This window comes from Dendrobates tinctorius, unplaced genomic scaffold, assembly GCF_039654945.1.
Source record: "Dendrobates tinctorius isolate UK_male_01 unplaced genomic scaffold, ASM3965494v1 ptg000099l, whole genome shotgun sequence".
Taxonomy (NCBI): domain Eukaryota; kingdom Metazoa; phylum Chordata; class Amphibia; order Anura; family Dendrobatidae; genus Dendrobates; species Dendrobates tinctorius.
The window spans coordinates 640,464-749,414 of NW_027361767.1; the positions used below are offsets into that span (position 1 = coordinate 640,464).

The window sequence follows — 108,951 nt, forward strand, 5'->3', positions numbered from 1 at the left end:
GGAGGGGAATCTTCGGGCACAGTGCAGTGGCAGAGAAAGTCACTAGGTAATTGATACTGAATGTGTAAAGGTAGCAGGGTTAAGTCTCTCAGGTGAAACGCACACAGCAGTCAAGATCTTCAGCGCATACCGTGAGTGCTGTAGGAGCGGTGAGCGGTGGAGGCAGGGCTGGAAGGAGCCTTCAGGCAGACACCGTCAGAAGGTCCAGGCGGCGGCGGTTAGGCAGCAGGTAATCCAGGTGGATTCAGAAGGAAGGAAGGAGGTAGCACAGCGTGCAACTCCCAGCTAGCAGATCAGGTACAGGACGAGATATACAAGCAAGGTAGTCACGTCCAGGAAAGCTATTTAAACCCGGCGGGCGGGACCAACAGGCGGTGATGTCACAGGAACCAGTATGGCCGAATGAAGCCAGGCTTAAGGGCAACAGTAAGGGCAAAGTCTGGAACACAGCAGAATAGGAACGATGCTTACATCAGTGTTCTCTTTTGCTCTGCTTTCAGAATATTCTGAGTGCTGATATAGGGTTTGAAGTCTAGTGACTTCAGGGTCCCTTTTGCTTATCAGTTGTGTTGGTAATATTTTTAGCAGGGTTTTCTCGGATTGCAGACAGCATCTTTCCTTTCCTGTCCTTTTTAGTTAGCTTGGGCCCCATCGTTTGCTCAACCTATCTTTCTATCTGTGTTGTTGTTTTCATCTTGCTTCACCGTCATTATATGTTGGGGGCTGCCTGTTGCTTTGGGGTCTGCTCTGGGGCAGTCAGTTTTTCCCTTTTCTCTCTTTAGGCTTATTTAGATCTCCGGCTGTGACGAGGTGTCTAGGATCTCCGTAGGAACACTCCACGGCTACTGCTAGTTGTGTGATAGGATTAGGGGTCTGCAATCCGCTAGTTTCCAAACTCTCTGATTTTCTGGGCTGAGTTTGTTTTTTCCTCCTCGGTTACTCAATCACAACAGATATCGCTAAATGTGATACTTACCTCTGACAGGCTCCCCCGCTGGCTATCGCTGATCGCGCAAGAATGTCTTGGGCCATTTCTCGTCGGCCGTTTCCTGCTGGCGCCGACGACCGACGCGTGGACGCGGGCGGGAGGACGTCTTCATCGCTGTGTGTGACATGTAAGTAACGACCGCCGACCGCTGTTGCATCGCTGGTGAGATCTGCTTGTTTGGCAGCTCACTGGCGACCATTTAGCGATGCACCAGCGATCCTGACCGGGTCGTATTGTTGTCAGGATCGCTGGTGCATCACTAAATGTGACGGTACCCTTACAGAGATCATAGGCAGGAGGCATTGGATCACTGCCTGCACTCCCCGCTGGGAACAAGTATTTAAAGCAGGTTATCTAATGGAGCGCAGACATGGAGCGTGTAATTAACGAGCAGCGAGTTGTTGGATGGTCAAACTTTGTATGTGTACAGCCTGATTAGCAAAGAGGCGCTAATCAATGCAAGGTGAAGATATTTGCCAATGATCAAGGAACATATTTGCATCCATGAGTAAAATTGCCAACGTTTTGCTAGCTCTGAATTATGGCTATATCATTTCTATGTGTGATATGTATAGAATGCTTGAAGGACATTCACTAAGATGACGACCATAAGGTTTCTGGGGGAACATATGTTTGACAGCACAAATATGACCTAAAACTGGATTTTATACTAATCTAATCAGCTGTCCCCCTCGTTCCTCAGTTGAGGGAGGGGTGATGGATCTGGTAGACCCCTTTATAACATCTCATCTTCTGAACATCAGGGTCATACTCCAGAAGAAGCAGCGAGTATTGCCGATCTGTCCATATTTCCTGCAATGTTCTCCGCCAGAAAACTGTGGTGTGGATGTGAGAACTGGCTGTGGGGTACACTTAGCTCTTTGTCTGCCTATTGTGTTGTGTGAGTGGATGAGTGAGTGGGGAGCAGAGTCCCCCTTGTTGAGTAGCATCCAAGTCACGGGTCTTGCGTGCAAGGGTTGCTCGTGACAAATTGGTGGAAGTGGGAGTGGTGATCTCAACAACGTGCCTCTACAAGTGTAAGGTGTCACGTCTTTGTTGTGAGGTGTCACCAGGACCAGGGGCTCCTTCCCTGTCCCCAAAACTAGGGGTTCCCTACCTCGCTCTGCTCCCCGGATTACTTATTGCCTTAGCTCCTGAATCCGCCCTCAGTCTGTACGCTTCCCCCACCCAGGGAGGATGGGAGTAGTAGTGTACCGTAGTACACCAACCAGACTAAAAAGGTAATATGAACAGGGATAAGGAAAAATACCAAAGATACAAATATGCACTGTAAGGTAGCGCTGTCATTCGGGTAGGGGACACTCGCTTGGCAGCCAATAAATCACATCTGGCACGGGTTTTCCACAAAAAACAATCATAGTCCATGCGGTTTATTTAGGCATCATAAATCATGACCAGCAACATAAAGTTCATATCAACAGCATAGCGTCCATGACAGAGCTTCCCTCAGTTATCCCTGTGGTCACACAGGTTGTGCACTGTTCCATACGCAGGCTCTTCAGCCTCACAGATACAGCCTCACCCCATCAGGGTTTACCTCATGGCCGCTTCACCACGTTGCAGACGTCCATTCCCTCCAGGGAACTATCAGGCATGTGCAGCCATTAACACAGCGTTCACTTGCTGTCAGGAAGACAGCCCCATCTCTCTCAGACGGGACCTTCCAAAATGGACCAACAAGGTCCCTGCATTCACTCCATGTGGCCTACCCTGGCCACCTTACATGGTCCGTAGCCACGCCCACCGGGTCACATGGCTATGACCTCATCACAGGTCCTTCAACCACTCATACACACTTCACAATAGCGTTCTTAAACACACCACCTGGGTGGGTTTGTAGGTAACTGGTTCCGCCCATCTCACCAGCTACCTGGAAACTTCTCCCTGACACATTGGAACAAAAGATCAGCTCTGCTGATCAGCACATAAGTAAGCCTCCATCCCAAGGCCACCCACCTTGAGATACATAACGATCCTTTAGCACCCTGCTCCTGTTACCACTCTGGACAAGGCTATCCGTTCATCCTGGGACACCCACACAGCGCCCCCTAACGGACACAGTGGTCACTATACCACAGCACACACAGACAGACAACAGAGGTACAGTAAACACTGGGGAGTGGAGGATGGGGTAAAATCAAAGTAGGAGAAAAAAGAAAATTATCACACTCAAAACCTAGCAACAGTCACAGATAAATCCACCAAATGCCTTCTCCAATAGCAACCACCAACAACCTCCAGCCATGCAGCATAAGCTATCTCTGGCAATGATTGCTAGCCTGGACCAGATTATATAGGAGATGGGAGTGGCTAAAAGTGCACAGCTGAGAGCCTTATCTCCAGGAGCTCTCAACAAAGCAGATTAACCCATGTACAGCTAACAGAAACCTGCACTGTGTAATATGAAGGCAAAGTGCTTCCAATCCATACAGGAGTAGAACTCAGACACTGCAGTGTTCTGGCTCCTCTCTGTTGCGGTAAACCTGTGACATAAGTTGTCTAAAAGTGTAATACTAAATGGCACACAGTACACAGTAACATAGAAGCATTTACAAAAAGTTAATGCAAAGCAAAAAAAAATAAAAAATCTTTTTTTTCTTTTACAAATAGTGCTGTTGTAACAAAAAATGAATTTGTCATTGACTACAGTGCTCTGCATAGGCAGAAGCCAAGATAACAAAGCTCTCAGTATGATGAAGTGAGGTTTGTCATCTTGGCTGCTGCCTATGTAGAGTGCAGCAGTTGATGATAAACTCATCTTGACTACTGTTCACCTATGTGCCAGACCCCTTTTTGTCCCAGTTTTTTATGTGCTAGACAATTCCTTCTCCAGATCTCTTATGTGCAAGTTTACCGGCACACGTTATATACCAATGTTTGACTCCACACATCGGATTGTGCTAAGCCATATAAAGAAAACAGTTCCAATAGTTTAGACACTCTTCAGAAGCCGAAATATGACAATTCTTACGGGTCAATAAAATATAAGCTCTGTATTCCATATAATTTAAAATACAGCATGGAGCATAATGTGGAGTACATGGACATATATGGACAATGGCCGTTTTGCGCCTGGCAAGTTCTTCGTCAGGGTACCTGAATATCACCCCCAACAACACACCTAATTGTTATGAATGAGTCACCGAGGAGGAAAAACAAAAACAAGCTAAGCAACAGAAAACCAGAGAGGTTGGTAACTAAGCGGATTGCAGAACCATGATCCTATCCACACAACTAGCAGTAGCCGTGGAGCGTACCTACGATGATCCTAGATGCCTCGTCACAGCTGGAGAATTAAATAAGCCTAAAGCAAGAAAAGGGGAAATCTAAACTGCCCCAGAGCAGACCCCAAAGCAATAGACAGCCCCCAAACATGTATTGTCGGTGAGACAAGATGAAAACACAAACACAGATAGAAAAATAGGCTGAGCAAACAATGGGGCCCACACTAACTAGAAAGGACAGGAAAGGAAAGATGCTGTCTGCAATCACGCACAAAACCTTGCCAAAAATGTCCAACACTTTCTGATAACAAAAACCCTGAAGTTACTAGACTTCAATTCCCTATATCAGCACTCTGGTATATCCTGAAGACAGAGCAAAAAGAGACCAATCTGATCAGGGACAAAAAGCAAACTGGCATAAACAGAGACATAAGAATGGAAATTCAGCACAGCCCCAGCAGGGGCTGGCTGATCACAAAAACTGAGTAAACAGACCAAATCTCATGTGAAAAAATAGCAAAGCACACAGCTTGAGAAGGCAGGAACAGAACTGGAAACCAGAACCTCAGGGCAAGAAAAATCACCAGCACAAAATTAGGGAGTCGGCTGACTTAAATCCAGTCAGAGACTCTTGATGTCCACTCACAGTCCTCCTCCTCAGGTGGCAGGTCTCTGCCATTTAAATCAGCTTCATTACCTACTGTCACCACCAGAGGGAGCCTGGATGGAGAACTCACGACTCCTCTGTCAACACAGCCAGCTCCACCACCCTCACCCGAAGCCAGAGGTAAACCAGAAAATGAGTTCACAACAGTATCCCCCCCTTGAGGAGGGGTCACCGAACCCTCATCCACGCCACCAGGCCGATCAGGATGGGCCCGGTGAAAAGCACGAACCAATCTATCGGCATGAATGTCAGAGACGGAGACCCAAGAATTGTCCTCCTGGCCATAACCCTTCCACTTGACCAAATACTGGAGTCTCCGTCTAGCCAGACGAGAATCCAGTATTTTCTCTACCTCATATTCCACATTACCTTCAACCAACACAGGGTCAGGAGGTGCCGCCATAGGAACCACTGGCTCAACAAACCTCTTCAACAGAGACTTATGAAACACGTTATGGATCTTAAACGTAACTGGAAGAGCTAATCAAAAAGAAACCGGGTTAAGAATCTCCAAAATCCTATAACGTCCAATAAATCTTGGTTTGAACTTTGGAGACGCAACCTTCATAGAGATATTTTTTGACGACAACCAAACCATATCACCCACTTTAAACCGGGGACCAATGATGATATGCCAGTTGGAAAACCGCTGGGCCTTTTCCTGAGAGAGGGACAACTTATCCACTACTTGGTCCCAAATCTGCTGCATTCTCTCTACCACAGTGTCAACACCTGGGCAGGCTGAAGATTCCACTTGCCCCGAAGAAAATCGAGGATGAAACCCAAAGTTACAGAAAAAGGGCGACATCAATGCGGCAGAACTAGCTCTATTATTTAGGGCAAATTCAGCCAAGGGCAAAAATGAGACCCAATCATCCTGATCAGCAGATATAAAACATCTCAAATAGGACTCCAAAGTCTGGTTGTTCTCTCAGTCTGCCCATTGGTCTGTGGGTGAAACGCAGAGGAGAAGGATAACTGAATTCCCAGCTTGGAACAAAAAGCTTTCCAAAATCTGGAGACAAACTGGACTCCTCTGTCTGACACAATGTTCTCAGGAATCTCATGCAACTGAACCACCTGTTGTAAAAACAAGGGCACCAACTCTGAGGAAGATGGCAGCTTTGGGAGTGGTACAAGATGGACCATCTTCGAAAATCTATCACAAATCACCCATACAACAGTCATTCTCTGAGAGACAGGCAGATCAGAAATAAAATCCACTGAGATATGGGTCCATGGCCTCTTGGGCACAGGCAAGGGCATCAACAACCCACTAGAACGAGAACAGGGTTTAGACCGGGAACAAGTCCCACAAGACTGCACAAAATTCCTGACATCACGAGATAAGGCGGGCCACCAAAAAGACCGACTCACCAAATCTCTGGTACCAAAAATACCTGGATGACCAGCCAACGCGGAGCAATGAACTTCAGACATCACTCTCTTCCTCCACTGGTCAGGAACATACAATTTTCCCATAGGACAACGCTCAGGTTTGTCCTCCTGAAATTCTTCCAGGGCGTGTCTCAAATCGGGCGAAATGGCAGAAAGAACTACCCCCTCACCTAGGATGGTAGTAGGTTTGGTCACAATAGGAGAATCAGCAAAGAAACTCCTAGAAAGGGCGTCTGCCTTAACATTCTTAGTGCCCGGAAGAAAGGAGACCACAAAATCAAAACGCGTGAAAAACAAGGCCCACCTAGCCTGTCTAGGATTCAAGCGTTTGGCCGACTCCAGGTAAATCAAATTCTTGTAGTCAGTGAGGACCACAACTTGATGTCTAGCTCCCTCCAACCAATGTCTCTACTCCTCGAATGCCCACTTCATGGCCAACAATTCCCGATTCCCCACATCATAGTTGCGTTCAGATGGGGAGAACTTTCGGGAAAAGAAGGCATAGGGATTCATTTTAGAAGTCACCGGATCTTTTTGGGACAAAACAGCTCCTGCACCAATCTCCGAAGCATTTACCTCTACCTGAAATGGAAGTGTGACATCAGGTTGCCGTAAAACCAGAGCAGAAGTGAACCTCCGCTTCAGCTCCTGAAATGCCAAAACAGCCTATGGAGACCAATTCAGCACATCAGCGCCCTTCTTGGTCAGATCAGTCAATGGCTTGGCAATACCAGAAAAATTAGCTATAAATTTACGATAAAAATTAGCAAAACCCAAAAACTTCTGGAGAGCCTTCAAAGAAGTGGGCTGAACCCAATCATAAATGGCCTGTACCTTGGCCGGGTCCATTTCAATAGTTGACGGAGACAAAATAAATCCCAAAAATGAAATCCTCTGTACACCAAAAAGGCATTTCGATCCTTTAACATACAGGAAATTCTCCCTTAAAATCCGGAACACAGTCCGAACATGTTCCACATGAGAATCCCAATCACTGGAAAAGATCAGAATATCATCCAAATAGATAATCAAAAATTTATCCACAAAGTCTCGGAATATATCGTTCATGAAGGATTGGAAGACAGAAGGGGCAATAGAGAGCCCAAAATGCATCACCAGATACTCAAAATGTCCCTCCGGAGTATTAAACGCCGTCTTCCATTCATACCCATGCTTGATGCGAATAAGATTATACGCCCCCCTGAGGTCAAGCTTAGTAAACCAGAATAAATCAGAAATCAGGGGTAACGGATACTGATATTTAACCGTCATCTTGTTAAGGGAACGATAGTCAATACAAGGCCTTAATGAACCATCTTTCTTAGCCACGAAAAAAAACCCAGCACCTAAAGGTGAAGAGGATGGTCTAATATGACCCTTCTCCAACGACTCCTTAATATAAGATCGCATAGCCTCGTGTTCAGTTACAGATAAGTTGAAAAGCCGACCCTTGGGAAATTTACACCCAGGCCTCAACTCAATTGCACAGTCATAACTCCTATGAGGAGGCAGAGACGCAGACTTACTCTCACTAAATACATCATAAAAATCAGCCAAATAGTCAGGAACATCATGAGACTGGGGAGAGGTGGAAAAAACAGGAGTGTCACTAAGAGCACACTGACAACCCCAACTCACCACAGACACAGATTTCCAATCCAAAACTGGATTATAGATTTGCAACCAGGGAAAACCCAGAACAATAGTATCATGCAAATTATGCAGGACCAAAAATCTACAATTTTCTTGGTGGTCTGGGGCGACCCGCATTATCACCTGGGTCCAAAACTGAGGTTTATTCTCCGCCAAAGGAGTACCATCAATACCCCTCAAAGGAATAGGCGTCCGCAGAGGTGTCATAGGAAACCCACAACGTTTAGCAAAATCCAAATCCATCAGATTCAAAGCCGCTCTTGAATCCACAAAAGCCTTGGCGGAAAATGTGGATAAGGAGCAGATCAGAGTAATTGCCAAAAGAAACTTAGGTTGTATACTGCCCACAGCAAATGTGTGTGTACAATGTTTCTCTCGTTTAGGGCAGACAGAAATAATATGAGAGGCATCTCCACAGAAAAAACACAGCTTATTACGCCTTCTAAACTCCTGACGTTGCGCCCTAGACAAAACTCTATCACATTGCATAGGTTCAGACATTTGTTCAAAAGGTGGCAACACCTCTAGTGTAGTTTTACGTTCACGTAAACGCCAATCAACTTGAATGGCTAATGACATAGAATCGTCAAGACCAGAGGGAACAGGAAATCCCACCATAGTATCTTTTACGGTTTCTGATAAACCCTTGCGAAAGAGCGCTGCCAAGGCACCATCATTCCATGTAGTAAGGACCGCCCACTTTCGGAATTTTTGACAGTATAACTCTGCAGAACCCTGACCCTGGTTCAATGCCAATAGGGCTTTCTCAGCTTGATCAATAGCATTAGGTTCATCATACAACAACCCCAAGGCTTGAAAAAATGCATCCACATTAGTCAGAATAGGATTTTAAGGTGTCAAAGAAAACGCCCAATCCTGGGGATCACCGCGCAGCAAGGAGATGACAATTTTAACCTGCTGCACAGAGCTCCCCGATGAGTTAGGCTTCAAGGCAAGAAATAATTTACAATTATTCTTAAAATTCAAAAATTTAGACCGATCCCCAGAAAACACATCAGGAGTAGGGATTTTTGGTTCAACAACATGTGATTGAGCGAGATAGGCGGAAATTCCCCGCACTTCAGCAGCGAGCTGCTCCACACGATCAGACAATTGCTTAATCTCCATTAAGGAAAAAATCCTCCTACGGCCCCAGAGAAAAAGAGGAAAATATACATATAAAAAAAAAAATTCTGACACTTTTTTTTTACAATTTTTTTTCCTGCTTTTGAGTACCCTAGAATCTGCGGTATGGCTGGTGATTCTGTTATGAATGAGTCACCGAGGAGGAAAAACAAAAGCAAGCTAAGCCACAGAAAACCAGAGAGGTTGGTAACTAAGCGTATTGCAGACCCCTGATCCTATCCACACAACTAGCAGTAGCCGTGGAGCGTACCTACGATGATCCAAGACACCTCGTCACAGCCCGAGAACTAAATAAGCCTAAAGCAAGAAAAGGGGAAATGTAAACTGCCCCAGAGCAGATCCCAAAGCAATAGACAGCCCCCAAACATGTATTTGTCATGATCCAGGCTGAATCTGAATGGAAATTCAGCACAGCCCCAGCAGGGGCTGGCTGACCACAAAAACTGAGTAAACAGACCAAATCTCATGTGAAAAAATAGCAAAGCACACTTAGCTTGAGAAGGCAGGAACAGAACTGGAAACCAGAACCTCAGGGCAGGGAAAATCACCAGCACAAAATTAGGGAGTCGGCTGACTTAAATCCAGTCAGAGACTCCTGATGTCCACTCACAGTCCTCCTCCTCAGGTGGCAGGTCTCTGCCATTTAGATCAGCTTCATTACCTACTGTCACCACCAGAGGGAGCCCGGATGGAGAACTCACGACTCCTCTGTCAACACAGCCAGCTCCACCACCCTCACCAGAAGCCAGAGGTAAAGCAAAAAATGAGTTCACAACACCTAATGATATGACTGGAGGACTACACACAACTCCTGTGACATCATTAAAAGCAAAAAAACAAATATAATCATTTAGGGCTGCTATTACGTTGTATAAGTTTCACTATAATTGCCGTACTCTTTGATCCGCACCTGTGTGAATAGTCCAATTCACTGGTTCAGTTTCTTTGAGGAAAAGAGAATATGGTTGTATGATTTAATTCCGATTGTCTATTACTAGTTGTTCATCTTGCCCAATTACTGAATAGTCAAAAAGGATTGCGAATGAGATTAATCAGTCATGTAGATCACAATTTCCTAACATGTATAGTGGGCTATGTTGTGTATGTGGTGTTTTGCCCTTGTCGATGATACTACATAGGTAAGACGGGATGCCCATTTTATAAAAGAATACAGGAACGTGTGCGATCGACATGAACAGGCCCAATTCTTGTAAAACATTTCCAGGAGGCACATCTGAGTAATCCTACGGTGCTGTCATTTATAGGAATTGAACGAATGAAATGGAATTCGGTTTATGTGAATAAACATACTTTGCTCTTACTAAAGAAGAGCATTTCATTATTATTATAATCAGGTGTGCTGTTGGGGGACCCTAAAGAAGCTCAGCACTGGAGCGAAACGGCTCTTTTATGTATCCATACACTGCACATTGTGCTTTATGCTGTTTTTAAATTCTATGGAATATAGGACTTCCAGTTCGGTGACCGGTGAGTCCTGCTATATTTCTGCCTTTGAAGAGTATCCAGTTTCCCTACATCCCGGACCACTCCTTACCCAATTTTTCTCTGTGCCAAGCTACTCTTTCCTTAATTCTCCAGTGTGGTAGACTACATTTCAATGATTTAGCATTAGAGAACATTATGTTCTGAGCAGTAGTACCCAAATCCAGCCAAGCATTGCTTCTTGCCCCAAAGATGTTCTGCTTTAGTTTGGAGGTTTATTCCCCAGATGTAAGGGTCATCATGTGCACATGGAGGGTCTTCCCATGACTTTAAATTACCTAGGTACGCTGGTGTTTTTTGCAGGCAGGTAACATCCAGGTATGCAGTACATGTGATTGATTTTGGAAAGCTCATACCTTATATGTGTCCTTCTGTGTCCTCGGTACCAGGCAGTCACAACCAGTCACCAAATTACACAATCAGCTCATTGTCACCGAGTGCCACCGAGTAACACAGGACACACTCAAGGTGAGAGAGGGAGAGACGGGTGCTGCAGAGAGAGGACAGCCAGGTGAGCCCTCACAAAACATAGACGGGGTGGTTGGTCTTGTAGGATGAACTGATGGGGTGCTAGATGGGTAGGTGGTGCAGTTCTGGGTATTTGGAGTGAAGTCATAGGGTGTTGGGTGTATGGGATGCAGTGACAAGGAGCTGGGGGTGTGGAGTGTACAGATCAGGAGCTGGGAGTGTGGGGTGTACAGACCAGGAGCTGGGAGTGTGGGGTTTACAGACCAGGAGCTGGGAGTGTGGGGTTTACAGACCAGGAGCTGGGAGTGTGGGGTGTACAGACCAGGAGCTGGGATTGTGGGGTGTACGGAACAGGAGCTGGGGGTGTGGGGTGTACGGACCAGGAGCTGGGAGTGTGGGGTGTACCGACCAGGAGCTGGGAGTGTGGGGTGTAAGAACCAGGAGCTGGGAGTGTGGGGTTTACAGACCAGGAGCTGGGAATGTGGGGTGTACAGACCAGGAGCTGGGATTGTGGGGTGTACGGAACAGGAGCTGTGGGTGTGGGGTGTACGGACCAGGAGCTGGGAGTGTGGGGTGTACGGACCAGGAGCTGGGAGTGTACGGACCAGGAGCTGGGAGTGTGGGGTGTACGGACCAGGAGCTGGGAGTGTGGGATGTACAGACCAGGAGCTTGGTGTCTTGGGTGTACAGACCCGGAGCTGGGTGTGGGGGGGGGTGTACAGATCAGGAGCTGGGTCTGTGGGGTGTTCAGACCAGGAGCTGGGTCTGTGGGGTGTTCAGACCAGGAACTGGGTCTGTGGTGTGTTCAGACCAGGAGCTGGGTCTGTGGTGTGTTCAGACCAGGAGCTGGGTCTGTGGGGTGTTCAGACCAGGAGCTGGGTCTGTGGGGTGTTCAGACCAGGAGCTGGGTCTGTGGGGTGTTCAGACCAGGAGCTGGGTCTGTGGGGTGTTCAGACCAGGAGCTGGGTCTGTGGGGTGTTCAGACCAGGAGCTGGGTCTGTGGGGTGTTCAGACCAGGAGCTGGGTCTGTGGGGTTGTTCAGACCAGGAGCTCGGTCTGTGGAGTGTTCAGACTAGGAGTTGGGCGTGTGGGGTGTTCAGACCAGGACTTGGGAGTGTGGGGGGTGTACTGACCAGGAACTGGATGAGTAGGGTGTACTGACCAGGAATTGGATGTGTGGGGTGTACAGACCAGGAGCTGAGTGTCTTGGGTGTACAGACCAGGAGCTGGGAGTGTGGGGTGTACAGACCAGGAGCTGAGTGTCTTGGGTGTACAGACCCGGAGCTGGGTGTGGGGGGTGTACAGACCAGGAACTGGGAGTGTGGGGTATACAGACCAGGAGCTGGGTCTGTGGGGTGTTCAGACCAGGAGCTGGGAATGTGGGGTGTACAGACCAGGAGCTGGGATTGTGGTGTGTTCAGACCAGGAGCTGGGTCTGTGGTGTGTTCAGACCAGGAGCTGGGTCTGTGGGGTGTTCAGACCAGGAGCTGGGTCTGTGGGGTGTTCAGACCAGGAGCTGGGTCTGTGGGGTGTTCAGACCAGGAGCTGGGTCTGTGGGGTGTTCAGACCAGGAGCTGGGTCTGTGGGGTGTTCAGACCAGGAGCTGGGTCTGTGGGGTGTTCAGACCAGGAGCTGGGTCTGTGGGGTTGTTCAGACCAGGAGCTCGGTCTGTGGAGTGTTCAGACTAGGAGTTGGGCGTGTGGGGTGTTCAGACCAGGACTTGGGAGTGTGGGGGGTGTACTGACCAGGAACTGGATGAGTAGGGTGTACTGACCAGGAATTGGATGTGTGGGGTGTACAGACCAGGAGCTGAGTGTCTTGGGTGTACAGACCAGGAGCTGGGAGTGTGGGGTGTACAGACCAGGAGCTGAGTGTCTTGGGTGTACAGACCCGGAGCTGGGTGTGGGGGGTGTACAGACCAGGAACTGGGAGTGTGGGGTATACAGACCAGGAGCTGGGTCTGTGGGGTGTTCAGACCAGGAGCTGGGTCTGTGGGGTGTTCAGACCAGGAGCTGGGTCTGTGGGGTGTTCAGACCAGGAGCTGGTCTGTGGGGGGTGTACAGACAAGGAACTGGGAGTGTGGGGTGTACAGACCAGGAGCTGGGAGCGTGGGTTGTACAGACCAGGAGCTGGGAGTGTGGGGTGTACAGACTAGGAGCAGGGGGTGTGGGGTGTAGGGACCAGAACCTGGGAGTGTGGGGTGTACGGACCAGGAGCTGGGCATGTGGGATGTACTGACCAGGAGCATGGCAATTATAGAGCAGAGACAGGTGTCCAGATGTAAGTAGTGCAATGACAGTGTATTGGGTATGTTGGGTGAAGAGACAGGGAGACGGCTGTAATGCCAAGTACTGGGCGTGTGAGTGTGAAGAGTTCTTTGTCTGTTGTGCAGTGACAGGGTGCTGGGTGCGTGGAATGTAGGGACAGAGTGATTAGTGTGTGTGGAATAGTACAGGGTGACGTAGACTGGATCATTGTCTATTGTGCAGTGAAGGTGGTATGTGGATGAGGGGTTCAGTCATACAATTCTTTGTTGAAAGCAATAACTGGGTACAGAATATGGTAGCAGGGTGCTCTGAGAAATAGGCCCAGTGTAAGGTGCACTGCTGTCACAAGGAGCGGGGTGTAGGATAATCTGACAGGTTTGGAGTTTATAACAGCAAAGAGGGGTCTAGGAGTGTGACAGGTGCAGGGTGTAATGACAGATTGCTATGTGTAGCTACAGGGTGCTTACCTTGCAGGGAACAATAACAGGGTGCTGCTAGCTGTGGGGTTTAATTAATGGGGTAAGGTGCCTAGGTATATGACTGAAATAACAGGCTGGTGGGTGTTGGGATGAAGTGACAGGGTGTTGGGGTGAAGTGACAGGGTGCTGGGTGTTTGGTTGAAGTGACAGAGTGTTGGGGTGAAGTGACAGGGTGCAGGGTATTGGTGTGAAGTGACAGGGTGCTGGGTGTTTGGTTGAAGTGACAGAGTGTTGGGGTGAAGTGACAGGGTGCAGGGTGTTGGGATGAAGTGACAAGGAGCTGGGTGTTTGGTTGAAGTGACAGGGTGCTGGGTGTTTGGTTGAAGTGACAGGGTGCTGAGTGTTGGGGTGAAGTGATAGAGAGCTGGGTGTTGGGGGTGATGTGACAGGGTGCTGGGTGTTGGGATGAAATGACAGGATGCGGGGTGTTGGGATAAAGTGACAGGGTGCCGGGTGTTTCGTTGAAGTGATGGTGCTGTGTGTATGGATGAAGTGACAAGGAGCTGGGTGTTGGAATAAAGTGACAGGGTATTGGGATGAAGTGACAGGGTGCTGGGATGAAGTGATAGGGTGCTGAGATGAAGTGACAGGGTGCTGGGTGTTTGGATGAAGTGACAGGGTGCTGAGTGTTGGGGTGAAGTGACAGAGTGCTGGGTGTTGGGGGTGATGTGACAGGGTGCTGGGTGTTGGGGTGAAATGACAGGATGCAGGGTTTTGGGATGAAGTGACAGGGTGCTGGGTGTTTGAATGAAGTGATGGTGCTGTGTGTATGGATGAAGTGACAAGGAGCTGGGTGTTGGAATAAAGTGACAGGGTATTGGGATGAAGTGACAGGGTGCTGGGATGAAGTGATAGGGTACTGAGATGAAGTGACAGGGTGCTGGGGTGAAGTGACAGGGTGCTGGGTGTTGGGGTGAAGTGACAGGATGCTGGGTTTTGGGGTAAAGTGACAGGCTGTTGGGTGTTTGGGGTGAAGTGACGGTAGTGGGTGTTTGGGGTGAAGTGACAGTATGCTGGGTGTTTCGATAACGTGACAGGGTGCTGGGGGTTTGGGGTGAAGTGACAGGGTACTGAGTGTTTAGGGTGAAGTGACAGGGTGCTGGGTGTTGGGATGAAGTGACAGGGTGTTGGGGTGAAGTGACAGGGTGCTGGATGTTTAGATGAAGTGACAGGGTGCTAGGTGTTGGGGTGAAGTGACAGGGTGCTGGGTATTTGGATTAAGTAACAGGGTGCAGGTTGTTGGGGTGAAGTGATAGTATGCTGGGTTTTGGGGTAAAGTGACAGGCTGCTGAGTGTTTGAGGTGAAGTGACAAGGTGCTGGGTGTTTGGGGTGAACTGACAGTATGCTGGGTTTTGGGGTAAAGTGACAGGCTTCTGGGTGTTTGGGGTGAAGTGACAGGGTACTGGGTGTTTGGGGTGAAGTGGCGGTAGTGGGTGTTTGGGGTGAAGTGACAGTATGCTGGGTGTTTCGATGATGTGACAGGGTGCTGGGTGTTGGGGTGAAGTGACAGGATACTGGGTTTTGGGGTGAAGTGACAGGATGCTGGGTTTTGGGGTAAAGTGACAGGATGCTGGGTTTTGGGGTAAAGTGACAGGCTGTTGGGTGTTTGGGGTGAAGTGACGGTAGTGGGTGTTTGGGGTGAAGTGACAGTATGCTGGGTGTTTCCATGATGTGACAGGGTGCTGGGTGTTTGGGGTGAAGTGACAGGGTACTGAGTGTTTGGGGTAAAGTGACAGGGTGCTGGGTGTTGGGATGAAGTGACAAGGTGTTGGGGTGAAGTGACAGGGTGCTGGATGTTTAGATGAAGTGACAGGGTGCTAGGTGTTGGGGTGAAGTGACAGAGTGCTGGGTGTTTGTATGAAGTAACAGGGTGCAGGTTGTTGGGGTGAAGTGACAGTATGCTGGGTTTTGTGGTAAAGTGACAGTCTTCTGGGTGTTTGGGGTGAAGTGACAGGGTACTGGGTGTTTGGGGTGAAGTGACAGGCTGCTGGGTTTTGGCGTGAAGTGACAGGCTGCTGGGTGTTTGGGGTGAAATGACAGGCCGCTGGGTGTTTGAGGTGAAATGACAGGGTGCTAGATGTTTGGATGAAGTAACAGGGTGCAGGTTTTTGGGGTGATGTGACAGTATGCTGGGTTTTGGGGTAAAGTGACAGGCTGCTGGGTGTTTGGGGTGAAGTAACAGTATGCTGGGTTTTGTGGTAAAGTGACAGGCTTCTGGGTGTTTGGGGTGAAGTGACAGGGTACTGGGTGTTTGGATGAAGTGAAAGGGCGCTGGGTGTTTGGGGTGAAGTGACAGGGTGCTAGGTGTTGAGGTGAAGTGACAGGGTGCTGGGTGTTTGGATGAAGTAACAGGGTGCAGGTTGTTGGGGTGAAGTGACAGTATGCTGGGTTTTGGGGTAAAGTGACAGGCTGCTGGGTGTTTGAGGTGAAGTGACAGGATGCTGGGTTTTGGGGTAAAGTGACAGGATGCTGGGTTTTGGGGTAAAGTGACAGGCTGTTGGGTGTTTGGGGTGAAGTGACGGTAGTGGGTGTTTGGGGTGAAGTGACAGTATGCTGGGTGTTTCCATGATGTGACAGGGTGCTGGGTGTTTGGGGTGAAGTGACAGGGTACTGAGTGTTTGGGGTAAAGTGACAGGGTGCTGGGTGTTGGGATGAAGTGACAAGGTGTTGGGGTGAAGTGACAGGGTGCTGGATGTTTAGATGAAGTGACAGGGTGCTAGGTGTTGGGGTGAAGTGACAGAGTGCTGGGTGTTTGTATGAAGTAACAGGGTGCAGGTTGTTGGGGTGAAGTGACAGTATGCTGGGTTTTGTGGTAAAGTGACAGTCTTCTGGGTGTTTGGGGTGAAGTGACAGGGTACTGGGTGTTTGGGGTGAAGTGACAGGCTGCTGGGTTTTGGCGTGAAGTGACAGGCTGCTGGGTGTTTGGGGTGAAATGACAGGCCGCTGGGTGTTTGAGGTGAAATGACAGGGTGCTAGATGTTTGGATGAAGTAACAGGGTGCAGGTTTTTGGGGTGATGTGACAGTATGCTGGGTTTTGGGGTAAAGTGACAGGCTGCTGGGTGTTTGGGGTGAAGTAACAGTATGCTGGGTTTTGTGGTAAAGTGACAGGCTTCTGGGTGTTTGGGGTGAAGTGACAGGGTACTGGGTGTTTGGATGAAGTGAAAGGGCGCTGGGTGTTTGGGGTGAAGTGACAGGGTGCTAGGTGTTGAGGTGAAGTGACAGGGTGCTGGGTGTTTGGATGAAGTAACAGGGTGCAGGTTGTTGGGGTGAAGTGACAGTATGCTGGGTTTTGGGGTAAAGTGACAGGCTGCTGGGTGTTTGAGGTGAAGTGACAGGATGCTGGGTTTTGGGGTAAAGTGACAGGATGCTGGGTTTTGGGGTAAAGTGACAGGCTGTTGGGTGTTTGGGGTGAAGTGACGGTAGTGGGTGTTTGGGGTGAAGTGACAGTATGCTGGGTGTTTCCATGATGTGACAGGGTGCTGGGTGTTTGGGGTGAAGTGACAGGGTACTGAGTGTTTGGGGTAAAGTGACAGGGTGCTGGGTGTTGGGATGAAGTGACAAGGTGTTGGGGTGAAGTGACAGGGTGCTGGATGTTTAGATGAAGTGACAGGGTGCTAGGTGTTGGGGTGAAGTGACAGAGTGCTGGGTGTTTGTATGAAGTAACAGGGTGCAGGTTGTTGGGGTGAAGTGACAGTATGCTGGGTTTTGTGGTAAAGTGACAGTCTTCTGGGTGTTTGGGGTGAAGTGACAGGGTACTGGGTGTTTGGGGTGAAGTGACAGGCTGCTGGGTTTTGGCGTGAAGTGACAGGCTGCTGGGTGTTTGGGGTGAAATGACAGGCCGCTGGGTGTTTGAGGTGAAATGACAGGGTGCTAGATGTTTGGATGAAGTAACAGGGTGCAGGTTTTTGGGGTGATGTGACAGTATGCTGGGTTTTGGGGTAAAGTGACAGGCTGCTGGGTGTTTGGGGTGAAGTAACAGTATGCTGGGTTTTGTGGTAAAGTGACAGGCTTCTGGGTGTTTGGGGTGAAGTGACAGGGTACTGGGTGTTTGGATGAAGTGAAAGGGCGCTGGGTGTTTGGGGTGAAGTGACAGGGTGCTAGGTGTTGAGGTGAAGTGACAGGGTGCTGGGTGTTTGGATGAAGTAACAGGGTGCAGGTTGTTGGGGTGAAGTGACAGTATGCTGGGTTTTGGGGTAAAGTGACAGGCTGCTGGGTGTTTGAGGTGAAGTGACAGGGTGCTGGGTGTTATGAATGAGTCACCGTAGGAGGCAAAAACAGAAATGCTAGCTAAGTCCAGAAAACCAGAGAAGTTGGCAACTATCGGATTGCAGACCCCTGAACCTATCAACAACAACAAGCAGTAGCCGTGGGGGGTTCCTACGATGCCCTAGACCCCTCGATCACAGCCGGAGAACTGCCTAGCCTAAAGACAGAAAGGGAAATCTAAACTGCCCCAGAGCAGACCCCAAAGCAATAGGCAGCCCCCAACATATAATGAAGCAAGAAGAAAAAACACTAACACAGATAGAAAGATAGACTGAGCAAATGATGGGGCCCAAGCTAACTAGACAGGACAGGATAGGAAAGCTGCTGTCTGCAATCCGCGAAAAACCCTATGAAAATAAGAGCCAACAGACTGACAGGGAAAAAGTCCCTGGAGACGCTAGGCTTCAAAAAGACTATGTCAGTACTCGGTATTTTCTGAAGACAGAGCAACCGGCAAAAAAGGAATTCAGCTCACCCCAGCAGGGAATGGCAGAATCCAGAAAAGCAAGGCAAACTAAAACCAAAACACAAATGCAAAAAGGCAAAGCAGAAAACTTGGCTTTTGAGGAGCAGGAATCAGACTGGTCTCCTAGAATTCCACAGAGAAATCACCAGGGAGGAGGAAGGGCGTCGGCTGCCTTATATCCAGTCAGAGATCCCCGTCGCCCAGTCATCCTCTCCCAGCTCAGGTGCTTGGTAATCAGCCTCACTACCTTCCTTCACCAGAAGAGGGAGTTCATCAGACCTCAATGGTGAAGGGGAAAATGAACTCATAACAGGGGTGAAGTAAGAGTATGCTGGGTTTTGTGGTAAAGTGACAGGCTTCTGGGTGTTTGGGGTGAAGTGACAGGGTACTGGGTGTTTGGGGTGAAGTGACAGGATGCTGGGTTTTGCGGTGAAGTGACAGGGTACTGGGTGTTTGGATGAAGTGATAGGGTGCTGGGTGTTTGGATGAAGTGACAGGGTACTGGGTGTTTAGATGAAGTGAAAGGGTGCTGGGTGTTTGGATGACGTGACAGGGTGCTGGATGTTGGAGTGAAGTGACAGGGTACTGGGTGATTGGATGAAGTAAAAGGGTACTGGGTGTTTGGATGAACTGATAGGGTGATGGGTGTTTGGATGACGTGACAGGCTGCTGGGTGTTTAAGGTGAAGTGACAGGGTGCTGGGTGTTTGGGGTGAAGTAACAGTATGCTGGGTTTTGGGGTAAAGTGACAGGCTTCTGGGTGTTTGGGGTGAAGTGACAGGGTACTGGGTGTTTGGGGTGAAGTGACAGGATGCTGGGTTTTGCGGTGAAGTGACAGGGTACTGGGTGTTTGGATGAAGTGATAGGGTGCTGGGTGTTTGGATGAAGTGACAGGGTACTGGGTGTTTAGATGAAGTGAAAGGGTGCTGGGTGTTTGGATGACGTGACAGGGTGATGGATGTTGGAGTGAAGTGACAGGGTACTGGGTGATTGGATGAAGTGAAAGGGTACTGGGTGTTTGGATGAACTGATAGGGTGCTGGGTGTTTGGATGACGTGACAGGCTGCTGGGCGTTTAAGGTGAAGTGACAGGGTGCTGGGTGTTTGGGGTGAAGTAACAGTATGCTGGGTTTTGGGGTAAAGTGACAGGCTTCTGGGTGTTTGGGGTGAAGTGACAGGGTACTGGGTGTTTGGATGACGTGACAGGGTGCTGGATGTTGCAGTGAAGTGACAGGGTACTGGGTGTTTCGGGTGAAGTGACAGGGTACTGGGTGTTTGGATGAAGTGATAGGGTGCTGGGTATTTGGATGACGTGACAGGGGGTTGGGTGTTTGGGGTGAAGTGAACGGGTGCTGGGTGTTTGGGGAAAGTGAATCAGATGGGAGCTGTGATTTGTGTGACTGGCTATAGGGAGCGCCCTATTTCTATACTATACTGGGTGCTGGGTGTTTGGGGTGAAGTAACAGTATGCTGGATTTTCTGGTAAAGTGACAGGATTCTGGGTGTTTGGGGTGAAGTGACAGGGTACTGGGTGTTTGGGGTGAAGTGACAGGGTACTTGGGTGTTTGGGGTGAAGTGACAGGCTGCTGGGTTTTGGGGTGAAGTGACAGGATGCTGGGTGTTTGGGGTGAAGTGACAGGGTGCTAGATGTTTGGATGAAGTGACAGGGTGCTGGGTGTTTGGATGAAGTGAAAGGGTGCTGGGTGCTTGGATGACGTGACAGGGTGCTGGGTGTTTGGGGTGAAGTGACAGGGTGCTGGGTGTTTGGATGAAGTGAAAGGGTGCTGGGTGCTTGGATGACGTGACAGGGTGCTGGGTGTTTGGGGTGAAGTGACAGGGTTCTGGGTGTTTGGATGAAGTGACAGGGTGCTGGGTGTTTGGATGAAGTGAAAGGGTGCTGGGTGTTTGGATGACGTGACAGGGTGCTGGATGTTGGAGTGAAGTGACAGGGTACTGGGTGATTGGATGAAGTGAAAGGGTGCTGGGTGTTTGGATGAAGTGACAGGGTGCTGGGTGTTTGGATGAAGTGACAGGGTACTGGGTGTTTGGATGAAGTGAATGGGCGCTGGGTGTTTGGGGTGAAGTGACAGGGTGCTGGGTGTTTGGGGTGAAGTGACAGGGTACTGGGTGTTTGGATGAAGTGACAGGGTACTAGGTGTTGAGGTGAAGTGACAGGGTGCTGGGTGTTTGGATGAAGTAACAGGGTGCTGGTTGTTGGGGTGAAGTGACAGTATGCTGGTGGAGCGCCCCACCAGGGCCTAGCGGGGTACTCGGTACCGGGCCCGTTGATCTCAATGGGAGTTGTCATGGAAGCTGTGACCAGGTCCGTGGCCCTGGAGCTCCATGGCAAAAAGGGGGGTGAATAAACAATTAAATAAAGTTTATGAATAGTTTGTGACGCTACCTGTGGTGTTCGGCAAGTGAGGTGTTAGGCCGACGCTGCATGCAGATCTTCTGGGACTGGTGGTGGGTTGCAGCCAAGATGGTGAAGCTCCCCACAGGTGGAGCTGTAGTCCCAGGGCAGTGTAGATGTAGCAATGGAGGAGAGGCACAGGCGGTGTAGAGGCTGGTGCCCAGATGTAGTAGTGCGGGGTGTAGTGGTGCAGGAATAAGTGGAGGACACCAGGGCATGTAGTACCAAAGCTTTACACACAGTCTGCAGTTCACACAGATGCTTGCCTCCCTGCTGTGTCCTCCGGGTCCTGGGCTCAGTCAACCTCCAGGCAAGATAGGATGCTCCCTTCCAACACTCCGCCACCATGTACCTTTCTGAACGTCTCCTCTATAGCGCCTTTAAGTGATGTACTCCTAGCACTGAGTTACACTGGAGTGCCTCCTGATAGATGTTCCCAAGAACTCTACTTGTACGGCAGACAGCTGTAGCCTGCTTCGGGGACTCCTTACTCCTGAGTCCCAGCTCACTATCAATGTTGCTGTTGTGCCCCCAAATCTTAGATGGGAGTATTGCATTTACAGCCCACTACTCCACCGGTGTCTGCTGCAGAACCATTAGTGACCATACAACCTCGGGGATCGGGACCCGGCCTTGCGCTTAGAACTTCTAGGCAGGGTTCTTCCTCTAACCCACGTCCTCTGTGTTCCCTTTTACTCCTACGTTCCGTACTTGTCTTTCTTTCTTATGGAAGCTCAAGCTTCAGTTCAATGTCTTTCTCCTTCTTCTTTCCCGTGCCAGCTGGCTCAGATCACTGTCACTGAGGCAGCTGCAGCACTCCTTCCTCCATCCCTCTTCCAGGGATCTCCTTTCCTCACTCCTCTCTGAGTGGCTCCCTCCAACTGACTGACCTCAAATCCTACACCTTCCCCCTCTTTTATGAATTCTAAACTCCACCCACCTCCCAGCACGTTTCGTGTTCCAAGCAGGGAACCAGCAAAGGTGCTCTGCTACTCTCTAAGCAAGGAGCCGCAATGTGGCTTTGCTACACTACTTTGTAGTGAGGGGTGTAGGTGTTGGAGCGTGGTTAGGAGTTCCCACCTTACCTGGATGGTGGGGCACCACACCTCAGGAGGAGGTGCAGTACCTCTGTGGCGACTGAAGCCTCAGGGGCGCCACACTGGGTTTTGGGGTAAAGTGACAGGGTGCTGGGTGTTTGGGGTGAAGTGACCGAATGCTGGGTTTTGGGGTAAAGTGACAGACTTCTGGGTGTTTGGGGTGAAGTGACAGGGTACTGGGTGTTTGGGGTGAAGTGACAGGCTGCTGGGTTTTGGGGTGATGTGACAGGCTGCTGGGTGTTTGGGGTGAAGTGACAGGGCGCTGGGTGTTTGGATGAAGTGACAGGTTGCTGGGTGTATGGGGTGAAGTGACAGGGTGCTGGGTGGTTGGGGTGAAGTGACAGGGTACTGGGTGTTTGGGATTAAATGACAGGGTGCTGGGTGTTTGGGGTGAAGTGACAGGCTGCTGGGTGTTTGAGGTGAAATAACACCTAGATGTGCTAGATGTTTGGATGAAGTGACAGGGTGCTGGGTGTTTGGATGATGTGACGGGGGTTGGGTGTTTGGGGTGAAGTGAACGGGTGCTGGGTGTTTGGGGAAAGTGAATCAGATGGGAGCGGTGATTTGTGTGACTGGCTATAGGGAGCGCCCTATTTCTATACTATACTGTACCCATGAAGCATGAATCTGGTCCCTATTAATATGAAGATGCCATAAGTGGACACGGTGTCCGGAGGAGGGCATAGTGTGTTATGGGAGGGGGGTGCATGTTATGTCATTGCCTGGTACAGAACGTTTAGATACCCAAGGTCAATCTGTGTACAGTATATGGAAGAGGCCAGTGAACGATGGGGCGCTGATTAGGGTGGGGGAGGGTGCAGCACGTTGTATATTTAGTATAAACATGTTGTGGTTCTGGCTGTGATAATTACAGCCTGCAATAATCAGTGTCTCATGTCCCCATGTAACACATGCCCCCATATCCATTATAATCGGCCCTAATGTTATGTCCTATAACACTTGGTGCCACCTGTAGTGCCAGCCAATGGTTACCATAATGCAAGTCACAGATGATCCCAAAATGGCAGCTAACGATGCCTCCACTGTGCCAGACACCTACTGTATGTGCTCTTTAATAACAGCCCCAAATCTCTCTATAAATGTAGCCCCTCAGATGTGGTGACAGTGTCGACTGGGATTTGTAGTTCCACAACCACTGCGGTAGTGTAACCCCGGTGCAGGCTCACAGTCCTATATGCGTGGATGTGGTCTTCCCTGGTTAATAAGTAGTCGCCCTCGCTCTCTCTCACTCTCTCGGTGACTGTCTCTCACCAGCACTGTGTTTGTGGCTTCTGACGTTCACTGTCAGTAAATATCTCCTCATCTGTTTGGCAGATATCAGTGAATTCCAGCAAATCCTGGATTTCTGAGAAGAGGTGAGTGTCATCGTCACCCCAGTATCCAGACATGGTATCACGCGATCGGCTCAGATACCTCCGCTCAGCATACAGTATCACACATGATAGCGCAGAAGATATTACACACAGTAAGATTAGGTACACCAACTCATCAGACAGGATCACATATGATCGGCTTAGATACACCCGCCTAGCAGACAGTATCACACGCAAATCTGACCGATTTCTGTCTAAGGCTGGTTGCACACTTCCAACATTCATGGTCCGACTACAGACATGTGACGTCCGGACTGGCCACGGGTGTGCTGACCCGCAGTAGCGTAACTAGAGTCTGATGGCACCCGGTATAAAATCTGGACCTGACCCCATCGCATGTTTGTCAGTTGTATGGGCCCTTGTAGTGTTCCCGATCCTGTGAAGACATACGAGTTCGCCCTCTCATGCAACAATGTCACCCTACCTGTAATAATGTCCCCATCTTGTGGTCCTTTCCTGTAATAATGTCCCCCCATCCTGGCCCTTTCCTATAATAATGTTCTCCATCATGGCCCCTTCCTGTAATAATGTGTCTGTCCCCCATCCTGGGCCCCTTCTAGGTATAATGTCCTCCATCCTTGGCCTTTTCTTTGTATAGTGTCCCCTATACTGTGCCCTTTCCAGTAATAATATCCTCCATCCTGGTATAATGTCTCCATCCTGAGCCCCTTTCTGGTGTAATATCTCCCGGGTATAATGTCCACCAGCCTGGCCTCTTCCTGTAATAATTCCCCCCATCCTGGTATAATGCTCCCCAACCTGGGCTCTTCTTGGCATAATGTCATCCATACTGGTTTCCTTCCCAGTATAATGTCCTCCATCGTGGGCCCCTTCCAAGTATAATGTCCTACATTCTGGGCCCCTTCCAGGTATAATATCCTCCATCCTGGGCCCCTTCCTAGTATAATGTCCTCCATTCTGGGTCCCTTCCTGGTATAACGTCATCCATCCTGGGCCCTTTTCTGGTATAATATCTCCCTTTCCTAGTATAATGTCCCCCATCATGGGCCCCTTCTTGGCATAATGCCCCCCATCCTGGGCTCCTTCAAGTAATAAATGTCCCCATCCTGTTATAATGTCTCTCATCCTGGGCTTCTTCCAGTAATAAAATGTCCCTGTTCTTCAGCTCTTCTCCAACAAATATATGAAGAAAAAAAAAACTATTCTACTCACCTTCCTGCACTCTCAAGATGGAAGTACACAGAGTTTGGGCCAGGACATCACAGGTCCGTACACCATGTAGTGGTCATTCCAAGATCTTGGAGCTCGAATAACATTCATCTTAATAGGAGCTGAAGTACACTATTTATATAAGTCTGTGGTGAGAGCTGCAAACAGCTGATCGGTAGGGATGCCAGGTGTCCAACTGGAGCACCTTGGGCCCACCAGAGAAAATCATTCTTGAAGCCCACTATGTAGCTACATAGAAAAATAAATACAAGACCACCAATTGTGCGGTAAAACGTGCTAATATCCGGGTATAATATAAAGTAGTACAAGTCTTAATTATGTAGCAGGAGTTAGGATAGCCCACCTCATAGAGTATAATGTAGCCCCCTCATAGAATATAATGTAGCCCCCCCACATAGAATATAAAGTAGCCCCCTACATAGAATATAATGTAGCCCCCATAAAATATAATGCAGCCCTCATATACTATAATGCAGCCCCCTCACAGAATATAATCTAGCCCCCCTCATAGAATATAATGCAGCCCTCCATAGAATATAATGTAGCCCCCTCATAGGGTATAATGCAGCCAGCCTGATATAGTATAATGCAGCCTCCCGCAGAATATAATGTAGCCCCCTCAGAGTATAATGCAACCCCCTCATAAGGTATAATGCAGACCCCCTATAGAATATAATGTAGCCTCCTCTTAGGACATAATGATGCCACTCATAGGGTATAATGCACCTCCTCATAAGGTATAACGCTTCCCCTCATAGGGTATAATGCTGCCTCCTCATAGGGTAAAATACTGCCCCTCATGGGTTATAATGCTGTCCCCTCATATGATATAATGCTGCTTATCATAGGGTATAATGCTGCCCATCATAAGGTATAATGCTGCCCCTCAAAGTATAATGCTGCCCCCTCATAGGGTAAAATACTGCCCCTCATGGGGTATAATGCTGCCCCCTCATAGGGTATAATGCTGCCCCTCATAGGGTATAATGCTGCCCCTCATAGGGTATAATGCTGCCTCCCTCATAGGGTATAATGCTGCCCCTCATAGGGTATATTCCTGCCCCATTATAGGGAATAATACTGCCCCCCCATAGGGAATAATGTACCCCCCTCATAGGTTATAATGTTGCCCCTTCATAGGGTATAACCCAGCATGGGTTTCTAACTAATAAGTCATGTCAGACTAACTTAATTTCCTTCTATGACGGTATCACTGATTGGGTGGATCAAGGAAATGCTGTAGATATAGTATATCTTGACTTCAGCAAAGCATTTGACCAAGTCTCTCATACAATCCTTATTGAAAAAATGACTAAGTATGGAATGGACAAGGCAACTGTTAGGTGGATTCATAACTGGCTTAGTGATCGGACCCAAAGAGTGGTCGTAAATGGCTGCACATCCAGTTGGAAGAATGTCTCAAGTGGGGTACCACAGGGCTCTGTCCTGGGCCCTGTATTGTTCAACATCTTTATCAACGATTTAGATGAAGGAATTGAGGGTAAACTGATTAAATTTGCTGATGACACAAAGCTAGGAGGGATAGCTAATACTAGAGAAGAGAGAGAGAGGATTCAAAAAGATTTAAATAAACTGGAGAAGTGGGCAGCAACTAACAGAATGGTTTTTAACAGGGAGAAATGCAAAGTACTACATCTGGGCAATAAAAATGAAAAAAGCATATATAGAATGGGAGGAATAGGGCTAAGTGACAGCACATGTGAAAAAGACTTGGGTATACTAATAGATCACAGACTGAATATGAGTCAACAGTGTGATGCAGCAGCAAAAAAGGCAAATGCAATTCTAGGATGTATTAACAGAAGCATACAGTCTAGATCACGTGAAGTCATTATTTCCCTCTACTCCTCTTTGGTCAGACCTCATCTGGAATATTGTGTCCAGTTTTGGGCACCACATTTTAAAAAAGACATCAACAAACTGGAGCAAGTTCAGAAAAGAGCGACCAGAATGGTGACCGGTCTGCAAACCCTGTCTTATGAGGAAAGGTTGCAGGATTTGGGAATGTTTAGTTTGCAAAAGAGAAGACTGAGAGGAGACTTAATAGCTGTCTACAAATATCTAAAGGGCTGTCACATTGTAGAAGGATCAACTTTATTCTCATTTGCACAAGGAAAGACTAGAAGCAATGGGATGAAACTGAATGGGAAGAGACACAGATTAGATATTAGAAAAAACTTTTTGACAGTTAGAGTGATCAATGAGTGGAACAGGCTGCCACGAGAAGTGGTGAGTTCTCCTTCAATGGAAGTCTTCAAACAGAGGCTGGACAGACATCTGACTGGGATGATTTAGCGAATCCTGCTTTGAGCAGGGGGTTGGACCAGATGGCCCAGGAGGTCCCTTCCAACTCTACGATTCTATGATTCTATGATTCTATGATAATGCTGCCCCCTCATAGGGTATAATGCTGCACCCTCATAGGGTATAATGCTGTTTCCTCATGTAGAATAATGCATCGCCCTCATAGGGTAAACCGCTGCCCCATCATAGGGTATAATGCACCCTCTCACAGGGTATAATGCTGACGCCTCTTAGGGTGTAATGCACCCCCTCATAGGGTATAATGCTGACCCCTCATAGGGAATAATGCTGCCCCCTTATAGGGAATAATGCACCCCCCTCATAGGATATAATACTGCTCCTTCTTAAGGAATAATAAGGAATAATGCACCCCCATCATAGGGTATAATGCTGCCCCCTCATAGGGTATAATGCTGCCCCCTCATAGGGTATAATGCTGCCCCCTCATAGGGTATAATGCTGCCCCCTTATAGGGAATAATGCACCCCCCTCATAGGATATAATACTGCTCCTTCTTAAGGAATAATAAGGAATAATGCACCCCCATCATAGGGTATAATGCTGCCCCCTCATAGGGTATAATGCTGCCCCCTCATAGGGTATAATGCTGCCCCCTCATAGGGTATAATGCTGCCCACTCATAGGGTATAATGCTTCCCCCTCAGGGTATAATGCTGCCCCCTCAGGGTATAATGCACCCTCTCACAGGGTATAATGCTGACGCCTCTTAGGGTGTAAGCACCCCCTCATAGGGTATAATGCTGCCCCTCATAGGCTATAATGCTGACCCCTCATAGGGAATAATGCACCCCCCTCATAGGATATAATACTGCCCCTCCATAAGGAATAATAGGGAATAATGCACCCCCATCATAGGGTATAATGCACCCCCTCATAGGGTATAATGCTGCCCCCTCATAGGGCATAATGCTGCCCCCTCATAGGGTATAATGCTGCCCCCTCATAGGATATAATGCACCCCCTCATAGGGTATAATGCAGCTCCCTCCATAGGGTATAATGCAGCCCACTCATAGGGTATAATGCAGCCTCCCCATAGGGTATAATGCACCCCCTCATAGGGTATAATGCAGCTCCCTCCATAGGGTATAATGCAGCCCACTCATAGGGTATAATGCTGCCCCCTCATAGGGAATAATGCACCCGCCTCATAGGTTATAATGTAGGGGTGGGCAATTAATTTTTCCGAGGGGCCACATGAGAGACCATGACCTCTGTGGAGGGCTGAACCAATAGCTTGAAAATAATTCTACTCAATATTAATTTATTATTATTAATTGTAACACTTAATGTTGAGCAGAATTAAGTATGCTGACACCCCCTGTATAGTCTCTTTAAACCCCCCACAGCCCCTTATACACAGCATGAGCCTCACACAGCCTACTACATATGCAACATGAGCCCCACACAGCCACCTCCATATGCGGCATGAGCCCCACACAGCCTCCCCCATATGCGGCATGAGCCGCACACAGCCTCTCTATATACAGCATGAACCCCACACAGCTTCCCTATATATAGTATGAGCCCCACACAGCCTCCCCATGTACTGCATGAGCCCCACACTGCCTCCCCATATACTGCATGAGCCCCACACAGCCTCCCCATGTACTGCATGAGCCCCGATTTCCCCATATACTGCATGAGGCCCTACACAGCCTCCTTATATACTGCATGAGCCCCACACAGCCTTCTTATATACAGCATGAGCCCTACAGTCTCTCCACATACTGAGTGAGGCCCCACACAGCCTCCCACATACTGACTGAGCCCCACACAGCCTCCCCATATATTGCATGAGCCCCACACAGCCTTCCCATTATTATTATTATTATTATTTATTGTTATAGCGCCATTTATTCCATGGCGCTTTACATGTGAGGTGGGGTATACATAAAAACAAGTACAATAATCTTAAACAATACAAGTCATAACTGGTACAGGAGGAGAGAGGACCCTGCCCGCGAGGGCTCACAATCTTCAAGGGATGGGTGATAATACAGTAGGCGAGGGTAGAGCTGGTCGTGCAGCGGTTTGGTCGATCGGTGGTTACTGCAGGTTATAGGCTTGTCGGAAGAGGTGGGTCTTCAGGCTCTTTTTGAAGGTTTCGATGGTAGGTGAGAGTCTGATATGTTGTGGTAGAGAGTTCCAGAGTAGGGGTGATGCGCGAGAGAAATCTTGTATGCGATTGTGGGAAGAGGAGATAAGAGGGGAGTAAAGAAGGAGATCTTGTGAGGATCGGAGGTTGCGTGCAGGAAAGTACCGGGAGACGAGGTCACAGATGTATGGAGGAGACAGGTTGTGGATTGCTTTGTATGTCATGGTTAGGGTTTTGTAATGGAGTCTCTGGGCAATTGGGAGCCAGTGAAGGGATTGACAGAGGGGAGAAGCTGGGGAATAGCGGGGGGACAGGTGGATTAGTCGGGCAGCAGAGTTTAGAATAGATTGGAGGGGTGCGAGAGTGTTTGAGGGGAGGCCACAGAGCATGAGGTTGCAGTAGTCAAGGCGAGAGATGATGAGGGCATGGACTAGGGTTTTTGCAGATTCTTGGGTGAGGAATGAACGGATGCGTGAAATATTTTTGAGTTGAAGTCGGCAGGAAGTGGAAAGGGTTTGGATATGTGGTTTGAAGGAGAGATCAGCGTCAAGGATTACTCCGAGGCAGCGAGCTTCCCATATACTGCATGACAGTATACAGCCTTCCCATAGCCTCCCCACGTGCAGCATGTCACCCTCATAGCCTCCCCATGTGCTGCATGCCACCCCCATAGAATCTCCATACGCTGCATGTCATCCCATAGAATCCCCATGTGCTGTACGTTACCCCCATAGATTCCTCATGTGTTGTACGTCACCCCCATAGAATCCTCATGTGCTGTACCTCTCCGCCATAGAATCCCCATGTGCTGAACCTCACCACCATAGAATCCCTATGTCCACCCCCATAGAATCCCCATGCCCACCCCCGTAGAATCCCCATGTTCACTTCCATAGAATCCCCATGTGCTGAACCTCACCACCATAGAATCCCTATGCCCACCCCCATAGAATCCCCATGTTCACCCCCGTAGAATCGCCATGTTCACCCCCATAGAATCGCCATGTTCACCCCCATAGAATCCCCATGTTCACCCCCATAGAATCCCCATGTTCACTTCCATAGAATCTCCATGTTCACTCCCATAGAATCGCCATGTTCAGCCCCACAGACTCCCCATCTTCAGCCCCATAGAATCCCCATGTTCACCCCCATAGAATCCCCATGTTCACTTCCATAGAATCTCCATGTTCACTCCCATAGAATCGCCATGTTCAGCCCCATAGACTCCCCATCTTCAGCCCCATAGAATCCCCATGTTCACCCCTATAGAATCCCCATGTTCACCCCCATAGAATCCCCATGTTCACCCCTATAGAATCCCCATGTTCACCCCCATAGAATCCCCATGTTAATCCCCATAGAATCCCCATGTTCACCCTCATAGAATCCCCATGTTCACCCCCGTAGAATCCCCATGTTCACCCCTGTAGAATCCCCATGTTCACCCCCGTAGAATCCCCATGTTCACTTCCATAGAATCCCCATATTCACTTCCATAGAATCCCCATGTTCACCCCCATAGAATCCCCATGTTCACCCCCACAGAATCCCCATGTTCACTTCCATAGAATCCCCATGTTCACTTCCATAGATTCCCCATGTTCACTTCCATAGAATCCTCATGTCCACCCCCATAGAATCCCCATGTTCACCCCCATAGAATCCCCATGTTCACCCCCATAGAATCCCCATGTTCACCCTTGTAGAATCCCCATGTTCACCCCCGTAGAATCCCCATGTTCACCCCCGTAGAATCCCCATGTTCACTTCCATAGAATCCCCATGTTCACTTCCATAGAATCCCCATGTTCACCCCCATAGAATCCCCATGTTCACCCCCATAGAATCCCCATGTTCACCCTTGTAGAATCCCCATGTTCACCCCCGTAGAATCCCCATGTTCACCCCCGTAGAATCCCCATGTTCACTTCCATAGAATCCCCATGTTCACTTCCATAGAATCCCCATGTTCACCCCCATAGAATCCCCATGTTCACCCCCATAGAATCCCCATGTTCACATCCATAGAATCCCCATGTTCACTTCCATAGAATCCCCATGTTCACTTCCATAGAATCCCCATGTTCACCCCCATAGAATCCCCATGTTCACCCCCATAGAATCCCCATGTTCACCCCCATAGAATCCCCATGTTCACCCCCATAGGATCCCCATGTTCACCCCCATAGGATCCCCATGTTCACCCCCTGTAGAATCCCCATGTTCACCCCCGTAGAATCCCCATGTTCACCCCTGTAGAATCCCCATGTTCACTTCCATAGAATCCCCATGTTCACTTCCACAGAATCCCCATGTTCACCCCCATTGAATCCCCATGTCCACGCCCATAGAATCCCCATGTTCAGCCCCAGAGAATCCCCATGTTCACCCCTGTAGAATCCCCATGTTCACCCCCATAGAATCCCCATGTTCACCCCTGTAGAATCCCCATGTTCACTTCCATAGAATCCCCATGTTCACTTCCATAGAATCCCCATGTTCACTTCCATAGAATCCCCATGTTCACCCCCATTGAATCCCCATGTCCACGCCCATAGAATCCCCATGTTCACCCCCATAGAATCCCCATGTTCTCCCCCGTAGAATCCCCATGTTCACTTCCATAGAATCCCCATATTCACTTACATAGAATCCCCATGTTCACCCCCATAGAATCCCCATGTTCATCCCCACAGAATCCCCATGTTCACTTCCATAGAATCCCCATGTTCACTTCCATAGAATCCTCATGTCCACCCCCATAGAATCCCCATGTCCACCCCCATAGAATCCCCATGTTCACCCCCATAGAATCCCCATGTTCACCCCCATAGAATCCCCATGTTCACCCCCGTAGAATCCCCATGTTCACCCTTGTAGAATCCCCATGTTCACCCCTGTAGAATCCCCATGTTCACCCCCGTAGAATCCCCATGTTCACCCCCGTAGAATCCCCATGTTCACTTCCATAGAATCCCCATGTTCACTTCCATAGAATCCCCATGTTCACCCCCACAGAATCCCCATGTTCACCCCGTTGAATCCCCATGTCCATGCCCATAGAATCCCCATGTTCAGCCCCATAGAATCCCCATGTTCACTTCCATAGAATCCCCATGTTCACCCCCATAGAACCCCCATGTTCACCCCCATAGGATCCCCATGTTCACCCCTGTAGAATCCCCATGTTCACCCCCGTAGAATCCCCATGTTCACCCCTGTAGAATCCCCATGTTCACTTCCATAGAATCCCCATGTTTACTTCCATAGAATCCCCATGTTCACCCCCATTGAATCCCCATGTCCACGCCCATAGAATCCCCATGTTCAGCCCCATAGAATCCCCATGTTCACCCCCATAGAATCCCCATGTTCACTTCCATAGAATCCCCATGTTCACCCCCATAGAATCCCCATGTTCACCCCCATAGGATCCCCATGTTCACCCCCATAGAATCCCCATGTTCACCCCCATAGAATCCCCATGTTCACCCCTGTAGAATCCCCATGTTCACCCCTGTAGAATCCCCATGTTCACACCCGTCGAATCCCCATGTTCACTTCCATAGAATCCCCATGTTCACTTCCATAGAATCCCCATGTTCACTTCCATAGAATCCCCATGTTCACTTCCATAGAATCCCCATGTTCACTTCCATAGAATCCCCATGTTCACCCCCATAGAATCCCCATGTTCACTTCCATAGAATCCCCATGTTCACTTCCATAGAATCCCCATGTTCACTTCCATAGAATCCCCATGTTCACCCCCATAGAATCCGCATGGTCACCCCCATAGAATCCCCATGTTCACCCCCATAGAATCCCCATGTTCAGCCCCATAGAATCCCCATGTTCACCCCCATAGGATCCCCATGTTCACCCCCATAGAATCCCCATGTTCACCCCCATAGAATCCCCATGTCCACCCCCATAGAATCCCCATGTTCACCCCCATAGAATCCCCATGTTCACCCCCATAGAATCCCCATGTCCACCCCCATAGAATCCCCATGTTCAGCCCCATAGAATCCCCATGTTCAGCCCCATAGAATCCCCATGTTCAGCCCCATAGAATCCCCATGTTCGGCCCCATAGAATCCCCATGTTCGGCCCCATAGAATCCCCATGTTCACCCCCATAGAATCCCCTTGTTCACCCCCATAGAATCCCCATGTTCACCCCCATAGAATCCCCATGTTCACCCCCATAGAATCCCCATGTTCACCCCTGTAGAATCCCCATGTTCACCCCCGTAGAATCCCCATGTTCACCCCCGTAGAATCCCCATGTTCACTTCCATAGAATCCCCATGTTCACTTCCATACAATCCTCATGTCCACCCCCATAGAATCCCCATGTCCACCCCCATAGAATCCCCATGTTCACCCCCATAGAATCCCCATGTTCACCCTTGTAGAATCCCCATGTTCACCCCTGTAGAATCCCCATGTTCACCCCCGTAGAATCCCCATGTTCACCCCCGTAGAATCCCCATGTTCACTTCCATAGAATCCCCATGTTCACTTCCATACAATCCTCATGTCCACCCCCATAGAATCCCCATGTCCACCCCCATAGAATCCCCATGTTCACCCCCATAGAATCCCCATGTTCACCCCTGTAGAATCCCCATGTTCACTTCCATAGAATCCCCATGTTCACTTCCATAGAATCCCCATGTTCACCCCCATTGAATCCCCATGTCCACGCCCATAAAATCCCCATGTTCAGCCCCATAGAATCCCCATGTTCACCCCCATAGAATCCCCATGTTCACTTCCATAGAATCCCCATGTTCACCCCCATAGAATCCCCATGTTCACCCCCATAGAATCCCCATGTTCACCCCCATAGAATCCCCATGTTCACCCCTGTAGAATCCCCATGTTCACCCCTGTAGAATCCCCATGTTCACCCCCATAGAATCCCCATGTCCACCCCCATAGAATCCCCATGTTCACCCCCATAGAATCCCCATGTTCACCCCCATAGAATCCCCATGTTCACCCCTGTAGAATCCCCATGTTCACCCCTGTAGAATCCCCATGTTCACCCCCATAGAATCCCCATGTCCACCCCCATAGAATCCCCATGTCCACCCCCATAGAATCCCCATGTCCACGCCCATAGAATCCCCATGTTCAGCCCCATAGAATCCCCATGTTCAGCCCCATAGAATCCCCATGTTCAGCCCCATAGAATCCCCATGTTCACCCCCATAGAATCCCCATGTTCACCCCTGTAGAATCCCCATGTTCACCCCTGTAGAATCCCCATGTTCACCCCCATAGAATCCCCATGTCCACCCCCATAGAATCCCCATGTCCACGCCCATAGAATCCCCATGTTCAGCCCCATAGAATCCCCATGTTCAGCCCCATAGAATCCCCATGTTCAGCCCCATAGAATCCCCTTGTTCACCCCCATAGAATCCCCATGTTCACCCCCATAGAATCCCCATGTTCAACCCCCATAGAATCCCCATGTTCAGCCCCATTGAATCCTCATGTTCACCCCCATAGACTCCCCATGTTCATACACATGAAAAAAACACCACATACTCACCTCGGTCCCGTTCCCAGGCGCCCTACTTCTGCTTCTGCTGCTGTCTCCGATGCGCTGATTCTCTGGCAGTACACAGCTGACGAGATGAAATGATGTTATCATGTCAGCTGTTTCACACGCTGATTGTTGGAGGAAGTAGCCGGAGGCCCCTCCTCCACCAATGCTTTCTGCGCCTAGGGAGACAGCAAGCGAGCGGGCAAGACTGAGACAGCCAGAGGGCCGGATGTGGCCCGCGGGCCGCACTTTGCCCAGGTCTGGTATAATGCACTCCCCTCTGAGGGTATAATGCAACCAGGACTCACTGATATATACAGGGTGGTCCAAAAGTAGGTGGACAGAAAATAATAACATTTATTTTGATTTATATATAAAATTATATTTACTAACACAAGCATAACATTGACAATTAAATTTTATTCTGAACAATAATACAAGAGCCCATAAATTTTATCAACGCAGGCGCTCAAACTGTTTTCCATCACAATTTGCACACCTTTTTACGCTTCGGCAAACATTTTTGCACAAGTCTCTTTGGGTATTAATTTCCTGAAATGCATCTCTTATGTAATTTTTAAAATCACTGACACTTTTTGTTTTTCGACTATAAACTTTGTCCTTGAGTGCCCAGAAGAAAAAATCCATTGGGGTCAAGTCTGGTGAACGTGCCGGTCAATCCATTTATTAGGAAATGTTTCATTACCCCATTACACATACTGTCCACCTACTTTTGGACCACCCTGTATACTGTATAAGAAAACAAACATAATACTCACCTCTCCTCCTCGCTCACACGCTGATTCCCCAGGCTCTTCTCAGATGTCAGGAGATGCGCTGCCGTCTGCCCGGCACACAGCAGGTATGTGATGAAGTGATGTCATCACGCATCGGCTTTGTGTAAGAGCCAGAGGGGAATGATGGGAGAGGGAGCTTCATTTATCGCTCTCTCCTCCATTATTGCGTTCAACTGTATCGACATTTATGATGCCAATACAGTTGAATGTGGCACACACTGGGGGGCAGCGCTGCCGCCGGGCCCACCCTACTTACTGCTCCATAGCGGCCGCATGGGCTAGGGGCCCCTGGGGGAGTGGCAGCCCTGGCCTGCCATCCCTGATAGCTAACACTGCCTGCTAGTAAAGTGAAATGAATATTCAGATCCTCTCCACGCCCATGGGGGCATGGGGAAGAGTAAATATTAATTTCTCTTTAGCAGTGCGGACATGCTTTAGCTGCAGCAGCCGGCTGCTGCCTGCTGTCACCCGCTGCTGCCCCGCTGGCATCAGGGGCCCCCATAGCAGCTGCGTGGTGTGCCACTATTAGGGCCACGCCACTGGCTGGGGGCCCCTGGAGAAGCGGGGGCCCTAGGCAGCTGCTGGCCCTGTATGCCAGCAGGTGTCAGTGCCTGGGCCCACCAGAGAATCCTCCGGTTCTCCGGTGGGCCAGTCAGTCCCGGGGCAAGGATGCCAGGTGTCGGACCCCCATCAATATCTGGCCAATTCCCATTTAAAAAGCAGATCTGCCATTCAGGATTTCAGGAAAGCCAGATGACAACTCCTGTAAGACCCGTGATGGTGGCCATAGTGGTTGTCACCCAACTTTCCCAGAAACAGATAGTGGAATAGAATATTTATCAACTAAACAGAGAAGGACCCAGTACAGAAAGACGTACCTCAAAGGTGCCAATATCTCAAAGATCTCGAATGATGTCACATGGAAACAAAGAAATGGCCTATATGTCACTAACATTCATAAAACTTGACAGCAGGGGGAGCCGAGGAGCAAAATGCAGAATAAGATGCAAATCAGTCCGCGAGTATATAGAAGCCGTGCATTATATACACCGCGTTACAAATTATTAGACAAATGCTATTTTTCTCTGATCTTCCTGAATGATCGATGCAAATGAGTCAATATAATGTTAAAATCACCAAGAATTAGAGGATAAATCACATTTTATTGGCCAATCCTCCCAATGATAGCAGGATAACAGGGCAAGTTCCATGTAATGTAGCACACCCTCTTTGATATCGTCTTCACAATTCTTGAATCCATTGGACTTGTGAGTTTTTGGAGAGTTTCTGCTTGAATTTCTTTTCAGGATGTCAGAATCGCCTCCCAGAGCTGCTGTTTTTGATGTGAACTGTCTTCCACCCTCATAGATCTTGTGCTTGAGGACACTCCGAAGGTTCTCAATAGGGTTGAGGTCAGGGGAGGATGGTGGCCACCCCATGAGTTTATGCCAATAGCAGCTAATGACTTGGAGGTTTCTTTGCAGCAGGAGATGGGGCATTGTCCGCATGAAGATGATTTCGCTATTGATGGTACAGTTCTTTTGTTTTGTACCATGGAAGAAAGTTGTCAGTCAGAAACTATATTTGCCATGGTCATTTTCACACCTTCAAGGGGCTACCAGCTCACACTCCATGATTCCACCCCAAAACATGACTCCGCCACCTCCGTCACAGCCTTGTTGGGACATGGTGACCATCCACCACCAATCCACTATTCCATCCACCTGGACCGGTCAGGGTTGCACAGCACTCATCAGTAAACAAGACTGGATTAAAATTAGTCTTCGTGTATGTCTGGGCCACACAACCATTTCAGCTTGTGAGCACTGTTTAGGGACGACTGAACAGTAAGTTTATGCACAACTGAAAGCCTCTGGAGGATCTTATAACCTTGAGGTTCACGGGACTACAGAGGCACCAGCAGCTTCAAATACCTGTTTGCTGGTTCGTAATGGTATTTTAGCAGCTGGTGTCTTAATCTGACGAATTTGGCAGAAACCTTCCTCATTATGCCTTTATCTGCACGAACCATCTGTGCTCTGTATCAGTCACAAATCTCTTCACAGTACGATGATTATGCTTAAGTTTTCGTTCAATATATAATGTTTTCATAACTTGCCCAAGGCATTGCACTCTTGGACGATTCCCATATTAGCAGGCACGCATGTGCCGCTACACTTCCATCCTCGCAAGATTTGAAAGGCAGAGAAGGGCGGGCCGGATGGGTGAAAGAGAAGGAGTGTCTTCACTTCCATCCCCGCGAGATTTGAAAGGCAGAGAAAGCGGGCCGGACGGGTGAAAGAGAAGGAACGGCTTCACTTCCATCCTCCGGAGACTTGAGAGGCAGAGAAAGATGAGCCGGACGGGTGAAAGAGAAGGAGCGGCTTCATTTCCATCCTCCGGAGACTTGAGAGGCATAGAAGGGCGGGCCGGACGGGTGAAAGAAGGAGGTAATAGCATACAAGGGTGGGCTTGATTCACTTACACTTTCCCGGTGAGATACCTCGTCATCGGCACTGCTCCCTGCACCATATGCAGCGACCGCAGAGCTCCGCACGCGCCATATAAGACGACACCCAGCGTATAAGATGACCCCCGTCTTATACGGCGAGTATATCCCAAATTCTATATTTTAAATGGAAAAGTTGGGGGTCGTCTTACACACCCAGTCATCTTATACGCTGGAAAATACGGTAATCTTCCACCAAACTATTACTGATGGTGTGTAGGGTAGGTAAATGTCCTCGTGAATTCTCCGAACCCATAGCATAGTGACAGGGAACACTGTCGCTGGAAGACTGGCAGCACATAAAAGAGCTTCCACAAACATACTTTGCGCTAGCCACTCCATGGCCTTCACTCTTTAACCCCTGTGCAGGACTTACACAGGGGCCCTGGGTTGAGTTCACAGAGTGACTGCTGGTCGGTAAAGTGGGCTGGCAGAGGATGAGCAGAAAGCCGGGTCAGTACCAAGAGATCAAAATCATGAACAAAATCATCAGGCAGTAGAATAGTCAAATCATGGGCTGAGGTCAGAAAACGGAATCAAGTAAGCCAAGCTGTAGCAGAGAACCAGACGTGAACCAGGAAAATAGAACTAATAACTGGTAACTGGAGGCAGGGAGGTAAGGGTTAATTTAGTGGGTGGCTTCGCCGAGAGTTAATGAAAAAACCATGTTCAGCCATTAACCCTCATACTCATTGCCAGCACGACACCACAAGTCCCAGGATATCAAATCTTTTATTCTTCAGGTCAGTACAATTACAGCCGTATGAAGGTTATACAGGTTTTTTTTATATAATTTGCAATTTTTGCACAGTAAAAGCATTTTAACTTTTTCTTTCTGACCTGTGTGAGAGCTTGCTTTTTTTGTGGGATGAGTTGAAGTTTTCAATGGTACCATTTTGAACTATGTCACTTTTTTATTGCTTTTTTTCTGATTTTTGGGTGGCAGAGTGAAGAAAAAAGCAGGAATTCATGAATTGTTTATATTTTATTTTTATTAATTTGTTCTTTGTGTGGTAAAAGTGATCAGGGAACTTTATTCTTCGGGGCAGTACGATCACAATGATACCACATTTATTCAGGGTTTTTTATGTTTTGCAATTTTGCTCATTAAAAACTAATTTTTACAAACAATAGTTTGATTTTGCCATATTCTGATGGAATATAACTTTCCTCATTTTTCTACCATTAGAGTCACATGATTACTTATTTTTTGAAGACTAAGTGACATTTGCTGTGATACCAGTTTTTCTATATATATGATTTGTTGATCACTTTTCATTCCATTTTTCGAGTGTTGGTATGATGAAAAAGCAAAATTTTTTGTTGTGCTTTTTTTTAATTTATTTTTCTACACTGTCAATGTTTGAGTTAGATTATGGGACAGTTTCAAGTTTCATAGATCGTGGCGGCGATACCAATAATATTTCCTTTTTTCTTTGCACATACAGGAAAACAGCGTTTTTAGTTGCAAAACATGTTGGTATAATAGTAATAATATCAGCAAATACCTCCTATTAGGAATGTAGTATAGTTCTTCTGATTCGCTTTGTTGCTTACCGAATGTTCAGGACATTACAGAAGCTTAGGTATCCATGGTTATGACCACTCATATAATGACAGTAGCCATGGATACCTAAGCTACTGCAATGCCGTACACAAGGGGCAAGCGACATAGCGAGTCAGAAGAGCTATACTACATTTCTTATTGAAGATATTTACTTTTATTATTATTATTACTATTACAGCAACTACATATTGGGATAGGATCTTGGAAATGGGAATACCTCTTTAATTATTTGTGTAAGTGAAGAGTCATACAGCCATAAGGCTCAGACGAGGATCGCAACACAATGCTCGGACTGGTCGTCAGTTCTCCTGACCTGAACGCACTTTCCATGTTCCCGGTCAGGTCATTTCAGAGGTTAGCTTTTCTCAGCCTAAATTTGGTCTCAGGTTTGCTATTTAGCTCCGCTGCATCCTGCAGGCAGTGTCAGCTATAGTTCTGCCTTTGGCGTGTGTATCTGACTCTGGTATATCCTGATTTGCCCTGCTTTCATCCCTGACTTGCCCTGTGTCTGTTTACTCCCTCTGTCTGCCCTGACTCAGTGTTTCCCTGTAAGTTTGACTCCCTGGTTTTGACTTGGCTTGCATTCGGACCTGCTTCTGTCTTTTGTCTTTGTCTTATCCGCTTCTGACCGTTGCTGATCCCCTGGCTTGTTTCTGACCACATGTACTGCTGTAACCTCTGGTACTTCTGCTCTTGACTGTTTCTGACTCGGCTCATCTGACCACTCTTTCGCCACCTGGTGGGGCTTGTGCTGCTGCTCAGTGTGGCTACGCTGTGGGTGCAACCTCTCTTCCCTTACCAGCACCCCCTGGTGGAGGTTGCGCTATACTGCACTGCATTAGCATGACAGTCACCATTCACAGCAGCATCTAGGGCAGTGTTTCTCAAATCCAGTCGTCAAGACCCACCAACAGGTCATGTTTTCAGGATTTCCTTAGCATTGACCAGGTGATGGCATTAATGATTGAGCAGGTGTTGAAATTATCCCCTGTGCATTACTAAGGAAATCCTGAAAACCTGACCTGTTGGTGGGTCTTGAGGACTGGATTTGAGAAACACTGATCTAGGGGGATAAAAGGATAAAAGGTCGCATTTAGGGTTGGCATCATCAGTAAGTAAGAGGAATAAGTGCTTGATTTATTAACAGGGACATTCCACCTAATGAATCGGGTGCATAATACAAGTGGCATGCGCCTCCATGTGCCCGTCTAGAAATCTTACTCCAGTAAGATATGCCAAGTCTGGTCATGAATTACATGAGATGGTGTATCCCCGTTTGGTGGAGCCGGGCAGGAGTGGCTTGAAAACATCAAAAGTCAGAAAAGTTTTGCACAAAGACCAAAGGCAATCATGCAATGAAGACCAATAGAGCTGGACATGCAGAACAGTATGGGGATCAGCAGAGCTGGAAGTATTAGAAGCAGCAGAGCCAAATGTGCGGGCAGCATAGTTTTGGCATTATTCCTTATTACAAGAGTGCAGTTAGTACACAGGAATAGCAGAGTGGTGTAGACAATCTAGCACATTATTTGCTGAAGTGCGGTAACACATCGGAATAGCAGAGTTGTGTTGGTAATCTGGCACCTTGTTGAAAGAATGCAGTAACACATAAGAATAGTAGAGTTGTATAGGCAGTTTGGTATCTTGTTGCAGCAGTGCAATAACACACAGGAAATACAAAGTTTTTGTGAACTGCACCAAGATAACTAAGATGAGTTGGTTATCTGGTATCTTGACACAGCAGAGTTGAGGATGCTGATTGCCCCATGATAGCAGGACTGAGTTTGCTACTAGAGTCTGGTAACTGGTTGGTAGTCATGGGCAGCAGGGAACATAATAAAACGCCTGACTCCTGGAAAGCATGCGTTAGCTGCATGCACTATTACCTGGATACTCAAGCGGCAAGCAGCTGCCTGAGCCAGCATTGAAAGGACTTGAATAATGATATCAGAGCTGAATACCGAGTCACCACAGTAACTCGTCATGGACTAGCACAGAGGAAACCGTCATAGGGAAGGAAGGAACAGAGCCCAGCACTGGAGCCAGAACAGGCAAGCCTGGCAACCCCATAAGCACATGCTACAGTCCGAGCCATAACGATAAAGTGCCATAAAAGCACCTGAAATGAAAAAAATAGCATCAGCAGCATTCCCTCCACCATAATGCAATAATAACATTCTGTCTGCTTTCATCCACCACTAGGGGGAGAACACGTCATACGTAATAATGCTGCTCCCACTGAGGTCAATGTGAGCCAAAATATCTAACAACTGCACAAATGTCCTCAACATCATAAAACTCTCTCTATTAAGACTCATGGCGCTCCACCCTGCGTGGGTCATAAAGTCCAGAGAGACCATATGGATGAGTAGCTATAGCCTAATTTCATCATTTGGTCCAGGGACCCTTGTCCATATGACATATCAGAATTTTTACCTCTAGTATGCCATTATACCATGTAATGATAATGTGTGCAAACTGTAAAGCACTGCGGAATATGTTAGCGCTATATAAAAATAAAGATTATTATTATTAATACCGACTCATAAAATATGTTTAGCTGTAACAGTGCATCCCATTAAAAAAAAAAAAAAACAGCTGCAGTGTAAAGCATGGTGGATATCTGACTCCCCTCAGGTACTACACCTTCTCTGGCTCCACTGGATAGGGATACTTCTGACGTAAAGCAGCATAGTTTGGCTGTCAGCGCAGGACAAAGTACGAATTGTGCCCAATAATCCTGATTCCTTTCCACCAGTCAGGGTCGGCGTTAGGGGCAGGCAGACCAGGCAGCTGCCTAGGGCCCCCGCTCCCCCACGGGCCCCCAGCTAGAGGCACATCATGCAGCCACTATGGGGCCCCTGTGAGGCAGGGGGGCCCGCCTGCCCCCAGCGCCGACTCCCCCCACCGCCGCATTGAACTATACCGGCGTCTATGACGCCGGTACAGTTCAAGGCAATGATGGAGGAGAGAGTGTCAGCTGACGCTCCCTCTCCCATCATTCCCCGCTCTGCCTCTGACACACACAGCGGTTGCACGATGACGTCATCACGCACTCACTGTGTACCAGGCAGAGCAGGAGACAGGAGCCGGGAGCAGCGCGGGCACGAGGAGAAGGTGAGGAGAGTGGGTTTTTTTAACCCCTTCACTACCAAGGGTGGTTTGCACGTTAACTACCGGGCCAATTTTTACAATTCTGTCCACTGTCCCTTTATGAGGTCATAACTCTGAAACGCTTCCGTGGATCCCGGTGATTCTGACATTGTTTTCTCGTGACATAATGTACTTCATGTTAGTGGTAAAATTTCAATCATATAACTTGCGTTTATTTATGAGAAAAACGGAAATTTGGCGAAAATTTTGAAAATTCCGCAATTTTCCAACTTTGAATTTTTATGCCCTTAAATCACAGAGATACGGCACACAAAAAAGTTAATAAGTAACATTTGCCACATGTTTACTTTACATCAGCACAATTTTGGAACCAAAATTTTTATTTGTTAGTAAGATATAAGGGTTAAAAGTTGACCAGCGATCTCACATTTTTGCAACACCATTTTATTTTTACGGACCAAATCACATTTGAAGCCACTTTGAGGGGTCTATATGATAGAAAATACCAGAAAGTGACACCATTCTAAAAACTGCACCCCTTAAGGTGCTTAAAACCACATTCAAGGAGTTCATTAACCCTTCAGGTGCGTCACAGGAATTTTTTGAATATTTAAAAAAAATTAACATTTAACTTTTTTTCACAAAAAAAATTACTTCAGGTTCAATTTTTTTTATTTTACCAAGTGTAACAGGAGAAATTGGACTGCAAAAATTATTGTGCAATTTGTCCTGAGCATGCTGATACCTGATATGTGGGGGGGAACCACTGTTTCGGCGCATGGCAGAGCTCAGAAGGGATGGAGCGCCGTTTGACTTTTTCAATGCAAAATTGGCTGGAATTCTGATCGGATGCCATGTCGCGTTTGGAGAGCCCCTGATGTACCTAAACAGTGGAAACCCCCCACAAGTGACCCAATTTTTGAAACTAGACCCCCTAAGGAACTTATCTAGATATGTGGTGAGAACTTTGAACCCACAAGGGCTTCACAGAAGTTTATAATGTACAGCGGTACAATTAAAAAATCATATTTTTTCCACAAAATGATCTTTTCACCCCCAATTTTTATTTTTCCAAGGGTAACAGGACCCTAAAAGTTATTGTGCAATTTGTCCTGAGTACGCTGATACCCCATATGTGGGTGTAAATGACTATTTGGGCACATGGCAGAGCTCGGAAGGCAAGCAGCGCCATTTGACTTTTTTGGCTGGAATTTAGATCAGACACCATGTCGCGTTTGGAAAGCCCCTGATGTACCAAAACAGTGGAAACCCCCCACAAATGACCCCATTTTGGAAACTAGACCCCCCAAGGAACTTTTCTAGATGTGTGGTGAGAACTTTGAACCCCCAGTGCTTCACAGAAGTTTATAACGCCCAGGCGTGAAAATAACTAAAAAAATTTTTCCACAAAAATGATATTTTTGCCCCAACATTTTTATTTTCCTTAGGGCAACAGGAGAAATAGGACCCCAAAAGTTGTTTTGCAAATTGTCCTGAGTAGGCTGATACCCCATATGAGGGGGTAAAACACTGTTTGGGTGCATGGCAGAGCTTGGAAGGGAAGGAGCACCATTTGACTTTTTCAACGCAGAATTGGCTGGAATTGAGATCAGACGCCATGTTGCGTTTGGAGAGCACCTGATGTGCCCAAACAGTGGAAACCCCAATTCTAACCCTAACCCTAGCCCTAACCCTAACCCTAGCCCTAACCCAAACCCTAGCCCTAACCCTAATGGGAAAATGGAAATAAATACATTTTTTTAATTTTATTATTTTTCTCTAACTAAGGGGGTGATAACAGGGGGTTTGATTTACTATTTATGGCGGTTTTTATGTTTGGCGGCTGTCGCACGCTAAAAGACGCTTTTTATTGTAAAAATAGTTTTTGCATCACCACATATTGAGAGCTATAATTTTTCCATATTTTGACCCACCGAGTCATGTGAGGTCTTATTTTTTGCGGGACGAGTTAACGCTTTTATTGGTATCATGTTCGGGCACGTGACATTTTTTGATCGCTTTTTATTTCGTTTTTTGGGACGCAGAATTTACAAAAACCAGCGCTTCATGAATTTCTTTTGGGTGGTGCGTTTACGCCGTTCCGGGTGCGGTAAAATTTATAAGGCGGTTTTATTCTTCGGGTCAGTACAGTTACAGCGATACCTCATTTAGGTCGTTTTTTATGTTTTGGCGCTTTTATGCAATGAAAACAATTTTATATAAAAAATAATTATTTTTGCATCACTTTATTCTGCGAGCTATAACTTTTTTATTTTTTCGCTGATGATGCTGTGTGGTGGCTCGTTTTTTGCAGGACAAGATGACGTTTTCAGCAGTACCATGGATATTTATATGCGTCTTTTTGATCGCACGTTATTGCACTTTTTGTTCGGCGGTATGATAATAAATCATTATTTTTTGCTTCGTTTTTTATTTTTATTTTTTAAGGGGTTCGCTTAAGGGGTTAACTATTGGGACAGTTTTATAGGGCGGGTCGTTACGGATGCGGCGATACCAAATATGTGTACTTTTATTGTTTTGTTTTTTTTTTATTTCCAAAAAATGAATTTATTGGGGAATATTTTTTTTTTTTTTTTAATTTATTTGGCGATTTTTTTTTAAATTATTTTTACACTTTTTTTTATTTTTTTTTTTACTTTATTACCTTGTCCCAGGGGGGACATCACTGTCCTGTGACAGATCGCTGATCTGTCACATCACAGATCACTGTGACAGATCAGCGATCTGTCACAGGCACTGCACAGGCTTCCTCATGCCTGCCCTTTGCAGGCACTGAGGAAGCCAGCTTCCTGCAGGCCCCCGGAGGTCCCCGTCGCCATATTGGATCCGGGGACCTGCAGGAAAGGAGCCCCCCGCAGCAGCGCTGCACATTGCGCTGCCGTGGGAGGCTCAGGGAAGCACGGAGGGAGCCCCCTCCCTGCCGATGCTTCCCTTTAACCCCCGGTACACCGCGATCGTGTTTGATCGCGGTGTGCAAGGGGTTAACGTGTCGGGGGCGGTCCGTGACCGCCCCTGACACATTGTGCCGGGTGTCAGCTATGATAATTAGCTGACACTCGGCCGCGATCAGCGGCGCTCACCACGTGGGCACCGCTGATCGCGATGACGTAATATTCCGTCCATGGTAATTAGGTCCATGGTCACATGGACGGAATATTACGTCATTTGTAGGTAAGGGGTTAATATATCAGTATGAGTACTGGACTGTGGGGCCATTCTCGGGCGGGGGGTTATATGCTATGTGGGGCTGTGCTATATACCATGGTGGCCTGCCTGTGCTATACATCATGTGGTGCTGGGCTATACACCATGTGGGGCTGTGCTGTATACCACGTGGTGCTGGGCTGTCTGTGCTATTTACCATGTGGTGCTGTGCTATATACCATGGTGGGCTGTCTGTGCTGTATACCATGTGGGGCTGTGCTGTATACCACATGGTGCTGGGCTATATACCATGTGGTGCTGGGCTATATACCATGTGGTGCTGTGCTATATACCATGTGGGGCTGTGCTGTATACCATGTGGTGCTGTGCTATATACCATGGTGGGCTGTCCTATATACCATGGTGGACTGTGCTATATACCATGTGGGGCTGTGCTATATACCATGTGGGGCTGTGCTATATACCAAGGTGCTGTGCTGTATATTATGGTGCTGTGCTGTATACCATGTGGGGCTCATGTGCTGTATACCATGGTGGGCTATGCTATATACCATGTGGTTCTATGCTATACAGTCATGGCCAAAAGTATTGACACCCCTGCAATTCTGTCAGATAATACTCAGTTTCTTCCTGAAAATGATTGCAAACACAAATTCTTTGGTATTATTATCATCATTTAATTTGTCTTAAATGAAAAAACAGAAAAAGAATTGTCCTAAAGCCAAATTGGATATAATTCCACACCAAACATAAAAAAGAGGGTGGACAAAAGTATTGGCACTGTTCGAAAAATCATGTGATGCTTCTCTAATTTGTGTAATTAGCAGCACCTGTAGCTTACCTGTGGCCCCTAACAGGTGTTGGCAATAACTAAATCACACTTGCAGCCAGTTGACATGGATTAAAGTTGACTCAACCTCTGTCCTGTGTCCTTGTGTGTACCACACTGAGCATGGAGAAAAGAAAGAAGACCAAAGAACTGTCTGAAGACTTGAGAAACCAAATTGTGAGGAAGCATGAGCAATCTCAAGGCTACAAGTCCATCTCCAAAGACCTGAATGTTCCTGTGTCTACCGTGCGCAGTGTCATCAAGAAGTTTAAAGCCCATGGCACTGTGGCTAACCTCCCTAGATGTGGACGGAAAAGAAAAATTGACAAGAGATTTCAACGCAAGATTGTGCGGATGTTGGATAAAGAACCTCGACTAACATCCAAACAAGTTCAAGCTGCCCTGCAGTCCGAGGGTACAACAGTGTCAACCCGTACTATCCGTCGGCATCTGAATGAAAAGGGACTGTATGGTAGGAGACCCAGGAAGACCCCACTTCTTACCCAGAAACATAAAAAAGCCAGGCTGGAGTTTGCCAAAACTTACCTGAAAAAGCCTAAAACATTTTGGAAGAATGTTCTTTGGTCAGATGAGACAAAAGTAGAGCTTTTAGGGCAAAAGCATCAACATAGAGTTTACAGGAGAAAAAAGAGGCATTCAAAGAAAAGTACACGGTCCCTACAGTCAAACATGGCAGAGGTTCCCTGATGTTTTGGGGTTGCTTTGCTGCCTCTGGCACTGGACTGCTTGACCGTGTGCATGGCATTATGAAGTCAGAAGACTACCAACAAATTTTGCAGCATAATTTAGGGCCCAGTGTGAGAAAGCTGGGTCTACCTCAGAGGTCATGGGTCTTCCAGCAGGACAATAACCCAAAACACACTTCAAAAAGCACTAGAAAATGGTTTGAGAGAAAGCACTTGAGACTTCTAAGGTGGCCAGCAATGAGTCCAGACCTGAATCCCATAGAACACCTGTGGAGAGATCTAAAAATGGCAGTTTGGAGAAGGCACCCTTCTAATATCAGGGACCTGGAGCAGTTTGCCAAAGAAGAATGATCTAATATTCCAGCAGAGCATTGTAAGAAACTCATTGATGGTTACCGGAAGCGGTTGGTCGCAGTTATTTTGGCTAAAGGTTGTGCAACCAAGTATTAGGCTGAGGGTGCCAATAATTTTGTCCGGCCCATTTTTGGAGTTTTGTGTGAAATGATCAATGTTTTGCTTTTTGCTTCATTCTCTTTTGTGTTTTTTCATTTAAGACAAATTAAATGAAGATAATAATACCAAAGAATTTGTGTTTGCAATCATTTTCAGGAAGAAACTGAGTATTATCTGACAGAATTGCAGGGGTGTCAATACTTTTGGCCATGACTGTATACCACGGTGCTGTGCTGTATACCATGTGGGGTTGTGCTATATACCATGTGGTGCTGGGCTATATACCATGGTGGGCTGTGCTATATACCATATAGGGCTGTGCTATATACCAAGGTGCTGTGCTATATACCATGTGGAGATGTGCTATATATCATGGTGCTGTGCTGTATACTATGGTGCTGTGCTGTATACCATGTTGGGCTGCTGTGCTATATACCATGTGGGGCTGTGCTATATACCATGTGGTGCTGTGCTATATACCATGTGGGGCTGTGCTGTATACCACATGGTACTGTGCTATATACCATGTGGGGTTGTGCTATATACCATGTGGTGCTGTGCTATATACCATGTGGGGATGTGCTATATACCATGGTGCTGTGCTATATATCATGGTGCTGTGCTGTATGCTATGGTGCTGTGCTGTATACCATGTGGGGCTGTGCTATATACCATGTGGTGTTGTGCTATATACCATGTGGGTGTCATGGTTAGGACATGGTTAATGTCCTGTTCTGACAGGGTTAACATTGCCGGCCTCTCTTTGGCTCTGGGAGGGGTATTTATGCTCACTCCATACTGGCATTCTCTGTCAGTTATACTGCTATTCTGGTGTGTCTGACCCCTGGTGTGTGTGTACTCTGCATTGTTTGTTTGCTTCCCGTGTATGACCCGGCTTGTTCCTTCACTCTGTACTCCGTCTCTCGTTTTTGGTACCATTGTCTTTTCTGGTTCTGACCTCCTGGCTTGGCTATCGTTACTCCGTTACAGTTTACCCCTATTGTACCGTCTAATACCTTTTCTGGTTTTCTGATCTATTGCTACGTCCTGACTATTCTTTCTGTCTAAGCCCTTTGGTACTGTCCTGCTATCTCGTGCTTTGACCCGGCTTGATCTGGTGTATGTCTCTGTCTATGCTCCTTGGTAACATTGTCCTGTAGTTACCCTTCTAGAAGTTTCCCTGCAGCTCCTAGCTCTGTGGAGCTAAGGCCACGCCCCCAGCAGTCACGTGATTCAGGTCCTGGAGCATGCATTGTCACCACTGCTGCTCGCTCCGCAGGTATCTTTGTGCACAGTCTTTGTACTCAGGACACACGCCCTGGCTCAGTGAGCAAGTGCAGTGCGGTGTTCCTGACATTATAACTGACCGTTTCATTTTTTTTTTCCTCTGAAGGAAAAAAAAAAAAAAAAGTGTGTGTTATCCTCATGGATCCCATACAAGCCTTGGCTGATCAGGTCAAGCACCTGACCCAAATGTTCCATAAACTCAATGTGGAACAGCGCACGATGGCCCAGACCCAGCAACAGTTGGTGGATACTGTGCAGGGGGCTGTCGATGCAGGGGCTTCTAGTTCTGGGGGTAGGGATGTGTCATTAGCGTCCCCCGAATCTCCAGTCAAATTGCCCGATCCCTTCTCAGGGGATAAAAAGGAGTTCATGGCTTTCAGAGAAGGATGCAAGCTTTTTTTTTCTCTAAGGCCCCGCTCCTCCGGGGATGAGTTCCAGAGGGTGGGGGTCATTATTTCCCTACTTCGGGGGGCTCCGCAAGCATGGGCTTTCTCTCTGTCTTCCTCTGCTCCTGAACGTATGTCAGTGAACTTGTTCTTTGAGGTTCTGGGGCACATTTATGACGAGCCTGATAGAGTGCGTCTGGCAGAGGATATGGTGATGAGTGTGACACAGGGAAGGCACTCTGCTGAATGGTTCTGCTCAGAGTTTAGACGGTGGACCGCCGAAGTATCCTGGAATGACGCCGCCCTGAGGGGGTTGTTTCGCAGGGGCCTTTCTGACCATCTGCAGGACGCTCTGGCATTACATCCGCCTCCTGATACCCTGGAGGACGCCATGATGCAGGCGGTCCGTATGGACCGGAGACTCCGTGCTAGAGGAATGATGCAACAAGAGTCTCCCTTGTACCCCAAATTGTGTGACACTTCACCCGTATCTGAGCCCATGAACGTTGGGTCAGTCTCGGTTAAGGAGAAAGAGAGAAGGCACCGCAGAGACAACTTACTATGTTTTTACTGTGGAGCCTCTGGACATTGGAAAAGGAATTGTCCCTCCTGCCCTTCTTCAGAGAAACGACTGAGTCTGGGCAACAATCGAGGAGGTTGTCCAGACTCCCAGGTACATTTTTTCTCACGTATAAAAATGGTCCTCCAGGTTGAATTGGAAATTGCTGGCGGTCCTGTTATGACCACCGCCTTTGTTGACTGTGGCTCCTCCATTAATCTGATTGATGCCCAAGTTGTGACTCTTAATAAGATAGAGAAAGTCAGGTTAAAAGACCCTGTTAAAATTGTGGCTGTGGATTCATCCCCTCTTACCCGGGATGGAATTTATTTTATGTCTGAAGTTTTTTCTATGAGAGTGGGTTCCACTCATGTGGAAAATTTAAGTTGTTTCGTTATGAATAATCTGCCTGCAGGACTGGTATTGGGAATGCCCTGGTTGCAACGCCACAATCCTCTTATTGATTGGGTGAAGGGGGAGATCACCCGTTGGGGATGTAATGATAATGGTCTGTGTTGTAACCCGGTTCCTTTTGTCAATCCGATAAAATCTGTATCTGTGTCATCTGTCGGTCTGGAGGGTATTCCGGAGTACCTGAGAGACCTTAAAGATGTGTTTTCCGAAAGCGAGGCCGAGGCGCTCCCACCACATAGACCATATGATTGTGCTATCGATTTAGTACCTGGAGCGAAATTACCCAAGGCTCGTTGGTTTAATTTGTCCGGGCCTGAGCGCCAAGCTATGAAAGAGTACATTAAAGAAAGCCTTTGCAAGGGGCATATTCGGCCCTCGGTCTCACCCGTGGCAGCGGGGTTTTTCTTTGTAAAGAAAAAAGATGGTGGGTTGCGACCGTGCCTCGACTTTCGAGAACTGAATAAAATTACTGTTAAGAACACGTACCCTCTCCCATTGATTCCTGATCTATGCAATCAACTCACGGGGGCCAAATGGTTTTCTAAGCTCGATCTACGAGGGGCTTATAACCTTATAAGGATTCGGGAGGGGGACGAATGGAAAACAGCGTTCCTGAGAACTGAGGGTGTTATGATTGAGTCACCGTAGGAGGCAAAAACAGAAATGCTAGCTAAGTCCTGAAAACCAGAGAAGTTGGCAACTATCAGATTGCAGACCCCTGAACCTATCAACACAACTAGCAGTAGCCGTGGGGGGGGTTCCTACGATGACCTAGACCCCTCGATCACAGCCGGAGAGATACATAGGCCTAAAGAAGGAAAGGGGAAATCTAACTGCCCCAGAGCAGACCCCAAAGCAATAGGCAGCCCCCCACATATGACGGTGAAGCAAGATGAAAACACTTACACAGACAGAAAGACAGGCTGAGCAAAGACGGGGCCCAAAAACTACCTAGATAGGAATGGATAGGAAGGCTGCTGTCTGCAATCTGCCAAAACCCTATCAGAGACAAAAGCCAACAAGCTGATATAAAAATGGCCCTGAAGCAACTAAGCTTCAAAAACTAAATCAGCACTCAGGTACTTTCAGAAGACAGAGCTCACGGAACACTGCACACTCCAGCAGGGAGTGGCAGAATCCAAAAAGCAAGAAAAACAAAAACAAATCTTAGATGAAAAAAGGCAAAACAGAAAACTTAGCTTTAGGAGAGCAGGAATCAGACTGGTGTCCAAGAGTCCACAGAGAAATCACCCGCAGGGCAGAAAGGGCGTAGGCTGCCTTAAATCCAGTCAGTGACTCCACTCAGCCAATCGTCTTCATTAGTCCCAGGTGCCTGATAATCAGGCTCACTACCTTCCTTCACTAGAATAGGGAGTTCACCAGGCCTCAGTGACGGAGGGGAAAATGAACTCACAACATGAGGGGCTGTTTGAAAATCTGGTTATGCCCTTCGGCCTCACTAATGCTCCTGCGGTTTTTCAGAACTTTATTAATGTTGTTTTTTCTGACTTGATTGGACGTTATGGAGTCATTTACCTGGATGACATCTTGATTTACTCTGAGGACAGTCAGTCACACTTGCATCATCTGCGTATGGTGCTTATGAGACTCCGGGAGAACCATTTGTATGCTAAGCTGGAGAAGTGCTCATTTTTTATGCAAGAACTGTCTTTTCTGGGTGTAATTGTATCCGGGGAGGGATTCCGCATGGATCCAGGGAAGGTTCAGGCCATTACAGATTGGGTGCAGCCTCATGACCTGAAGGGGTTGCAGCGATTTCTGGGCTTCGCTAATTATTATAGAAAGTTCATTAAAGGGTTCTCGCAGGTGGTAAAACCCTTGACGGACCTCACTCTTAAAGGGGCAGATGTAAAAATTTGGTCTGTGGCCGCAAAAAATTCCTTCCTGGCATTAAAGAAGTGTTTTACTACAGCCCCTGTGTTGGTACAACCCGATTCGTCAAGACCTTTTATCGTCAAGGTCGACGCTTCGGAGGTGGGGGTGGGGGCAGTATTGTCACAGGGCCCCTCTACCCTGACTAACCTCAAATCCTGTGCCTTTTTCTCTAAGAAGTTCTCGTCGGCCGAGAGAAACTATGATGTCGGTAACAGGGAACTGTTAGCAGTTAAATTGGCCTTTGAAGAATGGAGGCATTTTTTGGAGGGGGCCGCTCATCCCATTACGGTCGTCACTGATCATAAAAACCTGGCCTATATCGAGTCTGCTAAGAGATTGACCCCAAGACAGGCTCGGTGGGCACTTTTTTTTTCTCGATTTCAATTTACTATCACGTTCCGACCAGGGTCTAAAAATGTAAAGGCAGATGCCTTATCCCGAAGTTTTGATTCTGTGTCCTCTCCAGAACCTCCTTTCTCCATTCTTCAACCGGGAGTGGTTGTAGCCGAAATCTCCTCTGAGTTACAGAGAGAGATTCTGGAAGCACAAGCTCCCAGGAATAAACCCCCAGGTAAATTGTTTGTACCCGAACAATTCCGTCTCACAGTCCTTCAAGAATTTCATGACTCTATGTTAAGTGCACACCCTGGTATTGCAGCTACCTGGGGGGCAGTAGCTAGGGGCTTTTGGTGGCCCTCTATGGGTACTGATATTAAAAGGTTTGTAAATTCTTGTGGGGTGTGCGCGCGCTCTAAAAGCTCTCAGGTCCGGCCGGCCGGGGAATTGGTGCCTTTGCCAATTCCGGATAAACCATGGACACACCTGTCCATGGACTTTATCACTAACCTTCCACCTTCCAAGGGCAACTCAGTGGTATGGGTAGTGGTTGATAGATTTTCTAAGCAAGCCCACTTTGTGCCATTACCTGCGTTACCATCTGCTGAAACCTTGGCTCGTTTGTTTATACAGCACATTGTTCGACTGCATGGAGTGCCTGTGAACGTGGTGTCGGACAGGGGTGTGCAATTTGTGGCCAGGTTTTGGAGAGCGTTTTGTATGAAGGTGGGGGTCACGTTGTCATTCTCCTCTGCCTATCACCCGGAATCTAACGGACAAACGGAACGCACCAACCAGTCATTGGAGCAGATTCTGAGATGCCTGGCCTCCTCCAGACAGGAAGACTGGTGTGAGGTATTGCCCATGGCAGAATTTGCATTCAACTGTCAGGTTAATCAGTCTACCGGAAAGCCTCCCTTTCTGGTCAATTATGGATTTGTTCCGCAGTTTGGGGAATTTTCCCGTATGGATTCGGATTGCCCTGGTGCCGAGGGGATGGTACAACAATTAAAAACCCTCTGGAAGGAGGTACAGGGGAACATCTCCAAAGGCCAGAAGAAGTTCAAACATTTTGCAGACAGGAGGAGGGGGGTGGTTCCTGCGTTGACAGTGGGGGAAAAAGTCTGGTTGTCCACTTGCAACATCAAACTTAAAATACCCTCTATGAAGTTGGGCCCCAAATTTATTGGCCCATACAAGATTGTAGAGGTGATCAACCCGGTGGCATACAGATTACAGTTGCCCACCTCCTTCAAAATCTCTAACGTCTTCCACAGGTCCCTATTAAAACCTGTGGGGACAGTTAGAGAAGATCCCTCAACCGTGGCTCCACCAGTGTTGGTAGAGGGTCAACTGGAGTACGAGGTAGGGCGCATCATTGATTCGCGGTGGGTGTGCCGGAGACTTCAGTACCTTATCCATTGGAAGGGATATTCCGTTGAGGATCGATCGTGGGTTCCGGCCAGTTCGGTGCACGCTGATCGACTGGTGCGGGCTTTTCATACCAGGTACCCTGAGAAACCTGGGGGTCCGGTGGCCCCCCATTAAGAGATGGGTACTGTCATGGTTAGGACATGGTTAATGTCCTGTTCTGACAGGGTTAACATTGCCGGCCTCTCTTTGGATCTGGGAGGGGTATTTATGCTCACTCCATACTGGCATTCTCTGTCAGTTATACTGCTATTCTGGTGTGTCTGACCCCTGGTGTGTGTGTGTACTCTGCATTGTTTGTTTGCTTCCCGTGTATGACCCGGCTTGTTCCTTCACTCTGTACTCCGTCTCTTGTTTTTGGTACCATTGTCTTTTCTGGTTCTGACCTCCTGGCTTGGCTATCGTTACTCCGTTACAGTTTACCCCTATTGTACCGTCTAATACCTGTTCTGGTTTTCTGATCTATTGCTACGTCCTGACTATTCTTTCTGTCTAAGCCCTTTGGTACTGTCCTGCTATCTCGTGCTTTGACCCGGCTTGATCTGGTGTATGTCTCTGTCTATGCTCCTTGGTAATATTGTCCTGTAGTTACCCTTCTAGGAGTTTCCCTGCAGCTCCTAGCTCTGTGGAGCTTAGGCCATGCCCCCAGCAGTCATGTGATTCAGGTCCTGGAGCATGCATTGTCACCACTGCTGCTCGCTCCGCAGGTATCTTTGTGCACAGTCTTTGTACTCAGGACACGCACCCTGGCTCAGTGAGGAAGTGCAGTGCGGTGTTCCTGACAGTGGGGCTGTGCTGTATACCACGTGGTGCTGTGCTATATACCATGTGGGGTTGTGCTATATACCATGTGGTGCTGTGCTATATACCATGGTGGGCTGTGATATATACCATGTGGGGCTGTGCTATATACCATGTGGGGCTGTGCTATATACCATGGTTCTGTGCTATATACTATGGTGCTGTGCTGTATACCATGTGGGGCTGCTGTGCTATATACCATGTGGTGCTGTGCTATATACCATGTGGAGCTGTGCTATATGCCAGGTGGGGCAGTGCTATATACCATGTGGTGCTATGCTATATACCATGGTGCTGTGCTGTATACCATGGTGGTCTGTGCTATATACCACGGTACTGTGCTATATACCATGTACCATGTGGTGCTGGGCTATATACCATGTGGGGCTGTGCTATATACCATGGTGGGCTGTGCTATATACCATGTGATGCTGGGCTATATACCAAGTGGTGCTGGGCTATATACTATGCGGCTGTGTTATATACCATGAGGTGGTACATTTTACATTATATTCTATGGGGGAGGCTGTGTTATATAATATGGGGGGCTACATTATATTCTATGGGGAGGTGGGCTGTATTATATTTATTATATTCAATGGGGGGTGATTGCATCATACTCTATGAGGGTGCTACATTATACTATATGAGGAGGCTACATTGTATTCTATGGGGGGGCTGCATTATATTCTATGGAGGGCTAGATTATATTGTATGGGGGCTTCATTATACTTTATGAGGGGGCTACATTATATTATATGGGGGCTGCATTATACTACTGTATATGCAGGACTTATGCTACTTTCACACTTGCATTTTTTTGCTGCGCGTTTTTTGCGTACACAAACGAATGAAAAAAACGCATCATGCGTTTGTGTGCGTTTTTTGCGGGTTTTGGTGCTTTTTTTTAAAAAAGCATGCTTTTTTGCGCATACGTGCGCATTACAATGCGCATGTATGCGCACTAAGGTGACCGGATTTCATATGGGGGGGAAAAAATGTCAGAATCTTGTTCGTCTGGACCCCACAAAACGATTCCCCTTTCCAGATATTGAGAGAGCCAAAATTTGAGCTAGATCAAACGACGTTAACCCGTGCCGCTCGTCGCTCAAAGTTTGAAAAAATCCAAATTGAGGTATTTTAAGATTTAGGTATTTTGCATAGTCTGTTAGACTATAAAGAATGTGACAACAACATTGCAGAAATAGCCCTGACCAAATTTTCGAACCATTTGTGGTATTTGAATGCAGAGTTGGTGGGATTATCGTTTTTTGATCCCACCATTACAGACAATGAAAAGTTGTTAATGGCTAATAAATTGCTCAGTAGCACAGATGAACCATCAGAGCACGCTAACCTACATGAGTTGATAATTTTACATAGTTATCTAATCTATTCTAGAGCTTTTGTTAAAGTAGTTTTTGAAACGTCAGAATATAATGCTCGGCATTTGCTTACAACTTGCAGGACATATTGCTTTTGTTCTTCATCTTTTGTCAGAAGGTCGTTAAAGTCGGTTACTTCCTACCTCTTTTAATTTTTCTTTCCCAACTTTTGGATTTACAACCCTAGCGTGCTCTGATGGTTCATCTGTGCTACTGAGCAATTTATTAGCCATTAACAACTTTTCGTTGTCTGTAATGGTGGGATCAAAAAACGATAATCCCACCAACTCTGCATTCAAATACCACAAATGGTTGGAAAATTTGGTCAGGGCTATTTCTGCAATGTTGTTGTCACATTCTTTATAGTCTAACAGACTATGCAAAATACCTAAATCTTAAAATACCTCAATTTGGATTTTTTCAAACTTTGAGCGGCGAGCGGCACGGGTTAACGTCGTTTGATCGAGCTCAAATTTTGGCTCTCTCAATATCTGGAAAGGGGAATCGTTCTGTGGGGTCCAGACGGACAAAATTCCGACATCGATTTTTTGCGGTCACCCTAATGCGCACCCATAGACTATAATGGGTGTTTTGCTGTAAAAAAAACGCATTGCGTGCGCATGCGTTTTTTGGGGGCAAGTCGGGCGCACAAAAAATGCAACAGGATGCATTTTGTGCGCCCGAGCGCACACTACAAAAAAACGCATGCGCATACAAACGTATGTATATGCGCACCCATGTTAAAGTATAGGGAAAAAAACGCAAGTGTGAAACCAGCCTGAGCAGTGTATTTTAATATATGTAGGGCTATGAGGAGTGTATTATACTATATAGAGGACTATGAGGAGTGTATTATACTATATAGAGGACTATGAGGAGTGTATTATACTATATGAAGGGCTATGAGGAGTGTATTATACTATATAGAGGACTATGAGGAGTGTATTATACTATATGGAGGACTATGAGGAGTGTATTATACTATATGGAGGACTATGAGGAGTGTATTATACTATATGGAGGACTATGAGGAGTGTATTATACTATATGGAGGACTATGAGGAGTGTATTATACTATATGAAGGGCTATGAGGAGTGTATTATACTATATAGAGGACTATGAGGAGTGTATTATACTATATGGAGGACTATGAGGAGTGTATTATACTATAAGGAGGACTATGAGGAGTGTATTATACTATATGGAGGACTATGAGGAGTGTATTATACTATATGGAGGGCTATGAGGAGTGTATTATACTATATGGAGGACTATGAGGAGTGTATTATTCTATATGAAGGGCTATGAGGAGTGTATTATACTATATAGAGGACTATGAGGAGTGTATTATACTATATGGAGGACTATGAGGAGTGTATTATACTATATGGAGGACTATGAGGAGTGTATTATACTATATGGAGGGCTATGAGGAGTGTATTATACTAAATGGAGGACTATGAGGAGTGTATTATTCTATATGGAGGACTATGAGGAGTGTATTATACTATATGGAGGACTATGAGGAGTGTATTATACTATATGGAGGGCTATGAGGAGTGTATTATACTATATGGAGGGCTATGAGGAGTGTATTATACATTATGGAGGACTATGGGGAGTGTATTATACTATATGGAGGACTATGGAGCACATTATATTATATGGAGGACTATGGGGTGTAAACTGTAGATGTGCTGCTGATAACATGATACTGTATGGTGATCCATTAGTGATTGTTCTGTCCCCATCATTCTTTCTGAGACGGTGGAAAGAGACCGGGAAACAAGTGTTGAACGACTTCAATATTGTCGATCACACTCATTTAGCGTCCTGAACTCATCGCATGTAATTATAACCAAAATGCTTCTGTGTGATGTGCAATATGTTGGCATTTAGGGACCCATTCTAAACTTTGCCTAGGGCCCCACTTTGCCTAAAACCGGCCCTGCCACCAGTCCATTAATGAACCCTTCCCTGACCATGTTTATTGTATTTTAACAAAAGAATTATGTCATTATAGTTTGCCCTTTGACCGTTTTAAAAATAAACACTTATACATTATTATATTTATATATATATATTGTTTACCTTCTTGTATCACATTTTGTGGGGATTTTTTCGATTTAATTACCCTAGCCCTAAACCTAACCCTACACCTACTCTTAGCCCAAACTGCAGTCATATAACCACAATACTAGCCCTAACCCTACTCAGCCCTAGTTGTAGTGCTAATACTAATTCTAACTCTACCCCTACTCTTAACCCTAACACCAGTTCTAACCTTAATCCTAGCCCTATCCTAACCCTACTCTTAGCCCTAGCTATAGTGCTAACCCTAATCCTAACTCTTATTCTAGCCCTAACCCTACTCAGCCCTAGCTATAGTGCTAACCCTAATCCTAACTCTTATTCTAGCCCTAACCCTACTCAGCCCTAGCTGTAATACTAACCCTAATTCTAATCCTAACCCTACTCTTAGCCCTAGCTATAGTGCTAACCCTAATCCTAACTCTTATTCTAGCCCTAACCCTACTCAGCCCTAGCTATAGTGCTAACCCTAATCCTAACTCTTATTCTAGCCCTAACCCTACTCAGCCCTAGCTGTAATACTAACCCTAATTCTAATCCTAACCCTACTCTTAGCCCTAGCTATAGTGCTAACCCTAACCCTAGCTCTAACCCTACTTTGGGTTTCAGTTGTAGAGCTAACTCTAATCCTAGCCCTAACCCTAGTACTAACCCTTGTTCGGGTTAGAAAAAGTATGTAATAACATACAGTTTATTATAACACTAGTGTTTTTTATTTTAATTTTTTTAAAGGGGTCACTTTTTAAACTTGGGACAGCTCCACAGCGGGTCTCTGTCACTTCTCTCACAGGGAGCTGCGAGAGAGCACAATACAGCTTCTTTCATTTTGCCTATGCAGAGTGCAGCAGTCGAGATGATTTGGCCATTGGCTGAATGCACTCTGCATAGGCAGCAACCAAGATTACAAAACTGCCTGTGCAGAGAGTAGCATGATGACAAAGTCATCTCGACTAATGCCATGCTGCGCTCTGCATAGGTACCGATACCGGCAGTGAGTGGGCTGCCAGACTGCGGTGCCTGCTCGCTAGCCGCTGGGCACTCACTGCTCCCATGGGCTAATAGAAGAAGCAGCGCTTGCTGGTTGCTCAGTCAAGATTGGGACTGGCTCTTCGATCATATTGACTCGTGGGAAACAATTTATTTTCTACCATTATGGGCTTTTGCAGCTGGGCTGCCTCCCCTATCACCCACCATGCTGTGTCACTGACAGCCAATAATGCTGAAAATACTGTTACCCATCGGTTGTGACCATAATCCTGACCAGAAAAGCTTACGTTCTAATGCAACGTTTTCTATTAACACAGGAATTCTGCGAAACAATCAATGGCGTCAGAGCAGAAACTAACAAGCACTGGTGATCACCTGCCAGATGCCAAGACCACCAGCATCGGGGAGCCCATAAACCCTGCAAGAGACAGCGAAAGACCCAGCTGCTGTACTTCTGATGCTGACCACAAGGTGGAGCCAGAGTCACATCCAGTCACAGGTGTGCCTGAGGACGAGAGAGGACAGGTAGAGGGGGCGAATGATGGGTACGGGGTCAGTACAGGAGAACGGGAAGGAGATGCAACAGAAGAGAGGCAAAAGGAGGGGGAGAAGAGAGCAGAAGAGAAGGTCACCTGTAATAATACTTCCCACCAGGTGCCAAAGGTGGAGGTGTCAGAGAATAAGGAGCAGGTACATGTAGGACTATTAGTGTCAGTGGATGAAAGTGACCCATCAGAGGAGGAAGGAGCAGCCCAGGGGCCACAGGTCACAGAAGGGTATCAGATAATAATCGGACAGGTACCAGAGAAGCGGACAGGTCCAGAAATGACAGAGGTGACAGCTGAAGTGACGGTAACACAGATGACACGTGAAGTGGCAGTTCCTCAAGTAACAGGTGTAGGGACAGCACCACAGGTGACAGGTGAAGAGAAAGTGCCACAGGTGACAGGTGAAGAGAAAGTGCCACAGGTGACAGGTGAAGAGACAGCACCACAAGTGACAGGTGAAGAGACAGCACCACAAGTGACAGGTGAAGAGAGAGTTTCACAGATGACAGTTGAAGAGACAGTTCCACAGGTGACAGAAGTGACAGCAGCACAGGTGACAGGTGAAGAGACAGCACCACAGGTGACAGGTGAAGAGAAAGTGCCACAGGTGACAGAAGTGACAGCAGCACAGGTGCCAGAAGAAGACAAAGCACCACAGGTGACAGTAGAAGTAACACGTGTGGACACTAGTGAGCAGGTGGCAGGTGAGGAGAGATGTTCCCGGGAAATAGAAGAAGACCCTGCTGCAGAAGCCAGAACTCCTGAGATAGGAGGGAATGCAGGAGCAGAGGAGCAGAGAGGAGCACAGGTGCCTGACACAGGTGTGCAGGAAAGTGGCGATGCACAGGTGTCAGGTGCAGGCGAGAGGTGGATAGACATGCTGGTGCACACTATAGTGACAGAGGCGGCAGGTCAGGGGGCTTGTACAGGTGAGCAGGACACAGGTGCCCAGGTGTCAGTATGTGCGGAGGCTGCAGATACCATAGCCGTGAGGATAGAGGAGGAAGAACATTCCACCGTGCAAGTAACAGGAACGGAGACAATGGCAGGAGAACAGGTGACGGCACAGGCAGCAGGTGCAGCCGCACAGGTGAACACTGACAGGCAGGTGTCTAATAACAGCACAGACATAGCTCTACACGTGTCAGGAGATGAGCCGGGGCTGCAGGCGAGGGCTGATGAAGCTACACCTGAGCAGGTAAATGTAGAAGCCACAGGTACAGACAGGCAGGTAGAAGAGGCGGCCGCCCAGGTGACTGTCACTGGGCAGGAAGTGCAGGGCGAGTGCAGCAGCAATGTGGAAGTATGGGCACAGGTGACAGCCTCAGGAGAGGACGCAGACAGGGAAGCGACACCTGATCTGGTGGCACTCGCTGGCAGGGAGGGGACATTAGTCCAAGACCAGCAAGCAGCATGCCGGGAGAAGGAGTGGCCACCTCTTATTTGCACTGTCAGTGAGGTAAGAACAGTCACAGCCGCGCAGGGAGACACATCACAAGGGTCAGTTACCCAGAAAGACGCTTCCACCAAGACACCTGAGATGAAGGAAAGGGAATTTGAAGAAGATGGGCAAAGTCCAACCCCAGAAACCCCCATAGAGCGTGAGATCCGCTTGACCATGGAAAGAGAGATGATGCTACGTCAAGAGAGGGGCATCAGCTCCCCCATTGGGCACCAGCAACAGTTGGTTGAGGTGCGAAGAAAGACAATATCAGTGGAGCCAGTGGTGGATCCTGGCAAAGAACGCCAACTGGCGGGGGCACAGATGCTGAGGGAGATCCAGCTGGAGACCCAAAGAGAGAAAGACTTGGTGGACCTGGGCAAAGTAATGGGCACCTACGACCGTGGGCCTCAGCAGGAGCTGCAGGAGAAGAAGATGCTCTTCGAGAGCATGAATACAGGTATGTGGTTCAGGTTATGTGGCGGATGCCATCTTGTATACACCTCACATTCAGTAGGCATGTTTCTGGGCAGAGCTACTGTCGGAGAAGGGATTTGAGTTACAGAATTTTGGAAACAACAATATGTCCTGGACCAATTTCTTGGAATATATGCAGAACAGACCATAAAAAAATCTGCACGTAGACTGATAATAACTAGGCCATTCTTGCACAATACTACTTTCTTGTATTATATTCAGAACAGAAAATAACCCCTTCTTCAACTCTACTGGTATCCCTACTCAAGCTCAAGAGGGCCACCTGGTAGGATATGGCCAGCCGATCATGCAGCCAAGAGTGAGGAGTGAGCAGCTCCACCTCCGGCTTCATCAGAGATCCCCCACAGGTCACCATTATGGGCATGTGGTCGGGCATTCGGCCACCCATACCCTTCTCTATTATAGGACTGTACGTCTTCTCCACTTGTCTCCAGCACTAATATGACACTGGGTTTTCAGTCTAGACCAGTTCCTTTGTACCTGACCACCGGCTCAGCACAATTACATCCTAAATGGGACTTGTCTTTCTGTCCTAACCTGTTCTATGGTATTTCACTCTCTACACCTACCTATGATGGAGACTTCTCTGGTATCGGACATCCACATTAAGGACAACTGGAGATATCGGTAATAGAGCCGTATTGTAGTGTAGGGATGATGGAGGTGCCAGGGTTTCTCATGGTTCTACAGTTTCAAACTTATCTACGTAGAAAGAAATGATGAGATAAGATGTTAGTGTGGTTCGGTATAACCACGGAAGTGTTATGTGCATGGTAATGTGGCTGCATCACGGACGTCTGTCTTGTCTGTCTGATCTATCACCAGTTATGGCCACCACCCAATACATAAAGATCTCCCCATCAGATAAAGGCGGCAACACTCATTCATTATTGTAACCCTCCTACTGAGCACATAAAAGGATCCTACTAAATTAGAAATATACATCTACATTTATTATGGCGCAAAACCCATGAATATACTGACCCCATACTGATCATCAGTGGCATCCTGTATTATACCCCAGAGCTGCACTCACTATTCTGCTGGTGCAGTCACTGTGTACATACATTACATTACTGATCCTGAGTCACATCCTGTATTTTACCCCAGAGCTGCACTCACTATTTTGCGGCTGCAGTCACTGTGTACATACATTACATTACTGATCCTGAGTTACATCCTGTATTACACTCCAGAGCTGCACTCACTATTCTGCTGGTGCAGTCACTGTGTACATACATTACATTACTGATCCTGAGTTACATCCTGTATTATACTCCAGAGCTGCACTCACTATTCTCCTGGTGCAGTCTCTGTGTACATACATTACATTACTGATCCTGAGTTACATCCTGTATTATACTCCAGAGCTGCACTCACTATTCTCCTGGTGCAGTCACTGTGTACATACATTACATTACTGATCCTGAGTTACATCCTGTATTATACCCCAGAGCTGCACTCACTATTCTGCTGGTGCAGTCACTGTGTACATACATTACATTACTGATCCTGAGTTACATCCTGTATTATACCCCAGAGCTGCACTCACTATTCTGCTGGTGCAGTCACTGTGTACATACATTACTGATCCTGAGTTACATCCTGTATTATACCCCAGAGCTGCACTCACTATTCTGCTGGTGCAGTCACTGTGTACATACATTACATTACTGATCCTGAGTTACCTCCTGTATTATACTCCAGAGCTGCACTCACTATTCTGCTGGTGCAGTCACTGTGTACATACATTACATTACCGATCCTGAGTTACATCCTGTATTATACCCCAGAGCTGCACTCACTATTCAATTGGCTGATAATTCACTATATAGGTCAAAGCAAATCTTGAAAAAAAAAACCTTGCCTGATCCTTTAAGTCATATAATCTTTTGTATATTTTACAGAACCATCTGATACTCCTCCCATGAAGAAGAAGCAGAGTGAGCCACAGCAGCAACCAAAGCCCCAGGAAACTCCGCCATCAATTATCCCTTTATCTACTAACCATGTGGTACCTGCAAAAGTCACCAAAAAGGGGCCTTCATATGCTGAGGCCAATGGTAGCAATGTTATCATCATAGAGCACAGTTCTTTGCTCCGAAGGTCTGCTCAGGGAAATACCTTTAGCGCCGCCCCTGCTGATTCACGTCGCTCCGCCCCTGCTGATTCACGTCGCTCCGCCCCTGCGGATTCTCAACGCTCCACCCCTGCGGATTCTCGTCGCTCAATCTCTGCTATCTCCTACACAAACTCACCAAGACCTCCTGTCATCAACTCTTCTAGCGCCACTGTATCTTCAGCAAGCCCCTATCAGCCGCTCCAGTCACCCAGTCCAAGTTCTTTGCTAGAGAGAGAAATAGAGGAGGTGAATGAAAGAGAGCGGGAACTCCGGAGGCAGAGAAGTAGCATATATGGAAGAGATGAAACTGACGGGCAGACCAATCAGAAGACACAAGAGATCTCTTCTGACACCCAAAGTGTCTACCAACCAGGTAAGACCTTAAGCATGGGGAGTGCTTAGCTTAAAGGGCTGTTTGTGTTACAAAATTAATTTTCATGTGTCCTAATCGGGATTTCTAAGCTAATATAGGGGAGTCTGACGTCCATGACCCTTATGTATGAGGTGGAGCTGATACAAAGGGCCTCTCACTCTCAGGGACCCAGCACATCCACTTATTACACAAGCAACCCATTGATTTCAATGGGAACTGTGCACTACCTAGTTTTATCCAGTGGTGGTACTCTACGGAAATCGAACACTTGTTTCTCACAGATAACAGCTGATCGCATAGAACAGCTGTCTGACATTGATTACTTCTCTTATACACATGCACACTCAGTTTCACTGAGCATGCAGGTGTTTTCCATAGTGAGATGAGAATAATCTGCTGGCTCACACCTCTGGTGGCAACTTAAGAGAGGCGGGCATGCTGGAATCTGGGAAGCCATCTTGCCATCAGTTTATCAATTAACGACCCTCCTAAAGAAAAGAGAGTATGGTTTCTACACACTGGCTGCCCATGACACATATTAAGATTTAAAGGCGCACATGGAGAAGTTCTTTAAGGCAGGAAAAACATATACGAGGGTTCTCCCATAATAACCTGTGTGCTCCTGCCTTTCGGAGCGTGATGTCACGCAGCGTGGGCAGCCAGGCTTCTCTAAATATTAACCCGAGCGCAGAGGTTGTATTCATAGAGACAATTACATAAGCCAGATAATGGCGGAGCGCCGGCAATGTCAGCAGGGTAGTGTGTACAGTACTTCATCGCCCCCATATCATGCTCATCTTTACAGAAGAAAGGGAACACGGCACCGGAAAATTACCTATTAATTAAATACATTTTTCATGTTAAATTAATATGTTTAGAATATGTGATAACGTTGTTTTTTTTTATTTTCTTTATCGCTGTCTGTACTTAAAAAAATACAAATAAAAAATAAATTCTGTTGGGCACATGGACATTAGTAGCAATAGATCAACTCAGACCCTACTGAGTGGTTTTGAAATATTTAATGAGCATGTTGTCATCAGGGCAACGGTTATTGTACAGGAGGAGGAGGAGGTGAGCTGCGACATCACCTATTGTGAATGCTGGCTCCTGTGTTATCTACTGTATATAGAAGTGTTATCAGTCATTGTACAGGAGGATGAGGTGAGCTGTGACATCACCTATTGTGAATGGTGGATCCTGTGTTATCTACTGTATATACAGGTGTTATCAGGAGGAGGTGAGCTGTGACATCACCTATTGTTAATTGGATCCTGTGTTATCTACTGTATATACAGGTGTTATCAGTCATTGTATAGGAGGAGGAGGAGTCGAGCTGTGACATCACCTATTGTGAATCCTGTGTTATTTACTATATATTGAGGTGTTATTATTCATTGTATAGGAGAGAGAGGAGGTGAGCTGTGATATCACCTATAGTGAATCCAGTGTTATTTACTGTATATAGAAGTTTTATCAGTTATTGTACAGGAGGAGGAGGAGTCGAGCTGTGACATCACCTATTTTGAATCCTGTGTTATTTACTATATATTGAGGTGTTATTATTCATTGTATAGGAGAGAGAGGAGGTGAGCTGTGATATCACCTATAGTGAATCCAGTGTTATTTACTGTATATAGAAGTTTTATCAGTTATTGTACAGGAGGGGGAGGAGATGAGCTGTGACATCACCTATTGTGAATCTTGTGTTATTTACTATATATAGAGAGAGAGGTGATACTATTCATTGTACAAGAAAGGGAGGAGGTGAGCTGTGATATCACCTATAGTGAATCCTGTGTTATTTACTGTATATAGAGGTATTGTTAGTCATTGTATAAGAGTAGGTGAGCTGTGACATCACCTATTGTTAATTGGATCCTGTGTTATTTACTATATATAGAGGTGTTATTATTCATTGTATAGGAGAGGGAGGAGGTGAGCTGTTATATCACCTATAGTGAATCCTGTGTAATTTACTGTATATAGAGGTGTTATCAGTTATTGTACAGGAGGGGGAGGAGGTGAGCTGTGACATCATCTATTGTGAATCTTGTGCTATTTACTATATGCATAAAGGTGTTACTATTCATTGTACAGGAAAGGGAGGAGGTGAGCTGTGACATCCCCTATTGTGAATCCTGTGTTATTTACTGTACATAGAGGTGTTATTAGTCATTGTACAGGAGTAGGAGTAGGTGAGCTGTGACATCACCTATTGTGAATGGTGGATCCTGGAGGTAAAAGAAAATGGTAAAAATTATTGAGAAAAACATGATTTGAGCATTGTGATTTTCTGATCACACATTCTCTTTAAGATGACCCTCTGTTTGCTATAGTTCTTGGTTTCATGGGACTATTAGTGTTTATTGGAATCAATCAATGTGATAAAATCAATGACCACCATAGTAAATGTCTGTTTCCAGGAGCTGTACCCTCCCTCCTGAAGACCAATCTGCATAGGAGGGAAATTTTCAATCAGGAGATTCCTATGCTACAAATAGGAGGGAGAGGGCAGAGGCGGGACATTTTGGGGTCTGAACGCGATCCATCCCGACAGATCCTTCTTCGTTGGGACCATTATGTAGGCACCATTCACATGTGATTGTCATTGGATTCCCTATAAAAAATATCTCATGTCTACAAGCAGCCTTCGCTGATCTCCAATACAGGAGCTGTCCCCTCTGTAGTCAAGAATCGGCACCCGTGTGCTCAAGAACAGTATTGCCTCCTTGGGGTCCTCTCTGGCAATCACAAGAATGATCACAACAATCAAACGGAGTCGTGATACAAGATAACGGGGCCCATAAAAATATTCACAATATTATAAGTAAAGTTTGATTTCTACATGGAAGGGGTACAATAATTTCCAGCTTTTTATCACAACAATGTGCCTATAAGGTTTAATATTAAAGAGGACCTTCCACCAATTTTTTTATGTTGAACTGGACACATGGTGTAATAATGGCTGCAGGGTGGAATAAAACTTTTTTTGGTTTGTTTGTTTTTAATTCTGCATTTCCATTGCGGAGATATTTAGGATCAAAGTTTTTGGCACCTAACGGGTTAACATTTTTTAACCGTTTCAGAGGGTAGTATCAGTCAGTTTTCACTGGGGGCGTGTACTTCTTCTCCTTGTATGATGCTGACCAATCATAAGCAAGAAGCAACACTCAAAGGAAAAAAAGAACACGTCCCCCACAATCGCTTAGAACAGTTTTCTCGGTGAGATGTAAGGAGGCAACTCTGATCTCCTGCATGAGTTAGTGTGAAGGGCTATGGTGGGGGCGTGTTCTTCTTACTCTTGATTGGTCAGCATTATACAGGGGGAAGAAGTACACACCCCCAGTGAAAACTGGCTGATTACATCCATTTGGGCTTTTTAAAAAAGTTAACATTAGGTGCCAAATATTTTGATAGCTAATATTTCCACAACTGAAAGGTGAAATAAACAAAAATCTGTTTTATTCCGCTCTGCAGACACTATTGCATCATGTCCAGATCAATCATGAACGAATTGGTGAAAGGTCCTCTTTAAGTGCAGTATTTGTTGAATTTAATTGTGCAATCACCTTGCGCCCGGGAAGAGGGAGGTGTTATTGTAAGGTTAGTGACTCAACACTCATAACCAGTGTTCTCTATTACAGAGCGTCCAAGCTGGAGGAAGCTAGAGGTTAACTGGCCACCGAACAAAGAGGCTGCAATGAATGGACAGGTAATGCAGGACAGGGGCTGTGTACACGTCATATGCTAGAAGTTCATTTTTAGGGTCCAAACAGACTCTAATGCAAGCCCATTACTACACCATGATTCACAGCTAATGTTTGTATGGAGACACTGTTAGCGTCCTAGCTTGGCGAGGCAAGACTCCAGGAGTGGACCCTCGGGACTGTGGCACCAAGGGGTCCCCGAGCAAGCAACAAGATGGAGCCGACCCCTATACAGGGATCGTTAGGAGCAGGCCCAGGGGTTCGCATGCCACGGCAGCCGGTACCAAGAGGGGCGGCTCAGGATGGACTGGAGTAGGACTAAGTGTGAGGCACCACGAGCACCAGGAGAGAGTAGGACTCGGGTGGCGAGACCGGAGTAGGACAGCAGGAGATATACAGGGACAGCAGGATGGTGCAGGGACACAGGACCGGAGGAGGACGGCAGGAGGTAGCCACGGGCAGCAGGACGGAGCAAGGGCATAGGACCGGAGTAGGACAGCAGGAGGTAGACACGGGCAGCATGACGGAGCAAGGGCATAGGACCGGAGTAGGACGGCAGGAGGTAGACACGGGCAGCAGGACGGAGCAAGGGCACAGGACCGGAGTAGGACAGCAGGAGGTAGACACGGGCAGCAGGACGGAGCAAGGGCACAGGACCGGAGTAGGACAGCAGGAGGTAGACACGGGCAGCAGGACGGAGCAAGGGCACAGGACCGGAGTAGGACAGCAGGAGGTAGACACGGGCAGCAGGACGGAGCAAGGGCACAGGACCGGAGTAGGACGGCAGGAGGTAGACACGGGCAGCAGGACCGATCAAGGGCACAGGACCGGAGTAGGACAGCAGGAAACGGGCATGGACAGCATGACGGAGCAGGGACTGCAGGGAAGAAAGCACAGGAGAGAGATGAGCACGGGGCACTGAGTACAGGGCACAGAGCACAGGGCACAGGGGACGGCCTAGCGTGCAAGAAGAAACACAACGATCAGGCGCCTCCATTACAGGAGGACGGCCTGAAATACCCTTGGACAGCCCCCCACCGCCGGAGCACAAGAAGGTGGAGGGAGACGCGGCCGCGGCCTACGGCGCATGCGCAAAGCATGCAGTGATATCGCAGGCCGCGGGCCGGTCAGAGGAGGACGATGCGGCTGACGGGAGGAGACAGGCTGCGGCGTGGGAGGGAGCAGGTGAGTACACAGGGGCGCGATGGTGGCCGTGACAGACTCCATACTCCAAGTGCCAGGGATAGTCTGGCTTCTGGCATTATATAGTCCCTGTTGACCCAGTGTACGATACCCTGACTTACCTACCAAAGACAGTGATTGTCCATATCTGGCTGTCTAGAGGTTTTATTTCTACCATGATTATGAGGTGGTTTAATGGCCTCTAATATTGGTTCCACCGATTCAACTTTTGCAATAATCCAGTAGTTCTGAATAATATCCCTGGTGTCTAGTGACCTATTAAACAACACCCATGGTGTAATTGTTGAAGAATCTTATCACTGGAGTTTAGTTGATTAACGATGTCCAGCAAATATTTTTTCCTAATCCCTCCTAATTACTGTATGTAATGTAGTGATCGACGTATTTTTCCGGTTTCCAGCGCCGCTTCGGTTGTCTTCTAGCCCATATGACCGCTTGGCAGCTTTGCCAGCTCGCACTGTGTAGGGCGATGTGTCTTTCCCTCCGCTCTGCACTTAAACCTCTATGTGAGCTGGAAAGTCTGATTTTTAGTCATATAGACCAGAAGTCATGAGAGGCGCTGAAAATCAAGGAAGAAGGCAGTTGATAAGTGTCATCCTAGAAAGATATTACTAATAATAACTTAGTCCCTAGTCTTTGGCATTCAGGGCCACATATGCCAGGACAGATCTAAACTCACAACTTCCAGCATGATTAGCAGAAACGTTAGAAATGAGCCACAAGCTGCACTGCTAACTACAGGAGAATTTTCTCTGTCTAAATATCTAAATGCAATTTTTCTTCTCTACAGGCCTATTGTACTGGTACATAAATATACATATCTGTATATATGTCTCTACATAACCGTATATAAAGGGTAAAATAAAAGTAAAAGAATTTTTTTCACTATATAAGTACTAAAAGCTAAAGAAAACATTATTAATCTCATTCTTTTTACACTTTTAAAAAATAAAAATAACTGGCGCCAATAACATCAACATATGTAGCGTCACGGTAAGGATCGTATTGTACAGTAAATAGATTATTTATAGTGATCGATAAATGGCATAAAAAATGTTGTGATTGTTTTTGTTTGTTTTTTTCTACATGAAACCCATAAAAAAGTTAGCACAAAAGTAATGTTGACATACATGTTTTGGCAAAAAAACAAGATCTAAAAGTAATAAAAAAAAACAATGACCTGAACAAGAATGTCACAAAAATGTCACTGCGTACATGTCCGTGTGCGGATTTCATACAGTATATGCATGTGTGCACTGTACATACATTATGTGTGTGTGATCTATATGTTATTTATGCAGGGCCTGAAGCTGAGGCCGAACTCCATGGGTTGATAGTACAAAGGTTGTTGCCGGAGTGCAGAGCTATGGATGTTGTGATGGGGGAGAGGGTGGTGATTTCTGAGAACAGGGTGTATTATACTCCTATGTAACAGGGGGTGTGAATATTTATTTAATAATTTCCTAATTATTTTATTGACTTATAACATTTATCCATCACACTACGGGGTGGAGGGGTCATAATGTCAAGGTAATATGTGAGTGTAAATTGGGGGAAGTCAAATGTGGGGGGTGACGGATAATTGCGACAAGGCTAGCCGTACACCAGGCTTCACTGATATGATTTTAGTAACGGGGGCTAATGTGACCAGGGAAGATCTAATTTTCATAGGGGCAGATTAATAGCCTCTACTGAAATAATATCACCCCTATGGGCCTAGAGAGGTCGTATAAGCCCCTATAGAAGTACGGAAGTAATATAAGCCCCCCAAGTCAGCTGCTGGTGTAAAGAGGCTGATTTAAAGGGGATCATCTGGGCTAAATGTAATGTTGGATTCTCCAAAAATTATAAAATCAGTAATACACATCCGCTATGATCACTTGGATACCTCCAGCATCAAAAGTGATATCAGCTATAGTACCACTGCAGCCTGTGACTGGAAGCAGCGGTCAGCTGACTTGAAGAGCACATTGTCCAAAAAATATCTAGAAAATTCGAATCACCCAAAAAATTGCAAAATTGCATTTTATTCACCATTTCATCCCATATTTCAATACATTATATGGCAAAATAAACGGAGTCATTCAATAATACAGCTCGTCCTGGAAAAAATAAGCTGTCTATGGAAAAACAAAAAAGTTATGGCTCTTAGAATAAGGCGAGGAAAAAAAACAAAAGCGCTTAAATAGCTAGTGTCGCCAGGGGTCTCAGACTCAGCCGGGTAAATGGGACACATGTCCATTCTCTTTTTCAGGATATTGTATTAATATTACCCTGATGTCTAGTGTATATTAGTATTACCCTTGTGTCTAGTGTGTATTAATATTTCCCTGGTGCCTAGTGTGTATTAATATTACCCTGATGCATAGTGTGTATTAATATTACCCTGATGTAGTGTGTATTAATATTACCCTGGTGCCTAGTGTGTATTAATATTACCCTGGTGTATAGTGTGTTTTAATATTAGCCTGGTGTCAAGTGTGTATTAATATTACCCCGGTGTCTAGTGTGTATTAATATTACCCTGGTGTATAGTGTATATTAATATTACCCCGGTGTCTAGTGTGTATTAATATTACCCTGGTGTATAGTGTGTTTTAATATTAGCCTGGTGTCAAGTGTGTATTAATATTACCCCGGTGTCTAGTGTGTATTAATATTACCCTGGTGTATAGTGTATATTAATATTACCCTTGTGTCTAGTGTGTATTAATATTACCCTGGTGTCTAGTGTGTATTAATATTACCCTGGTGTATAGTGTATATTAATATTACCCTGATTTATAGTGTGCATTAATATTACCCTGATTTATAGTGTGCATTAATATTACCCTGGTGTCTAGTGTGTATTAATATTAACCTGGTGTCTAGTGTGTATTAATATTAACCTGGTGTCTAGTGTGTATTAATATTACCCTGGTGTATAGTGTATATTAATATTACCCTGATTTATAGTGTGCATTAATATTACCCTGGTGTCTAGTGTGTATTAATTTTACCCTGGTGTATAGTGTATAGTGTATATTAATATTACCCTGGTGTCTAGTGTGTATTAATATTACCCTGGTGTCTAGTGTGTATTAATATTACCCTGGTGTATAGTGTATAGTGTATATTAATATTACCCTGGTGTATAGTGTATATTAATATTACCCTGGTGTATAGTGTATAGTGTATATTAATATTACCCTGATTTATAGTGTGCATTAATATTACCCTGGTGTCTAGTGTGTATTAATATAACCCTGGTGTATAGTGTATATTAATATTACCCTGGTGTATAGTGTGCATTAATATTACCCTGGTGTATAGTGTGCATTAATATTACCCTGGTGCCTAGTGTGCATTAATATTACCCTGGTGTATAGTGTGTATTAATATTACCCTGGTGTATAGTGTGTATTAATATTACCCTGGTGTATAGTGTGCATTAATATTACCCTGGTGTATAGTGTGTATTAATATTACCCTGATGTATAGTGTGCATTAATATTACCCTGGTGCCTAGTGTGTATTAATATTACCCTGGTGCCTAGTGTGTATTAATATTACCCTGGTGTATAGTGTGTATTAATATTACCCTGGTGTCTAGTGTATATTAATATTACCCTGGTGCCTAGTGTGCATTAATATTACCCTGGTGTATAGTGTGCATTAATATTACCCTGGTGTATAGTGTGCATTAATATTACCCTGGTGTCTAGTGTGTATTAATATTACCCTGGTGTATAGTGTGCATTAATATTACCCTGGTGCCTAGTGGGTGATTAATAATGTTCTAGATAGCTAGATAACTAGTGTGTTACTGATATAATTTCTCTATACTAGTTTTGTAAAAATTAGCTGGGTGTATGGTTTAACATAACATTCTTAACAATAATAGTATTATTCCTTGAGCCTAGTATGTGGTAACATGTTCCTGGTGTGTAGTGGGTAAATAATATTGTCCCAGGTGTTTTGTTGGTCATTAATATACTGTATACATTGCATATTTCCTTGGTGGGTAGTAGGTTAATATTTTTGCTAATATTTCTGGTGTCTAGTTTGTATTTCTATTATTATCCCTGGTATTTATTGAGTTACTAATACTATTCCTGGTGTCTTGTGGGTAATTAATAATATCACTGTTATATAGTGCATTTTTATAATATCTTTTCTAGATTTGTTAATATTTTGGGTAGATAGTGAGTACGGTATTATTAGTATCGCTGGCATCTAGTGAGTTATTAATATTAGCCCTGGTGACTAGTGGGTTACTAATACACTGTACATAGCATTTAGAAGGTTTGTTAATTTCCTTGGTGACTAGTAGGTTATTTTTAATATTTGTACATAGAAGGTATCAATATTAAAATGCTAATATTATGGGTGTCTAGTGGGTTTTATCTTTACCCCTGGGGTCTAGTGGGTATTATTATTCCTTGTATCTTGTGGGTTAATATTATTCATGGTCTCCAATGAGTTATTAAAAGTCTTCCTGGTGTCCAGTGGCTAATTAAGAGCATTTTTCCTTGGGATCAAGTGTGATATTAATAATATCCCTGATGTCTAGTGGGTTATTAAGAATATCCATGGGATCTTGTGGGTTATTAATAATAGTCCGCCAAGTGTCTAATGGGTAATTAATATCATCCCTGGTGTCTAGTGGTTATTATTAATATTCCGCCAAGTGTCTAATGGGTAATTAATATCATCCCTGGTGTCTAGTGGTTATTATTAATATTCCGCCAAGTGTCTAATGGGTAATTAATATTAGCCTTGATGTCTAGTGGTTATTATTAATATTCCTGGTGTCTAATGTGCAATTAATATTATCCCTGGTGTCTAGTGGGTTATTATTAATATTCCCGGTGTCTAATGGGTAATTAATATTAGCCCTGGTGTCTAGTGGTTATTATTAATATTCCTCCAAGTGTTTAATGGCTAATTAATATTAGCCCTGATGTCTAGTGGTTATTATTAATATTCCTGGTGTCTAGTGGGTAATTAATATTATCCCTGGTGTCTAGTGGGTTATTATTAATATTCCCGGTGTCTAATGGGTAATTAATATTAGCCCTGGTGTCTAGTGGTTATTATTAATATTCCTCCAAGTGTCTAATGGGTAATTAATATTATCCCTGGTGTCTAGTGGTTATTATTAATATTCCTCCAAGTGTATAATTGGTAATTAATATTAGACCTGATGTCTAGTGGTTATTATTAATATTCCTCCAAGTGTATAATGGGTAATTAATATTAGACCTGATGTCTAGTGGTTATTATTAATATTCCTAGTGTCTAATGGGTAATTAATATTATCCCTGGTGTCTAGTGGTTATTATTAATATTCCTCCAAGTGTATAATTGGTAGTTAATATTAGACCTGATGTCTAGTGGTTATTATTAATATTCCTAGTGTCTAATGGGTAATTAATATTATCCCTGGTGTCTAGTGGTTATTATTAATATTCCTCCAAGTGTATAATTGGTAATTAATATTAGACCTGATGTCTAGTGGTTATTATTAATATTCCTCCAAGTGTATAATGGGTAATTAATATTAGACCTGATGTCTAGTGGTTATTATTAATATTCCTAGTGTCTAATGGGTAATTAATATTATCCCTGGTGTCTAGTGGTTATTATTAATATTCCTCCAAGTGTATAATGGGTAATTAATATTAGACCTGATGTCTAGTGGTTATTATTAATATTCCTAGTGTCTAATGGGTAATTAATATTAGCCCTGATGTCTAGTGGTTATTATTAATATTCCTGGTGTCTAATGGGTAATTAATATTAGCCCTGGTGTCTAGTGGTTATTATTAATATTCCTGGTGTCTAATGGGTAATTAATATTATCCCTGGTGTCTAGTGGTTATTATTAATATTCCTCCAAGTGTCTAATGGGTAATTAATATTATCCCTGGTGTCTAGTGGGTTATTATTAATATTCCAGGTGTCTAATGGGTAATTGATATTAGCCCTGGTGTCTAGTGGGTTATTATTAATATTCCCGGTGTCTAAAGGGTAATTATATTAGCCCTGATGTTTAGTCAGTTATCTAATATATAAAGCTCAAAGTGTGTATGTATGTATGTGTGTATGTCCAGGATTGGCATCCGCACCGTCGCAGCTACAGCCACAAAATTTGGCACAGTCACACGTCTGGAACCCGAGAGCGTCCTAAGCTACAGTATGTTGTGAGGCGAAATTTTAACCCCGTGCATTCCAATTCACCAAACAATTTTGCCCCTGTCTACATACGGGGGAAAAAGTGTGTGCGCGTCAAGCCCCGCCCCTCATTATGATGTCACAATGGTTGACTATGGGATGGAGGATATGTATGATGGGTATATGGGCACGGGACTATGGGATGGAGGATATGTATGATGGGTATATGGGCACGGGACTATGGGATGGAGGATATGTATGATGGGTATATGGGCACGGGACTATGGGATGGAGGATGTGTGATGGGTATATGGGCACGGGACTATGGGATGGAGGATATGTATGATGGGTATATGGGCACGGGACTATGGGATGGAGAATATGTATGATGGGTATATGGGCATGGGACTATGGGATGGTGGATATGTATGATGGGTATATGGGCATGGGACTATGGGATGGTGGATATGTATGATGGGTATATGGGCACGGGACTATGGGATGGAGAATATGTATGATGGGTATATGGGCATGGGACTATGGGATCGTGGATATGTATGATGGGTATATGGGCACGGGCCTATGGGATGGAGGATATGTATGATGGGTATATGGGCATGGGACTATGGGATGGAGGATATGTATAATGGGTATATGGGCACTGGACTATGGGATGGAGGATATGTATGATGGGTATATGGGCACGGGACTATGGGATGGAGAATATGTATGATGGGTATATGGACATGGGACTATGGGATCGTGGATATGTATGATGGGTATATGGGCACGGGCCTATGGGATGGAGGATATGTATGATGGGTATATGGGCATGGGACTATGGGATGGAGGATATGTATGATGGGTATATGGGCACTCGAGTATGGGATGGATGATATGTATGATGGGTATATGGGCACGGGCCTATGGGATGGAGGATATGTATGATGGGTATATGGGCATGGGACTATGGGATGGAGGATATGTATGATGGGTATATGGGCACTCGAGTATGGGATGGATGATATGTATGATGGGTATATGGGCACGGGCCTATGGGATGGAAGATATGTATGATGGGTATATGGGCATGGGACTATGGGATGGAGGATGTATGATGGGTATATGGGCACTCGAATATGGGATGGATGATATGTATGATGGGTATATGGGCACGGGACTATGGGATGGAGGATGTATGATGGGTATATGGGCATGGGACTATGGGATGGAGGATATGTATGATGGGTATATGGGCACTCGAATATGGGATGGAGGATATGTATGATGGGTATATGGGCATGGGACTATGGGATCGTGGATATGTATGATGGGTATATGGGCATGGGACTATGGGATCGTGGATATGTATGATGGGTATATGGGCACGGGACTATGGGATGGAGGATGTATGATGGGTATATGGGCATGGGACTATGGGATGGAGGATGTATGATGGGTATATGGGCACTCGAATATGGGATGGATGATATGTATGATGGGTATATGGGCATGGGACTATGGGATCGTGGATATGTATGATGGGTATATGGGCATGGGACTATGGGATCGTGGATATGTATGATGGGTATATGGGCACGGGACTATGGGATGGAGGATATGTATGATGGGTATATGGGCATGGGACTATGGGATGGAGAATATGTATGATGGGTATATGGGCACTCGAATATGGGATGGATGATATGTATGATGGGTATATGGGCACGGGACTATGGGATGGATGATATGTATGATGGGTATATGGGCATGGGACTATGGGATGGAGAATATGTATGATGGGTATATGGGCACTCGAATATGGGATGGAGGATATGTATGATGGGTATATGGGCATGGGACTATGGGATCGTGGATATGTATGATGGGTATATGGGCATGGGACTATGGGATGGAGAATAAGTATGATGGGTATATGGGCACTCGAATATGGGATGGATGATATGTATGATGGGTATATGAGCACTCGAATATGGGATGGAGGATATGTATGATGGGTATATGGGCACGGGACTATGGGATGGAGAATATGTATGATGGGTATATGGGCACTCGAATATGGGATCGTGGATATGTATGATGGGTATATGGGCACGGGCCTATGGGATGGAGGATATGTATGATGGGTATATGGGCATGGGACTATGGGATGGAGGATATGTATGATGGGTATATGGGCACTCGAGTATGGGATGGATGATATGTATGATGGGTATATGGGCACGGGCCTATGGGATGGAGGATATGTATGATGGGTATATGGGCATGGGACTATGGGATGGAGGATATGTATGATGGGTATATGGGCACTCGAATATGGGATGGATGATATGTATGATGGGTATATGGGCATGGGACTATGGGATCGTGGATATGTATGATGGGTATATGGGCATGGGACTATGGAATCGTGGATATGTATGATGGGTATATGGGCACGGGACTATGGGATGGAGGATATGTATGATGGGTATATGGGCATGGGACTATGGGATGGAGAATAAGTATGATGGGTATATGGGCACTCGAATATGGGATGGATGATATGTATGATGGGTATATGAGCACTCGAATATGGGATGGAGGATATGTATGATGGGTATATGGGCACGGGACTATGGGATGGAGAATATGTATGATGGGTATATGGGCACTCGAATATGGGATCGTGGATATGTATGATGGGTATATGGGCACGGGCCTATGGGATGGAGGATATGTATTATGGGTATATGGGCATGGGACTATGGGATGGAGGATATGTATGATGGGTATATGGGCACTCGAGTATGGGATGGATGATATGTATGATGGGTATATGGGCATGGGACTATGGGATGGAGGATATGTATGATGGGTATATGGGCACGGGACTATGGGATGGAGAATATGTATGATGGGTATATGGGCATGGGACTATGGGATGGTGGATATGTATGATGGGTATATGGGCATGGGACTATGGGATGGTGGATATGTATGATGGGTATATGGGCACGGGACTATGGGATGGAGAATATGTATGATGGGTATATGGGCATGGGACTATGGGATCGTGGATATGTATGATGGGTATATGGGCACGGGCCTATGGGATGGAGGATATGTATGATGGGTATATGGGCATGGGACTATGGGATGGAGGATATGTATGATGGGTATATGGGCACTGGACTATGGGATGGAGGATATGTATGATGGGTATATGGGCACGGGACTATGGGATGGAGAATATGTATGATGGGTATATGGACATGGGACTATGGGATCGTGGATATGTATGATGGGTATATGGGCACGGGCCTATGGGATGGAGGATATGTATGATGGGTATATGGGCATGGGACTATGGGATGGAGGATATGTATGATGGGTATATGGGCACTCGAGTATGGGATGGATGATATGTATGATGGGTATATGGGCACGGGCCTATGGGATGGAGGATATGTATGATGGGTATATGGGCATGGGACTATGGGATGGAGGATATGTATGATGGGTATATGGGCACTCGAGTATGGGATGGATGATATGTATGATGGGTATATGGGCACGGGCCTATGGTATGGAGGATATGTATGATGGGTATATGGGCATGGGACTATGGGATGGAGGATGTATGATGGGTATATGGGCACTCAAATATGGGATGGATGATATGTATGAGGGGTATATGGGCATGGGACTATGGGATGGAGGATGTATGATGGGTATATGGGCACTCGAATATGGGATGGAGGATATGTATGATGGGTATATGGGCATGGGACTATGGGATGGAGGATGTATGATGGGTATATGGGCACTCGAATATGGGATGGATGATATGTATGATGGGTATATGGGCATGGGACTATGGGATCGTGGATATGTGTGATGGGTATATGGGCATGGGACTATGGGATCGTGGATATGTATGATGGGTATATGGGCACGGGACTATGGGATGGAGGATATGTATGATGGGTATATGGGCATGGGACTATGGGATGGAGAATATGTATGATGGGTATATGGGCACTCGAATATGGGATGGATGATATGTATGATGGGTATATGGGCACGGGACTATGGGATGGATGATATGTATGATGGGTATATGGGCATGGGACTATGGGATGGAGAATATGTATGATGGGTATATGGGCACTCGAATATGGGATGGAGGATATGTATGATGGGTATATGGGCATGGGACTATGGGATCGTGGATATGTATGATGGGTATATGGGCATGGGACTATGGGATCGTGGATATGTATGATGGGTATATGGGCACGGGACTATGGGATGGAGGATATGTATGATGGGTATATGGGCATGGGACTATGGGATGGAGAATAAGTATGATGGGTATATGGGCACTCGAATATGGGATGGATGATATGTATGATGGGTATATGAGCACTCGAATATGGGATGGAGGATATGTATGATGGGTATATGGGCACGGGACTATGGGATGGAGAATATGTATGATGGGTATATGGGCACTCGAATATGGGATCGTGGATATGTATGATGGGTATATGGGCACGGGCCTATGGGATGGAGGATATGTATGATGGGTATATGGGCATGGGACTATGGGATGGAGGATATGTATGATGGGTATATGGGCACTCGAGTATGGGATGGATGATATGTATGATGGGTATATGGGCACGGGCCTATGGGATGGAGGATATGTATGATGGGTATATGGGCATGGGACTATGGGATGGAGGATATGTATGATGGGTATATGGGCACTCGAATATGGGATGGATGATATGTATGATGGGTATATGGGCATGGGACTATGGGATCGTGGATATGTATGATGGGTATATGGGCATGGGACTATGGAATCGTGGATATGTATGATGGGTATATGGGCACGGGACTATGGGATGGAGGATATGTATGATGGGTATATGGCATGGGACTATGGGATGGAGAATATGTATGATGGGTATATGGGCACTCGAATATGGGATGGATGATATGTATGATGGGTATATGGGCACGGGACTATGGGATCGTGGATATGTATGATGGGTATATGGGCACGGGACTATGGGATGGATGATATGTATGATGGGTATATGGGCATGGGACTATGGGATGGAGAATATGTATGATGGGTATATGGGCACTCGAATATGGGATGGATGATATGTATGATGGGTATATGGGCACGGGCCTATGGGATGGAGGATATGTATGATGGGTATATGGGCATGGGACTATGGGATGGAGGATATGTATGATGGGTATATGGGCACTCGAATATGGGATGGATGATATGTATGATGGGTATATGGGCATGGGACTATGGGATCGTGGATATGTATGATGGGTATATGGGCATGGGACTATGGAATCGTGGATATGTATGATGGGTATATGGGCACTGGACTATGGGATGGAGGATATGTATGATGGGTATATGGGCATGGGACTATGGGATGGAGAATATGTATGATGGGTATATGAGCATGGGACTATGGGATGGAGAATATGTATGATGGGTATATGGGCACTCGAATATGGGATGGATGATATGTATGATGGGTATATGGGCACGGGACTATGGGATCGTGGATATGTATGATGGGTATATGGGTACGGGACTATGGGATGGAGGATAATTATAATTTGTTATAACTACCCACAGTTAGTTACTATGCCCGGGCAGCGCCGGGCTCTTCAGCTAGTTATTAATATTCCCGGTGTCTAATCGGTAATTATATTAGCCCTGATGTTTAGTGAGTTATTATTAATATTCATCGTGTCTAGTAGGTTATTAATAATATCCCCGGAATTTAGTGTGTTAATAATATTTCTGTGGGATATTAGTACTATTCCTGATGTCTAGTGGGTTATTAAAAATCTTCCGAATAGTTAGTGGGTTACTCCTGTCTGCAGGTATAATGAATAGGTATATAGTACCCATGACATTTGGTGGCTTAATAATACCTGCGGTGTACATTAAATTAATAATGATGACCGACGTAATGATAATAATAATACCTGTGGTTTGGGGCTTTCAGGCTGAGATCTATGGAGCGAGCGCCAGGCGCCAAGCCCTCGTGATGTCACTAGTAGTGTGTAATGGATGTATGTTGTACTATTCTATGAAATATTAATTCTATGTATGTTCTCTGCCCTCGCTCAGGTTTCGGACAGCCCACGCACCCGGCGGCAGCGCAGCGCTCTCATCCAGAGCTGGGAAAGCGGGAACCCCAATCCAAAGGATGATGAATAAGGAGCGGTTACAGAGGACTGAGCTAGAACTTGTGCTACGTGGAAGAGACGTCCTCACCGCTCCTCTCTATAAACGGATTATCAGACTGCCATCCTCCTCTTCATCCTCCTCATCCCCCATTTCAATGCTTCTGATGTCATTCCAACAACTGACTGTGCCTCCTGCACCACAATCGGTATCTAATCTGCCAATCAAGATTTTGTAACCTGTAAAAAATTATTTGTAATAAATTATACTAAAATTTCAACGTCTGTGGACTGTGCGAAAGTATTAGCCCCTTCTGTATGTTTCATGCTATTAAGCTATTTATATGGGTGTGCCTAACTTCTGTCTGAAAGAGCACACCACTCCCCATCCTGTCGGCTCCCTGTGTGCTGGGTTGGCGGTGCGCTCCTGAAGATTGACAGTTTTGCCCAGTGGCATGGTCACACTGCTGGCCTGTACCGTGCGCTCTCAGGTGTTACTAGCACTGTATATATTCTCTAGAAGGTTTGATAAATTCCTTGCTGACTGCGAGGTAATTGCTGTGGGAGCATCATACTGTGCGTGAGGAGGCTGTAATGGCATCATACTGTGCGTGAGGAGGCTGTGATTACATCATACTGTGCGTGAGGAGGCTGTGATTACATCATACTGTGCGTGAGGAGGCTGTGATTACATCATACTGTGCGTGAGGAGGCTGTGATTACATCATACTGTGTGTGAGGAGGCTGTGATTACATCATACTGTGCGTGAGGAGGCTGTGATTACATCATACTGTGCGTGAGGAGGCTGTGATTACATCATACTGTGCGTGAGGAGGCTGTGATTACATCATACTGTGTGAGAGGAGGCTGTGATTACATCATACTGTGTGTGAGGAGGCTGTAATGGCATCATACTGTGTGTGAGGAGGCTGTGATTACATCATACTGTGCGTGAGGAGGCTGTGATTACATCATACTGTGCGTGAGGAGGCTGTGATTACATCATACTGTGCGTGAGGAGGCTGTGATTACATCATACTGTGCGTGAGGAGGCTGTGATTACATCATACTGTGTGTGAGGAGGCTGTGATTACATCATACTGTGCGTGAGGAGGCTGTGATTACATCATACTGTGCGTGAGGAGGCTGTGATTACATCATACTGTGCGTGAGGAGGCTGTGATTACATCATACTGTGTGAGAGGAGGCTGTGATTACATCATACTGTGCGTGAGGAGGCTGTAATGGCATCATACTGTGTGTGAGGAGGCTGTGATTACATCATACTGTGCGTGAGGAGGCTGTGATTACATCATACTGTGCGTGAGGAGGCTGTGATTACATCATACTGTGCGTGAGGAGGCTGTGATTACATCATACTGTGTGTGAGGAGGCTGTGATTACATCATACTGTGCGTGAGGAGGCTGTGATTACATCATACTGTGCGTGAGGAGGCTGTGATTACATCATACTGTGCGTGAGGAGGCTGTGATTACATCATACTGTGTGAGAGGAGGCTGTGATTACATCATACTGTGTGTGAGGAGGCTGTAATGGCATCATACTGTGTGTGAGGAGGCTGTGATTACATCATACTGTGCGTGAGGAGGCTGTGATTACATCATACTGTGCGTGAGGAGGCTGTAATGGCATCATACTGTGCGTGAGGAGGCTGTGATTACATCATACTGTGCGTGAGGAGGCTGTGATTACATCATACTGTGCGTGAGGAGGCTGTGATTACATCATACTGTGCGTGAGGAGGCTGTGATTACATCATACTGTGTGTGAGGAGGCTGTGATTACATCATACTGTGTGTGAGGAGGCTGTGATTACATCATACTGTGCGTGAGGAGGCTGTGATTACATCATACTGTGCGTGAGGAGGCTGTAATGGCATCATACTGTGCGTGAGGAGGCTGTGATTACATCATACTGTGCGTGAGGAGGCTGTGATTACATCATACTGTGCGTGAGGAGGCTGTGATTACATCATACTGTGCGTGAGGAGGCTGTGATTACATCATACTGTGCGTGAGGAGGCTGTGATTACATCATACTGTGCGTGAGGAGGCTGTGATGGCATCATACTGTGCGTGAGGAGGCTGTGATTACATCATACTGTGCGTGAGGAGGCTGTAATGGCATCATACTGTGCGTGAGGAGGCTGTGATTACATCATACTGTGCGTGAGGAGGCTGTGATTACATCATACTGTGCGTGAGGAGGCTGTGATTACATCATACTGTGCGTGAGGAGGCTGTGATTACATCATACTGTGCGTGAGGAGGCTGTGATTACATCATACTGTGTGTGAGGAGGCTGTGATTGCATCATACTGTGTGTGAGGAGGCTGTAATGGCATCATACTGTGTGTGAGGAGGCTGTAATGGCATCATACTGTGTGTGAGGAGGCTGTGATTACATCATACTGTGTGTGAGGAGGCTGTGATTACATCATACTTTGTGTGAGGAGGCTGTGATTACATCATACTGTGTGTGAGGAGGCTGTGATTACATCATACTGTGTGTGAGGAGGCTGTGATTACATCATACTGTGTGTGAGGAGGCTGTGATTACATCATACTGTGCGTGAGGAGGCTGTAATGGCATCATACTGTGCGTGAGGAGGCTGTGATTACATCATACTGTGCGTGAGGAGGCTGTGATTACATCATACTGTGCATGAGGAGGCTGTGATTACATCATACTGTGCGTGAGGAGGCTGTGATTACATCATACTGTGCGTGAGGAGGCTGTGATTACATCATACTGTGCGTGAGGAGGCTGTGATTACATCATACTGTGCGTGAGGAGGCTGTGATGGCATCATACTGTGCGTGAGGAGGCTGTGATTACATCATACTGTGCGTGAGGAGGCTGTAATGGCATCATACTGTGCGTGAGGATGCTGTGATTACATCATACTGTGCGTGAAGAGGCTGTGATTACATCATACTGTGCGTGAGGAGGCTGTGATTACATCATACTGTGCGTGAGGAGGCTGTGATTACATCATACTGTGCGTGAGGAGGCTGTGATTACATCATACTGTGCGTGAGGAGGCTGTGATGGCATCATACTGTGCGTGAGGAGGCTGTGATTACATCATACTGTGCGTGAGGAGGCTGTAATGGCATCATACTGTGCGTGAGGAGGCTGTGATTACATCATACTGTGCGTGAGGAGGCTGTGATTACATCATACTGTGCGTGAGGAGGCTGTGATTACTTCATACTGTGCGTGAGGAGGCTGTGATTACATCATACTGTGCGTGAGGAGGCTGTGATTACATCATACTGTGTAAGGAGGCTGTGATTACATCATACTGTGTATGAGGAGGCTGTGATTACATCATACTGTGTGTGAGGAGGCTGTGATTACATCATACTGTGCGTGAGGAGGCTGTGATTACATCATACTGTGCGTGAGGAGACTGTGATTACATCATACTGTGCGTGAGGAGGCTGTGATTGCATCATACTGTGCGTGAGGAGGCTGTAATGGCATCATACTGTGCGTGAGGAGGCTGTAATGGCATCATACTGTGCGTGAGGAGGCTGTAATGGCATCATACTGTGCGTGAGGAGGCTGTGATGGCATCATACTGTGCGTGAGGAGGCTGTGATTACATCATACTGTGCGTGAGGAGGCTGTGATTACATCATACTGTGCGTGAGGAGGCTGTGATTACATCATACTGTGCGTGAGGAGGCTGTGATTACATCATACTGTGCGTGAGGAGGCTGTGATTACATCATACTGTGCGTGAGGAGGCTGTGATTACATCATACTGTGCGTGAGGAGGCTGTGATTACATCATACTGTGCGTGAGGAGGCTGTGATTACTTCATACTGTGGGTGAGGAGGCTGTGATTACATCATACTGTGCGTGAGGAGGCTGTGATTACATCATACTGTGTGTGAGGAGGCTGTGATTACATCATACTGTGCGTGAGGAGGCTGTGATTACATCATACTGTGCGTGAGGAGGCTGTGATTACATCATACTGTGCGTGAGGAGACTGTGATTACATCATACTGTGCGTGAGGAGGCTGTGATTACATCATACTGTGTGTGAGGAGGCTGTGATGGCATCATACTGTGCGTGAGGAGGCTGTAATGGCATCATACTGTGTGTGAGGAGGCTGTGATTCCATCATACTGTATGTGAGGAGGCTGTGATTACATCATACTGTGCGTGAGGAGGCTGTGATTACATCATACTGTGCGTGAGGAGGCTGTGATTACATCATACTGTGCGTGAGGAGGCTGTGATTACATCATACTGTGCGTGAGGAGGCTGTGATTACATCATACCGTGCGTGAGGAGGCTGTGATTACATCATACTGTGCGTGAGGAGGCTGTGATTACATCATACTGTGCGTGAGGAGGCTGTGATTATATCATACTGTGCGTGAGGAGGCTGTGATTACATCATACTGTGCGTGAGGAGGCTGTGATTACATCATACTGTGCGTGAGGAGGCTGTGATTACATCATACTGTGTGTGAGGAGGCTGTGATTACATCATAGCTAAAGCTGACAATGAATTGAGGCTTGCAAGAGATGTCAAAAGCAATAATAAAGGATTTTGGGGATATGTCAAAAGTAAAAGAAAAGTCAACGATGCTATAGGATTTTTACAGGATGAAAATGATGAAATGGTAAGACAGGATGTTGAGAAGGCCGAACTTTTAAATTCCTATTTTGCATCTGTTTTCTCTCAGAAAGGAAATGTAACATCACCTGTTCTTCACTGTCCTATTAAGGGAATAGGAGAATCCAGGATATCTATAAACAGAAAGATAGTGAGGAAACACTTAGCTAACCTAAATGAATTCAAGTCTCCAGGTCCAGATGAATTACACCCCAGAGTACTGAAGGAGATAGCAGAAGAAATTTTTGAACCCCTCTCCATAATCTTTGAAAATTCTTGGAGAACAGGAGAAGTCCCAGAAGACTGGAGAAGAGCAAATGTTGTTCCTATCTTCAAAAAGGGGATGAAGGTGGACCCAGGCAACTATAGGCCGGTGAGTCTGACTTCTATACCAGGAAAGATCTTTGAACAAATTATTAAACAACATGTATGTCAGTACCTGGATAAGAATGAAGTGATTAAACAGAGTCAGCATGGGTTTGTAACTAATACGTCATGTCAGACTAACTTAATTTCCTTCTATGACGGAATCACTGATTGGGTGGATCAAGGAAATGCTGTAGATATAGTACTGTATATCTTGACTTCAGCAAAGCATTTGACAAAGTATCTCACACAATCCTTATTGAAAAAATGACTAAGTATGGAATGGACAAGGCAACTGTTAGGTGGATTCATAACTGGCTTAGTGATCGGACCCAAAGAGTGGTCGTAAATGGCTGCACATCCAGTTGGAAGAATGTCTCAAGTGGGGTACCACAGGGCTCTGTCCTGGGCCCTGTATTGTTCAACATCTTTATCAACGATTTAGATGAAGGAATTGAGGGTAAACTGATTAAATTTGCTGATGACACAAAGCTAGGAGGGATAGCTAATACTAGAGAAGAGAGAGAGAGGATTCAAAAAGATATAAATAAACTGGAGAAGTGGGCAGCAACTAACAGTATGGTTTTTAACAGGGAAAAATGCAAAGTACTACATCTGGGCAATAAAAATGAAAAAAGCATATACAGAATGGGAGGAATAGGGCTAAGCAACAGCACATGTGAAAAAGACTTGGGTATACAAATAGATCACAGACTGAATATGAGTCAACAGTGTGATGCAGCAGCAAAAAAGGCAAATGCAATTCTAGGATGTATTAACAGAAGCATACAGTCTAGATCACGTGAAGTCATTATTGCCCTCTACTCCTCTTTGGTCAGACCTCATCTGGAATATTGTGTCCAGTTTTGGGCACCACATTTTAAAAAAAGACATCAACAAACTGGAGCAAGTTCAGAAAAGAGTGACCAGAATGGTGACCGGTCTGCAAACCCTGTCTTATGAGGAAAGGTTGCAGGATTTGGGAATGTTTAGTTTGCAAAAGAGAAGACTGAGAGGAGACTTAATAGCTGTCTACAAATATCTAAAGGGCTGTCACATTGTAGAAGGATCAACTTTATTCTCATTTGCACAAGGAAAGACTAGAAGCAATGGGATGAAACTGAATGGGAGGAGACACAGATTAGATATTAGAAAAAACTATTTGACAGTTAGAGTGATCAATGAGTGGAACAGGCTGCCACGAGAAGTGGTGAGTTCTCCTTCAATGGAAGTCTTCAAACAGAGGGTGGACAGACATCTGACTGGGATGATTTAGCGAATCCTGCTTTGAGCAGGGGGTTGGACCAGATGGCCCAGGAGGTCCCTTCCAACTCTATGATTCTATGATACTGTGTGTGAGGAGGCTGTGATTACATCATACTGTGTGTGGAGGGGTTGTGGGTTATCACACTGTGTGTAGGAGGCTATAATAGCATTATACTGTGTTTTGGGGGCATCAAACTGTTTGTGGCTGCAATATATTGCCTGGGTATCATACTGTATGGGGGGAGTGGTGGTGGCATCATTCTCTGTGTGTGGGAGGCTGTGAGAACACAATACTGTGTTTGGGGGGTTGTGGGTGCATCCTAGTGTGGGAGGCTATGAGTACATCATTCTGTGTGGGGGGGGACTGTGGGACCATTATATTGTGTGCTCAGGCTGTAGTGGCATTATACTGTGAGAGGAGGAGCGATGGGAGCATCATACTGTGTGTGAACAGGCGGTATTGGCATCATATTTTTTGTAAGAAGCTGTGAAAACATCATAATGTATGTGGGAGGCTGTGAGGACATCACACTGTATGTGGGGAGCTGAGAGGACATCATACTTAGTGTGAGAGGAAGTGGGAGGATCATACTGTGGTTGAGAGGTTGTGAGGACATCATACTGAGTGTGGGAGGCTGTGGGAATATCATACTGTATTTGAGGGCTGTAGGGATATACTGTGTGTGGGTCGCTGAGAGGACAGCTGTGAAAACATCATAATGTATGTGGGAGGCTGTGAGGACATCACACTGTATGTGGGGAGCTGAGAGGACATCATATTGTGTGTGAGAGGCTGTGGGAGCATTATACTATGTGTGGGAGGCTGTGGGAGCATCATACTGTGTGTGGGAGGCTGTGGGAGCATTATACTATGTGTGGGAGGCTGTGGGAGCATCATACTGTGTGTGAGAGGCTGTGGGAGCATCATACTGTGTGTGGGAGGCTGTGGGAGCAACATACTGTGTGTGGGAGGCTGTGGGAGCATCATACTGTGTGTGGGAGGCTGTGGGAGCATCATACTGTGTGTGGGGGCTGTAGGGATATACTGTGTGTGGGTTGCAGAGAGGACATCATACTGTGTGTGGGGAGCTGTGAGGACATCATATTGTGTGTGAGAGGCTGTGGGAGCATTATACTATGTGTGGGAGGCTGTGGGAGCATCATACTGTGTGTGGGAGGCTGTGGGAGCATTATACTATGTGTGGGAGGCTGTGGGAGCATACTATGGGAGGCTGTGGGAGCATTATACTATGTGTGAGAGGCTGTGGGAGCATTATACTATGTGTGGGAGGCTGTGGGAGCATTATACTATGTGTGGGAGGCTGTGGGAGCATTATACTATGTGTGGGAGGCTGTGGGAGCATTATACTATGTGTGGGAGGCTGTGGGAGCATTATACTATGTGTGGGAGGCTGTGGGAGCATTATACTATGTGTGAGAGGCTGTGGGAGCATTATACTATGTGTGAGAGGCTGTGGGAGCATTATACTATGTGTGGGAGGCTGTGGGAGCATTATACTATGTGTGGGAGGCAGTGGGAGCATCATACTGTGTGTGGGAGGCTGTGGGAGCATTATACTATGTGTGGGAGACTGTGGGAGCATTATACTATGTGTGGGAGGCTGTGGGAGCATTATACTATGTGTGGGAGGCTGTGGGAGCATTATACTATGTGTGGGAGGCTGTGGGAGCATTATACTATGTGTGGGAGACTGTGAGAGCATTATACTATGTGTGAGAGGCTGTGGGAGCATCATACTGTGTGAGAGGCTGTGGGAGCATTATACTATGTGTGGGAGGCTGTGGGAGCATTATACTATGTGTGGGAGGCTGTGGGAGCATTATACTATGTGTGGGAGGCTGTGGGAGCATTATACTATGTGTGGGAGACTGTGAGAGCATTATACTATGTGTGAGAGGCTGTGGGAGCATCATACTGTGTGAGAGGCTGTGGGAGCATTATACTATGTGTGGGAGGCTGTGGGAGCATTATACTATGTGTGGGAGGCTGTGGGAGCATTATACTATGCGTGGGAGGCTGTGGGAGCATTATACTATGTGTGAGAGGCTGTGGGAGCATCATACTATTTGTGAGAGGCTGTGGGAGCATCATACTGTGTGTGGGAGGCTGTGGGAGCATTATACTATGTGTGGGAGGCTGTGGGAGCATTATACTATGTGTGGGAGGCTGTGGGAGCATTATACTATGTGTGGGAGACTGTAGGGATATCATACTGTGTGTGGGGAATTGAACTGTAGGGGCATCATACTGTATTAGGGCACAGGACGGGAATTATAGTGTGGTGGGCACTGCGGGGGCATCATACTGTGTGTGGTGGGCACTGCGGGGGCTATGAAATGGGTACCATACTGTGTTGAAAGACTAATGGGCATCACAAGGAGAAATATTTCTGTATGGCCACATATAAATAACTGGATTAGTTTAAATTGAAAATCGCAGTGTGACGAGTAGTGGCCGCAGTAATTGTTCCTCTTATCTTTTAAAGATGGGAGGTATGGCATTACTACTGTTCCTGGTATCTAGTATTAATATTTTTCATGTTTACTAGATTTATCATAACAGCATCGGGAGATCGTTGGGACTCTGGTGAAAGGAAACAGGGAAATTATACATTACAGCTTTTGAACTACTTTTTCAGTTTCTTAAAGGGGACCCCCCATTAATAACCAGCAATTCCACAACAGAGTATATATAGATGGGTTTTCTACACTGGACAACCAATTTAAGGAACTCCTTAAGCCTAAGAAATAATTTGATATCAAATGTATCACCTACTCTTTTTCTAGCAGATCTGCTTTAATTCAGATTTGTTGACAGGTTTTAGCACGAGATCCACATCGTCTCTATAGAATCCCAGTCAGGACGTTTCTTGTTTGCGCATAGGATGTCACTGATCGACCCAATCACGGATTCATTCTTTGGATAGATGACTAGACATTCTCTTTAAAGGGATTGTCCACTGCTATCATATTGCTTGCCCTATCTGTAGGACAGATCATCAATATCAGATTCGTGAAGGTCTGATATTCTGCTTCCCCCACTATCCACCAATTTGTGGCCAGATGTCACTTTCTCATTGGTTTAATGGGATCAGTTTGTCTTTACGGTGGTGGGTATAAGTGTTGGAACACTTCATCAATAAAAGTATTATTTTAACATCCTTTAAATATGACCAACAGGCAATAATAGACAAGACCCAGAAATCCTTTTTCTCTTAAGAATCATGTAATAATAAATCAATGACAGTTATAGCATGAGCAGTGATACACCAGATCAGTGACAAGCACAGTTATGGGATGAGCGGTGATGTACCAGATCAGTGACAAGCTCAGTTATAGGGTGAGGGGTGATACACCAGATCAGTGACAAGCTCAGTTATAGGGTGAGGGGTGATACACCAGATCAGTGACAAGCTCAGTTATAGGGTAAGGGTTGATGTACCAGATCAGTGATGAGCACAGTTATAGGGTGAGGTGTGATACACCAGATGAGTGACAAGCACAGTTGTAGGGTAAGGGGTGATATACCAGATCAGTGACAAGCTCAGTTATAGGGTAAGGGGTGATGTACCAGATCAGTGACAATCACAGTTATGGGATGAGAGGTGATGTACCAGATCAGTGACAAGCTCAGTTATAGGGTGAGGTGTGATACACCAGATCAGTGATGAGCACAGTTATAGGGTGAGGTGTGATACACCAGATCAGTGATGAGCACAGTTATAGGGTGAGGGGTGATGTACCAGATCAGTGATGCACTCAGTTATAGGGTGAGGTGTGATACACCAGATCAGTGATGAGCACAGTTATAGGGTGAGGTGTGATACACCAGATCAGTGATGAGCACAGTTATAGGGTGAGGGGTGATGTACCAGATCAGTGATGAGCTCAGTTATAGGGTGAGGGGTGATACACCAGATCAGTGACGAGCACAGTTATAGGGTGAGGTGTGATACACCAGATCAGTGACGAGCACAGTTATAGGGTGAGGGGTGATACACCAGATCAGTGATGAGCACAGTTATAGGGTGAGGGGTGATACACCAGATCAGTGATGAGCACAGTTATAGGGTGAGGGGTGATACACCAGATCAGTGATGAGCACAGTTATAGGGTGAGATGTGGTACACCAGATCAGTGACGAACACAGTTATAGGGTGAGAGGTGACGTACCAGATCAGTGACAAGCACAGTTATAGGGTGAGGTGTGATACACCAGATCAGTGATGAGCACAGTTATAGGGTGAGTGGTGATGTACCAGATCAGTGATGAGCACAGTTATAGGGTGAGCGGTGATGTACCAGGTCAGTGATGAGCACAGTTATAGGGTGAGGTGTGATACACCAGATCAGTGATGAGCACAGTTATAGGGTGAGGTGTGATACACCAGACCAGTGATGAGCACAGCTATAGGGTGAGAGGTGATACACTAGATCAGTGATGAGCACAGTTATAGGGTGAGGGGTGATACACCAGATCAGTGACAAGAACAGTTATAGGGTAAGGGGTGATGTACCAGCTCAGTGATGAGCACAGTTATAGGGTGAGCGGTGATGTACCAGGTCAGTGATGAGCACAGCTATAGGGTGAGAGGTGATACACCAGATCAGTGATGAGCACAGTTATAGGGTGAGGTGTGATACACCAGATCAGTGACGGGCATAGTTATAGGGTGAGGTGTGATACACCAGGTCAGTGATGAGCACAGCTATAGGGTGAGAGGTGATACACCAGATCAGTGATGAGCACAGTTATAGGGTGAGGTGTGATACACCAGATCAGTGACGGGCATAGTTATAGGGTGAGCGGTGATGTACCAGATCAGTGATGAGCACAGGTGAGGGTTGATGTACCAGATCAGTGACGAGCATCTGAACTATTTACGTGCCTCTATGGCACATCACACGATGGGTGGAGTTCTCCTTTAAGTGCCATCACTTCTTCCTATGTGCTAGTTTCTCTCTCACAGTTTCCTTTCACTTCGCTTTTAACAAGTGTTCAGCAATCATTCCCTAATCTCATGTCAAACATACAACTCTCCACCCCGAGACTCGGGAATCTCAGTCATGAACAAAAGCTACTGGATCAAACACGGCAGGTTCAATGCCCAAATCCCCTTCTGGGTCCACCTAAGTCCTAAGATCTTGCTTTCACACGGAAAAAAAATTGAGTGTGCTGAGAGGGTGAGGTCCCCGGGAAGGAGCGATGTGTTTGTAGAGGACATTACTGAGCACAGGCAGTATATATATAGCAGGTGGAGTGGTTTATATACCCATTACTCACAGCATGGCCGCCTCCACCCTGTCTGACAGCTGATACAGGCTGGAAAGCAATTGAGTGATTATCCCTTTCTCCATTCCAATGCTTGTGTATGTGTTTTGTGGGACACTCCCTGTTTCTGCTTTTAGTACCTGCCTCCTCCATCTCCCCTTTCTCTTTGATCTTCTCCAGGTGGACAGACAGGTCAGGCTGGCATACAGCACTCAAGGAGTGTAACTGGGCATCAATGGCACCCGCAGATAAAGATACCCATAGCGTGCCAGTGTAGTATAAAATGTTAGTAATATAAACTCAGACCCCAGACTAGACTATACCTCCCAACCTTTGAAGAAGGGAAGGAGGGACAAAGGATGTGGCGCACACAGCGTGCCGTGGCAAATGTTAGGCCACGCCCGTCACCACACCCATTTCAAAACTAGTCACACCCATGTCCATGCCCAACCGCACCCATTTAGCACTACTGATCACACTGACTGGTACTGAGGGCACAGTGGCTGGCATTATGGGCACAGTGGCTGGTACTGAGGGAAAGAAATAAAGAACAGAGAGAGAGAAAAAGAAAAAAGAGAGAGAGAAAGAAAGAAAGGAGAGAAAGAAAGAACAGAGAGAAAACGAGAAAGGAAGAACAGAGAGAGAAAGAAAGAGGGGAAGGAAAGAACAGAGAGCGAAAGAAAGAACAGAGAGAGAAAAAGAAAGGGGAAAGAAAAAAGAGCAGAGAGAAAGAAAAAGGGGAAAGAAAAAAGAACAGAGAAAGAAAAGAGAACAAAAGAACAGAGAGAGAGAAAGAAAGAGGGGAAAGAGAAAGAACAGAGAGAGAAAGAGGGGACAGAAAAAAAGAACAGAGGAAGAAAGAACAGAGAGAGAGAAAGAAGGGAAAGAAAGAGGGGAAAGAAAGAACAGAGAGAGAGAACAAATAGAAAGAACAGAGTGAGAAAGAAAGAACAGAGAGAAAGAAAGAGGGGAAAGAAAAAGAAAGAACAGAGAGTGAAAGAAAGAACAGAGAAAGAAAGGGGAAAGAAAGAAAGAACAGAGAGAAAGAAAGAGGGGAAGGAAAGAAAGAACAGAGAGAAAAAAGAAAGAAAGAGAAAGAAAGAACAGAGAGAGAGAGAAAGAAAGAACAGAGAAAAGAGAGAAAGAAAGAACAGAGAGAGAAAGAAAGAGGGGACAAAAAAGAACAGAGAGAGAAAGAAAGAAAGAGAAAGCAAGAAAGAAAGAACAGAGTAGAGGGGAAAGAAAGAAAGAGAAAGAAAGAACAGATAGAGAGAAAGAAAGAACAGAGAGAGAAAGAAAGAAATATTGGAAAGAAAGAACAGAGAGAGAGAAATAAAGAGGGGAAAGAAAGAAGTAATGAAAGAAAGGGAAAGAAAAGAGAGAAAGAAAGAGGGGAAAGAAAGAGAACAGAGAAAGAAAGAGGGGAAAGAAAGAACGGGGAGAGAGAGAAAAAGGAAGAACAGAGAAAGAAAGAACAGAGAGAGAAAGAAAAAAGAAAGATTAGAGTGGGAAAGAAAGAACAGAGAGAAAGAAACAGACAGAAAGAAAAAAACAGAGAGAAAGATAGAACAGAGAAAGAAAGAAACAAAGAGAGAGAAAGAAAGAACATAGAAAGAAAGCAACAGAGAGAAAGAAAGATTCTATAAAGATACTATAGCAGCCCGGCTCCCATTGTAATGCCCACCTGAACATCCCGGTGCAGGACATATCATGATCCGCTCACATGGCCGGCAACCCCGATTCCAAGGCAATCCCTCTGTCCACGCTGTCGTCGGAAGACACAGTGATGGATCTGAAGCATTCCCTAAAGTGCCACCGTGGTTCCGTTACAATCTCCTCCCGAAATTACTTCATTTCCGGTCAGCTTCCAGAACATCACTTCCGGTGGAATGTCATGTGTGAGTTTTAAAGTGCTCCTCGGGGCACCGCCATGTACTCCTGTGTCCGCAGGAAAAGTAAGCTCCCGGCCGGGACAGTGGGGCAAACTCTCAAAATCGGGACTGTCCTGCTGGATCCAGGACGGTTGGGAGGTATGAATGCTCCCCACCATACACCTTGTACACGTACAGCTCCGCACACCTCATACACACACGGTTCCGCTTTGTATGCCTCATAAACATATGTGTTATGAATGGGAAACCGAGGAGGAAAAAGAAGACAACAAGCTAAGTCTCAGAAAACCAGAGAAGTTGGTAACTATGCAGATTGCAGATCCCTGATCTTAACCGCACAATTAGAAGCAGTCGTGGAGCGTTCCTACGTTGGTCCTAGACGCCTCGTCACAACCGGAGAACTACATAAGCCTAAAGCAGGAAAAGAGGAAAACTAACTGCCCCAGAGCAGACCCCAAAGGAAAGACAGCCCCCCACATGTATTGACGGTGAAGCAAGATGAAAATACAAACAAAGGCAGGAAAATAGGCTGAGCAAACAATGGGGCCCGGCTAACTAAAAAGGACAGAAAAGGAAAGACACTGTCTGCAATCTGCCAAAAACAACCTACAAAAATATTGCCCAACACTTCTGATAGCAAAATTAACCCTGAAGTCACTAGACTTCTAAACCTATATCAGCACTCTGAAATATCCTGAGACAGAGCAGAAAAGAGGCCAATCTAATAAGGGACAAAAAGCAGATTGGCAAATACTGATTAATAGGAGTGGAAATTCAGCATAGCCCCAGCAGGGGCAAGCTGATTCACACAAAAAACTGAATTGACCAACAAGCGCAAGTGTGAACATTAGCAAAAAACAAACTTAACTTGAGAAGACTGGAAGAGAGCTGAAGTCCAGGACCTGAGAAGCAGACTGAATCACCAGCACCTGGATAGGGCGTCGGCTGTCTTATATCCAGTCTGATACTCCAGAGATCCAATCGCTATCTTCCTCATCAGATGGCAGATCACTACCACTTAAACCAACAGCACTACCTCCCGTCACCACCAGAGGGAGAACGGAAGGGAACTCTCAACTGGTGGAGCAGAAAAGGAGTTCATGACAGTACCCCCCCTTGAGGAGGTGTCACCGAACCCTCATCCATGCCACCAGGCCGATCAGGATGGGCCCAGTGAAAAGCACGAACCAATTTATTGGCATGAATATCAGAGGCAGAGACCCAAGAATTATCCTCCTGGCCATAACCCTTCCATTTGACCAAATACTGGAGTCTCCGTCTAACCAAACGAGAATCAAATATTTTCTCTACCTCATATTCCACATTGCCTTTAACCAATACAAGATCAGGAGGTGCCGCCACAGGAACTACTGGCTCAACAAACCTCTTCAACAGTGACTTGTGAAATACGTTATGGATTTTGAATGTAACTGGAAGAGCCAATCGAAAAGAAACAGGATTAAGAATCTTTATAAGGTCCAATAAATCTTGGCTTAAATTTTGGAGATGCAACCTTCATAGGAATATTCTTAGACGACAACCAAACCATATCACCCACTTTAAACCGGGGACCAATGGACCTATGCCGGTTGGAAAAACGCTGGGCCTTTTCCTGAGAGAGTGACAACTTATCCACCACTTGGTCCCATATCTGCTGCATTCTCACAACCACAGTGTCCACACCTGGGAAGGACGAAGATTCCACTTGCCCTGAAGAGAATCGAGGATGAAACCCAAAATTACAGAAAAAGGGTGACATCAGAGTGACAGAACTAGCTCTATTGTTCAGCGCAAATTCGGCCAAGGGCAAAAATGAGACCCAATCATCTTGATCAGCAGATATAAAACATCTTAAATAAGACTTCAGGGTCTGGTTTGTTCTCGCAGTCTGCCCATTGGTCTGGGGATGAAATGCGGAGGAGAAGGATAACTGAATTCCCAGATTGGAACAAAAGGCTTTCCTGAATCTGGAAACAAACTGGACCACTCTATCGGACACAATGTTCTCAGGAATCCCATGTAACCGAACGACCTGTTGTAAAAACAAGGGCACCAACTCAGCGGAAGATGGCAACTTTGGGAGTGGTACAAGATGGACCATCTTCGAAAATCTATCACAAATCACCCAGATAACAGTCATTCTCTGAGAGACAGGAAGATAAGAAATAAAATCTATTGAGACATGGGTCCATGGCCTCTTGAGCACCGGCAGGGGCATCAGCAACCCACTAGAACGAGAACAGGGTTTAGACCGAGAACAAGTCCCACAGGACTGTACAAAATTCCTGACATCACGAGATAAGGCAGGCCACCAAAAGGACCGACTCACCAAATCTCTGGTACCAAAAATACCTGGATGACCAGCCAATGTGGAGCAATGGACTTCAGACATGACTCTCTTTCTCCACTGGTCAGGAACATGCAATCTTCCCATAGGGCAACGCTCAGGTTTATCCTCCTGAAATTCCTCAAGGGCGCGTCTCAAATCGGGCGAAATGGCTGAAAGAACTACCCCCTCACCTAGGATGGTAGTAGGCTCGGTCACATTAAGAGAATCAGCAAAGAAACTCCTAGAAAGGGCGTCTGCCTTAACATTCTTAGTGCCCGGAAGAAAAGAGACCACAAAATTAAAACGCGTGAAAAACAAGGCCCATCTAGCCTGTCTAGGATTCAAGCGTTTGGCCGACTCCAGATAAATCAGATTCTTGTGATCGGTGAGGACCACAAATTTATGTCTAGCTCCCTCCAGCCAATGTCTCCACTCCTCAAATGCCCATTTCATGGCCAACAATTCCCAATTCCCCACGTCATAGTTGCGTTCAGATTCAGATGGGGAAAACTTTCGAGAAAAGAAGGCACAGGGATTCATCTTAGAAGTCACAGGGTCTTTTTGGGACAACACAGCTCCTGCACCAATCTCAGAAGCGTCCACCTCCACTTGAAATGGAAGTGAGACATCAGGTTGCCGTAAAACTGGAGCTGAAGTAAATCTCCGCTTAAGCTCCTGAAATGCTGAGACAGCCTCAGGAGACCAATTCAGCACATCAGCTCTCTTTTTGGTCAGATCAGTCAGTGGTTTGACAATACTAGAAAAATTACTTATACATTTACGAAAGAAATTAGAAAAACCCAGAAACTTTTGGAGAGCCTTCAAAGAAGTAGGCTGAACCCAATCATAAATGGCCTGTACCTTGGCCAGGTCCATTTCAATAGTCGATGGAGACAAGATAAATCCCAAAAATGAAATCCTCTGTACACCAAAGAGACATTTCGATCCCTTAACAAACAGGGAATTCTCCCTCAAAATCCGGAACACAGTCCGGACATGTTCCACATGGGAATCCCACTCACTAGAAAAGATCGAAATATCATCCAGATAGATGATCAAAAACTTATCCACAAAGTCTCGGAAAATATCATTCATAAAGGACTGGAAGACAGAAGGGGCATTAGTGAGCCCAAAAGGCATCACCAGGTACTCAAAATGTCCCTCCGGAGTATTAAACGCCGTCTTCCATTCATCCCCGTTCTTGATGCGAATAAGATTATACGCCCCCCTGAGTTTAAGCTTAGTAAACCAGCAGGCACTCTTAACTCTGGAGAATAAATCAGACATCAGAGGTAATGGTTACTGATATTTAACCGTCATCTTGTTAAGGGAACGATAATCAATACACGGTCTTAATGAACCATCTTTCTTGGCCACAAAAAAAAACCAGCACCTAAAGGTGACGAGGATGGTCTAATATGACCCTTCTCCAATGACTCCTTAATATAGGATCGCATAGCATCATGTTCGGGTACAGATAAGTTGAAAAACCGACCCTTGGGAAATTTACACCCAGGCATCAGCTCAATTGCACAGTCATAACTCCTATGAGGAGGCAAAGACGCAGACTTACTCTCACTAAATACATCAGAAAAATCGGCCACATAATCAGGAATATCATGAGACTGAGGAGAGGTGGAGAAAACAGGAGCGTCCCTAAGAACACACTGACAACCCCAACTCAACACAGACACAGATTTCCAATCCAAAACTGGGTTATGAGCCTGCAACCAGGGAAACCCCAGAACAATAGTATCATGCAAATTATGCAGCACCAAAAATTTACACTTTTCTTGGTGGTCTGGGGCAACTCACATTATCACCTGGGTCCAAAACCAGGGCTGTGGAGTCGGTAAGCCACAGTTGCGACTCCGACTCCTGGATTTTATCAGGCTCCGACTCCGGCTCTGACTCCTTCATAAATGGCCAATTCATAACAACAAATTTACTGTTGTAAAATATTAAACATCGTGCTTATTCAGTTTCTCACCATCATATAAGTAATCAGACCACTTAGAGCAAAAACTACATTTATTAGAATACAATTAGAATATAGCAAATAACTTTTATAAACTTTTCTAAACTGTAAGTAAATATGCAATAAACAATTTTATGCAGTTAATAAGAAGAAATCTATAAATTTGTTCTCAGAAAAAGTATTGCCTCTGTCAGATCCTCCTTCATGGATGCCCTCAAATCTGATCTAATTATTTTGAGAGCAGAGAACAACCTCTCTACACTAACTTGTGTTGGTGGCAAAGCAGTAACCACTCGGGCAACATCTCTGACAATGTCAGGATACAAAGGAATCGCTTGTTTCACTGTTATTTTTGATGAACGGTCAAATTTCTCAATTTCTTTTAGTGCACATGAAAAATTCTGCTGAAATGTACTGGCTGTGTTCCTTGATGGGGATGACTCTTCTATGCGGGAACGCTTTGCACGGTCCTTGTGATCCAAATATTTTTCGAAATTAAATTCTTCATCAGTTGATGATGAGGGTGAAGATGTGGCAGGACGACCAAATTCTTCTTGTTCCTCCTGACTGTTCTGCAACCCTTTCATCCTTACTGCTATTTCAAACAGAGCTTCTTTTCCTTTACTTAGCTGTTGATCATCTAGAAGAATCCGATGCATTGGGTCTACATAAACAGCTGCCAAAAGAAATGTTATTTTGTAATAGTAGCTTCTCTCTCCGTTTCATTGATGTAGCAATGCCACTTGCAATTAACCCTCCTCTTGGGACAGGTGAAACATCAGGTTCTTCCACTCCTTTAAGAAAATACCTGGAGTTAAGTCCTCTGCTTGTAATTTTTTAGTCACTATAAATGGGTGCTCTAGCAATTTTTCCAGCTCAGTCACCTGATTCCACTGACTTTCATTTAGCGTCAGTTGAGGGTTAGCCATGTCTACAAGAAAGGTTTTCAGTTCAACCAAGCGCTGAATCATTAAGTAAGTACTGCCCCATCGTGTGGCTTGATCAATAATTGCCCCTTTTCCAGCACGTCTCTTCAAAATTGAGTCAACTTTAGGGGTTCTGGCAACAGTAGCCAATTTTCTCACCTTGCCAATCAGTGCAGCAGCATGTCCTTCTTGCAGACTGTCTCTTATAGCCAGCTGTAGCGTATGCACAACACAGCGCATGTGATGAATGAAAGAACATATTGACACAGTTTCAACAAGATCATCTAAACTATCATGTTGCTGTTCATCTGAAGCAACTTCAGTTTGCTCCTCAGTTACAATACTGTGTTCCTCTATTTCAAACATGTGTGTCTGTGGACCCAGAATGTTCTTCTAGCTGCTGGTCACCATCATTACTCTCATTCATTAGCTTAATAGTACTTATCATATTTGAAGCATTGTCAGTTACGACAGAAAGAACTTGCTCTTTTTTAAGTTCATAGTCTTGCAGAACCTTTTCCACCAAGACCTGGAGAAACTCACTGGTGTGATGAGCTTTGGTGTCTTTTACTGCCAATGTCTTGGTAACTATTTCATTTTTGTCACAAACAAATCGGACATTGATGGCAAAATAGTTCACTCTGTGACGTGTGCAGGCATCCATTTTAAGAAACAGAAAGCGTCCCTTGAGAGTTTTTTTAAGTTCTTCCTTTTGTTTAATAGCTTCTTCGATTACTAATTTTCTAATACTCTCTCTCTCCAGAGAAACACCAAGCTTGCGGGCCATTTCCCCATTCAGACACATAAAAGCTGGTCGTGAAAATAATGAAATAGGCACACTATCCTTTACAACAAGCTCTATGATCTGTTTTCTAAATGTATCTACTGTCATTGTCACAGTAACTTTGTCACTGACAAAATATCTTGCAACTGATGGCTGCAAAGTTCTCTGCTCCTTTGTTTGGCTGGAAGAGCTGGGCACTGGTTCATTGGTTTGGATGCAGTCTTTCTCATCCACTGCTTTCAGTACTTCTGGATGAAAGCGCTGTAAATGTCTCTTTAGATTAGAAGCTCTGGTAGGAGCATTTTTATCTTTGCCTGAATATGCACTCATCTTGGCTTCACAGCATTTGTTTTCGTCTGGATCATTTGTCATACACTGACAGACATAATGTTTTCTATCTTGAGTGATGGTGAAATGTTCAAATACAGCTGATTTAATGTGATGCTTCTTTGACACTCAGGTTTTTAATTCTGCATTCACAATCCAAATGACAATTGTTTTTCCTAAAAACAATTGTACAAAATTATTGCCAGGTCGTACAACTGATATAGTGGTCAGTAATACTGTTATTATTCCTCATGTACTCACAGTTAACTGATGCAAAGTTTGTTGAAAGGATAATACTTCTTACAGTCTTCCTCTTCTGAGTAGCAGGCAGTTGTGAGATGCTTGGAAGATGCACACCTAGTATGATCTAGTCTAGAGGAGGAGCTTTACTACTAAGAATTTGCAACACATTTTCACTTTCAGTTTCATACATTGTAAGTAGGGGGGTTGGGGCAGCATGAGGTTAACCAAGTATAAGATTAGATAAGGGCAGTGGAGAACAGTGACACACAAGAAGTAAGAAATGTTTCTATCTCCAGCAGAACTGCTTATCACTGTTGTTCATAGTTTGATAGAACATATATATTTGAGTAACATTTATAAAATTCATATGAAAGTTCAATTATGAAATATTAATACATTTTTTTTAAAGCTGGAGTCGGAGTCGGTACATTTCTACCGACTCCGACTCCAACCAAAACCGACTCCGACTCTACGACTCCGACTCCACAGCCCTGTCCAAAACTGGGGTTTATTCTCCGCCAAAGGAGTGGCATCAATACCCCTCAAAGGAATAGGCGTCTGCAGAGGCGTCATGGACAAGCCACAACGTTTAGCAAAGTCCAAATCCATCAGATTCAGAGCTGCTCCTGAATCCACAAAAGCCTTAGTGGAAAATGTGGATAAGGAGCAGATCAGAGTAATTGCCAAAAGGAACTTAGGTTGTACACTGCCCACAGCAAATGTGTGTGCAAAACATTTCTCTTGTTTAGGGCAGACAGAAATAGCATGAGAGGCGTCTCCACAGAAAAAACACAGCTTATTACGCCTTCTAAACTCCCGACGTTGTGCCCTAGACAAAACCCCATCACATTGCATAGGTTCAGACATTTGTTCAAAAGGTGGCAGCGCCTCCCGTGTAGTTTTACGTTCACGTAAACGCCGATCAACTTGAATGGCTAATGACATAGAGCCATCCTGACCAGAGGGAACAGGAAATCCCACCATAACATCTTTTACGGTCTCTGACAAACCTTTCCGAAAGAGAGCTGCCAATGCACTATCATTCCAAGTAGTAAGGACCGCCCACTTTCGGAATTTTTGACAGTACAACTCTGCAGGATCCTGACCCTGGTTTAATGCCAACAGGGTTCTCTCAGCTTGATCAACGGCATTAGGTTCATCATACAACAACCCCAAGGCCTGAAAAAATGCATCCACATTAGTCAGAATAGGATTTTCAGGTGTCAGAGAAAAAGCCCAATCTTGGGGATCGCTATGCAGCAAGGAGATGACAATTTTAACCTACTGCACAGAGCTCCCCAATGCGTTAGGCTTCAAAGCAAGAAATAATTTACAATTATTCTTAAAATTCAGAAAATTAGACCGATCCCCAGAAAACACATCAGGAGTAGGAATCTTGGGTTCAGCAGCATGTGACTGAATAAGGTAGGCGGAAATTCCCTACACGTCAGCAGCAAGTTGCTCCACACGATCAGACAATTGCTTAATCTCCATTAGGAAAAAAAAATCCTCCTACGGCCCCAGAAAAAAGAGGAAAGAATACATAATAAAAATAAATAAAAAAAAAATTCTGACACTTTTTTCTCTTTTTTTTTCTTCCTTTCTCTAACAATTCTTTCCTGCTTTCGAGTACCCTAAAATCTGCAGTATGGCTGGTGATTCTGTTATGAATGGGAAACCGAGGAGGAAAAAAAGACAAGCTAAGTCAGAAAACATTAGCAAAAAACAAACTTAACTTGAGAAGACTGGAAGAGAGCTGAAATCCAGGACCTGAGAAGCAGACTGAATCACCAGCACCAGGATAGGGCGTCGGCTGTCTTATATCCAGTCTGATACTCCAGAGATCCAATCGCTATCTTCCTCATCAGGTGGCAGATCACTACCACTTAAACCAACAGCACTACCTCCCGTCACCACCAGAGTGAGAACGGAAGGGGATCTCTCAACTGGTGGAGCAGAAAATGAGTTCATGACACATATGGCTCTGCTCCGTACACCTCGCACACAAACGGCTCCACTCAGTACACACATGCCTCCACTCCGTAAACCTCATACACACACGGCTCTGCTCCGTACACCTCTCACACACACGGCTCCACTCAGAACACACATGGCTCCACTCCGTAAACCTCGTACACACATGGCTCAGCTCTGTATACTTCGTACACACAGGGCTCCGTTTCTTACACCCCATACACATGCGGCTTTGCTCCGTACACCTTGTACACATGCGACTCTACTCCGCACACCCCATACACAGGTGGCTTCGCTCCGTACACCATGTACACACACAGCTCCGCTCCGTACACCTCGTACACACACAGCTCCACTCCATACACCTTGTACACACACGGCTCCGCTCTGTACACCTTGCACACACGGCTCCACTCCGTACACCTCGTATACACACAGCTCTGCTACATCCACCCTGTAAACCCCTCCTGACCCCACACATAAACTTCACCTCATCCAGCACCATGGCAACCAGCACAGCAGCGTCCTGCATAACACTGAGGCCCCTGATCATGTGACCCCTGACTCCTCCCCTCCTGTGACATCATCACAGGTCCTGTGCACACAGAGCAGCCCAGCGACGTCATTGCTGACTGTGAGGGGCTGCGGTGGGTGTCTCCGGGAGGGCGAGGATGGGGTGCATAGGGGGGCGTGCGGCTTATCTTAGTGCAGTGCGGGAAAAATAGACTCCCGGGCGGGACAGCGGGTGGGTGGGGGGTCAAAATCGGGACTGTCCCACTAGAATCGGGACAGTTGGGAGGTATAGACTAGAACCCTAAATAAACTCAGACCCCAGACCAGACCCCTAAATAAACTCAGTCCCCAGATGAGATCCATAAATAAATTCAGACTACCACGAGCAGACCCTTAAATCAGATCCCTAAATAAACTCAGACCCTTAAATTATTATTTATTTATATAGCACCATTGATTCCATGGTGCTGTACATGAGAAGGGGTTACTTACAAATTACAGATATAACATACAGTAAACAAACTAACAATAACAGACTGATACAGAGGGGAGAGGACCCTGCCCTTTCGGGCTTACATGCTACAGGATGGTGGGGAAGGAGACAGTAGGTTGGTGGGTTGCAGCAGTTTCGGTGTTGGTTGAGGTGATATCACCGGTAGTGGTGAGAGAGAAAGAGGTAGCGGGGTCATTGCAGGCTGTAAGCTTTCTTGAAGAGGTGGGTTTTCAGGTTCCGTTTGAAGGACCCAAATGTGGTTGATAGTCGGACTTGTTGGGCAAAGAATTCCAGAGAGTAGGAGCAGTTCGGGAGAAGTCTTGGAGGCGGTTGGGTGAGGAGCGAATAAGTGCGGAGGAGAGAAGGAGGTCTTGGGAGGACCGGAGATTACGTGAGGGAAGGTAACGGGAGATTAGTTCAGATACATATGGGGGACACAGGTTATAGATGGCCTTGTAGGTCAGTATTAGTAATTTGAACTGGATACGCTGTGGGAATGGGAGCCAGTGAAGAGATCTGCAGAGGGGAGAAGTGGAGGAGTAGCGAGGAGAGAGATGGACTGGATACGTGCGAGGGTGATAGCAGAGAGGCCACAGAAAAGGATGTTGCAGTAGTCGAGGCGGGAGGTGATGAGGACATGCACAAGTATTTAAGTAGATTGAGGGTGGAGGAAAGGACGGATTCTGGAAATATTTTTGAGCTGGAGGCGACAGGAGGTAGAAAGAGCTTGGATGTGCGGTTTGAAGGACAGGGCAGAGTCAAAGGTTACTCCGAGGCAGCGGACTTCTGGTACTGGGGAAAGTGTGATGTCATTAATTGTTATAGCTAGGTCGGGTAAGGAAGATCTGTGAGATGGAGGAAAGATGATGAGTTCAGATTTGTCCACATTGAGCTTGAGGAAGCGAGAGGAGAAGGAGGATAAGGCTGATAGACACTCTGGGATTCTGGACAGCAGAGAAGTGACGTCTGGGCCAGAGAGGTAGATCTGAGTGTCATCAGCATAAAGGTGGTGTCACGTGGACCCGTCCTGTGTGACACGACCCGCAGGTTGGTAACTAAAACAACAAAACTAGCACGTGTAACTGTCCTGTGTGACACGACCCGCAGGCCGGTAACTAAAACAAGAAAAGGGGGAGGGGAAACAGTTACAACAGTGGGCCCTGCGATAGGGAACGGGGAGACCTCCTGCACTCCCCTGAGTCAGTGTCCCTCACACTCCTAACGTTCCCTATACCGGTTCCGCACCGGACGCCGATCAGGAACCTAAAAACCCTAGCTCGCCCTGCACCTAGCCCTTTCTAGTGAAATGGATGGTGCAGAAACTAATCCCACCACTGCACTAAAACACACAAAAGGAAAGGTACAAAACAGGGGTAACACCACTTAGCTTTGCTCTGTTGCTCTTGCTCCCAGCAACAGAGTCCACCACCAGAATTCAGCTTCCACCTGAAGCTATTACACCAGAGCTCTGCCTGAGCTGCAAGGAACTCTTCTGTAGTTCCTTCCTCCACCAGACTTGGTTGGAAATGAGCAATATCACCAACAGTGAGTGAGAGAACAAGACATACCTATATAGTTAAACCAGAGCAATCACACTTGTTAGTGATAATCATGTGCACTAAACTAAAGTAACCTGAGTGCAATGACCCTACCGGCCACCGGGGGCAAAACTAGAACTGAAATCACCACAGTGCAATGACCCTAATGGCCACCGGGGCAAAACTACCTTAAAGCCAAAGGCTTGAAGGAAAAAAAAAAAGGTTACTAGTGCATTTATCTGTTATAATCCAACCAGGATGATGACAGGTGGTACTGGAATCCGTGGGACTTTATGAGTTGCCCCAGACCAAGCGTATAGATTGAGAAGAGTAGGGGTCCTAGAACAGAGCCTTGGGGGACTCCAACAGAGAGAGGGTGGGATGAGGAGGTGGAGTGGGAGACACTCAATGTGCAGTTGGAAAGGTATGAGGAGATCCAGGATAGGGCAAGGCCTTTGATGCCGAAGGAGGAGAGGATCTGTAGTAGGAGGCAGTGGTCAACTGTGTCGAATGCAGATGACAGGTCTAGAAGCAGGAGTATAGAGTATTGTCCATTTGATTTGGCTGTAAGTAGGTTGTTAGTAATTTTGGTAAGGGCTGTCTCAGTGGACTGATGGGGGCGGAAACCAGATTGTAGATTGTCAAAGAGAAAGTTAGATGATAGGTGGGAGGAAATTTCAGCGTGGACGTGCTGTTCCAGGAGTTTGGAAGTGAATGGGAGCAACAATATTGGGCGATAGCTGAAATAAACTCAGAACCCAGATCAGACCCCTAAGTAAACTCTGACCTCAGATCAGACCCCGAAATAAACTCAGTCCCCAGATCAGACCCCTAAATAAATTCAGACCCCAGACCAGACACCTAAATAAACGCAGACCTCAGACCATATTCCTAAATAAGCTCAGACCTGAGAGTACACCTGCAAAGAAATTTAGACCCCAGACTAGAACCATAAATAAACTCAAACCCCTAAATAAAATCAGATCCCAGACTAAGAACACTAAACAAACCAAACCCGGACAACAGACCAGTCCCCAGACCGGAACCATAAATAAATTGAGACCTCAGACCAGAAAATTCAGAACCCTCAACTAGAACCTTACATAAGTTAAAATCCCTAAATAAACTCAGACCTGAGATAAGACCTCTAGATAAACTTTCACCCCAGACCCTATATATACTCAGTTCCCAGACCAAAACATAAATGAATTCAGGCCTCCAGCCAGAACTGACTCCAGCCTAGATCATAAATGCATTCAGATCCCAGAATTAATACTGAACTCTGACATGTACATAAATTCAGGCCACAAAACCCCAACTAAATTCAGATCCCAAACCTCAAAATAAATGCAGATCCCTGACTAGAACCTTAAATAAGATCAAACCAGACCCCTAAATATACTCAGTCTCCAATCTATGACCCTAAATAAATTCAGACCCCAGACCGGCCCACTAAATAAATTTCAACTCCACACTAGACCCAAAAATAAGCTCAGATGAAATAATTAATACTGAACCTTGACCAGAGCTGTATCCAGACCCCTGACTGAAACCCCAGGCCAGACCCCTCATTAAATTAATTCTCCATACTAGACCCTTAAAGGTGTTTAGTCTCTAGACTAGACCTTCTTAATACACTACAACCCCATACCAGGCGCCTAATAAATTCTGCCACCACACCAGAACCCTACATAAATTCAGACCCAAACCCTATATTACTTCAAAGCTCAAACCAACCCCCAAAATTAAAACTCACCCCTTACCTGACCTATAAATATTCAGATCACAGATCTCTGTATACGTAAGTTCAAACCCCAAAAACCTCAAAATAAATTCAGAACATGGACCTGACCGCTAAATCTAAATAAAAAATCTACGGGTGTCAGAAATTGGCGACAGACAACAATTAATTTTTTTTACAGTTCAAGACTAAACTAATACAAATCTGGTATCGCCGTAATCGTACTACACCGGAGAATCCTGTTACCGGGTCATTTTTCTGTATAACGAATGAGCTTCTTTTTTAGGCCATTTTACAGCATTTGCTTTTTTTTTTCAGGTTTTCAGTACATGATATGGTAAAATGAATGGCATCGCTCAAAACTAAAAAAAAAACGTAGGAAAACGGAAAATTTAAAAAAGTAGAAAATTGGAAATGCAGATGGAAAAATTAATATCTTGTGAAGGGGAGGGGAAACGAAAATTGGTTAAGAGGCCAGTGATGTGTTAGAAGGAGGACAGAGGGAAATATGTACTTTGTTTGATAATAAGGAATGATTCTCATCAGGGACACCGGAGATGTCGGCAGTAGATCCGGTTTGATAGCATACTTGAAATATGCTGTCTGAGTCTAAGTCAGGGCTTTGGCTTTATGTGGGGCAGGAAAATATTAGGTTGTGTTTTAATTATTTTAATCTGTCTGGATATATTTAGCAAAGGGTCATGTTGATTTGTAAAATCCAAAAATAATATTGGAAACCTTATTGGTTGGCAAAAAGGAGGAAAATCAGTTCTTGAGTATGGTCAAAGTCAGACAGCCGTAACATACGATCCGAGTTCGTACTGCGATGTCCGGACCGGCTGCAGGTCTCCTCACGTCTATGAGGCTGTTGAGTTTGAGCCAGGAGACCGGTGGCCTATCTGGAAATCAATGTTCGCACTCGGACTCATGATAGCTAAGGTGCCCTG

General features: G+C 45.9%; 1 protein-coding gene across 2 annotated transcripts; it reads left to right on the plus strand.

Moving 5' to 3' along the window:
* Positions 1–11,029: 11,029 nt before the first annotated feature.
* On the plus strand, positions 11,030–81,957 carry MISP3 (MISP family member 3). 2 transcript variants are annotated; one of them, XM_073587361.1, is made up of 6 exons: positions 11,030–11,111; positions 23,392–23,432; positions 59,703–61,834; positions 63,780–64,367; positions 68,015–68,082; positions 81,621–81,957. In XM_073587361.1, exons 3-6 carry the CDS (start codon positions 59,722–59,724, stop codon positions 81,708–81,710), a joined length of 2,859 nt encoding a protein of 952 aa, XP_073443462.1. In that variant the 5' UTR covers positions 11,030–11,111; positions 23,392–23,432; positions 59,703–59,721; the 3' UTR covers positions 81,711–81,957. The 2 variants fall into 2 exon arrangements, with proteins under 2 accessions (XP_073443462.1, XP_073443461.1); XM_073587360.1 differs by lacking the exons at positions 11,030–11,111; positions 23,392–23,432 and adding an exon at positions 38,583–38,698.
* Positions 81,958–108,951: the final 26,994 nt, after the last annotated feature.

Excerpts from the sequence above, each read along its gene's own strand:
- MISP3 (XM_073587360.1), top strand. The coding sequence starts at position 38,610 with ATGAAAAAACCATGTTCAGCCATTAACCCTCATACTCATTGCCAGCAC. Across the intron at positions 38,699-59,702 it reads TCAAATCTTTTATTCTTCAG|GAATTCTGCGAAACAATCAA; the intron begins GTCAGTACAATT and ends CTATTAACACAG. Across the intron at positions 61,835-63,779 it reads CTTCGAGAGCATGAATACAG|AACCATCTGATACTCCTCCC; the intron begins GTATGTGGTTCA and ends TATATTTTACAG.